General features: G+C 38.1%; 10 protein-coding genes across 17 annotated transcripts; all 10 read right to left on the bottom strand.

Moving 5' to 3' along the window:
• Positions 1–34,036: 34,036 nt before the first annotated feature.
• LOC306850882 (homeobox protein Hox-B1) lies at positions 34,037–35,733 on the bottom strand (the record flags this gene model as incomplete). Its single annotated transcript, XM_079386826.1, has 2 exons — positions 34,037–34,353; positions 35,103–35,733. 2 exons carry the CDS (start codon positions 35,731–35,733, stop codon positions 34,037–34,039), a joined length of 948 nt encoding a protein of 315 aa, XP_079242952.1.
• Positions 35,734–46,877: 11,144 nt separating this feature from the next.
• LOC306853373 (homeobox protein Hox-B2a-like) lies at positions 46,878–51,025 on the bottom strand. The gene is made up of 2 exons (XM_079390727.1): positions 48,951–51,025; positions 46,878–48,128 (listed from the first exon to the last, which is right to left on the bottom strand). The coding sequence occupies exons 1-2, from the start codon at positions 49,444–49,446 to the stop codon at positions 47,383–47,385; spliced, it is 1,242 nt and encodes a 413-aa protein (XP_079246853.1). The 5' UTR covers positions 49,447–51,025; the 3' UTR covers positions 46,878–47,382.
• Positions 51,026–51,476: 451 nt separating this feature from the next.
• LOC306853348 (homeobox protein Hox-B3a) lies at positions 51,477–103,279 on the bottom strand. Of its 7 annotated transcripts, none has more exons than XM_079390661.1 (5): positions 103,037–103,279; positions 75,381–75,584; positions 61,445–61,511; positions 54,927–55,524; positions 51,477–54,119 (listed from the first exon to the last, which is right to left on the bottom strand). In XM_079390661.1, exons 4-5 carry the CDS (start codon positions 55,414–55,416, stop codon positions 53,359–53,361), a joined length of 1,251 nt encoding a protein of 416 aa, XP_079246787.1. In that variant the 5' UTR covers positions 55,417–55,524; positions 61,445–61,511; positions 75,381–75,584; positions 103,037–103,279; the 3' UTR covers positions 51,477–53,358. The 7 variants fall into 7 exon arrangements, with proteins under 7 accessions (XP_079246787.1, XP_079246784.1, XP_079246785.1 ...); XM_079390658.1 differs by lacking the exon at positions 103,037–103,279 and adding an exon at positions 90,288–90,464; XM_079390659.1 differs by lacking the exon at positions 103,037–103,279 and adding an exon at positions 83,691–84,234.
• LOC306849725 (homeobox protein Hox-B4a) lies at positions 77,129–80,362 on the bottom strand. Its single transcript, XM_079384986.1, has 2 exons — positions 79,775–80,362; positions 77,129–78,748 (listed from the first exon to the last, which is right to left on the bottom strand). Exons 1-2 carry the CDS (start codon positions 80,196–80,198, stop codon positions 78,432–78,434), a joined length of 741 nt encoding a protein of 246 aa, XP_079241112.1. The 5' UTR covers positions 80,199–80,362; the 3' UTR covers positions 77,129–78,431.
• On the bottom strand, positions 91,167–93,589 carry LOC306850390 (homeobox protein Hox-B5a). The gene is made up of 2 exons (XM_079386006.1): positions 92,913–93,589; positions 91,167–92,288 (listed from the first exon to the last, which is right to left on the bottom strand). Exons 1-2 carry the CDS (start codon positions 93,490–93,492, stop codon positions 92,041–92,043), a joined length of 828 nt encoding a protein of 275 aa, XP_079242132.1. The 5' UTR covers positions 93,493–93,589; the 3' UTR covers positions 91,167–92,040.
• On the bottom strand, positions 95,713–97,799 carry LOC306848535 (homeobox protein Hox-B6a-like). Its single transcript, XM_079383144.1, has 2 exons — positions 97,327–97,799; positions 95,713–96,294 (listed from the first exon to the last, which is right to left on the bottom strand). Exons 1-2 carry the CDS (start codon positions 97,754–97,756, stop codon positions 96,038–96,040), a joined length of 687 nt encoding a protein of 228 aa, XP_079239270.1. The 5' UTR covers positions 97,757–97,799; the 3' UTR covers positions 95,713–96,037.
• Positions 103,280–105,363: 2,084 nt separating the features above from the next.
• hoxb7a (homeobox B7a) lies at positions 105,364–109,381 on the bottom strand. Its single transcript, XM_079391091.1, has 2 exons — positions 108,883–109,381; positions 105,364–106,101 (listed from the first exon to the last, which is right to left on the bottom strand). Exons 1-2 carry the CDS (start codon positions 109,298–109,300, stop codon positions 105,842–105,844), a joined length of 678 nt encoding a protein of 225 aa, XP_079247217.1. The 5' UTR covers positions 109,301–109,381; the 3' UTR covers positions 105,364–105,841.
• A 1,171-nt stretch (positions 109,382–110,552) lies between these two features.
• On the bottom strand, positions 110,553–113,301 carry LOC306845810 (homeobox protein Hox-B8a). Of its 2 annotated transcripts, none has more exons than XM_079378789.1 (2): positions 112,470–113,301; positions 110,553–111,689 (listed from the first exon to the last, which is right to left on the bottom strand). In XM_079378789.1, the coding sequence occupies exons 1-2, from the start codon at positions 112,891–112,893 to the stop codon at positions 111,376–111,378; spliced, it is 738 nt and encodes a 245-aa protein (XP_079234915.1). In that variant the 5' UTR covers positions 112,894–113,301; the 3' UTR covers positions 110,553–111,375. The 2 variants fall into 2 exon arrangements, with proteins under 2 accessions (XP_079234915.1, XP_079234914.1); XM_079378788.1 differs by having other exon boundaries at positions 110,728–111,692; positions 112,470–113,258.
• A 7,202-nt stretch (positions 113,302–120,503) lies between these two features.
• Positions 120,504–123,703, bottom strand: LOC306847207 (homeobox protein Hox-B9a; the record flags this gene model as incomplete). The annotated part of the gene is made up of 2 exons (XM_079381030.1): positions 120,504–120,739; positions 123,190–123,703. 2 exons carry the CDS (start codon positions 123,701–123,703, stop codon positions 120,504–120,506), a joined length of 750 nt encoding a protein of 249 aa, XP_079237156.1.
• Positions 123,704–129,538: 5,835 nt separating this feature from the next.
• On the bottom strand, positions 129,539–131,429 carry LOC306849887 (homeobox protein Hox-B10a-like; the record flags this gene model as incomplete). Its single annotated transcript, XM_079385263.1, has 2 exons — positions 129,539–129,810; positions 130,910–131,429. The coding sequence occupies 2 exons, from the start codon at positions 131,427–131,429 to the stop codon at positions 129,539–129,541; spliced, it is 792 nt and encodes a 263-aa protein (XP_079241389.1).
• Between the last annotated feature and the right edge of the window lie 12,750 nt (positions 131,430–144,179).

Raw genomic sequence — 144,179 nt, 5'->3', positions numbered from 1 at the left:
TTGTGGTGCAATCCGGAGGAAAAGTTTATCCACAGAGATCCCTGCACGCCTCTGACCTCCACACTTTCCTCTGTTCTCAGTTATTCAGTAGTAGGCCTAAATGTGTGCCCTGAAACAAAACATTCCTCATCAATATGGCATGTAGAGGATAAAATAAAGCTGCTCTGAACTGGGGCCAACCTGTAAAAGATTAAATCAGCAGGTAAATAAACACAGCACACAGAAAAGAAGTTGGTCTGGTTTTGTTTTTTGGTTGAATGACTATCATTAATGTGCCATTTACTTCCAGCCTTTGTCACCTGTTCTATTATTCTATACATTTAAATACATAAATAAATAAAAGTTGTATCATTATAACCTTAATGCCATAAACTAAAGAGCTGTGTGAATTTCTTTAAGATTAATAAAAAGGTTCTCACCTTCATGTCTTTTCAGAACTTTTTGAAAAACATGAGGGTGAGAAAATGTATCTTAATTTTTTTTAAGTGTGTAGTAGTAGTAGCATGCTCAACAGATACACTTTCTATGAGTGTGTGTGTGTGGTGTCTGTTTAGACTTTCTAATGGCAATGGCCTGGTTGAGCTACAACACCAGACACTAGGAACACAGTCGTAATGTAATCAAGCACACGCCTCTGGCTATATCAGGAGCACCAAACCTGGAGTTTATGAGCAGGAGATGAGAGATACCTGTTAACCCTCACACTACACACTCATGTCTTTTGCACACGAATGATCATGCTTACGAAATGATGTTCGGTAATATACAGTATGCATATAAAAACACCTACGTTTATGACGTCCAGCACATTCCACCTTTATTCAAAAATAAAGCAGCTCGTTGTATGTTTCCATCCATATTTTGAATTTACATTAAGCAAAACAAAAATTGGAGTCTTACCAAGAAATGTTGCTTACAGGGAAATTGGCATGAAATGGAAGTTATAGCCACTGGGGAAACTACTGTGGCTTTTTTATTAAATGCAATAAATTATATGCGGTTTAGAGCGCACAGACAAACTGCTCTGAACATCATGTTTGTTAGCATTTGAGGAAGATGCATTTATGCCTGTGAGCGACAGCGTGTCAGGAAGTTCAGGGACGTGATAGTAGCTAATCTGAGTGAATTAGGCAGTCACATGACTTCCTAGGCAAGGTCACATGGTGTTGTTTGCATCCTAGTCCATATGCATGACTTCCCAAAAGAAAATATGTATCTGTCTCAGAGAAGCTTATCTATTTATTTATTTGCATCTTGATGCTTCCATACAGATTTTTTTTTTTAGCAATACTATAAAATTCACCCAGCTAATGTAAACCACCTATTCATTTAATAACCATGTCACATCACAGTTTTTTCCCCCCTTCAATTTTTCAAACACTAAAATGTGACCTTCAGCATTTTCCATTTCTTAGTTATTCCATTCCATTTCCTTTGAAGCAACTACTTCCATCTCTCTCTCTCTCTCTCTCTATCATTTGTTCTCTCATTCCCTCAGACACACAGTTTGTGGTTGATTTGTTTCTTAGGTAATACTCAGCTGACACTCAGCACAAAGAAAGATAAGACTCTAACACTCTAACCTGATTCTAATTTGACAGGTGATGACTGACAACAGAGAGCGACAGAGAAAAGAGGTTAGAAAAGTGTCTGGAAAGCGCTTTGGGCGTGGAGTCTCCTTTTTTCCCTCCCTTTCCAACTGCAAATATTCACACGCTTAGGAACGATTTCCCAGTAGCTAATGCCCTCTCTGCTTTGCCTCAGGGTGACGTCTGCTAAATGAGATTTCTCTCATCGCTTGCTTCGTTATTGTGAATGGAGGGAGCAGATGGAACGGAGAGGATGAGGAAAAGGATTTTTTTTAGATGGTCACGTGACCGTTGCAGTCAGAGTCAAGGCTAAGGCGGGATCGAGAGGCAGCCATTTTGAGAGACAGCCGAGTTTAGCCTAAACCTGAGAATCCTAGTTTTCACAATACAAAACTTATTCAAATTGCTCGCCTAGATTATTTATAGATGAAATAGGTTGGTTTGGACCAGTATTGTGTGTGTTTTTGTGTAAGTGTGTAGATATAATGTTGCACGTCAGCCATTTTAAGGTCCCCTGATTCAATTCTCACGCTGCCACGAGTCACATAAATCTCATAAGTAAACAACTCTCAACTTCCACTCATCTGCAAACCTCAATATCACAGATCTCCTTCAACCCAGAGCTTGAATTGCTTTACTTATGATAGCAACTGCTTAAACAAGGATTAGATCTCTTATTTATACCTCTATGCAGTTTGTGTGTCAATAAGACAATCGCAACTTGTGAATAAAATTTGGTAATCTGGCGTGAGTTTGAGATAAGGATGTGAGTCTAGAGATATCTGTGTTGACTTAGCGTATATACACAAGCACACACACACACGCAAACAGAAAAATGGTGGTAGCGATAACCACACGTCTGTGAGAGGAAACTCAGATTTTAGGAACTTTTGAAAGTCTGCTCGGTGTAATTAATATTGTACAGTCCATATGACCCGATTAAGACGACGAACTTTAAACAAACTCTGAAAATGTTCAGGTCACCCTCCTCCAGTTTTTTGAGTAACAGAAAGCCAAAATATTTCACCATGAGCAGCGGCCTCATTTAGCACACACCTGTACGCCGGACAGGTGTGGTGGCATTTCAGCAGATTCGTAAACTGCTAGTCGACAGCTATACCTATTGTTAGAACGGGGTGATCCGACACCATGACCTTCTCTTCCATTATTAATTGACCTACTTCACAACAGATCCAGGACCTGTTTGCAGCCGCCTTATTAACCCAACAACTCAAATCTGCCTTTTCTTGCGTTTCAGTTCTCTGCTGTACTTTTCGTCTGCTCTGATAAAAGGTGGTGGCCATGGCAACCGTTTGGGTGGCCCCTGCGGGGCCAAGTCAAAGGTGACGCTGATAACCTTTTAACCCATTCTGCCATCGCCAAGAGTTCGGCTTTGCACCTTGGAGGCGGGAGCCTCAGAGCTGTCAGAATAGCAAAGAGACAGAGTCTGTGTGTGTGTGTGTGTGTGTGTGTGTGTGTGTGTAAGAGAGGGCAAGTGTGAGACAGAATGAATGCGTGTCTATGTGAGAGAGACGGTGTGTTTATGTGTGTGTGCGAGCAGAAGAGAGAGCATACGTGTGTATGTGAGTGTGAGAGAGAAGAGAAAGAGAGAAAGATACAGGGTGAGATATGATATCTATGTGACGAGGGGGCAAGAGAGTCAGTGGTGAGATAACAGAACCACACTTCAACCATTTGCTTCTTTAGAGGCCACCGTGATAAGATATGAGAGGGAATGACGCCTTGAAGCCATTAACACACAAAATACTTATTTTCATTCATATATACTGCATGTGTATATATACTTCATATATGTGTTCATATATACTGTATGTGTGTGTGTATAAACTGTATGTGTGTGTGTGTATATATAAATGTATGTGTGTGTGTGTGCGTGTGTGTGTGTGTGTGTGTGTGTATATATATATATATATATATATATATATACTGTATGTGTATATATAAATGAATTATTTACAAGTTACCTAATGTCGTGGCCTAATGGTTAGAGAGTCGGACTCGAAATCCAAAGGTTGTGGGTTCGAGTCTCGGGCCGGCAGGGATTGTAGGTGGGGGGAGTGAATGTCCAGCGCTCTCTCCACCGAACCCCCAACTATTCCCCGGGCACCGCAGCATAAATGGCTGCCCACTGCTCTGGGTGTGTGGTCACGGTGTGTGTGTGTTCACTGCTGTGTGTGTGCACGTTGGATGGGTTAAACGCAGAGCACAAATTCCGAGTATGAGTCACCATAGTTGGCTGTATGTCACTTCACTTCATATAATAATATCCATGTTTAAGGTATTGCACAAAAATAGTTTTGCCTGCAGTTCATCTCTATTAAACACAGAATCTGTAGAATCTGTTTTGAACTAGGAGAGAAATCATGGTAGTCCAGCCCCTGCACCGCTGTAAAGTGGCTTATCCACTCTCTCTAGGGCTCTCATAGCAGTGAATCACAGAGATTTCTTCAGCAGGCTTTTGTCATTCATCTCAGTGTCACTAGGGGGCGAGCTGCGCTGCCTCAGATTTCTGCTCAATTCACTGCCCATAAGCACACAACTCAGAGCGCATTAGAGATTTAAAGGGGACTGAGCAATAATTCAGCCAACACTCATCCTCTCAAACATGTCATTGCTGAGAACTTTGAAATACTTTTCTTCCTTCGTGAAATGGACAGCCCTGAGCGCTACTGAGTTCAATCCCTAACACATTCAGTGACTTCTAATACAAATTATATGCAGTGTATCTCATAGCAGTCATAATTGATTATATTCAAGTTCTTGTGTTTCCACACGCACTCGATTTCTCTATTAACAGAAAAATAAAATCCAAGAGATGTGTTTCTGTGTAAGTTGAGTGAAAGGTGGTCTCTGCCTAGTCTGCATATTGCACACAGAAACATGGCCAGCACTGGCTGATGTTGTCAGCTCAAATCTGATTGGCTGGCATTGTGTAGTCTCACGTTGCCAGACATAAACGGCAATAGATCTGGTTCATATTGCAGCTTCTTCTGGCCAAGAACCACTTAGACAGGATTTGAATAGACACTACCAAAATTTGCTTTTGAATAGACTCTACCAAAGAGTACAGATGTTGTTGTTTCTGCTTAATGGCCCAACATATACGATAAAGCAACACAGTCAATTCTACATTGCTTTAGAGTATTGGTCTGAAACTCAATTCCTGGAGGGCCAAAGCTCTGCACAGTTTAGCTCCTACCCTAATCAAACACACCTGATCCAGCTAATCAAGGTCTTCAGGATCTCTAGAAACTTCCAAGCAGGTGTGATTTGGAGCTGGCTGGAGCGAAACTATTATGGATTATCTTTCCATAAATTTAAACATAATAAATGTAAGAAATTTACTAATTTTGTGTGGCCACGTCTGTCAAGCTCTTAAAATGATACATAAAAGTAATCTATGCAATTTGTTTGCCACACAGTTCCTTTTGAAACCAAAACTATAATCATAGAGACAGAATGAAATGTATGTCCTTATTCACTGATAATCTTTCCTTCCTCCAAAACTTTGAAGTCTTATTTGTGACCCTGGAGCACAAAACCAGTCTTGAGTCGCTGGGGTATATTTGTAGCAATAGTCAAAAATACATTGTATGGGTCAAAATTATCCATTTTTATTTTATGCCAAAAATCATTAGGACATTAAGTAAAGATCATATTCCATGAAGATATTTTGTAAATTTCTTACAGTAAATATATAAAAACTTCATTTTTGATTAGTAATATGCATTGCTAAGAACTTCATTTGGACAACTTTAAAGGTGATTTTCTCAATATTTAGATTTTTTTGCACCCTCAGATTCCAGATTTTCAAATAGTTGTATCTCAGCCAAATATTGTCCTATCCTGACAAATGGAAAGCTTATTTATTCAGCTTTCAGATGATGTATAAATCTCAATTTCCAAAAATTGACACTTAAGACTGGTTTTGTTGTCCAGGGTCACATTTGTGTCTGGGTTTAGATTCAAAATTGTAGCCAGATTTACTTGGTGCACCAAATGCAGCGAGTTCGAACAAAACAGAAGATTTAAAATTTCAAATATTTTATTTTATTTCATTTTATTTTGTGTTATTTATTTATATATATATATATATATGTATGTATCTATGTATCCATGTATTTATTTATGTTTGTGATCTCAAACTTCTGTAATCCACAAGCTATTTGAAATCCATCTCTTAAAATGTCTATTTAGACTGAAAAATCATGAGAAATCTAAACAGAAGATGTCTTGAGGCAGCACTGGGATTTCAGGTCATAAAACCATTCCTCAGCTCAAATCATGCAGCAAACCATCTCCGTCTCTCCGGAGACTTCGATTAGACGCATGCTAAACCTAAGTACAAGGACCTAGCCTAGTGTTAAATTCATTCCTGCACAGTGAGGCAGTTAGCTGTGACATGCTCTCTCCGTCCAGTGGCTGGGCCATTAAAACAGCGGACCCGTGGTGTCTGCTGGGAGAATGGAATAGAGATCACACGTAATGGCCTGCTCAGACGTGATGCCTCCCTCATTAGAATTCCCCCTTCGTAGACCCTCTCTTTCTCCTCGCTCTCTGTCTTTTTTTCGCCACAATCTTAAAAGAAAATTAAGACTTAAGTGGTTGCCTGTCAATTAACGCTCCCTGTGCGACAGAGCGGCAAGAATTCGATTGCCAGGAGACGCGAGCCATTACAGCCGAGACGCTCTCCTCTCTTCTCTCTCCTTCTCTTTTTCTTTTGTCTTCCCTGTGTCTCTCCCTGGCCTTGTTTCCATCCGTCTTTACCTCCACTGAGCGCTCGGTCTCTCATTACACTCTGCTCACTTTCATCCTGTATGTTCTTTCCCTCAAATATCTGTCAGGCTTTGCCCACTCTCTCGCTTTCTCTCTGTCGTTTTCTTTTTGTGTGTAGCTTTATCCGCCTGCATTTCTGTTAAGTGATAAGAGGTATTCATGAATTAATTCCTGACTGAAATTACTATGTAAATGCAGTACTGTATGATACAGTAAATTAAAAAGACCTTGGTCACTGGTATAATGGGTGGGGTGTAATGAAGTACAGCGATGATTGTTCCTAGATCTGCTGCCATCTGAAGCTCGGAGACTGACAGCGGCATTTAGTAATCTGCCTGGACACCACAGCACCTGTCATAGTGGTCTCTTTCTCTTTCTCTCTCTCACCCTTTTTGGTCTCAGTTGAACGGTCGCCTGCTGTAACAGAATGAGGGACATGAGCTCAGTAACAGAATGGAGAGAGAGAAACCAAGATGGCTGAACTGGCTAAACATTAAGCTTGAGTCCTAATAAATGTTAATTCAAAAGGATCAGAAAATGGACAAAAAGGAATGATAGACAGAAGGATAGATGGATGGAATGATCCATGGATGCTAGATGGATAGACAGAAGTAAAGACTGATATAAGGATACATAAGAGATAAACAGATGGACAGATATAAAGATGGATGAATTGATAAACAGAATGATAGAAGGTTAAATAGATGGATAGATGGTTGTTAGATGGGTATATGGGTGGACAGATAGATGGATGGTTGGATAGACAATAGATGGATAGAAGGATAGATGGACGGAATGATACATGGGTGCTAGAAGGATAGACAGACATAAAGACTGATATAAGGATATAAAGAATAACAGATAAATGAGACATATATAGTTGGATGAATGTATAAACTGAATGATAGAAGGATAGATAAAAAAGAAGTATAGATAAATAGGTAAATGGTCGTTAGATGGGTATACAGGTGGAGAGATAAACGGATGGAGAGATAAATGGATGGATGGATAGACAATAATGGACTCATAGATTGATGAATGAGACAGGTAGATGTATGAATGAATTGAAAGACAGATGGATAAACTGAATAATAGAAGGGTAGAGAGGCAGATAAATGGATGTTAGATGTATATACAGAGAGATGGACTGAAGGACAGATAGACAGATAGACAGACAGGCGATAGAGATAGATAGATAGATAGATAGATAGATAGATAGATAGATAGATAGATAGATAGATAGATAGATAGATAGATAGATAGATAGATAGATAGATAGATAGATAGATAGATAGATAGATAGATAGATAGATAGATAGATAGATAGAGGATATTGAAAAGAAGGGAAGACAAAATAAAATATTTTAGAAACAAATCCCTCCTCACATCAAAGGTTCCCATGGCAACGGATGCAGCAGGTCTTGACCTGGACATCCTTTCAGTTGTATGTGTGTGTGCGTGTGTGCGTGCATGTTAGTGTGTGTGAGACAGAGAGCGGAGAGTGGCATGTGAGAGAACACAGGGCAGATCCGGGAAGGTATGAGGATCTCTTATATCAGATTGCAGGCCGTGCAGCTGCTTGTGAACATGATATTTGCTCACAATCCTTCCTGAGTAGGATCTTCTCCATTAAACGACTGCCATTCACCAGAGCCAGCTCACATGCTCTCAGTCAATAGGTCCTTTTTGCATTGATTCAGCTGTGAATTGATTGGCTTGGTGGCGAGTCAGAGCCACCTCTGCAAAGACGGATGACTCATGTGAATCTGAATCACAAGCCTTAATTGACTCTTCCAATCCACACTCGAATCAATACAGAACAAAACAGGGCTTAGCACCCCAAATCTCTTACTAATCAGGTTAGATTCAGGATTTTTATTCTACACAAGCCCCAGGTTGGCTTGTAAATCTGGCGTTCCATCGGAGTGTGTGATCATGGTGTGTTTTTCTGTGGTCCCTGCAGCATTAGACACAGCTAACAAAGCATTGACTCCATGGATGGATGGTTGAGCTATTGAGTCCCATATGAAACAAATGGACCTTCATTCTGGTGTTTAGTGAACAGGTGTTCAATGGGCTGAACACTTGGGCCATGTGTCTCCAATGCATCCCTTACATATGGCCGCTGGTCTGCAGAGAGACTCTGATGGAAAATTGGATGCGAAGAGCTGAAATCAATTTGTCAACTTAGACTTGCTGCTGGAAAGATTTTTTCAGGCTTACCTGCACACCTAACTTTTAATTGGGAAAAATTCCCAGTAGGATACGCTGCTCCTCCCTAGTGTGCTCTGAAAGATGTGTGCTAATGAGATGAACCCGTATGACTTGGTACTGAATGCAAGGTTTTGCAAAATTCGGAGAAATTGGCTCTTTTTTTCCAGTCTGTCGCCTGCCTGCCTGTCTGTCTGTCTGTCTATCTATCTATCTATCTATCTATCTATCTATCTATCTATCTATCTATCTATCTATCTATCTATCTATCTATCTATCTATCTATCTATCTATCTATCTATCTATCTATCTATCTATCTATCTATCTATCTATCTATCTATCTATTCGTCAGTCTAAATTAGATTCGGAATGGTTTGTGATCCTGACTGATATAATCTTGTGTCTGATTATGCTTTAAGCAGTTAACTTTGGATCACCTGCCTGCTTACAGAAAACCTATGTTGAAATTCTCATGTGAAACATTTCCATGACACGTGCACCAATTCATTTTCAGGCAGTCTAATTAGTTCTTTAATTCCAGTTTGACAATTAATTGCATTTCTTTTCCAATGCAACGTTAAGAACATCAGTGTCATTTAGAGTTCATTGGCATTTGATGTAGCATTTACAGCGCTAAATTCGACAGGTATGGACGTGATTTTCAAAACATGATTACATAAACAGTTATGCTGGCCATTGCAGTGGGAGTGTTTGCTGTAATTGGGTGCCATTCTGAGGTTCCTCTCAACATTGATCCAGCCCCAAAACAATCACCCAGCGGCCATCGCACAATTAGCATGCAAATTAAGGGCTATTCGTTGCCACGTCGACACCAATCGGCTCTCATTTTCCGAGGCGTCACTCCACTGAACCGACTGTGCAAGCTACAGAGAGAGAGAGCGTGAGGGAGCAATCATCCATACCACTCGTAAAGCATGTGTCTGTTCAATGACAAGTGAAAATTTTACTCCAATCAAATCTGCTCTCCTTCCCCCACAACGCTTTGATCCACTGTCTGCTGTCTTTGTTGTTTTTAGATAGATAGATAGATAGATAGATAGATAGATAGATAGATAGATAGATAGATAGATAGATAGATAGATAGATAGATAGATAGATAGATAGATAGATAGATAGATAGATAGATAGATAGATAGATAGATTTCCAAAGTTTACATTGACCAACGTAAATGTATTTTGTAAATATTAACAAATTTTGTTTTTGACGGCTGTTTTGACTTTCCAAAAAAGTTGGGACAGAGGCAATGTAAAAGTGACAAGGTTATAGAATATCCACGTTAAACTGTTTTGAAACAGTTCACAGTAAACAGGTGAATTGGTAATAGGTCAAGGTATCATGTTTGGGTATAAAAGGAACATCTCAGTCTGCAAGCAAAGCTGGATCATGACTCATCACTTTGTGCCAAATTTCACGAGAGAAGTGTCAAACAAATCAAAAATCACATTTCGCAATGCAAAATTGCAAAGAATTTACGTTTTTCACCAAGTACAATACATAATATTGTGAAAAGATTCAGGAAATCCAGAGAAATCTCAATCTGTGTAGGGCAAGGCAGGAAACCTCAGTTGAATGTGCTTGACCTTTGAGCCCTCAGATGGCATTGCATAAGAAACCATCATGCTGCAGTGTTAAATATAACCACATGGGCTCAGGAGTACTTGAGAAAACCACTGTCTGCTGCTGCATCCAGAAATGCAACTTGAATCTCTGTTACTCTGAGAGAAAGCTATACATCAGTTCTATGCAGCGATGCTGCCGGGTTCTCTGGGCCAGAGCTCATCTCAGATAGTCAAAAAGAAAGTGAAAATGTGTACTGTAGTCAGATGAGTCAACATTTCAACTTGTTTCCGGGAAAAACTGATTTCGAGTTCTCAGTCCCAAAGACCAAAGGGACCATCCAGACTTTCATTAAGGACAGATGCAAAAGCAAATGTCTGTCATTGTATGGGGGTGCAGCAGAGCAAATGTCATGGGTGACTGAAATATGTGCGAATGTATTATTGACATGAAGGCCTATACTGGGATTGTGTATGTATATATATATATATATATATATATATATATATATATATATATATATATATATATATATATATGTATGTGTGTGTGTGTGTGTGTGTGTGTGTGTGTGTTTATAGTTACAAAATACATTTATGTTGGTCAGTGAAAACTTTGGCAATCTTTTCTTTGTACTGTTGTCAATTAAATAGAAGTTAAAAAGAATAAACAAATCACAGATTCTTGATTTTATTGCATCTTACAAAATGTCCCAACTTCTCTGGAATTGGGGTTGTAATATGGATGGATGGATGGATGGATGGATAGTGCATATACATTTATTTATACATGTCTCGAACCATACATATGAACATTTACTTTTTAAATATATTAAAATCTCTCTCTCTCTCTCTCTGTACATATATTGCATACCCCAACTACACTGTTTTCACTGCTGCTGATCTTTTAAGACAATTAAATATGTTCAGATTTTCTTTGACAAAGAACTATCCTGGACTCATTCTGATGCAGCAGTAAAAGGCCTGTGAGGACAGTCTGTGTGCATGCTCTCCTGAGCATCAAACTCTCGTTTAAGCCTTTCTGCTGTGATTTTTCCAGCCTTGTTCTCTCTCTCCTGAGCATCACAGGCCAGCGTGGCTCCTCCAATTGGTCTCTGCGGAGCCCTGTCACTAGATAAGGTCCGCCTCCTCTCCGCTGTCAGGGCAACGGTTGCCGGCACGGTTCCTGTTGGCAGGGCGAGCAGGCGAGTGAGAACGACAAAGACTGTCACCAGCGAAAATGAACTGTCACCTCACATTAAACTGTATTTATCTGTATCTGAACGTGTTTAATGTTAACTGTATGCACCAAGGGTCTGAGAGTAATGCAATTTCGATTCTCTGTATGTATGTACTGTACATGTGGAAGAATTGACAATAAAGCTGACTTGAACATTTTCAGCACTGCACAGACGCTGTATTGCAGACCTGAACCCTCATGACCCGGCTCTGATTGAGTTCCGCTGTCTCTTCTCTCTCCCTGCCGCGCTCTCTCTCTCTCTCTATTTTTGTCTCTCTTATATTCACAACCTCTCTTTCTGGGAAATTTCTCTAAACTGAGGTGTCTTATGACGGTAAAACACTCTAGGTCAATTTAGCCTGGAATATGAAGAGCAGATTTGTGTTTGGCAGAGGTGATGTGTGTGGGAGTGTGTGAATATTCACGAACCTGTTCAGTGCTCACAACTTATTGCATTGCATAAATCACAATGGACAAATCAATGTGGCCGTTTATGCACGCAGTTCCACTAAATCTCCTCTGCGTCATTTAATAAGACCGATCACTTATGCATGCTCGTTTCTATCAAAGCGTTGTTTATTTCTCTGTTCTGTGTTGTGGAGCCAGGAGCCAGGGAACCAAGCATGTCCGCCGTTCCGTCCCAGTGCTGCTCTCTGTGAAGGCCAGCGAGTCAGTTATTCAGCTTCAGGGAAATGAATGTCAATGCCTCTATGACCCATAACACAGAACTGTGTTTGTTATCATAGTGCTGGGCCGTTAGCATGCTAGCTGTAGCTTAGCTGTGATTTATCACCTCCAGTCAGTATATTAAAGCTCAGAGCAGCCGACTCGCAGCTTCGAATCAATTTGCATGTCTTTTTGTGCCGAGGATCCTGGTTAAAAACAGCACTTTTGTCAGGGGTAGGCAGAGAAAAGCCTATAATTGCTAACCTATAGTGTCAAAAGCTACTAAACACAAAGAACATGACCACAAAACACTTGTCATTTGGCTATTATCCAGTGCGCTCTTGTTACCTCCTCACCCTGAGCAAGATTACAGGACTGATGAATGCTGGCTGATGAATATGTTTTGTTGATTCTTCTGTAAGTGGTTTTGCTTGGCAAAGAGCAGAGACAGTTAATGTGGTGTGCACACCTTTGACTGCATAAATAACACTGCTACTTGCTCATTTCTGTTTGAGGGGGCACATTATTAAAGTTTAAAAACACATTGGTAATTGGCCGCTTCAGTACATAGATTATGTGCCTAACATTTATTCCAAGTCAAGCACTGAACTGAACCGTGGTATTTTAAATATTTTTATTTGGTCAATAAATGTGGGCAAATTCATTTTTAAGGAATCTTCAAAGATTCAAAAATGAATCTCAAGAGTTTTCAGTCTTTTTGATGCCAAGGTCCTCCAAATGTGATGTCCGTGTATACTGTGTGAGCAAAAATTCTAATTATAAAGGGCAAGGTATTTATTTATTTATTTATTTATTTGCAAAAATGAAATAGTCATCTTTCATATTGTTTACAGATACAAATATTATATATTTCTTTCTTTTTTAAGTATTGTTTACAAATGATAAAAATATTATCTGGAAAACATTTACTTTCTATTAAGAAATATTTTTATATTCTATATTTTTAGAGAATATTAATGAATACTAATGTTTTGTGTGTTTATGTAATATTTACTGTAAATTAATAATAAATTAATGTTTACAATTTATTAAAATATTATCTGGAAAAAATTGACATTGTTACAAATAATTTGTAATCCACTATTTTGTGGAGGGCAAAAAAGGGGGTAATAATCAACAGACTGAATATGGAGCTGCGTTGAGATCCCCATTTCAGTGTAGGGCCCTGAAAATTAAAATAAAATAAAAAAAAGTCTAAAAAAATCATATTGAGATATCTTTAATGTTACTTCGGAAAAATAATATTTATGGCACTCAGATATAATCAATGCAGTTGTTTTGACAGAGGAAACAAGATACATTTCAACATTATTTGTTCTTTTCTTAAGACATTCATCTTTAAAAGAAAAGAAGTATCATCTTTATGCAAAGTACCCCACATTTGGTTTTTGACCACTGAAAATTTGTAGAATTTAACTATTTACTCCTGGAGCCACATTGAAATTGCAATATCTCTAGGACAGAATAATATAGGGCCCTAAAAATGAAGATGCCAAAATGTTGAGACCCAATATCTAAAAGGGTATTACGATATCTTTAATACTTGAGTTAGGGGCATGCAAACTTTGGTGTAAAAAACTTGAAAAGTGCATTTTCCCCATTTTTGAATGCTCACCACTGGCACATAATGCAACAAAGATAACTAAAGTCAACAGATTTTACTAAAAGATCTGCCAATCTCTGTGTAAAAATAAAATTATTCTGCCATCTTTCCAAAGTCATTTTTATCCCCCTGTAATTTGTTTCTGAATCTCAGGTGACTTTTCTTTGCCCCTCCCCCTCTACAAAATAGTGGATTATTCAGTAAATATACATCCATGACATTTAATATTTTGGCTTTCTTCTTCATTTAGGTATTTTTTCACTAGAAAAAAAGTATTAACAAAATTAAAAGTTCCCTTATGATACACAAATGATTTATTTGTATAGCGATTTGCACACTAAATATTGCTTCAAAGCAGCTTTAACTTTGACAGCCCTAAAAATACATTTTGTCAAATTTCCTGCAGACCCCATAGGACGCTCGTGAAGTCCCTTTTGGGTCTCTGGATCCCAGTTTGAAATCCCGGGTCTAGCTTAGCAAAGCATTAGTGAACTTTCAGATAAGGGTTGTGAGTTTTACTCATGTTGGGCATCTGTTCAGAAGTGCCTTTGGTGTATCGCTGTATCCTGTTTAACACAATTGCTCCACATTTATATTTTCTTATTGTTGATCTTTTAGCATTTTTAGTGGTCCCTTGGGGAGCTGCAGATGGTGAAAATTATCTTTGGCTTTCTACAACTTTACTGCTAGAGCCAAATGATGAGCATGTTAAATGCAAGAAGAGCTGTTATGCATAACTGTGTTCTTTTCCTGATATACTTAATGGCCACTTCCCCTTGTTCCCTTACTTTGGTATTGATAGTGATAAATGAGCATGTGAATTGCGCCAGTCTACTTTCAGAATGTAAGCACAACGCGACCCCGAGGAACCATATTTGGAGTTTTTATCACCCTCTGAAGATCTCATTATAATACATGTTAAATGAGTGAGCGTGTTAGACCCAGGCCGCAAAAATTCACACACTGTCTACTCCATGAGTGCCATTAAGACGCAGTGGTTTAATACTGAATGCAAAGGGTCTAAAGGTCCAGCTGCATGTCCTAACAGAGAAGAATCCGTGGCCTGAGAGTAGGGAGTTTGATATGGGACACCCGGCATGTTCTTCCTCCTCTCAGGGCCTCCACACATTCCTCTGGAGCAGAGGGACGTGGTTTAAAGTGTGAGTGTTGTGTCTTAACATATTAACATTGTGGTGTAGTCCTAATAAACGAGGGCCTCCGGATCAGGCCTCTCTATGTAAATGTAGGTTTTACTGCTCTAGATTCCTCCTGTGAGACGCTTCCACAGCGCTACCGTGTTCCTGCTCTTCGAGCGTCAGGGTCTCAGAGGAACAATCACCTCCACACAGCACAACCTTGTAAAAAGTGAAACGTTCACAGGCTAAGAAAACTCAGTCTCACGCCCATCAAAACCCTTGTAAACCCGTCAGCTGCTGACTTCGAAGAGCAAACTCCTGAAAGGAGACCACAAACGAGATTTATCCTCTTTCTCGGTTGATCTTCCTTCCACAACGAGAGCAGGCATTATAAAATGTACAGGGATAAATACGACACACACAGGAGTAACCAAAAACCCAGCGCGCTGTGGAAGAGGGCTCGTAAAATAAGGATTTGTGAGGCGGTTTTGAAATCAACGCCGCGTTTAATCTTCCTGGCTCATCTGGCTTCTGCTCAATAAAACATTGCCATTGTCTCTCTTTCACATACAGTAGCATTCGGCTTGAATTAATGGGTCTGTAAATTGAGTCATTTCCCCAATGCTTTCTATTGCCAGGATTCAGTGTTGGGAAGCTATTTTGAATCTGTGGCTTGCCAGATTCAGTAGATAAACTATAATAAAGCAGTTTTTTAAGGTGGTAGCTATAGCTACACAAAATGGGAAGATAGATATTTTATTAAATATAAATATTTTTAGAAAACTATTAAATTTTTTATTAGATCTCATTAGAAGTTACAGTGTCTATTAAATGTATTTAATTTTTTAAAATAATGTTTTAATATTTTTTTATAATTAACACTATATTTTAAAGTATTGTTTTGGAATGTCTATAAATAAGTGTATAAATTGAATTGGAAATGTTTCTCTTATGCAAAGTTTACATATTTATAAATACTAATATTGTGGAAGTTGTAGGTGTTTTCTAATGTTGGGAAAAACTGAAACTTACTACAAATATTTGAATATTTACAGATTTCCTTTTTTTTTTTTTTTACACGGTGACAATATAAAAGACTATTTATTTTAGGAATAAACAAGTTGTCTTTACGACACCACACAAATGTGTTTTTATACATGAAAATCTAGTTGCTTTTATACATGTACACTACAGTACACAGGGGAAGAAAGAAACAGAAATTTTACAGATAAATATTTCCGTTAACCCTAAAACACAACACAATGAAGTGCAAAATTCTAAATACAGGTAAAACCCTTGTAAAAGAATAAATACAGAAAAAAAGCTAAGGGTCTTTTCATGTATACATTGTCTTATGATACTATAAATAGTAAGTCAGCTAGTAAACAAATAAATTAAATTAAATCAATACAAATTAATGCAAAAAAAAAAGAAAAATAACTTAAATCAGCAGCAGAGAAAATGGGATAAATGGAAATCTATAATCTAATTGCATATGTACACTGCTGTAATGATCCTGCTTTTTTACTGCCTTACAAGTAGTGACTTCATAAAAACACTGTGTAACACAGCCCCTTGGCCTGAGATCATAAATACTATGCTATTACAGCCAGTTTCTCAGTCAGTGAGCAAGCTCAGACTTGTCTGTACCTCCTGCCGGCTGCCTCTTAAAATAATCTCCTCGCTTTACGATTATAGCCCTCTCCACTCAAAACAGACATGAATCACTCCAGCACTCTATTCAATGCTTGAATCAAGAGGGATTTCCTAACAATATTTGGATCATTCGAGATCACAGTACATGATCTGACATTTATATCCCCAATGAAGTATGACCGAGGCCCATAAGGCTTCTCAGAGGAAGAGTGCAGGTCTGAAATAAACTCTCTGAATTGAATATAAATTAGATTCATATATTACGAAAGCTGAAAACAGGTCTGGGGTCCTCATGAATAAAAGTTTTAGTGCGCATTTCAGTTGTAGCTTACTTTGAGTGACCGTATGTCTGTCTTTTGTTATTTATTGCCTCAGTGACACTCTGAATCTGGCTTCAGCAATCACCAAAATGCATGGCAAGAATGTTAGTCGGTTAGTTCAAGAATAGGATTGGTGTGTTGACAGCTTGATGGAAGGGTTTCAGTTCATTAGATGGTATAGGCTAGTATTAAAGACTAAGTCATAGGATGAACATGTCAGCTTACACATGGTAGAGAATTTATTTATTTATTTATGTATTTATTTAATGAATTGCACATTAAAATTTTTTTTATTTCTTTTAGAACACATTGTGTTCAGCCTGTGATTTTTATTTATTTATTTTCTTATATTTTGTTTGGGTTTTGTATTGCCAGGCAACAAGTTTAAAATCTGTTTAATCTCTGCTAATGTACTGTGTTGTGACGTAATTGCGTTGACAGCAGCTGTTGCTATTCAGCATTCTTTCTTTTGTTCGTAACACCTGCAGAATCAGACAAAATAAATATATATTTTTTCAATCATCTACTTCTCTAAGTGGAGTCTTAGCTTTACAGTTGAGCCTTTACTGCATTTGTTTGTTTGTTTGACTCACTTCAGTGCATTTTTTGTATAATAGAGAAACATTGCTTGTATGCAGATCAGGAATAATCCAAATGCCATTTTAACAGTCATTTAATGTCATAGGACTAAAAATCTTACACTGATAAATTTAATGTGGAAGCTGTTTAACATCTAAAGCTGTTGTGCAAACTTTTAGTCTGGGTGTTTTGGTTTCTTATAAGTTCTGAATAGTGACTTTAAAGTTTTCATAACACTATTAAAAATATATATATATACACATATATACACTGCCGTTCAAAAAACTTTTTTTCTTTCATTTTTTACTTTTATTCAACAAGGATGTGATAAATTGATAAAAAGTCATAGTAAAGATATTGTTAGAAAAGTTATTTTTATATATACAGTATACATAATGTTTGATGGAATCAGTGGTTTGAGAAAATGTTTTGAAACCAGTATCAGGTGCATTAGCAATATGTGTGAATAGATATAGATCATCGTTGAGATTGTGTAAATGAAGATTTGTTGCCACTACGACAGTGAATGTTTTTTAATGCTTTTAAAATGATTGTTTTTATATGAGATACTGATCAAAAGTGAGCAATAGGTGCCACTCAGATTTAATATCAGGTTTCCTAAGAAGCAGCAAATCTTGAGGGTTTGTAGTATTGGTGTGGCATATGCTGATGAATCACCTAGGAATGCACTCTGGTGGAATGAGGCATGCCGCCAAACTCTCTCCACAGGCAAGAAAAGAGCTAACGTTCAGCACCGATGAAATGTCCTGTGATTGGGTATCAGTTAATGAGTTATGGAAGGCGCTCGGGAAACCACAGAATGTGTGGGCTCTTTAACCGAGATGTGGGCATTCGCTGTGTTCTTGTCAAACATCTCCATTTTTCATAGACCAAATGTTAATTTGTGTGCTTTTACACACTCACAGTGTAGAGGAATATTCTTGCTCAAGCTCAGTTGACAGCACTTGTGGCATAATGCTGATATTATAATATTTTGACCTGTCCCTCCATTAGGATTACAGTGAGATGCATGCAATGAAAGTGAATAAGGTCAGTCTGTAGATGTTAAAATATTCACGTTTTCAGTAGTATAGCCAAAAAATGTAAGTAATATGCATGTTAACATGATTGTGGTGTGAAGAAAATCACTTAAACTTTTCTGTGTAAAAAAAAAAAAATCTAATTTTACAACTTTGTTGCCATTACAAAGTAACACTTAAAACTAAAACAACCATAAAACGGAAGAGAACGTTACAGCTCAAATAATACAAACGTTTTAATAGAAAAAGTGTTTTTACACTTTATTTTAAGGTGTCCTTGTTGCAGGATACATTGAAGTACTAAGTAATATTAATTAACTACATGTACTTACTATAAGGTGATTAGGGTTTGGTTTAGGGTTACTTGCATGTAATTATGCATAATTTATTGTTATTATAATAGCAAGTACATGCAACATGTAAGGATACCTTAAAATAAATAAAATTATAAGCTTCGCATTTCTGCTTTTAAATTCTGAAAATTATCACTTACAACCTTTTTTTTTTTAAACAAGGGGTGAGTTAAAATTAGTTTTTTCTGGTAATAAAATAAAGCAATTGCTCTTAATTGAGCTCAACTTGAACCAGAAATAGTCGTTTCCAGAATATTCCATAACTTAATTTCTTGGTCATTGAGACAACGCATATGAGATTCTCATTGGTAAAAGAGCCCACCTGGACCTGATGTGGCTCACCAGTACCTCTGGAGGGAATGAGTGAAGCAAGGGTAGGGTGGAAGAAAGCGAGGGAGGAAAATAAAATGAGAGGCAGAGTGGAAACGGCAGCCAGGAGCACGTGCCAAAAAACCCTGGAGACAGAACTCCGTCGCCAGATGTTACGTCGTTTGGCCTTATGTCGCCCTGCAAAGAGAACCGAGCTGACGAACCATTTTTCACTGTCACGCTGTGAACAACGAACGAGAGCGCACAGGGAAATTAAGACACTCCACAATGCTTCCACACAGCAGATAGAAAACCGGGGGGGTCACGAGTCTGTACCTGCGACAGCGACATCTACAGATCTTGGAAGAGGAAGGAAGAGACACCACCTGGTCGCTGACAGCTCTGTCAGATCGCATCAGGACTCCCACTGCGGGGCCGCGAGGTTTCCGGTCCAACACGTGGTCTCACCGGCGACAGCGAGGGATGGGATGGAAGGATCTGCCAGCCAAGAGAAGTGTGACCTGCCTGTTTAACCGTTGTGCTGAGAGAGCAGAACCCTGTTGCAGGCTGTAGCTATTTTTTAACACCTTTCTGGGAGAAACATTTACTGTAAGCAGTAAGAAAGTGTTCTTGAGACGCTCTGCATCACATGCACCTCTGTTTTCTTTTCTGTCTCCATGATAATCATCATGGAATGCAAAAGCAACACAATGTGAATGATGAATGCATAATTAACCAGCGGTAGATTAGAGGTCTTTACAATGATATTTGCTTATCTTAGTTTTCAATTATAAATGTTTTGAGTGTGTTTATATGCACAATTTAATGTTATGTACCTTAAACATTGTTCTTTTATTGAGTAATCAACCAAATCTAAACGGAAACATAGCATGGTATTGTGAAATTTATTTCTAAGTGAAAGAGACTTTCTTACCTTATCTATCGTTCTCTCTCTCTTTCTTTCTTTCTCTAAGTTGTTCGCTTGTGTCTGAAGGATACTTGAAAATGCAAAGAAAAAATGTTTATTCAGAAAGTTTTGAAATTCTCTAATATATTAAAACGTGTTATAAAATTGAAAAACATATATGAACATTTTCATAAAGAATAAATACACGCAAGAGTGGTGGTGGATGAGGAGACCCCCACTACCAATGTAAAGCGCTTTATAAATGTAATGAATTATTACTTTCTCAGTAAATTAAATGGCTTTTTTATATGATCTTATTTTAAGATTTTATAGGATAGGATTGTTGACAGAATGTGTTTTGAGGCTAAAAACTGAGAAAAACCTGATCAGTTCAAATGTCATGCTTTTTTGTGGTGTTGCATGGTTGTCAAGAATTTGTGACTGACACTGAGAGGTCTAAATGTAATAACAGCAGACTTTTATTTAGCTCAGTGCAATAATCTCACGTTACTTTACCTTTGAACTATAAATGTTACAGCTCTCAAACTAGAACACCTCAAGACCCCTGGACAGTGAGCACATTATTTTTGGATCAGCATATGTTGTTGTGATTCTCCACAGCCCCAAAATATTTGTGCAACTGCTTTTGTTTCCTCTTCAGGATGCGAGGAACCTATTTAGAAGAATTTGCTTCTGCATTTTAAAACTTGAAACTTATAACTAGGGCAAAGTCATATGGATCTTCTTCACTTGCAGGACAAAGAACTGGTTTCAATAGGATTTTATGAGAATTTGCCCTTGAGTTTTTATGAAAAGCATCAATATAAGGTTATGAATGCACTGATGTCACTGATAATATAACTTAAATCTGAAATAATTTTATCTGTTTAAAATTGGCATACTGTTTGCAGTATTATTAGAGCTGTGTCTTAAAGAGAGAGTTTACCCAAAAATGAAAATTGTGTTTTTGCCTTTTTGGTCCCCATTGACTTTCTGTATAAAACTAACACATTTCTTCAGAATATCATCTTTTGTGTTCAACAGAATAAAGTCTATAGGGTTTAAAATGACATGACAAGGGCAAAAATGTTCATTTTTGGTTGAACTAGGCCTTTAAGTCTAAAAAGCTTTAATTCATTATCTCTATCCCTGACACAGACAGAAAAAGCTTCCCATTCCCTGCCCAACACAAGCATATCACCTACATTTATTCATGATATACTCTTATCTGCACACCTGCAGGCTTCCAGTGAACAAGTCACAACACACCAATCCTACATCATATCCTTTAACACACCCAGGTGCACACTTCATACAGTACAGTCCCTCAAATTCACGCACAAGGAGCATATTGTACCGAATCGTAATTTCCACACATGCACCATCCGCACTCACTCTATCCCGAACAGTCCCAATCCAGCTGTGTGGTATTCATGGCCCCAGTGAAGGGAGGGGGATCTCCATTGCCAACCTGTCCCATCAATAACTCACAGCTGACAGGGAGGATGGGGCCTGAGAGGGGAACAGAGGGCAGTCCCTCTGGCCTGGGGCTTGTCCACCATGGAAAAACACACTCACAAAGGCCCGAGACCTGTCCTAGTCTCCCCCACCCCAATTGCACCCCCTGGACACAACCTGTCCCGTACAGAAGTATAGCGCCCAAAACCCCCATCCGAAAGAGACCGCATCCTATTCTCCCATTAGCTCAATCAGTCTTCTCCAAATCCGGCCGCCGCTTCGTTGTTTTGTGCCTCCTTTAGATGTGCAATCTGTCAGGGAGGAAGCAACAAAGACTGTGGATGTTCCCCAAAATGTTGAGTTACACATGCTGTGCGCTCCAAATTTAAGAGGCTTACATCTTCAGTGCCACTTCAAGTTGTTGATAACTGAATGAAATGTGATTTTTATAGTTTTATAGTTGAGATGGTGCTTGAGTATAAATTTGCATTACATTTATGCATTTAGCAGACGCATTTGTCCAAAGTGACTTGCAAAAGAAATTCGTCAAAGAGCCAACAATATTTGTATTGCACAATGCCTGGTTTCTTAGACAACTAGGTTGGGAAGCAAACTAGGGAAGAGAAGAAACGTGAGCGTGTGTGCATTTAATATTTTAAGTACTTGCAGAAACTTTTTGATACTCTCAGCAATTCGGGTAGAGGTTGGTAACTCATTCCACCAGAGATGAACAGAGACGGTGAAAGTTTTGGAAAGTGACTTTTAGCCTTGTTTTGTAGGAACAAGGCGTTGCTCATTTAGAGACCTGAGCTAGCAGGAGTGAGCGTACATTCGTAGTAGTGAATTGAGGTATGGAGGTACTGATAGGGGCGTGATGAAGGATGTTTAAAAGAAGAGTTTCTCATTTTTTGTCTCTCGTCATTACTTGATATATTCTTTCACGAAAGGTCTTTTCCTAAAATGCATGATTCATTTTGTACGGCAAATTGCAAAACAAAAATGTAATTGCTGTTGACGAGTTAGAAAGGTCTCTTTTGCATAATGAATCAACTCTTTTGTTGTAGCAAGAGCCTCTCCTTCCATCCCTCTCTCTTTTCCTGTCAGCTTTTCTCTCTCTCACTCGCTTTTTTTGAATATCTGACTCTGATTCCAGCTGGAGATGAGTGTTAGACCGCTTCACCTCCTGTTGGCAGACAGGCCAGTCTCTCACCCAGCAACATCTGGAAACCAGCCACTGCACAGACACTTACACTCACACACATAAATTCACATACAATCAAGAGTATCCGTGTCTGACGCCATGTCCGTACATATATAAATTACATTTATGAGGGACCCTTTAATCAAAGTCTTCTGTGGCAAGTGTGGTTAGTTTGTTGGAGTATAACATGCTGTAATTAGTCCATCTGTCTTCGGCTGGGAACGCAGCCTAAATGCTTCACTCGGACAAGGGCAAACCCAGGTGCTGCCCACTTGTATGGAAGTGTGTGTGTAATTGTGCATGTGTGGATACATATGCTGATTTATTTGTTTATTTGTCTTTGAATGTGCTAGCGAAGTGGTGGGTGTTTACACGAGCGTGTTTGATTTTCATGTTTTTGATCGGCCCGCTGGACAAATTATTTGGCTCACAGATCATTTTGATTAACCCAGCGGTTGTTGCACAGGCCTTGGCCTCCTCGAGGCTGATGAAACTCTCTCTCTTTAAAACCAGCAGCCAGTCATTATCAGTAGCTTTATATTTCTATAGGACACAGAACAAAACATCTGTCTACTATACAGTACTGTACTCACTATTCATCTCTTAAAAGATATTTTCTTACAAAAGTGAGAAGTTTTTAGGTTGTGCCAGGTATAACTGCAACCAACTCCAACTGTTAATAATCCAGCTGTCAGGCTAAAGCATGATTTACGTGGTGTTTCATTCATAGTGACATAAGTCATGTCTTGGTCAGTCATTTTTAGTAAATCTTGATTGGGTAGTAAATGGTTAACTGTTTACTTTACAGTATTTGCTTTGTATGCATATTATTACTGGATCACAATATTAATTAGCTCAAAATAGTCTATTAGGAAGGTAAAGCATCATATGATGACAATTTGATATTTGGTTGTTCAAAACATTGGTGACACTTTATAATGAATTTGCAATTAGCTCCACTTAATGCATTAGACATCATGAACTAACAGGATTTTATTTTTATTTATTTAAAAAATAAAATCAGTTGTTAATTTGTTTGTCCACAATGCATTAATATTAATATATACATTCTAAAGTGTGTGATTTATACTTAAAATACAAATAATTAAAATGTTATAAATTAAGATTATAGGCCTAGATTAATAAATACTTTATTGTTCATTGTTGTTCACTAATGTATTAATTGATAACACTTTAAGCCTTACTAAAGCCTTACTAAATATTTCAGCAATTAAATAATAATTATAAAATTACAAAAATTGTGAAGTTACTATTTACTGTACTTTATTTTCAAATAGTTTTAGTGTGTGATGTATCAAACGATACAGTAAATTAGATTAAAATGAGAATCGTTCATATCCTAATTAACCAAATATGCTTTCTCCAAATATGAATTTATTTAATTAAAATGATTTTTATGTTATGGTTCAGCTGTAACCAATTGTCTGAGCATTGCAGTTAATGTAAATGTGATTACAATATTAATGATGTAATATCTTGTGTTGTAAGTTTTTACATTAATCAAGACATTTCTCAAAATATTTTTTGTATTCTCCAGAAATGCACATAGATTTGGAATTAAATAAAGTTGTGTACATGATGACAATTTTCATTTTGATGTGAACTTTCCCTTTAAATATGGCAGTAACATGCTAAAGCTGGATTATTTATTAAGATGATAATTTGCTATGAAATGTCAGAATCATAATATAGTGCATAGTTGTGATTTTAAAGAAAATATATGAATGTGTGTGTGTGGGCTTTGAGCCAGTGTAGTCTGCGGCTGCCGTGTTCTCTCCTGTTGATTAATTGTGCCATGTGTGTCCCCAAGGCAGAGCTGCACCATGGGGCTCACCTGAGTGAACTGTGTGGGCTGGACACTGCTGAGGCAGGGGATGGTGAAGGCCTCAGGATGGAGCTCTGTGTCAGGGTTCATTAGGGGAGCTGGTAGAGAGCCAAAAAGAAGAAAAGAAATGGAGCCACAGTTTTCAGAAAAGGGCCATACCACAATATGGTTTAGTAGTTTTGCATAGCCAGATTTCTGACTAAGCCGTGAAGATTATTCTGGCCAAGAACCACTCACTTAGACAGGAGACTCTCAAACTGACATGTCTGACCACAATTGTTGTTTTTATGCACTGTCTGATGGCAGTAAAACTTGTAATGTTAAATTATATTATCCCCTATTATATATTATATTGTGTTATATTATTGTATTTCCAGTTCATACCTATATATATTAACATTAAAAATAATGAAATATAAATAAACAGTGAAGAATATTCATTATTGTTCTTCATTGTTAATTACACACTGCATCCATGTCAGTCTATGGTCAGGTGATAACAAAGAAAAGAAAAAGAAAACAGAAATTGCATATAGTACCTCACATATTTGATTTCAAAATGTCATGGCAAACTTAGCAAATCCAGTAATTCGTTTTTCTTCAAAGGTGCTTATTTTATCGAACCAATACCTTCTAAAGATGACTTGGTTTCCATAAGGACTGATTAAAAAACCTGTGTGCCCTTAGAAAGTTGCGTAAAGCCAGCCAATCAGATTAGAGCTTGGAATTGAACAGACACTGGGTGCTTCCTCTGGCTGATGCTGAGTCTGAAGTGTTAGTATCTTGCTTATAGGAAATTAGATGATATTTGATGCATTTAATGCATGTTTGCCAGACTTTTTTTAATCATTTGCCCTCTGAAATGTTTCTGACATGGCGATTGTGTATTCGTCTAGCCATGACTGTTATAATGGCTGCACATTATAGCTAGATAATGTCAGTGCAGCGAGGAAGGGAAGGGGTATGGGTGTGTGTGGGGCGTGGGGGGGGGGGGGGGGGGGGGTTCAGTCAGAGGTTAGCTGTCACTGAGATCCAGGCAGTGTGCTGTGGGAGACAAAAGTAAATCTGAGCTCTTAACTGGAACCTCCCTCAGACCATATGAGCCGATCCCAGAGTGACATTAACCTGGTTTCACTCTGCTGCAGTGAACCCCAGACACAGCAGGCCCACTGCCAAGAACATCACAGCATGTGAAATCTAAGGCGGCACATGCATATGTACAAATGGAGACTGTTTTAAGGCATGTAGAAAATATTACAATTTTTAATCCATCTTTCTTGCCTTTTCTTCTACTTCTTTTCCTCCTGTAAATTTTTAATGCCCTGATTTTCCCTAACTAAATTGGATTTCACTTGATTAGCTCATGAAGAGAAAGAATGAGTGTGGGTAACCCCTCCCTTTCCTGTCATCCAGACAAGAGCCTTTCTGGAAACCTGCAGTTCCACACACTTCCTGTAGGATAATACAGGCACACTTTTGAAGAAGATGACTAGGAAAGAGAAGAGAGAGAAAGAAGTCTAATGAACAGCATAGATTTTTGTTTGGACTGCTCAGTCCAATCCAATATTTAGAGCTTATTTATTTATTTTTTAATAAATGTTGAATTTTCAAAACATTTAGCTGTAATTTCACAGGATATTTTCAGGATGTTTTTAATTGATCTTAACCTTCCCAGTACACTTAATAAATGTATATTACCTGCTTTTCATTATGTTTTAATTATGCAAAAGTAAAAATTCCAAATGATGTTTTCATTCATTTTAAAATGTCCTGCTAATATTTAATCCTTTGATCTTAGCAGTAGATAGATAGATAGATCGATAGTGTACACACACACATATATACACACACACACACACAGTATAAAACAGTATAACCAAGTATAATAAATTGTAGTTGCAATTTTATCTCAGATGGTAGCCTCAATACTTTACTGTTCATTCAAAGTATCTGAGTATTAGCAATTTCTCAATATAAAGCAAGATAAATTATGAGGGAGAGAAACCAATAAATGTATACAAATGGCCCATGAAGAAAAGGGAAGAAAGGAGAAAAGTTGTATCAAATGAAATTGAAGTAATTGCTTTGTATGCCATTGGATTCGTAAGGGAGAGAGATTGAAGGAACACAAACATCACATTAAATAAGAGAAGCTACAGCTGTTATCTGGATTAAGTCTTTCACACTTGCAGGACCTCTTTGGGAACTCTCACCTTGAGTCATACACACATATATAACAACTTTTGTCATTAGTGTAACACATATTGGCCTGTTTCAGATGGGGGTAGGAATGAAAAGGATGGGGGGAGGAGAAATACACTTCTGACCTTTGGTGTCACATGGAGTGTCTTTTTGAGCTGACAGTGAGGTGCCAATGTAACCTTGAGTCTCTGATTACTTCTCAACAGCAAGCTGGTTTTGGATTGGTTGTGCTAAAAAGATGGCCCCTTCGGATAGTTGTGAGTTCAGCCTCTCCAGCACTAGCCCTACTCAGTTCAGCACAAGACACAATGACGTGTGTGTGTGGTTGAAGGTCAAAGGCTGTTGGTGTGCCCTTGCTATGAACTGTTGTGATGGATGGGTAATGAAGTCTACACAATTTTGAGGAGAGCACATGAGCATACATGTGGACCGAAGACAGTTTTTGTTTGAGATTGGGTTTCCATCCTGTCTTCAGGTCATCGCTATCTCATATACAAAAATACACTCCTACATACTGAATGTCAGAGCGTCTGAAAATAAGAAGCGCCCTCTCTCTCTCACACACACAATCTTTGGTCATCAGTCTCTGATTTGGTTTAAATATTCCACTTGTCCGCCCTGTCCACACCATCCCATCCGGATCTCTGGATATACACACACCTGTACAGACACACACAAAAATAATCTGCAGTCTCCACCGCCTCTTGATCCCCCGCTCTGGTCTCTGAAAGCTCTGAAGAGTCGCACATGTCTCAAATGAAAGGAAGGCCTCACTGGGTCTATAGGTCTATAATAGGTTTGACTGGATGAATAACTCTGAATGTCACGTTGTTTTTTACTGGCACAGGCTCTCTTTTAGAAATGTATTTCTGGTTTGTTATATGAGACTAAGCATTTGTCCATCTTCACACTGTATTTGAATAGTCATCAGTTCCTGACTCATTCAGCGCTTGGTTACCAATTCAAACACGCAAGGGCACATGTACGCCTGATCTCAGGTTGTAGTCTGGCTGTAAAAGACAAGTTTGCATTGATGATACTTGGTGGCAGAGGGAACAAATGACTAAGAGAAATGTGTTTGTTATTTTTGGAGAAGAGAATCATATGATAAATAAGAGAGTAGAAAGATGAGGGGTCATTATAAACACATGTCAGTCAGTCTAAAGTTTGATATGTGCATCATAACTGGTACTGTTTCCCCAAATGCATTAATATTGTACTATAAAGTTACAAATTGCTTGTAAGAAATAACTTCTCACAGCTGTCAGCTGTCAATTACTAGCAATACTAAAGAAAAAAAAGCATGGGTCATATGTCTTTACATATATGTATTCTTGACATGTAATACCTAATGAAAAAATATACTGCTTGATTATATATGCATTCAGGTTGAAGTCAGTATACAACTTAACCTCAAAGCCACAAGTCTTGTACAGATTTGTTTCTATACAGAGAGAGAGAGTGTGTGTGTGTGTGTGTGTGTGTGTGTGTGTGTGTGTGTGTGTGTGTGTGTGTGTGTGTGTGTGTGTGTGTGTGTGCACCTGGTATTTATCACGTCCTGGGGACCAAATGTCCCCACAAGGATAGTAATACCAGTAAATCTTAATCTTGTGGGGACATTTTTTGGTCCCCATGAGGAAACAAGCTTATAAATCATACAGCATAAAGTTTTTTGAAAATCTAAAAATGCAGCATGTTTCCTGTGAGGGCTAAGTTTAGGTGTAGGGTTGGTGTAGGGCAATAGCACATACAGATTGTACAGTATAAAAACCATTACGCCTATGGGATGTCCCCATAAAACATGGAAACCCAACGTGTGTGTGTGTGTGTGTGTGTGTGTGTGTGTGTGTGTGTGTGTGTGTGTGTGTGTGTGTGTGTGTGAAAGAGAGAAGGATGCTCTCAGTTTCTAATCTCCATTTGAAATATAAATACCTTGTGACAACATGTTGTGTTTGTATGAGGTAAACAGAGCTATTGTGCAGATCTCATTCAACACTTTGCGTGTGTAAAAGAGACGGGATGTGGGGTTACTCTTTTAATCTAACTAAAATCGGATACCAGTGACAGAATAGAAAAATGGGGCAGAACCAACAGGCAAAATAACATCGTAAATGACTCGCATTCCTTAAACGGCCTCAGATAGGTTTATTAACACACATCTGGAGCTTTAGGTGTTAGGCGATTAAATTACATCCCGAATGAACTAAACATGCATAAATCTGTTTTTAAGATAATTTATTGTCTGTTTGCGCGCACTTGACACTGGAATCCAAACAAAGACTTAGTTAGATCACAACAGCATTATATATTATATTAATTTACAATGTTTCACGTAATATTAACGTGTTTAAAACGGTTGTATTTGATAAAACATGCACTTTTATGAACTCACTGTCTCTATGAGAGTTGGTAAATGCGTTGTGTAACCTGTGATATCGTAGAAGATTCCCTCTGCTTCTGTTTGGTGGCCTGCTGGCCTTTTCTCTGGCCTTCCTCAAGCGTGAGACAGGAATTTTTCTTTTAGATAACCTTTTGCTCTGAATTCAGCCAAGAATGTGAGAATAAACAGAATAGATATTCTCCCTTCTATTCTCACCAGTTTTGAAATGGACAGAACTCATTATCTTGAATGTTATTAAATATCTATTTTTATATGTATATATATATATTTTTTTTTTTTTTTCGTTTAATTTATTCGTTTTATTAAAAACCTGATTTGACATGTATAGCCTGTTGTTGTTGTTGTTATTATTGTCTAAAAATGAGCAGGTGATGTTTTAACATTTTGTTTAAATGCAAGGAAATTGACGAATTCGTAAAATATGTTCCTTATGTATTAATAATTATACATGACTGATAATTGTCCTATTAATGCGTTTGTGAATCCAGAAATGCAAAACTTGCGCAATTTTCGTCAGATTGCAATAGTTCTTTTCTCGTTTGAGGACGTTCTCCTTTGCGTCTGGTCAGCGCAGGGTCATGGTAAGTTCATCGGCGTTTTTTAACACATTCAGTTGCATGAACCCTGAAGGCCTGCTGAGTGGGTTGCGCTCCTTTCCACTTTTGATGGATTGTGAAGAAAAGCGTTTTTTTCTTTTTTTTTTCTTAAGGTTGGTCTTACACCATTTTTAACTACAGGGCAAACGGTCATGAAACTTAGTGCAGAGTTCATTGACGGGATATAATATCTTTACGCAGCCATATTCTAAACGTCAATAGCCATTATTACATCCAATATCAACCACGTTATTAATAAAATAATAATAATAAGTTAAGCATAGCTTTTTGTTGTTATTGTTAATAATTATAATAATATTATTTAGTTGTTAAAAATATTAATTAGATTTTTATTTGGAAATATTGGGTATTATTAAATTCAAAACTTTAACATATGAGCTTTTTCAAGGAGTTAATTAAATAAACGTTTTCCCCAGCTATTTAGAAGAGAGATGTAAATACATCACGAATAAAAATGCAGTTTAATTGCAACTGAAAGTAAAACGGCTGGGAATGTGAAAGTTAGTGGCATTAACAAGTTGCAGCTAAAGAAGAAGCCCAATTAAAAAAAAAAACAAAAAAAAAAATCAATAATGCAAATTGAAAAGAAAAAATTGCACGGGTTCCTTCATCATTTTTTAATGTGAGAGATACAGCGCACATGACCTCACATGTCAGGTCGAAATAGAAAATTGGTCAGTAACTGTAATTCATCTTCAGTTTACTCCAAAGATGTTTTAACTGAAAAATCCTGACATTTCAAGAGTTTGAATTGGGTCTGTCTTGATAATGTATTGCTTTTTCGATATTTGACCTGTCATATTAAACACGTTTGCTCAATGTAATAATTTTATAACCATGATTATATGTTAATGTCAGTCATTTAAATGTTAAACGTTAGTGTTTTTTAAGCCATTAAGATTCTCAATTTGAAAATGTTTTAATTATTGTAGATCTTAATATTAATGTTGTTTTCTGTAGCCTAATTCCAGAACAATATCCAATGGTTATTACTTGTTTATAAATAAATAAATTAATTAATTAATTAATCAATTAATCTGAGTAAATCTATCTATCTATCTATCTATCTATCTATCTATCTATCTATCTATCTATCTATCTATCTATCTATCTATCTATCTATCTATCTATCTATCTATCTGTGCGTTTACAGTATGGTGGAAAGTTGATGGAATCAAAGGTCCTGACAGAGGAGAGTGGAAGATACGGGTGAACTGCTAAAAAATTCAAGAGAGTCTAAGTGAAGCCCCAGAACGGTGCTCGCGGCGCAAGCTGAAGGGAGAGTCCTGTGCGTGACCCTGGCGAGATGGAAGCCCGTCCGCAGCTCCTGACAGGCTGACCTGCCTATTTCAAGTATTAATTTGGCCTGAACTCTGTGTGAACCGAAGCCAGGGGAGAAGCAGTCAGGGGATGTTTGAGGCAGGACCCAGGGCAAACCTGTCCGCCTGAGCAAATATTGGGGTAGTCCGTCAGAGGGTCGTGGATGAAATGGAACTGTCAAACCCGCGTAAACTTTGGGGAAGAGGTGAGGCCACAAGAGAGTGAACGGGGGGGGGGGGGGGAGTTAGGCAAACTCGTTTCCTCAAATGTTCGAAAAACGAACCCCCCCAAACCTTTGCGACCCCCCTCCAATAGTTCTCTTCACCACTTGTCAGCACCCTCCAGCTCAGAGTTCATTCCCCCAGTTCTTTCACCGGAGTTTGCCCTCTCTCGCTCACCTGCTTTGCTCCGCATGTGTTTTTGAGGTGGCACAAAAGAAAACTGAGAGTTCCTAAAATCGTATGTCAAATCTGAACGAGTCTGTCAATAGAGCACAGATAGAAAGCAGATGTGTGCGCGCATGTACTTATGTGGGATGCTCCTTTCTCAGTGAGATTTTCAGGGTGACCTTTTAATATTGAGCGTCGACTTGAAATTACACTCAGAAGGGAGAACCCCATATGTCCACTCTTCGTGACAAACCTAAACATATACTGTAATGTAAAATGTTTGCAAATACATAGAGGCCCATGCAAATTCAATATATATTAAATATGCCTTTTAATTTGAAGGATAACAAATTAAATGATAAACGAATCACATTCGTAATTGTTACTTTAATTTTTCAATTTTTCAATTTTTTTTAATTAATTTTTTTTCTTGCTATGGGACATTTAAGAAAAGTCAGCGACTCGTCCAATTTTTTTGGCAAAGAGTTCAGGTAAAGTTAACGGTGACCTCCATGTAAACCCCCTACTGTAAGCATTACTTTACGTTTCAATGCAGACCACGGATGTTGACCGCGGGGGTAGCGGTTGGATCAAAGGCCTGATCAGGGGGGTACAGGACAAACGCCCCGAACAGCGTGACTGAAATCTGCAGCAGCAGATGGTCGAGAGAGAGTCATAGAACAATTGCTGCATCGTCTTATTTCCAGTATATGTTGGTATTTGATTAGATTATTTGTGCATATATTTTGAAATAATTTGTAATAAGTGTATAAACCCTTTTTTCTTTTTTTGTGGAAATGTTTCTAAATAGTACATTATTAGGGATATTATGAATCCTATAGTATAGTCAAACTGAAATCATAAAGCATATATTCAGTCATAATTAAATATGTTGAATGTTTTTGAACATTTCTTTAACGTTGATGCAGAAACTTAGATTTTGCCTTCGCTTAAGGGAACTGCTTGTTACATTATGTGTTGTTTTTCTTGCCACAAAAACACTGGCCTGGTGAGAGATATGCGTTTCAGTTACAGAACCACCCAGGGAGCTGGTGTGCCTGAATGCCACTGCAACCCAGCACTGTTTTCCTCTGAAGTGGACCTAATGCTAACACTGCAGTCCAAACATGTCTGTCATGGCACAATTTTAATTCTAATGATTTTTAGAAGTGTCTTTAATGACTTAATATATCTTTGTCAATTACAATAATATTTTAGCAACCGTCAGAATTTGAGAGCTAATGAACTATAGATATTTTTTTCACATTTAAGAATGCTTTATTTGTAGTTGAGCACTCGAGAATGATAATTCAAGGCATGCTGCGGACTATTCTAAAGATTTATGGTTTTGAAAGTGTTTAATGTGTTTAGCGAGTAAATAAGAATCCCATTCATAACAACACTCAATAACTCAAATGCACCGCCCACAATTCTGTTCCGTTTCTTGAAAGCTTGTCTTTCTTTTAATTTGCTCAGGCTCAGTGCTATTTGTGCCACCCCTAAACCACTCAGTGAGAGAGTCTGTTTGGATGTTTAGATATCCCAGAAGCACACCGAGGTAAAAAGGTCATCTTTAACCACCCTGATTGCTCAACAACATTCCGTTCCGTTCTCCGAGCATCCTATGACACTATTGACTGGTCGCTTTCTCACCCTCCAAGTGAAGAGAAGAGCTATTAAACCTTTGTCATAATTTATTCCATATTAACTTTCTTTTCCATTATTCTTTTTTTTTCCCCTATATTACGTACACAAGCATACACATGTAAACTGGTTGCAGAGACTGGTTCAGTAAAATATTGTTTTTATTTGAGGTAGATAAAGAATTGACAGAAGCATTTGATTGAGACATTTAGATTACGGAATCATACAGACAGTAGCTAATAAAACTCAGCTCGTCTGCGTTTAAAAACTAGGCTAAAAGATCAAATTTATTAACTGTTTTAATTAAAAAAGTACATTTTAAACATCCTGCATTGACTTTTTTCTACAAATGGAATAGAACTTTCCCAAGATTCGAATTTAATCGCTGTAAATTGACAAATGGAATGGAATATCACAGTGCACACCGAGAAGGAATCGTTCACATATTCCAACATAATTGTGCTGGTGCTCAGTAAAGGCCTACCCTGTAAACGCATAGTGCAAGGAGTCCGAAAACCCCTATAGCTACAATCATCAAAACTCAAATATATGAAATGTGTACATTTTCATAAACGCAACAAAAAAGACAAATACATATTTTGACAACACAATAAGCTCCCTGTAAAGTTAGGTTCGTTTAGAGACTTGTAAACATTGTGAAAGTGCATTATATTTATCATAATAGAAATACCCTGTATAACACACACAAACGTTTCCAAAAAGTATTAAAAATTTTGCTCGAGGAGACGGTGTAACTAAGTTCATTGTTGTGCTAAAAGTCTCTCTGTTCTTCTCTTTTTCGCCTGACGTTCGGTTTCCTAAAACGAATTGTCCATCATAAAAAAGACAGGAAGGACTCATCCTTCGGGCACATTGTGGAATGCCTCAATTAATCAACTTTACGATATATTTCGAATCTGTTGTTCAATGCACCCGAAGTCATTGTCCTCGGTTAGGAATCGGGACTTGGAGAAGCTCCTGGAGATGTTGAAGTTGAGTGATCAGAGTGATCCTCGAGGTCTTTAGACAAGGTGGACGAAACAGGCGCGAGTCCCTCCTTCTCTCGCTTCTTCTGTTTCATTCGGCGGTTCTGAAACCATATCTTCACCTGTGTCTCGTTCAGCTCGAGCGTGGCAGCAATTTCGACTCGCCGCGCTCTCGTGAGATACTTGCTGAAGTGAAACTCTTTCTCGAGCTCCGTGAGTTGTTTCGTTGTGAAATTCGTCCGGATTGTGTTTTGTGGTCCCAGTCCGTAATCGGCCACTTTAGCTGGGAGGGAAAAAATTTAAGAATTGTTAAACGGCTGTTTGACAAACAATTAAACACAAAAATAAAATGCCATAGTCATAATTCTGGCTTGTTTTATAAAAACACCAACAACAATCAAGTGTCAACAATGCGATACTCTTATTAGATGTGACTGTTTAAATTGCAGTATCAGGCAAAAATAAATAAATAAATCAACAAGTTATAGGGTATTGCAAACTTTTGTTAACCTACTATAATTCCCCTGTTTGTATGTTATCAATTTTGAAAGGGTTATATGGAGTAGATGCAATTCAATACTCCCTAAAGATGGCTTTATGACCACTCAATTTGTAGAGTATGTCAAAATGGTGGCCCCCGTGCGTAAAAGTTGGTGCACTAAATCGTAGTGAGGCAAATACTGCTGGGACAGGAGACGAAAGCTTAAGAACACAATGGAGGCCAACAAAAACGAATGTTGCGCGGACAGATCCTGGGACAAGCTGAGGATAACAGTGCTGGTGTATTTCCAAGGGCGAACGAAAGCATGTCTGTTCGATGCATTAGAGCAGAGAGAGACGGGTTGAAACTGAAGTGAACGGGACTTTTTTTTTTTTTTTTTTTTACTTTTCCTAGGTAAAACGTTTCTAATTTCAGTATAGTCTAATGTTATATTTTGGTGATCTGCAATCTTATTTGCTTTAAGGCATAATTGCTCTTGTTTTGAGTGTGTTGCACATAGGCATTTTCGTCACAGAGGCAATTCTATCCACCTGTTTTAGGAGGGTTCCTTTTGACTTTCATCCAATCGAATGTCTTCCCAGGTGGCGACTGATCCGTGTCCCTTTCCCTCCCTTGGGAGGCCGATAAATCGGCGTAGGTGCCTTGTGAGTTGCTTCGCTGGTGATCCTGGCCTTCGCATCCATGATGCTGGTAAGGCGCGGCTGGAACGGCTCCCTGCGCCCCGCAGTACGCACCGGCCATGGAGCCATAGTGAGGACCGACGTTTGAGTTTGAAAACCCCGATGAGTGATAATACATCCCATCCTGTTCAGGGTTAATGAAATACTGGTGTTGAGCGTAGTCCGGATTGGCGCAGGCCTGGGTCCCATAACTCGTAGTCCCCGTGCCACTATAGGAAAGGCCAATGCCGCTCTGATGAGTTTGGTGCTGGTGATGCGCGTAGACGCCGCTCTGGTGCTGATGTTGTGCTGCTGCTGGCTGATTGCTCCCCCCTACGTAAAGTCGTCCATCAGCGTTATAGCTGTCACTTGCGTGTCCGGCATGGAAGGGGCCCGAGAACGCCTGATCCAAGTGGGGATATCCAGCCTTGGGCGAGTAGGCGTTCGTCCCACGGTTACAAATTGTGTACTCCAAAAAAGAGTTCATTCTGGAATTGTCCATGCGCAGTTAATGGCGGAGGGTCAACCTGAGAGATCGGGAGAGCCTCCTGTCCTGCAAGCTCGCAACAGTATGTCATGCGGAAGGGGGGAAATGCTTACCTCTGGAGTATTTGCTCGTGCTTCCCTATAACACATCTTTACCTCAGCTGCTGGTCACGTGAGACGTCTCGGCGCCAATGGTGAGGGGACCTCCAGAAGTTTGTCAGCGCACGGCGACCATCCATCACGCGCTTGACATTTGCATGACAAAGCCACTTCAATCAAACTAGCCCATCAATCTGATAACAGCTAGAATATGTCAAACCCTGCGTGAAAGGCTCTCCGAATGAGAGAAAGAGAAATAAAGAAAGAACGTTTCAGACTTTTGCACTGAGATTTTGTTCTTCATCTCTTCTCATCTCCTACCAGCCGCATTTAGTTTCTAGTTTAAATCGCGTGTATAATGCCTTATCTTCGTATACTGTAATGAGCTGAGGTAGGCCTAGGTGATTGTCCTCTTTAATAAGAGTAATGTTCAGTGTTGCCTATAAGACTAGCCCAACGCAGGGTTCATTATGTGTGTTTAGGAAGGAAATCTCTTTAACACTCGAATTGGAAGTGACGCCACGGTTCACAGATCGGTCCGGGTTGGCTTTGGACCCGTCTAATTGAATCACTGAACTGATCTGTTACCAAAACTAAATTAGGTCGACAGCGAGCCTTCTGTTGAGTCCAAACGAGCAGGAAAGGAACGCCAACGAGTTCCTTTTTCTCTTACAGCCTTTGGAAACGTGTTGCTGCATTGCCGCCTGGAATTGTTCTCTTTTTTCCATATAGCTTTTTTTCTATTGAATCCAGCTGCAGATCAAAGTGAGAAAGATAGCCTTTACAGTTTGTAACTTTCGTTTTAAAACAGTAGGTTATAAAGCACGCGTTCTAAACATAACTTCCAAAACTTTAGGATTGTAAGTCAAACTAATGAGTTCGTCTGCGCCATGGATTGCTTGACAGGCGTTGGTGGACAGCAGGAGAAGAGAGAAGCTAATAATTAATTAAGATGACAATGCTGAGCAAGTCTTCCTCTTCATATAAAGCCCACGCTCAATATAGGGTGGCTGAAAAAGTTCAAATATATTTGCTCATTAGTACATGGTGGTACAAGAAAGAGTAACAATATAACGCCCACAGTGATTTGTTATCTGTCGTTTCACGTGCCAAGTGATTGTCTAGTTGCGCAGCCAGATTCAGAACTACTTTGAGCAGTTTTCTTAGTACTGTTGTAGCTATCTCCAACACTCAAGAGTCCTTGAGGCTTTTGGTCTTCTGGTTGCTTTAAACGAATCCATCAGTTGATTGGTTGCAGTTTTTTTTATACATGGTGTGTATACGTTTTATCTTTTTAAATAAATTCGAACAGTTCATGTTTCGAGTTAAATCATTAATGTCATGTAAGATTCAACGACTCTTGATGTGTGGAAGAAACTAAGAATTTGCCAACCCTACAATTTTCTGATGCGCAGATTTTGAGAGGAGAATTATAACGTAAAAAGTTAATTTTCTTTCAGAGCATGCAAGATAAAATGTTTATAAAAGAGACTCCAGTTATAGCTGGAAAAAAGAAAACAGGAGAACAGAACAAAAGAACAATTTAAAACAACTGATATAATAACAATAATAAGAACAATGGTTTTTATTATCAATATAATCGATATGGGAATAAATAAATTGGCATTATTTAATTGCCGTGTTAGTAATTCATTGTTACATCTCAACTATTAGCTATCAACTATTATTTGCATAAACTTAAGCGTTCTTCCGACGGAAAAAAGGCATTGCGCGCCCTTGCGGCTCGCTGTATTTCTGCGCAAGTAAGTAATCGTCACAGCTATAAACAGATTTGAGAAAAAATTACTTTTAATGATTTTAAATGTGAAATGATTCTTGCTGTTTCACATCATTGTTGTTATTATTACATTAATATATTGTAGATAGTCACGAGGCTTTTTTTTTTTTTTTACTGGCATTGTTCCCAATATCTCGAAATGCAAGAAACTATTCAAGACTGGATACTAAAACTTTTTACGAAAAAACAAAACAAAGCTAATATTATGGACAACTTTGAATAAAAAAAATAATTTTAGAGTTATTTTCGAGCTGTAGCATAGCCGTGGCCTAGGCTTTATAGGTCAATGGCGGCATTGCGTGCCACGTGCTTAATGTTACTGAGCACTCCAAGTTGTGAAATTACTCCTACACTTTAACCAGTGAAATTTAAGCACAAGTATGTTATGATACTACATTATTTAACAGTTATGAGTGATGTATGGGATCATTGCTGTGAATGGTGAATGGTGAATTTTATTGCTTAAGGATATATAAAACCTTAAAACTGAAATAATTTTTATTATTCAGTTTGTATACTTTGGCAGTTCCTTTGCTGTTTTGCTAGGCAAAATGTAAAATGCAGATGAGAGTAATGGGGCTCCCATCATAACTACCATTGATTTTTTTGCATGTCCAAGTCATTAACTTGCATAATGAATGGACCTTGAAGCCATTCAAATGTAGTTTTTTTTCTTTATTCCATACCACATGCTCAACATTGAGAGTTGAACTAATCTGCACGTTAACCTTAACATTACAACTGAAATCTTGTTATTATTAATTTCCTTTTACATTTTGTCAACCCAAGCCTTTTAAAATTCTCAGTTCTGAAACATGGCTCATGTCCTTCACCCAACACCCTTCCACTTTGTCGTCACTTGAGGAGCTGATGTGAGGTAAGAGTATTGACACACACTGGCTTTGCAGAATAATTTATGCAGGTAGGCGGAGATTAGGGTATTTCCATTGTACATGTAAAGTGGGATATTAAGAAAATCACTACACAAATAAATGATTTTCCTCCTGCATCCATCCTTTGTGGGGTGACACCTACCCATAGTCAGTCATGTCCTTATTTTCATATGCTGCACAGAGGTTAAATGAGCCATCTGCTTAAATTATCCAGGTCATTGTATAATAAACAAACTTAGGACATGTAGATTGTCTGAATTTAACTTCCAAAGTGATCTAATTTATCTTAATCCACTGATGCAAACAACCAAAATGGTGATGGAACAGAAGAAACAATGACATTTGTTTGGATTTTGCCGTTTTACTCAACTTGAGCACTCAAAAGAGATTGCTAAATCTATCTATCTATCTATCTATCTATCTATCTATCTATCTATCTATCTATCTATCTATCTATCTATCTATCTATCTATCTATCTATCTATCGTTCTATCGTTCTATCGTTCTATCGTTCTATCTGTCTGTCTGTCTGTCTATCTATCTATCTATCTATCTATCTATCTATCTATCTATCTATCTATCTATCGATCTATCGATCTATCGTTCTATCGTTCTATCTATCTATCTATCTATCTATCTATCTATCTATCTATCTATCTGTCTATCTATCTATCTATCTATCTATCTATCTATCTATCTATCTATCTATCTATCTATCTATCTATCTATCTATCGTTCTATCTATCGTTCTATTGTTCTATCATTCTGTATTGTTTTGTCTATCTGTACATCTCTCGAGCTGTCTTGTCTGAATCTCTTTTCTTTTTAGAAATTCAGTTTAAATATGTGTGCACACTTAATTTGCCAATGCAAACATATTACCATAGCATTCAATAAATCAAATATTTAGCATATGCAGGCACAATTAATCATCTTAATGTCCTCTTAGACAGACTATGCAAAAGATCTGCTGACATGATTCAGATACTGTACTTCACAGGCGTATCTAAAAAGAAAAATGAGAGTTTGCGTGAAATCAGGCGATTATTCTTTGTCAAACCGAGACAACATGGGGCCATGCGAGGTCTGAAGGTTGATGTTGTTTAGACTGTCACACTCTCATGTGGAAAGGGTTGATCTCATTCAGATTAGTATCATATGAATGCTTCAGCCAAATCATAACACGTTTATTCTCTGAAATCACATTTTTGTCATACTTTCCACCAGCTATCTATCTATCTATCTATCTATCTATCTATCTATCTATCTATCTATCTATCTATCTATCTATCTATCTATCTATCTATCTATCTATCTATCTATCTATCTATCTATCTATCTATCTATCTATCTATCGTTCTATCTATCTATCTATCTATCTATCTATCTATCTATCTATCTATCGTTCTATCGTTCTATTGTTCTATCGTTCTATCATTCTATCTGTCGTTCTATCATTCTATCTATCATTCTCTCGTTCTATCTACCTCAAAATATTGCTCCATACATCTCAAGCCTCTCAGAACTTTTCACCACCTTAAGATAAATCCAGAAACTTGTCTAAAATGTTACATTCTATTGTAAACATTACCACAGAAAATGTTCCTAATTATGATTTTTGTCTTGTTTTCTAATAAAATATATATAAAAAAAGAAATTAATTTTATACACTTGTTTTTATCTTGTTTATAGTTTCATGAATCATCCTCTGAAAAGGATTAATGTCTTATGCAGTGTTGCTTCTCAAGCAACTAAAATGATCTTGTCTTCAGAAATTTTAACTGGAACACAAGTCAAAAACAGCAATTATAACGTCATTTTTGTGGTGCCGTATCCACATTATTTGTCTATTTTTATTTATGTATTTCACAACACATGCGCTCTCCATGCGCCTATGTAAAATTAACCTCTCGCTGTCAAATCTGTCAAAGGGCACTCTCTCTTTGTCAACTATATGCAAATTGGATGTAAACTTTCTGGGCAGGTGTTGTCATTCCAGGTGGTTGAGTAGCAAAGTGGAGGTTGCCCATGTGTGACTAAATCTTAAGTACTTTTGCTAGATATGTACACACACATTTTCATAAAGTCACTGGTTTAATGTTTCATGCCATTTCATGGGGTCACAGACATTTGGAGTAGCATTTTACATGCATTATTACTTTAAAGACCTATCAGTATGAGGATTTAGTTTTTTACATCGAACTTAAAAAAATATATATTTCTGAGAAGATAAAAAAAACATTTACATTTTTTATTTTGCAAAATTCCATTTTTAGGCCCTTCTACATTTCATACAGCCAACATTATGGTACAAAAATGTATGGTAGTCTTTTTAGCATGCTCATCATTAATGACGAGGTGTAATGTGCACTGTCCTAAAAAGCTGCATTTAATATTTTGTTTTACATGCATTGTGTTCGCTTGAAATTTTGCATCACAGGCCTGGTTTCTTGACAGCTGAAGTATAAGGGTCAAGTATGTATGTATGCACCATGCTGGGTCAACTGATTTAGTAGTTCACAGTGTCTAAAGCTTGACTGTTTAAGCTATTTATAAGTCACACATTAGGTAACTTATGCCTCTTCATCACACATAGTCACCACTGATCCTGCTATAAGATGAATTGGTATGTGTGGAGTCCATTTATGGTTTACAGCTTACATGTCAACCATACTAGTAGGTTCGATTGTGAGTGTATTTGGCGTGCACACACATACACAAACAATTTGCGAGATTGTAAATATGCACAATGTATGGCTTCATGGAGTGGCCTGAGGGTAATGCTGCTTGCACAGCAGATGAATTGATGAATTGAATTTTATATTAAAAATTATTATCTTATCTCTCATTCTGCATGATTGATATATGCTTATCATTGCATCTATACAGATTACAAACCATCGTATTTGTATAATGTCAATAAAATGCCCTAAAGTCAATAATTTACTTTGTGTGATTGGGATATTTGCAGTGGCTCATTGAGGCGAAACAAATTGTGAATTTTACATGTCATAAGCAGCTATGATAAGTGAGTATACTGGACTCACTGTGGGCTAAAGCACTCTGCTTCTATTCCAAGCTTTCAGGAGGTCACATGACATTCTATATGTTGTTCATTACCTCTTTACCGTATTGGTTGGCTGTCTGCGTAGAAAGCCATGGAATATGATAGGCACTCTCTGAGTGGATATTCCATCTCCCACTTTTTAGACGAGACTGAAAATTGCATTAATGCACTTTTCGATCCCATAGAAAAACCAAAGAAAGATGAAGCTCAATTTTAAAAAAAAGTCTTTGCAGAAATTTACTATACATGTAGCTTACCAGGTCAGCATGTTTTTGACCAAAACATATTGTAAAAATGGTAATATTATAAAGTATTGTTATCATTTAAAGTAACTGTTTTCTATTTGATTATATTTTCAGAATATTTTTGATGCAAAGCTGAATTTCCAGCATCATTACTCCAGTCTTCAGTGTCACATGATCTTTCAGAAATCATTCTATAGCATGATGAGTTGATGCTTAAGAAAGATTTCTTATTATTAGCAATATTGAAAACAGTTAAGTTGCTTTTATATTTTTGTGGAAACCATGACATTATTAACATTATTATTATTATTTAAAATAAATTAAGTCTTTAATTCAGCAAACATGCATTCAGTTAATCAAAAGTGACAGTATGAAATGCTGTTCCTGAATTATTCCCATTATTCTATTAATATTAGCTCAAAAAACTGCATTATATACTTATATATGTATGTGTGTGTGTGTGTGTGTGTGTGTGTGTGTTTGACAGCACATATATATATATATATATATATATATATATATATATATATATATATATATATATATATATATTAATGTACATACGTACATACATATGCAGATTTTATGAGCTAATATTTAATAGAATATTATTATTAATAATAATTTCATAATCATTTGTCATACTTCAGGGCCATTTTAATTTTATTGTAAACTTGTTTTAACAATGGTGACCAGCTGCAGGACCACACTTCCCTTGCATGCAGTTTAACCGAAAACCGAAAAATGTTAAAAAATAAATAAATCAATTACAATTAGCAATTAGCTATTGTAAATCAGTGCAAGGACTGATAGCATGTAGTACACACCTGCTTTGGCCTGTGAGCTGCCTTCAATGGAATGTCACTGGATACGTTACGTTTTGGGGTGACTTGAAGCTGTCATCTTGTCTACTATAGCAGCAGAACAGAGCATGATTGCTCCAAGGTATTGTCGGCACATTCTCTTGTTGGCAGGGTTAAGGGTAAAAATGTGTTGCTGTTAGATACTGTACAAGTGTTAGTGAATGCCCCCTCACCCTCTGAGAAGATATGGACAGCTGTGAAGGGTCTGCTTCAAGCACACAAAAGCTCATATACTTTCGCCTGTTTCTGATTCTTCTGTTAAAGGAGGAGATCAGCATGCCATAAACTCCAGCAACATCACATCATGCTGCTCTCCAAATGTTTTTGTAATTTTTACACACAAGGACTTTATTCCTTCTCCATATTTTTTTATAAATTCCAAGAAAACCTTTATTCTAATTAATCTTATTAAGAGATCTGGTCATTAAAAATTCAGGTGCGCTAATATCAATGACTTGAATCAACAGACAAAAGTCACAGAAAAACTAAGTAAAACCTTGCAAGCATATCAGCATAAAAGCAGGTTTTTTGTTGTTGTTAAAGTTGGTGCAGAAAGACATGTAAGGTCTTGAGCCAATATACAGGGCGTCCCATTCTTTGTGCATCACCAGCTGTCGCTGTCTTTTGAAAACATTTCGAAACGTATACCATGCTTTCAGTGAGCTTTCTTGGCATACTGCTAATGTTAACATGCTGAAGGATTACTTTATTTTCATTGTTTAAACATTGAAAAGGTATGAATACTGCAAGAGATGTCTATTACAGGCTATTTAGCTCGGCCTGATGTTTTTTTTTAAATCTTTGTTGCTGCCAATCTTGTGAGAAAACTATTTACAAGGTAGTGATTTTGTATGAATTATTACAATTTGATTTGTATGAAATTACAATTTTTAGATAGAGTACACGTGACAATCCACCTCTAACTCTACCCGTAAGCGTCTGTGGCAAAGTGTAAGCAGATCGTACCAAAATATATCAATATCAATGAAATGTATATGAATTATCCACCCAAACATAAATTAGTTGCACGTTACAAATTGCCATGAGAGTGTATTGGTTTTATCAGCCGTTTCACTTAAAGGGATAGTTCACCCAACAATGAATGTTCTGTGATCATCAAAGTTGTTCCAAACCTGTATGAGTTTCACAAAAGAAGATATTTTGAAGAATTGTGTGTAACCAAACAGTTGTTGGTCCCCATTGACTGCCAGTTTTTGGATTACAATAGATATGACTGTATTGGCTGACTTGCTATTTGGCTATCACTTTATTCATTTGTCATTGACAGCTTCTGTCTCTTTTAGAGAGCTGCAGAAATGAGCAGACATGGCTAATAATTAGGTTTGTGTGTACAAGCCATGAAAGCTTTGTTTTCAGTATTTATAATTTGTACAGTTCCCTTTTACTATTTGCCAGTATATAAGAGGTATAATAGAGAGACCAAAACTTTATAATACTTCTTTATTATGTCCTAATCAAACATAATATAATGATGGTCAGATAGTCATATGGATTTGAAATGCCCATATATGGAACATATCAAGTTTCTTTTTGTATCTATTTCAGTGTACATAAACCAATCTATTATACATTACAGAATGGCTTAATGTTTGAAAAATTGAGACTTTATATGAAACTGATGTCTTGTTTTTCAGTAAAATGAGCTAAGGCTGCATGCCGAACAAGTTCTACAAATTGAACTACTCAAGCTATGAAATGTCACATGAGATGCTTTCGGTTGGCATTGTAATCACACAGATTTTGTTTGTTTTCAGAGCACAAAGAGGCGCATCTTAGTGTTGTTATTGCATCAATATCTCTGAGGTTCTTTTTAAATTGGCAGTTACCGTTTTGAGCCACATTCATGCTAATGCTTCATTTGATAAGCATATGACCAGTAGCTGTGTAGTCACAGGCTTTTATGAACAAAGAGGCTTTGCTAAACAAATGAATACAAGAGTTACTACAAAGGGAGCTGTTTACAGAGCTCATAATCCAATACGATGTGTTTACATTGCTAACCGTAAAGTCTTATAAGGCCATTCTAAAATAAGCTAAGATAATGTTTTGCTGTTACCATTGTTATTGTTGTTGTTCAATGACAAAGTACTTTGGTTTCCTAATCACTTCAGTGATTAAACCGAGCCTTCATGGTGGTTTGACTGAAATAGGGCAGGAGATATTTCCACTTTAATCTTGCACTGCTTCAGACACAGCATTACCCAGGATGCACCACTGTAAACATTGGCCCATTTTCTCATGTGAGAAAATCCCCATGCCGCCACACCTCTCCTTATTTTAGATTTCACTGTCCCGAAGTACTGTGCTCTGCGAAATATATAAACAGAAAGAGCTGTGGTGATAAATACGAGCTGGCAGGCCACCAAGCAAAGCATATCACGACCTCAAATGATCAGGCTAATGGGGAAAAAATCACGACTAGAGTTTTTAAACAATATTTACCAAACTTGTGTGGCCTTTGGGCAGGGAAGAAGTTGTTTATCTTGTTTGAAGATATGTTGATATGTAAAGTCTCACCTGTCTCAGGTGAATTAAACAGAAATAGGGCAGATGTCAATAGAGAGTGACCGTATATGCTGGCATCAGGAAATCCCAAACCAGCACCTAAACAATAAATAACTGAATACTGGAATTCGAACTTGATGACTTGAAATGGACTGAAATTTAGAGAAAAGTCACTCTCCTTTTTACTCTTCAGCACAAGAGACATCTATCGTTTTATTTATCCGTATGTCACACTTCTACTCTTGACACAACAGCAAACTTAAGCTTTTGCTTGAGATTGGATATTATTCAGTTGTCCTTATTTCTGATGAATGCAGGTGAGTGTATTAATACAGTGTGTCGCTCTTGTACTCATACAGCGTTAAACTCTAATTGCCATATAGTGCTACTGTGACCAGATCCACCTTTCCAGTAATATGAGAAGAGCACCTGTTCAACGCACACAGTTGTCATTTACTGGTATTGCTCATGTAAACCAAGCAAAAAAGACCTATTCAGATATTTAAATTGCATTGAAATATTGTTTTGCTTGCTGCTTCAAATTCATAACAGAGATATAACAGAAGTTGGGTGAGGGAAACATTGTGTACATTCTATCTGGGTCAAAGACAAATAGGAATAATAACACAGGCAAAGATATTTATCAAGGGCTTTTTGTGCTGTATGGAGTGTTTTACGGTTTTAATCTTTCAGTCTGGTAATAATTTAAAGCAGGGATGTCAATAATAATAATAATAATTAGTGTTGTTATTATTAACTACCCTGTTATTGTAAAATGATCTCCATAAGGGCTCAGATTCAGCTGTTAAATAAGGTGTCTAATATTTGATATTTAAAAATAATGAAATTTTAACTGATACAGTTCTGGCCTATGTTTGTCTAAATTGATGTTTTCAACTGACAAGGAGCCAGCTCGGAGCATCCCGCTCGCAGCTGCAGCCTGAACTATCCATAATGGCTGCTGCTTTATTGTTCATATCCTTCATTGTGTTTCGAGCGCCATTTTGCATCAGGACGAGTGCAGCCATGGGAGCCCACAGCCCAGTCCACCGCTTGACCCTCCTGCAGATTATCCCCCGAGCTTTTTTTTTTTGGCTAGTTTAAACATCCATCCAAAATAAATATTATCAGTGCTGCTGCCTTTTACGTCTCACGTTATCAACCACAGTCGATTTTGTAAAAAATAGCAGCCTATACTGTTTTACATTTTTATTTCAAGTTCATGATAATCACTGTCTGTGCTGCATTGTTTAAAAAGATTCGTCGATTTATTGCTTGTGTTTTAAAAATGTAATGCCTTATTATTTTCTCTCTTTTTTTTTTGAGCTTATGCAGTTCCTATATCTTTATCGTACGGATAGGCTACTAATAACATAGAATGTCTCTCATCACAATATAATGATAGTAACATAATAATAATAATAACATTAGTATTATAAGATTTTTTTTTTTTTTTTTGCATACGCTTAATAACGTTCTTCAACCATTAATTCAACCTGCGGACTGAACTGTGTAGTTTCCTCACAATACATCAATACCAAGGAAAAAAGAACAAATTCTTCAAATTAATGTCTTGATTTACATTCAAATATTAAACATTTTTAATGAAAGAGTTCATTAAAGAATCAATCACATCATATTTTTTTTATTATTTTGTTTTTTATTATTTCAACTATGAAAATAACGTACAATAAATAAATTTGAAATTTACTATTAAAGAATCTCAATAAATAAACTAGTTCTAAAATTATTCAATAGGGACAACGCCCGCCTTGGGAGAATTCCTAAAAGCAGTTCAGCTACCCTTATGTCAGACACAATTCCTGAGATTCCAATGATTGAGTTTCACTGAAAAAGTCCGCAACCGTTCATCTGTTAGTCGACATAAACTAAAATCCGAGAATCAAAAGGCAATAAAATACCTGAAACTTCGACAGGGGCCATCCCGATGTGTATTCAAAAAGATTACATCATCTTATTTTCAAAATAATGGACAATTTATTTCCTTTTAGGCATTGTTTCACGCCTTTTTTGTTTAAAAAAACTGTTTAGGTAGATGTCTCTTTTCACTTTTTAATGTCTTATTATAGGAATGTTGCGGTCGAGAAGCATTCATGATACTGCAATTAGATGGAGTTCGATTGTTCTTGTATGCGTTGTGATCTCATAATAGTTCAGAACTGTAAATGCTGCAAATCTATAGTACAAAGGGTGCTCGTAAACAAGTCAAAATCTTCCTCGGAGAAGTCAACTGGACTGTCCAGTGAGCTCTGCAAACTCGGCGATAAAGCGTCCGAAATCTGTAGGCAGGAGTCCGTCGAAAAGAAATTTAAATCGGGTAGAGAGGTGGCATCCAGCGGCTCTGTGAACGAGTGCTCCGGGCCAGCTGCTCGGCCCTCAGCCATTGTACTGGGGTTATCTGCAGTAGGCGTTGGATACGAGGGGGAGTGAACCGCTGTGTCAGGAACAGATGCAGGCTCCGACTGGTTCGCCTGGCCCTCTTCAGGCGTGGGCTGGCTTTTGTCCGCACTGTTCGTGTAGGAGGCAGCTGTCGGGCAAGTCTCACTCTCGGAGGCTGCTGCAGAGCCGGAGCCAGAACCAGAACCAGATACTTCCAACGATTGGCTCGAATACGGTGAAGCAGCGTCGGTTCCCTCCAGGAGCTCGAAACCGCTGGGCTCGCCTTCTTGCCCGTCCCGGTGGTGCGTAGTTTGTCTTTTGTGCTTCATGCGTCGATTTTGAAACCACACTTTGACTTGGCGCTCGGTTAGATCCAAAAGTGCTGCTATTTCAACGCGCCGGGGCCGACAGAGGTATTTGTTAAAGTGAAACTCCTTCTCCAATTCAAGTAGCTGCGTGTTGGTGTATGCGGTCCTCAGCCTCCGTGAACCGCTGCCATTATCCAGTCCACCTTGAGCCTCTGCAAGAATCAAAACAGAAATAAGTCCCATACAAAAGGCGAAGTCATCGAACTTCATGTGAGAAATTGTCCAGATGACAATAAAATCCCCGTGCAGAACAGCCCTGTGGTTTGGGCTTGTCATGTAGCAATGACTGCAATGGTTAGGCATGTCTTGTGGTAATAGACCAGCGTGGTGTACAAGCGTTATTTCAGCAAGCCCCATATTTTGTTGCTTTCCACAGCTTTCACAATATATACTGTTATCCAAAATGTCTCCCCAAGCCATGAAACATGGTTATGAATAAATATCGAGTCTCAGCTGACATCAATTGCGATTAAATCGTTATTATAGATCAAGATCTACTATCTGCAGGATGGCAACGTAATCTTTCAGAATGTGCACAGATTTGTATATGTGCCAAGAAATGGGGGAGGGGATGCCTTTTTATCTTTTAAAGACATTACTGGGACGGGGTTTTAAATATATATATATATAGCCTATGTTTACACAGCAATCATGCATGCTTAATGATGCATCAAATGTAGACATCAGATGAAGTTATAAAATTATTCGTAAATACATAGAGCTCGAATGCTAGCCCATCCAAAGCAGGTTATGCCGTACATCACATACAAACAGGACAAAGAACATTTTTTTTTAATTGCGTAAAAAATCCAAGCATGTAAAATCACACTGTAATAATTATGTTTAGGCTATAATAACAGGCAATTAAATTATTTAGAGTTTCAGCTACATTGACATCTATTCGAGTCACGAATCATTCAGAGGAAAATGTCCAAAATGCAGAACAAACGCGTTCACTGCTTTGATAAACGTACCTGTCGGGGACTCCAGTCCCGCGGTTGTGTAGCCGGAGGATGCCTGAGAAGGGGAGGCTGCTGCTGCTGCAGCAGTGGCTCCGGGCTTGGGGCACTTCTTCGAGGATTTTTTCTCTTTCATCCATGGGAACTCGTGGGCCAGGGGCGCGCCACCCGACAGCGGGACCGGGCCTTGCTGGTGGTGCGTCGGCGGTGCTGTTTGTGTCCGGAGCTGGAGGCCATTGGAGGCAGTTCGCTTTTGGCTCCTCGGTCGCGCCTGGTTGCCTGTGCAGGGACTCAGACTAGGGATGGTGTGCTCGAAAGGAGGTGGAATTGCTGTCGAGTCCTTGATTGATGAAGTTTGAAATGACTCCAGGACAGCGGGGAAAGACGTCAGGCACTCTGCAAGGGAAGGCTGGCTGTTGATGAACCCAATCTCCCTCTCAAATTCAAAATTCATCGCTTCGCCTGGGCAAAAAGGGCGTCCAGCGACACCAACATACGCAAAAAATAACATCCAAAAGGCTAGGATTTATTTTGCGTCCCTGCTATGACGGCATTTGCGGGCTTTAATAATTGTGTATATTGGTGATATTACTAGCGTATGGGGACCAGGGTCTACTAAACTGAAGACTATGGGCGAAATTGCAGCCAATTCCTGGTCACATGACTCATCTCAGCCAATCGAAATTCGGGGCCTGGTGGCAAAAGAAAGCAATATTTGTCTGAATTGATAAAAATACAGCAGGATATTATAATTCAGTGCTTATTGTAACACGGACGAAATAATAATAATAAAAAAGGCTCTCGGCTGCCATATGTTCGGACAGTCCTGTTTTGTCGTGAGAGGTAAAGTGCAGGCCTTTTATGTTAGACAATAACAATCCAAATGCAGGACTACCGGTGATGTAATTCACAGGCCTTGCCTGATAAGTACATCCACAATATGGCTTCTTGCGTATTTACAATCAAGAGTCATTAATCTTAAAATTTTTGACAAGAGTAACAGACAAGAGATGTAGTTAGGTGTAGAAATATTTCTTTTATCAAGCACATAAATAAGGATGTACAAGACTGATGGTGAGAGTGTCCGCCACATTTGCCGAATAGGAGATTCCCAACCATTACGATAAAAATAATTTTAGGGGGTGTTTACCTCTTAGATTTTTTTTTTTTTTAACACAGCCTCTGAAGAATTGCTGAAAACTGGAACCTTAAAGCGCGTAAGTTTGCACTAAATCGAGGTTAGATAATTGTCAAATAATATTTCTGTAAATATTTTGCTCATTTATTAAAAAGAAGGTGCAGATTGCATTTATAATTCCGCACGAAAAGTAGTTGTTTGCGGTGTGTGTGTGTGAAACATTTGTAGACTGTGACAACAACCAAAAGTTCATCGTGAGGTCGCGTTCAGAATGGAAATTGCTTATGTGTTGACTTGAATTTCTATTGCACCTTGGACTAAGAAAGCAATAATATAATGTTAGTTGATGAAAAAATACGCAAAATTGGTTGCATCAAAGTTTAAAACGAATGGGAAAAGGGGGTAGATATTTTTAGAGCAGGAGTAGAGAGGAAGCAAGGGTGATCAATCTTTTCGCCGGCAAAGCGCTTGACAGCAGCCACCCTCAAGAATTCGCCTTTTTCCTCCAAGATCACAACAAAGAAAACCCCCATTATTCCCTCGTAGATTTGTGGATTTTTTGTCGCCACAATTTATATTTTTTTCTGCATTGGATACATTCTATTGGCGCATCGCATCGATAGGATTAGAGATTAAAACTAAACTGTGTTGCAGCCAGCTGTAATCTGAATTTGACTTCACAGTATTTCGGATTTGCTGCCCGTGCTTCGTTTCGTCGTTTTTCTCGTCTAAAAGAACAGTGGAAACAGATAGGCTGTAGCCCTGTGTGGGTGTCTGGGAATTTTAAAGGAAATACAAAGCAAGCTGTAGGCCGTGGGCACTTCGGAAAGGGGTCAATCTAAAAGGCCCTCTTAACTGCGAGGGACTGAGACGCGCTGAAAATCTCTCTTTTTATTTATTGTTTGTGCGTTTTATGTTTCTTTTTCGGACAGCAGTATCATTAAAAAAATATCAAGTGATCCTTTTTTCAACTGGATTTTTTTTTTCTCCCACTGGAAATAATGATAATATTCTGGGACTATTTGCGTTAAATGCTTAAAGGGATTTATATCATCCGAGGACAGCGGTTTTTAATTAATTTCTTAAGATATATCATATGTTGTAATTATCTATCTACCTGTCTATCTAAAATGTATAAAAATGCACGAATATTTGACTGTTTGATACTTTACGTTCGTAGACTATCTTCATGTGACTGTATTTTCTGTGTACTTAGTTAAAATGCAAAAATTTGCTTCTTGTGCCCTTTTTTATTCTGATAATAGCTTTGATGTTTTCATCATATATTTAGACACATAAATATCTGTAACAGTATAAAACGTTTAATCAAACACATGTTGAGAAAATCAGAGATAAACGCAAACCGCTAAACGCCGCGTTGGTGTATATTATTTTTTGTGCATGCCATGGAAATGATTTCATGTTATCATTTATGTGGTAATATTTGCTTATTTTGTATTCACGCGGTTCCGAATATCTTTGTCTAGAGTTGTCTAAAGACATGCTAACATCAAATCTGTTGTTAATAAATGAGCACAGACAGCAACGCAGCCCACCCACCCCTCAATAATCGATGGAGATCCAACAAGCAAAAATATGTTTAGTCATCTATTATCTATACCTTTCTTCTTTAAACTTGAGATTACTTGTAATCATTTGTTCTAATTCCATATCCAGTAAGAGAATGCTCGACGATTTTATTGGACTCCTTTCACGTGACCATTGCAGGCGCGGCCTCCAGGGCTCTTTCACAGGCCTTGAGGAACCCCTACCCCACCCCCTTCAGTCTTTGCCTGTATATTCGTGTGAGTCTGTTTGGTAAACTCATGAACTTCTAGAGTGGAAATGAATAACATAACATTTTATTAAAGAATTGTTCAACAACCAACTCTTAACAAGGAAATAAAAGTAGTTACAAAGGACAAATGAAGTTCTCAAAATGTTTCGCTATATTTCGTCTAAATCTCGACTATGCGGGAACGGGTTGATTCCGTTCTTGCGCCCCCTGTACAAGTCAAGACATTATTTATACAAGGGTAACATAAACCTACATATCTCTAAAATACAAGAACTAAAAATTAATTTGTTACAATGACAAGAACACAGCGTCTTTTTATAACAGGTAGATACTAAAAAAGTACATTTTTATCGATATAAATACATGGGGATAAATAATACAAAAAAGAAAGTATTTAAACTGGCTATAACAAATAAATATATATTTATGAATGTTCACTTGAACACACTTAGCGAAAGACGCTGATTGAAGGTCTTCCGATTCAAAATAAGATTTACTTTTCTTCCTCACCCATTAAATGTAAACTCTAAGTGCAACAATGATGCCCAGACGAGAGCGCATTAGGCGTAAACAAAGACGTCTGCGCCGTAGCTTGGTTTCCCGGACATGCATTTTTGTTCAAATATACCCTGTTTCCACGTTAAGTCAAGATATGAGAAAATGTGGGCCTTTCATATTAGTTTGGACTAATGTAGGCGAACCCAAAGATTGGGAAAGATAAAGAACTGGGGAAGGAGTATGAGGGAGAGGGAGAGGGAGAGGGAGAGAGAGAGAGAGGGAGGGGCAGCGAGTTGAGAACGAGGGAATGAATTTTAATTTACTAGTATTCTCAACTCTTCTTTTTTACCCTGTGTCAAAGCCATAGCAAAATTCTATTCACTTCTCATTAATAGTGATAGGTAGCATAGTGTAAAACGGACTTAAAAGAGATGAATATCTTGATCACCGTGTCTTGATAAAGACAAGGTGCCAGTCTGCTGCTGTTTTGGGAACAATTTAATAAAAAAATCGACTGGTTTTTTTGAGACGTTTAAAAAAAGAGGTATGTGAAATAAGGGTGGTGGACGAAAACAATCCAGTGGTTTTCTTGCACCAGTAAGTTTAAATGTAAGCTATACCGTACCGCCCTCCAAAGTGTGAGGAATGCAGTGATAATGCTGAAGAAGTACACAAACATTTAGGATGATGTAATGAGGTCTTACAGCTAGACAGTCTATTCCTTGGCATAAACTAGCCACTGTTCATGAAATGTGTCATTTTAAAGGGGTATTTAGACCTATGGATACTAAATTCAGGTATGTTCACATATGAATGGAAGGACAACATTGACACAAACCGGTGCTCTAATCATGGCAAGAAACCACTGGATCATCTTTTTCAACCCCATTGCATCGCCCCATGGGTTAGTCTGTTTCATCTTGTCTTCCTTTCATTTTTTTTTCTTTATTTTTCCTGTTTTTTCATTTTTTATTTTTTGTCCAAACCTGCTACAGATGAGTCAACTTGGGTGCTTCTTGGATTCTACCCTGAGAAGGATGGTGCGCAGACAGATCCGTGTATGTCGGATGTGGGTCACACGGTCCATGGTGCTGGTTCGCCGGCATCTGTGTGGCACCGTTGTAGTCCATGCTTGCCGACTGGTGGTGTGGTAGGTGATTGAGGCCATACATAGAAGGCCCAGTGGCAGGCATGGCATCAACATAGCTACCTCCCACATACACGGGGCTACCCTGCATGTTTGGTGTCCCGTAGGTGCTACTGTTACCCTGTAGCCCGTGTGGGTCATAATCCGGGGCAGTGTTTCCATACTTCTGTTGGGGTGGGCAACCTTTCATTGGGTTCTGATAGGCTGTTGACATGGCGTATGCATTTTGATGGGGCTTGTTAAAAGATGGTGGGGAGGGAGCATCATAACTGCCCATTGAGTGCATAGAGTTCATGAAACCAGCTGAGGACTGCATTGGGAGAGGTGGGCTTCCTGTGGGGGACGGCCCTCCTGAGGACGAGCCTATGCCTTTCAACTTTTGATCCTTCTTGTACTTCATCCGCCTGTTCTGGAACCAAATCTTGATCTGCCGCTCACTAAGGTTCAGCAGATTGGCCATCTCCACGCGCCTCGGCCGGCACAGGTATCGGTTGAAGTGAAACTCCTTCTCGAGCTCCACCAGCTGAGCGCTGGTGTAAGCGGTGCGTGCTCTCTTGGAAGCTGCCGAACCCGGAGGGCTTTTCTCACCACCGCTGCTCTCCGCTGGGGTGAGAATGAAATAAAACATAATTACTCCACACGGAAATTGAATGCATCGTTCCCACTAATAAAGCCGGCCATGAAAAACTTATCCCCCTGATATTGGTTGTCAACACTTCATAACTTTGGCATTTATTAAGAGACGCATGCCCTACCATTGACCTTGTGTATGTAAATCACATTACAACTAAAGCCCAGGGCCAGATTCATACTGTGCACTAGGCAACGGTGTGTTTGCTACATGGTTTGTCTTTTGAATGGTTTACAGGGAGGATTAAGACGATGGAAACCTCTACATGCAGATTCAGAGGCTTGTGGGATAAATCTTCTGTTATCTGGACACAATGATTATGTATGACAAGTGATGTGGCATTGCTGCTATCTAAAATCTGAACAATAATCTTTGTGTACTGATATTTTTTTAAATTCTGATGCTTTTATAGTCAGAGGTATTGAGAGTATGTAATCATATAATCATCACAATTCTGATAATTATTTTGGTTGTACATTACATTGAAATAGACTGGCCTGTCCCCTTATTAAACATCCAATCGCTAAAAAATATTGAAAACATTTCAAATAAGCATGGTCTGATTTAGTCCCACTCCTATTGTATCCCATTTCAAGCTAATAATGTTGGCCAACATCTGTCTCGGTCAAGAAGGAGAAGAGAAGAGAAGAGAAGAGAAGAGAAGAGAAGAGAAGAGAAGAGAAGAGAAGAGAAGAGAAGAGAAGAGAAGAGAAGAGAAGAGAAGAGAAGAGAAGAGAAGAGAAGAGAAGAGAAGAGAAGAGGGGGTTTGGCAAACACACCGTTAGCTGAGCTTGCACTAGGGGAGCTGTTTTTTTGCTTGGTGTTCTGACGTGACTCCTTCATCCAAGGAAAGATTTGCTTCGTGAGAGCTGGGTTTGGGGCCAGAGAGGACGACTTGGATGACGATTTGGCCGTGCCCCCACTGCCGGCCCCACCACCACCGCTGCCGCCTGGCTGCTGGGTGGCATTTGAGGCAGCAACGTTTACAGCGTTCTGAGGAGGGGAAACCTGGGGGGGTGGGTGGTGTTCAGGTGGCAGACTGGGCCGCATGCAGCTGCCATTAAGCTCTTTCGTCTTGGCATGCTGAGGCTGTGGGGGTGCGCTGGTGCCAAGCGACTGTAGGGAGCATGCAGACCTTTGGTAGTCACTCTCAAGATGCGCTGAGTTCTGGAAGGCTGGTGCCGGGGCATCATAGCCAAAACCGTTTGCCCCCTGGTACGAGTATCCTCCGAAAAGTGTCGAGTTGTCGTAGTAGGTCGTTTTCTGCATTTCCAAAAATCGAGTTACCGGCTACCAGGGTCCTGACGACCTTCTGGAAGAACATTGGCACTAGATGTCACGTGACGGTCTCTTTCCAATGGCCTCTTGGAAGCTGACCTGAAAGGTTATAAGAGGCACATAATAAGAGGGGCGCGAGGTAAATCCATCTTACTGCACTGAAAGACGCCATGACATGAATAGCATGTTCCCACAAGGCAGCCTGCAGATGCTCTCTCTCTCTCTCTCTTTTTCTCCCCCCTCTCTCACTTTCTCTCTTGTGCACATCATAACAAACCACACATAAGGGATAGAACTGGAGGACTACATTTCATCAAAATTGTTTCATTAAATTTTTGTTTCTACTGCATGTTATTTAAATTGCACTTTTTATTACAGATTTATCATGGTTCTGTCCCTTAAATAAATGTTTTGTGTTTTGTGGTCTTTCTGATAAGTATAAGTAAATAAATAAATAAACTCTCTCCTATTATAAAATTGTTGATGTTAGAAATCACTGGCCAAGATGTGTTATTGGTAGATAATTGCTGAGACTAGGGGTCCATTCTGAGCTTCTGATATTGTGTAAAACATTTCATATATATATTTCATTTTTGCAATTAAAACAGGACTGAATACACACAATAATAGACAGCATGGCATTATTAAAAAAAGAAAAACAAATATGGACAATACAGGCCAGCTCTGCGGACATATGAGAGCTCTTGCTTCCGTCACAAAGGCAATCTTTGGAAAGCTTGCTCCAGTTACATACAGACATATTTGGGCAACATTAAAACCTGACAAACCGGCATTGTGTTTCTTTAACTTTGTTGCTGGCTTTTATGAACGCATAAGGAAAACTTCACCGGAAGCTTCGGTTGGTGTTATTCATAATGGTCACTGGACCGAAATAGACAAATCCAGCCCTTTAAAAAAGCACAAGACCTCGCTGCTTGGTTCTGGGGTTGCTGAGAGGACCGCGAAAACGATCACTCAGACACTTACAGGCACCTGGCATTTATTCTCACTCACTCGCCTGGGTAGTAAATGTTATTAAAAAAGGGGAAGCCAAGAGACTGCGTAAGATCTTTTAGGAGGACTACTGTGGCTTTTGTTTTATCAGATACTTGCAAGTTCACTTCACAGTCGGCAATTCAATTATTTGTTATTATTTTGTGTCCTTCCTCGATAGCTACAAATTGTATGTCTGAGCTGGGAATTTAAAATTAGTTATGTGTATATCACCATAAATTATACATGTATGTACTAAAATGACGGGAAGACTAAATTGGCATTTTAATGCTGTGCTATATTTCGATGGATACATACACATGCATGTCAAATGTAACGAAGGCCTGTTTTACATAAACTCTGTTTAGCGTATTGTGCTTGTTTATTAATTTATTTAATTATTTGCTTTCGTTGCGAAAATCAAATATAAGAAAAGAAAAAAAATATTAATTTGATCAAATAAAGAATAATACTGGTATATAAGTGTATCTATCTATCTATCTATCTATCTATCTATCTATCTATCTATCTATCTATCTATCTATCTATCTAATAATAATAAATAGCAGTAAAGTGTTCCACAAAATAGCAAATGTGGTTTTGAAATATTATCAGAATTAATCATCCTGACATTATATTGTTCTAAAACAGTATGTGTATTTTTTTCTTTTGTTTAAACACAAAAGGAAAAGCGTTTGAAAGCTGAGATAAGATTTTGAACTAACATTATAAGCTTCATGGATCATAAATACATTATTCTAGAAGCTCAACTCGTAAAAAAAAAAAATAATAATAAAAAAAAAATCCTTTATTAACATGAACTGGAATAGTCGATGAATTTCTCTCTCTAAAATATCATTCTTTCTGATTATAAAATGTACTTCCCTCCATTATATATTTCTAATCCTACAAGTAATATTCCATTATTTAGAAATAAAACTGTATATTGAGGAGAGGTTTGTGTTTCTGTTGTATAAAGCATAAATATGAGCTACAGCTTTTGGACATCGTCTCAACACGTCACAAATGTCGGTCATTTATCTTCGAAGAGGACGGCCGGAATCCTAATCATTTACTCTAAGGAATTGTTCAGGGGAGAGAAAGGGGAGAGGAAGGGGGGATATAAAAACAGGCATAATAGATATGAAATCATATCGCAGTTCCATTAAATGGAACACGTAATGTCTTGGCCTTCTTGTTACGGTAACACAATAACCAACTTTTCTGTAGATCCAACCCTAACACAATTACGGAGACGAGAGCGGACGTAGCAGGAGCAGGACCAACCTAAACGTCAACAAAAACAACATAACATTGCTTGGGCGCCTCTTTGCTATTCGAAAATAAGTTACCTGATATTTATGTAAATTTCTAAAGGATAGCTTACATCTAAACCCTAAAAATACAGTAAGTAAATATTTCGATTAGAGACACCCACAGTCTTTGCATTCGGAAAGAATAGGCCTTGAACGTGCAAATTCAATATCAAATGAAAACACACCTTGGTGCCAATCGAAGCATTTGCTGAAATCGTTCAAATAATTTGAATACTTCATACCGACGTTTAACCACCGCATTTTTTTGCTCACTTAAAAACACCAACTCAGTCTTGAAAAAAGAAACGCACGCTTTTCTACCAAAGCCATATATGAAAACAAACATCCGGCAAAAATTATTTCCTTTGTTATGAAATAAAGCCAAAATTAGACTAGATAACGCAATCTGGGATGCATTTATTCAGAGGTAGCGAAAGAAAGCTCCAGCTACAATGGAAGCTTAAAGCATTGTGAACTCTTCTTGAACCGCGTTTGGAGTCATACGGTCATAAATCACTAGGACACACATACCGCCATTCACAAACTGATAGCCTATTTCAGACCAGCTTACCTTAGCCTCTGACGAGAGACGCGCGGGCAGGCATCATATTTTCCACATTCGGCCGCGCTGCAATCAATAAAAAAGCCCAAAGCTCATACCAGTTTCGATATTCCAGCCAGACAGCGCGCGTCAAACGCCGGGTATCTCGAGCACGGCTGCCCCGCGCCAGAGTGCGGGCGCTGCTGGACGATTCCCCTCGGCTCGCGAAAGGGGGAGACGGTCTAGCATGAAAGATCTGAGGTATGCGAGGGGGGCTGCAAATGGACAGGCAGCACTGCTCCTGGCCGCCCTGTCGACTGGTACGCCCTGCTCGCAGATAACAATGGCCTCAGATTTCGCCTTCAATCTCCCCTCGCCTTTTCCTCACGGCGCAAAATTGAACAGCATAATCCGAGGTGGGCTCCCGACTCGCCGTAACATCTCCCCGTCTCATGTCGGGGCCCGGGGTCTGCTGGTATTATTTGCTCGTTTTTGCTAGGTTATTGTATGTAGTCAACACCAGGCCTTTCCAGCTATTGGAAATAACGGAGCAGGCTGGACGCGAGAGGCGCAAGCGTTAATCCCCATAAAACAGCGTCACCAGTGAAAATTTATGCTAATTGCAGGCGCTCGGGACAAGATAAGGGTCTATAACGGAAGCTGAAGAGATTTTTTACCGAGTCTCTTTCACTTGTGTGGTTTAACTATTATGCTCTAGTAACATTGTTTAATAGGCAACTATAGCAGAGAGGACCCATTTCTCTCTCCCTCTCTTACTCTACCGGTGTATATTAAATTACCAGGAAGTACGTTCTCAGCGCGGGCTTGCCTCTAGCTTGAGGCAGAAACAACATTCTATCTGTATTGTTAATATTTCATCACATCCTTGCCAACACACCCAACTAGTATAATAACTTATGCGCAAAATATAAAAACCAATGAAGAGGGGGTTTAAGAACAAGAGAACAGACAACAGGCGGACTTGAGACCTGAGGGAGGGGTGTGAAAACAAATCACCAAAAAGAAAAAAGAAAGATTTTTTTTTTTTAAATATGAAGAAGCTCTGTCGAGTCCTGGTCACACAGGTTCTGCGAGTATCATGGATGTCGCGTGCACGTTACAAAAATAGACAAGAGAGTTTCTTCTGTTTTTACTGTAGGCTACAAAAAGGAGAAAAATATCAACATATCCTTTAAGGGTGGAGGACAGAGTGGAAAACGCGAAAAGGAAACGAGGAAGAAAGCCGGCGCGGGAGCAAAAATGGAAAAAAGAAAAGAAAAAAAAAAAAAACACCACGAAGGTGTTCAAGAGATATAGCTACTTCTCTCTCCTTAAGCCAAACACCACGTCTCCCTCTCTCTCTTACTCTCTCTCTCTCTCTCTCTATTTTTATTATTCAGGACACTACCCCAGTCATTTATGGCTACGTAAGATTTATGACTTCCACCATACACAGGCAGCTGTAAACAGGCAACTTTAAAAAGATGCATTTCTTCTAGGTGCTTGAATAGAGAGCATCACCAACGGTGTGGGAGGAAGGCACAAGGCAAAAATGTAGGTGTCTGCAACTTTTTCCAAACGGCATTGTTCCTTATTTTGCAACCTTTGCTAAAAGGATCCAATGGGGAGCCACTTAAAAGGGCACTAATTAACTAACACGTGGGCTGAGGCAACGAAATGCAGAAAACACAATTTCTACTCTTCCATTTCGCCATCTTTCAGCTGTGATATAAACATTAACAAACTGTTATTTTCAGACAGTGGGTCGAATTGTACAGCTCGGATTATGGCATGCTGGTTTTCATGGACTGGGAATCATAATCATGGGTAATTTTCAAAAAGGACAGCATATTGAGCTGCGCGGTGATGGATGTTACATTTATCGTTCTTTTCCAATGGAATGACAAAAAAAAAAAAAGACAACCGCAGCCTCAGTGCATTATTTCCATGGATGTACATCTCGAGAAACCACAAACAAAACTACACTTCCGGACATTCTATCCTACTTCACGCGGATCCCTGGATACTCATTTTTGAAATTAAAATTAATGAGTTCGATTAAAAGGATTTGAAGTCTAATGTATGTATGTGTTGAAACAGGACATTAAAGAAGTATTTAAAAATATTGTTTTCTACGCAGCTGTATGGAGTACTTTAGTTTGTGCTACGTCATTTATACATTTCCAGAAAATTCTATTTTTTAAGAACAGTGATGAAAAGAAAAAAGGTTTTCGCGTTTTGCATTGTCAATTACAATTAGTACTGCATGAACAATTTAAGGAAATCGTGTTACGTTAATACGACATTGGTCTTTAAATATGGCATTAATGGTTGTTAGTTATTTATTTATTTTCAGATTTTTGTACCCCTGAAATTAATATATAGCATACAACAGCAGAGCAAATAGCTCCAGTAGCCTTTTGGTAAAACAATTAATGAGCTGTTGTTAATGTTGTTGTTTGGATGTTTATTTACATGGCAAAAACATGTTGTGAATGTTATTCTAGCGTGGGACTTACTGTGAGTTGCGAGTCACCGTTTGCTTAGCAATTACTTAAGGTGTCAAACGATTTTTTCAAAGACTCTGCAAATAAATGTTACGCATGAGCAGCCCCAAAAAATGAAAAAAGTACGTAATCACTATCCAAATCACTATACTGCCATATCACTGCAATGCAGATTTCATAGACTTTCTTAGTTAAGCATGAACTGTTTTTTTCTTTCCTAATGGCAACATTCTTTGTATACTCTTCAAAAACAATGTGGATGCAGCACACACGAGATGCGCATTAAAAATACAGCACATAGCAAGAGGCCTGTACATTTTTTATTATTATTTGTTCCCCCAGTATGCAAAGGTATAATTGCCATCAAAATTGGGCTCATTATATGCAATCAAACATGAATTTGTATGGTACTGCATTACATGCTATTGCAGCAAAAAATCTGATGTTGCATTGTATGAAAATGTATTTGAAATTAAAACATTTTAATAAAGCATGCTGATTTTCAAATTTGTTTTATTATTTGAATCAGTAAAAATATAAATTCAGATTTCATAATAATACCAATGTTAAAAAAAATGAAAAAAGAAAATAGTCTCTTCCCCAAACACATAACCAACGGGTATAAATCACTGTCAAACGCAAGAAAAGATTGAATCACTTACCGAGATATTGTCCTTTATCACTTCTAGATTTTATGCAAGGATGCAACTTCTTGATAACGAGAAGGAACTGTAAGTAGAGGAACAGAAAAAGGGAGAGATGCAATCAAAACGGGGTCGCCAAAAATCCAATAGAGAACATCAGACCTCATGTAGAGAAATTGACCTCGAAGACAATTTGATGGTTGGCCACTGTTGACCGACATGTTAACCTTAAATTATGTTCCGGAATACAGAGAGAAATTCGAGGCCAACGAAAATATTTACGCTGTATCCCAAAGTCCCTTACTTCTATTGATTTTCAACATGTATTGAATTAAGTATGATATTTCTAATAATTTAAAACAGAACCTCTGGCCTTCCTAACGGATTTACTGACAGCAGGAAGGATCATTTGAAAATCCAAACTATGCATGCGCTCTTATTCAAACACTGAAAATATATAGAAGAATAAAGGAATAAACACGTGATACTGAAAATTTAGTCAGCGTTTAACAACATAAGCTCTCCTGGTCTGGTGGAAAAGAATGGCCTACTTTTCTGTCCTGCAATATTTAATCATTTATAGTTACATAACATAACATCCCCAGACAATTAAAAAACAGATAATAATAACAATAATAATAATATAGCCTAATGATAGCAATAGTAGATATAATAATAATAATAATAATAAAATAACATTAAACGTTTAAAATACAATCATCATATAAATCATACAAATTACGAAACAGGTTGAAAATGATTAAATATAACATGCAACAACGTTCGGCGACCACTGAGAAAATCATGAAGCGCGAGCCCCACCATTCTGGTATAAAATCCGCCCATAAACTTGATAAACACAGTCCTTAATCCAAACGGGTGCCCTGGAGGACCGAAAATGGATATATACAGTAGGCGATGGCCTGAACAGAAATGGAATGATATGGCCTTGCTGGTCTGCATAGCAGCGCTTATTAAAAGTGGAATAAAAACGTTGGACGGTTTCGTTCGCCGGCTCGTGACAGCTACCCCAAACACATAAATCAAAACGAGGATTCCCCCGACCTCCCCGACTCTGCGGCCTACAGCGCTATAAAGTTATTTATTGCATCCCCGCACTTACGCACGCCGTTGGCTCGATTCCATTCCCAGCACCCGGGCCCGTTTCTACCGCTGTCCGGGTATTTTTGGGTCGATTCGTCCCCGGTAACACGCCAGCGACCCGCAGCCTTGCTGGACTAACCTAAAGTTACCTATAAAGTGAAGGGTGCTCGTGCCCCAGCAAGCAGGAACGCTGCTGCTCTCAGAACAAAGGGAGGAGGCAGCTCCCAGCCAGAAGAGCTGATGAGCCAATTTTTAGCGAGGAAAATGGAAGCGAAAGCAACCAGAGAGAAACGGTTTAGCCGAACCAGAACCAGCTTCTCCTCGATTATACGGAAAGCGTTCCAGTAGTGTATATTTATTGTTCAGGCTATCTAAGGGTCGGAAGGAAACAACAACCGGATTCACGTGCGCTCATTACTGCGGGCTTTGCAACAAAGGGCTCCTGCATCATTTATATAAATGCATATTAAGTGGGTGCACGGGCAGTGGGAGATTGTGTTCGTTTTGTCAGACCGTTTAAATATAGTAAAGCTACTTTTGCAATGCAGAGTTCACACTGTGAACTCGTTTACACTCTTGTCTACTCACTTACAAACCAGTTACATTTTCAACTTTATTATCCCTCTCACCCTCGGAAATTGCATCACCTCTCTGCATGGTCGTAGCCATCTGTAATATAGTTCTTCGTTTCAAAAATATGCATGCAACACGTAAGTACGAACATGGGAGAGAGAAAAAAACGCGAAACTAAAAGAGGCGCGCGGCTTGGCTTTGACAGATTGGCACTGGGTTTGCAGCTTGACCTTTCCTCGGAGGTGCGATAACTCACCAGATTAATGATCAATCAGAGGTACCGTGGAATCCCCTTGTAATGTCTTATATTTATGCATTAATCTCCCGTCCTGTACGTCCACAGGCTCTTGAGAAGCACGTATGGCACCTTCTGGAAGTCAGCGCAAAGCCGACCTCATCCCATGTGTTGTGTAATTTACCAGGCGGCTGTGAACTGGCGAGTTAGTAGTGACTGGGCGATACCTCAAGGGCCCTCTATCCAAATCCAAAATAATGCCCTGAATCCTTCATTCACGTGACACGCATGCGTCAGAACGTGTTTTTAAAATCTCCAGTCTATTAAATCCAAAAAAGAAAACATGCATTTTCATTTAGAATCCGCAATTAGTGACTTCTGCCTCGTTTTTCTCGAGTGCCACCCAGCAAAAAACACTGACATCGCCTCCCCATCACAGAAATGGTGAGCTTTCATCAAGTCCCTTCGTTGGATTCCAGTGCTTTGAAAAGTAATGAGCTCGAACGCTTAGCATACCCAAATGCCGAGAGAGGAGGCTGTTTTAAGCTGGGAGCGGCTAGCTATGTCTTCTTTTCTCTTGCACTCTGGCAGATGACATCCAACTTTCAACACCACAAACTTCAGTGTGAGGCCGCTGGATACGTTAGGCCTTCTGTGGCCAATCTTTGAACGATTAAAGGCGTTTCTGCTCTCTCAGGCTGCCTGAATGGGCAGGGGGCTTGGTTTCTGACACCCACGCATATAGCATCAACTTAAGATTTCTGGTTCGCCTTTCTGACCTATGCGCAATGGTCACAACAAAGAAGTGCACCGGGAAGAACTTTTTCTCATATGCGAATTTATCTTTATTTATTGTTTAGGAGTGGGGTCAGGAGGTTTTCTTTGTGTAAATGTTATGTTTATACTATTTAATGATGTATTGTGTAATTGACCCGGTCTAAAGCTCAACCTTGATTAAGATATCGGCCAAGTGGACTTACTGGTATGGCTAACTAAACGAAACTAAAAACCCGAAGATTATGTATTACTGCGCAACGCCCTGTAGCCCTCCTTGCTCTAACAGTTCTCATTCAGATGGTCTTATATCAAAAGTGAAACTTTCCGCTTTTTGACCACAAAGTTAATTTTTAAGGACCATCTGTGCATTGGGTGGATAATGTTTAACTTTTTTTGAATGAAGACACTGACTGAGGAAGAGACAGGGTCTTTGGGTCAATCAAGGCCCATGCCCCCAGGGTCCCCAAAACTGCCAACTTCACAAATCTGACAAATGAGCAGAGAAAATAAAATTGCACCCTGTTAGAAGAGAAACAGTTGCAGTTGGATCTGATTTTAACTTTAAGAGTAAAAGATAAGTTAAATCAGTCGTTGAATGATCTTTTTGTGGTCACCGTTTAAATACGCACTTAAGTAAAGCTACACAACTCCACACACCATTGCAGCATTGGTGCCCATGAAAATTACAGACTGTTATAATTATGACAGCGATAAACTATTCAGACTGGAATATATATATATAGCTTTATGACCTAGTTGACAGTCGCTCTGTACTTTAAATTGCTCTCTCTAACTGGTCCTCTCTCTGTACTGTCAGTGATTTATGATAAAATCAATTAAATTATATCCACTTAGACTTCTGTGGTTTTATTCAGACCTGTACGCTAGTTCACGGAAACCGCTGGTCACAATTTCTGTTTTGGGCAAACGACCGCCAAGACAACAAAACCAAAAGTATTACTTAGAGAAGAGATTTTTCAAAATGTGTCTAAGCGCGCAGATTGACTCGAGGGCTGTTTTCTGAGCTTGTAGTACCTTTTGGCGCATATGTCTGCATAACACAATGTAGTTTTTACTTGTTTGATGTCAAACATTTGTGTCAGAACCTTTAAATGATTTATAGTCAAAGTTTGTTGACATTTAATTATATTATTTCTTTGTCCCTATAATATAATAGCCATTCTTCCCGTCTTCTTTCATTAAAAAGTACAAATAATATAATAAATTATAGACGGAAGAGTTACCTTTTAAGCGAGATCTTTTTTAAATGATTATTTTTTTGTAGTCTCTTAAATCAATTAATGATAATCACATTAATTAATTTATATATATATTACTTGTATTAAAATTTATGAAAGTCACTACATGGTTTGGCGACAGTAGCCTAAACTATGCACAAGTTATTCGAGGTAAGCTATTTTATTTGATTTGCCTATATATATATATATATATATATATATATATATATATATATATATATTCTTTCCTTAAAAAGTCGACATTTAAACGACCAAGGTGCTGGGAACACAGAGGAGACATTATGTTTCAATATAGCCGTCTACCTTGAGGCCACTTTTGAATTATTAGCCGCTCCTCTGTTACCTTTGACAGTTTGCGCCTACTGTAGGTTTTAGGGACACCAGTCGTTTTACAAGCAGTAAAATTGAAAAATAATAGCAAGACAAAATAGCCATAAGGCCATTTTGGGATACCTGCGGCGCTTTCAATGGAGAGCAAAGCAAAGGTCGAAATTAGAATCTGTTAGTAGAATAAGCAGTCTTCTGTTTAGGTCATAAATCTGTCGTCTTTTTACACTTTCGGGCCTCTGCGCGAATCTCCACACTTTTCCAATCAGTGAGCATTTGAGATATTAGGCTAACTGATGAGGAAACTTATGAGGTATAACGTCGATTTTAAAAAATGTTTTAAAAAATACAGAACTACATGCTAATAAAAGAAAAGCAGTGAGGTATGTGGGGAATGAGCCAACTTGTAGCCCTCATCGGTTACCAATTTGAAGGCAAGTGTCTCCGGTTGTTTGAAAACAAAGAAAAAAGTTTTCGAAGTCGGGCACACCCAGGGATGACTCTAGGTCACACAACGGATAATTAATGACTTGTCGGCAGAAGAGCTCGGGACACAAGGAAGAGTCCAGGCATGCGGCATCATTCGAAGCTTGCAAATCTTACCTGACATCCAGTATTCCTCCCGATCTCTCCACCGAAGATGGGTCTTTGTATTTGGAATATTTACGCAAAACGACGGAACCGATTGACTGCCATGAAAGGATTGTTTTATAGGTGTATATAAATGGTTGCTCGATGCGAGAAGGTAACGTTTTATAGCTTCCTTATCGATTCAAACGTTTGCATAAAACAAAATGAGGCTACTTTGTGGATCAAATCGTTCATAGGCGCGCTGGGAACTGCTAATGCGCGCGCACTTAGACTTAGGCGTCCACAACCCCAGTACTCCGGGAGCTCGTTTTTCCTTCAGCCGAACCCCAGGCTCTGAATCTTGGCGTGGAACTGCTCTGGAGCACCACTCACCAGCAGGCGAAAGATTCCACCTCTAGCCTCAAGCTGTCTGCTCGCCTCTCGCTGCTTGCGCGGAGCAGGGTGGATTGACACGGTGAACTAGTGAACCAGTGGACTGACAGGACACACAGGGTGGAGAAGCCAACGGGGTTCGTTTGTCCAATAGGGGACTGCACGGCTACGGGGCCAACACATGCGCCATATGGTTATTGCAACCTGCAGGCTTCGGCAAGAGCGAACACGGTCAACCTCATTCCGATAATTGTTCCCTTCTCTGTCGACATCCAAAACGTTTCTTGTCTACTTTTTTCATTTTAAGGGAATGATGCCAAATTCCAATAAATAGCAAAAGCGCAATGCTTGCCTTTCTCTTGAGTTTACAAAAATAAGCTCGCGCAGCCTTTCTTGTGGTAACTTAAGTCGGTTTTGGTTTGCTAGCTTTGCCCTAATGCATGTTGCCTGCATTCACCAGCCTTACACTGCAAACCTCCAAGCCACTGCACTTGGCGTTCGTTCTTCGAGGCTTTTGTGTGCTAGGTTGTACACTACCCACGCAGAGATAGCAGAAAACAACAGGCGCGTGCGCTCACACACATCAAGCAGACATAGACGGAAGTTCAATTATAACTATTTAAACGTGTGATGATAGTATCCATGCTATTCTTAGCCACTGCATAAAAAAAGCAGACGCTGGCTCGAACATTTCCGGCTGAATTCTCTTATCGCGCTCCCCCATGCTTCTCAAATGGATGAAAATCCAGCATGTAGCCTCTGGATAGCGTTTCTCTGCTCATTTTTCATGTGCTTTCAATCGCTGCTCTGTGTAGACCGTTATGAATTAGAGAGAGGTTTGATATTGATTTATTTCCAAATGGGTAATTATTCGTGCATTAGGAGACAGGGGAAACACCTGGAAAACTCACCTAAGCTAACATAAAATAAATCGTAGCTACATGCAACTGCTACTGCTGGCCTAATAAAATGACGAATCCAATGAGAGACAAAGGGGCTACAAGATTCCGCGTGGGACCTAAAACATGATTGCATTAAGCCACCATGTTTAGTGATAGATGTTTATTTGCTATGATTTTTTAGTGATAGCGAAAACACAACTATAATTGTTGAGCATCCAACTATGATCGTTTAGTGGTACAAATAGACGACATTTATGTTATGTATGTTTATTTACTGCATATATCTAACATTCCACAGAAAACGGTGTGCGTTATCTAAGTTAGCCATGCCGAAATCTCTTGATTATTATTATTATTATACATTTGAGTTGTCTTGCGTCTGCTCTGTCAAGTGTGGGAATGTTTGCTTTAAATTAGTCAAAATCATACAAGGTTTGAAGATTAAATTGCGAAACGGCAGCCTAGTTTATACATCGCTCCATCTTGTTAGTGTACATTTGGATGCAATAAGAGGACAATATGGCCGACATCCAATCCAAAGCCTAAGGAAACTTGTTAGTGATGAACTATCGGATAAAAAAAAGAAAAAAAGGCCAACAAGCATCTCCAGTCAAATACACAGGCCTATCCATTACATAGAATTATCTAAACGCAAAATAAATTGATGTACAATTATCTGGGTTTGCTTTCTTTATGGGTATTTAAATAGTTCTACCCCACGATTTTAATGCTGATATTAACATAACTCGTAATTTGTACGACTGGCATACTAAGATTTAAAACGTAACAATTATAAATGTGATATTTTAATTATTTAATGAATATAAGGTTTATATTAACTTTTGTGATAAACCTAATTGTATAACTATACATGAACAACTATTTTTTTCTGCATAGATGTAGGGACTCTTAATGTCTATCCAAACTGACTGGCATTTTGAATCATTTATTCAACCTCGGCTGTCACTAAACACGTGAAATCAGATATGAGATCCGCCTGGCGAGTCCCTGCACGAAAAAATGTCCCATCTTTTCGCCCCCTGCGCATCCTCCAAAATGAGCTCGGATATTGTTTTTGACACAGCGCCCGGCAACAAGGAGCGCTGCTGGAATTATACATTTTGAACGTGCTCGCCATGCCGGTGTGCCCATTAATATTAGATAGGAGCCAAGGAGTTATTCTAATTTTGCTACACAAAGGTTTGTATTACCCAGGTGGAGAGGAGGTGAATAAAACAATGGCAATGCTATAAAGCAAAAGGTTGTTGTTTTTATTATTGTTATTATTATTATTATTATTATTATTATTATTCCTGCTGCTCATTTATTGCTGTTAACAGTAACATTAACAGTTATAGTTTTATTTTGACCTTAAAGCCATAGATTACAATAAATGCATGTCTTTGTGTTTGTGTGAATAAAATAATAAATAAAATCGATTAACCTCTTTGTTTGTGGTCGTCTTCTTCAGCGGCGCATGTGCATTACACAATTATTGCCATCTCTACGAAATAACATTAACACGTCATAAACAAGATTTACTACAGGTAAAGTCGCTCACTTGACAAGCCTCCTCCTAGTTCGCAGATAAGGGGGAGAATCCAGTTCAAATAGCATGCCAGCCAATGAGGCAGATTTCTGTGCTATTCTTTCAGTTTTCACAGTATTGAAATCACTTGTAAGAAAAAAAATGGGTTGTAACAATGATAAGGCTATCAAAGCCTTCTGTACTCAAGCAAATCAGAAAAGCCTACTCTTAAATCAGGCAATATTAAGTCTGTCCCACAAACAAACAAAAAAACAAAAAAAGGAATTTGAGGGGAAAAAAAGCTCTTCTTTGTGTCTGAAAGGCTAGTCGGTGACCCTCTTTTAGCCTAAAGGCAATTCAAGCTCTGTCGATGTTCTAGTTAAGAATAAACTAAAGCAGTTGCTACCACTTTCTGCTCAGTAAGTGCTCCAATTAGGTTTTTACACCATGAAGAAAAACAGCTGCAGTCCAGGTATGAGACCCCTGGCTATGAGTTTCCTGGCGGGCGCGGACACTTTTATGAGATTTACAAGGCGACGAGGCGTTCCCGTTTTGCCAAATTTAAACAAATCTTCCCTTAATTGGTAATTGCATATTCAGTAACTCAAGACCTGCAGCTACTTAGCCTTCATATTAGTCGCTGATCCATTGTCGTAAATCGTTCGCTATAATCAACTTGGGGGGCTTAAAGATGAAGGGAGAGGGCAAAAGCGAAGGGTCTTCGTTTTCGAAACAGAAAGTCTGCCGAGCCTAAACGGTAATCCGGGGAATCTCTTCCTCGTCCCCGTATATCGTCGCTCGCCCATCATTTTCAAAGAGAAATGATTTATCGCGCAGACGGCCATAAACAACACAACTCCCTCACAAATACACAATGGCAGCCCCGCTGCCGCTGACACACATATCACTATAAATCAAGCGAAGTAGCTGGCTGAAAAGACGGTACAGAGAGTGAGAGAGAGAGAGAGGGACATGCAAAGGAAAGGAGAAAGATGTGGGACGGTGAAGAAAAGAAGAGTAACACGCTGCTTTTCAAAATATATATATATGATATGAATGGAGCACGGTGTAATGCTATGACATGTCGCATCACTCCTGTTGGCAGCTGAATTCAAACGATGGAATGGGTTTGTGAGACATACATGCATGATGACAAGGGATGGCGAGGATGAGTATTTCTGGACGATATTTACCACAACATCACAAAACAGTAAATAAATGCAAGGAGTCGGGTAAGCCTGGAACGGTGGCGCGCGGCGGTCGAAGTGGCGTTCCCCGTTTCCTCGTATACTCACAAGCTTCACACGGTGAGACGCTCCCCCGTCCAAATTTGTTTTATTGCAGCCTCTGTGAGGGTCTCTGCCTGTGCTTTTTTTCGCTCCGCTATAGGGCTTGTTTTTAAAAGGACAGTTGAATTTCACGTCAGACACTAGGAGACCATGTCTGCGATATTCCTGACGAATACATATCTATTCTGCAACCACTGCATTAATTATTTAATGAATCACGTGACCAGGAGGGGGATGGGGGCACCACGGCTTGCACGCTCGCGGGATTACTATGACCCAACACTCCACAGCTACACTACATGCTGTTCTGTCCTTTTTATTCGTAAAATGAAATTCTTCATTCTTTTCAAGACAAAGGTAAAGAAAAAAGTTTGTTACGGCACGAGTGTAGCTATATGTGGTAAATGGTAACCTATGTGGTATGCATGGATAATTATGAGTTAAATTGCGTGCAAGTTTTCTGTCTTTTATAAGCCTAAGTATTTTTATTACAGACTTTTTTTTTTTATTAAAATTGTGTAACTTATATTAGTTGCGTATTCAGTCATGTTCCTATGAAATAGCCAACATTTGTAATCAGCGTTTCATATTTCATTTAGTTTTTTCTACTTTGTGATAATTTTCAAGCCAAAATATTGTCCTTAATGTTATATTGATGTCTTGTTTGATTTCTTTGTGACACTACTTTGAATATACATTAAATACTGATAAATAAAAAAGAGACTCTCTCTCTCTCTGTGAAGAAATTCTTACGATAACAAGCACTCTGATGAATGGCTGTTGGCATTACAACTGATATCACATACCCAATTTTCATCACTGATTCTTTGCCAGCTTATTTAACACTACAACCACGCGTTTATGACATTTTATCGAAATTAAGTCAGTTTAACGGTTTGAAAATTTCCAATGCAGAGAGCACCTTTGTAACAAGTTGGTAGGTTAGATGTTTGATTTAGCCCAAATTTATCCACATTCAGTTATCAAGTTGTGGTTTTTGTTGTTTTTTGTTTTTTTAATTATTATTAATATTTTCTGGAGTTCTTAGGCTGTGCAAAGACAGGTAGCATGCGACAGATAAAGGGATGAAAATCTCTTTTGGAGACCCTGCCGCGAGCCCTAACCAACAATAGTAGGATGCCCTTCTGCGCAGCACTGAGGAAAAACGGAAACAATAGACCTGGGGCTGAGTCAAAAGAAACGGAGCAGTACAGAGACTTTGAAGGTCAAACAATAGGCTGACTTGCTGTTGTGCTTCGAAGAAGTCTGCACCGTCTTTTCTATAGCTAATTTCAGTCAAAACAGCTCGAAGGAACGAATAAGACGCGCGATTAAAGTGTAGCCAACTTGCAGCAGTTTTTATCAAATGCAATTAGACTATTTGCCAAAGAATGTAAAGGCAATAAAGATAAGCTTCATGTGCAATTGAACCTCTGCAATTTTCTTCGAAATAGTGCAATTCAGTCCATGCATTTTCTCATTTGCAAGATAGCTGTAGCGGTGTAAATACAAACAAACATATAATATATTTGTATTTGAACTATATGTGAATTATATCAATGTTAACATTAAGCACCACTGTCTATCAAGATTAAAACACGTATGTATGTGACTCTGTGTTGACTGCTTTGTAAGAATAAAACTGAATTGTGTGATTCCCAAATGGATAACCATTTCACATGTGCTTTTAAAATATGTGACTTTAAGAATTAATCACGATGCATTTTTTCAGGTTTATTAAAAAAAATATATATATATATATTATAAGGTCTGTATTTCAGTTTTTGTAATTATTAAAAATGAAAAACTGGAAATGCATGCACGCTAGTAATGCTCAGAACAGAAATAAAAAGTACCCAATAATAAAAAATAATTTGAAAGCACAATGCGATTTTTTTTGTTCATGCATGTCTTTAAATTAGTTTAGGACAATGGGAATAGAGTTCAAATCCGTTTTTCAAATAGTGACCAAATCATCTGCAAAGTTATAAACGAAATAGCAAACATCTAGAAACTGAATCTTTAAAATAAACGTCAAAAAATGGGATAGGAATTATATTAAAATTCGAGACCTCTCTATTAATATATTCTGTGTCGCCAGCTTTTTACAATGCAAGTAAAAAAATAATTTTATATTTCTTTAATGGTTGTAATTTACTAAACGTGCATCAACAAGATCAACAGTACTGATAATAAAACATGATAATAATAATAATCATTATTATTATTATTATTAGAAAAGAGAGAGCTCAGATTATAAAGAAAAAATCAGTCAATGAATATCCCAGATTTTACAGGCGCTTAAGTAAACAGAACGTTTGGCTAAAGGCTAGGTTTATACAGAGCAGCAGAGATTGATTTACGGCACTGAGCATACCCTCTTTTATTGGGGACTGTAAATCTGTCAAAAGCGGCAGAACGCGTAGTGCCTTTTTAAAAAATTATATTCCTTGATAGGTAGACTCGCAGGACAGCTGCTTGTTGAGGTATACCTCTGTTTTCCATGTGTCAGGTTCGTTTGTTATAAAACTGCAATCAGGGAAAGGGTTTGGGTTAACCCAAATATTGTTTAAAATGTAGCGTCTTAAATTATTATTATTTATTATTATTATTAATATTGATATTATTAGCAATAACAATTATTTTAATTCAAAATAATAATGTATTAGATATTTTCACATGCTATCAACGAACCTAATCATTATGACTATAATATGTAGGAATAACTGCAGCATGCGCAAACTGTTAGTTGCACATTAAATGAGAAGTCACGTTTTCAGAAGCCAAGAGTAACAAATAAAGCACCTGAATATTCCTCTTTAGTGAGCTCACTCATTACTCTTCTCTATCTCAGGAAATAATGGAATCTGTATCGCAGCAACCATTCAGTTAGTTAAATATTAATATCGAATGAAGAGGAGCCCGGTTGGAGAGATACAGAGAGTTAAAGAAATAAATGCACGCCTAATCTGCATTTTTTCAAAACAAGAGATTAAACATATTTACTAAATAGTTGTAGTAGACCATGTGTAGATAGAGATCGGTAATAGTACAGTAATATTGATGAAATAGTAGATTAGTTATGCAGCAGAAAAGGGAGGGGTTGCGTTTTGCTGGCAATGTTAACAATGGTGATTTGCCTTACTTAATATGTGTCTCTTTAAAACACACACAAACACACACGCACACGCACACACACACACACACAGGCTCTCAGCCCAGGCCCACAATGCTGGCGTGCGCGGGCCATATATCTCTGTGACTATGCGGTGCTGACCTCCGCTCCGTGGCTTTTCACAATAATAATTCAGCAATGCGCGAGGGCTATTTGTTTCGCAATTAGCGGCGTGAACTAAAGCAGGCAGCACACCATCACATCAGCGTTACAAGGCCAAGCGGCGAGCTTTCCAACAAACCTTGAAGGAGGGAGTGAAGACCAGAACAAGGAGAGCAAGAAGGAGGGGGCTTACATGATACAATGCGAGGCGTTGTCACACAAAATAGCCGTCATATTTCTGGAGCGGAAGACCCTCTTGGCCTCCCTCACAGTGTTAGAGCTACTGAAATACATAGAAAGGAAATCGTAAAGTAATCTCGCGGTGTGTATTCTGCAGGTTTTGACACGCATGGTGACTATTCGGGCCTTTCACAAGCTGCTCAAACCAAAAGACGGGAGAGATGTTTAAGGATGGGTCTTTGCAAGGCCACGGCTGCTGTTGTTTTAAGGGCCCCGATAGTTTACTTGACTGTCTGAGGGAAGAGATAGCACGGTGCCCTCGGGTTACAGTGCCCCGGCCGCGCTGTTATGACAAACTCGCCCTAGGGCTTTGTTGACCATGTAGCACGTAGCGCTGTCCTGTCCGCGTCGGGTCAAGGGTTTCAGAAGGGTCAGTCTGAGCCTTCGCAACAGCCCTAATCGGTCAGAAAAACGTGTCCTCCAGTTGAACCCTTTGCTGCCATTCTGCCTGCTTGCTGCAAGAATCGATTTTTTTCTGTCATCCCTCAACTTCCCTCAATATCAGTTTCTATATTTTTTGTCTTTTTTGCCACGCTTCATGCTACACAGGTCCGCGGAGGGAGGCGAAAGCCGTAAACCAGAACCACTGGCCTTTTCTCCAATACGCACAAAAGATTGATTTGCAGGGGTTAAATGGCGGTGAGCCCGTATGAGAGCACTGGTGCTCATCTAAGCACACAACATGCAATTGAAGCAATTTGCTACAAGTCGTTTGTTTTAGGCAAATAGTTGCTCTGGAGACATTCTCTTCGGTGCTTTTCATACCTGTCTGACCAACAGAGCATCGAATAATTTATTCTCGAAACCGGCCACTTTGCACCTGTGTGCCACCCAAGCTCTCTAATGGAATAAAAATGCGTTTTAGGGTGGAGAAGACATACACATGCGCACACAAATAACGTGATATGCAAAATAAATAAAGTGTCATTGACAACAGTCATCAGGGCAGCATGTCAAATTGGCAGCTAGGACACTAGGTGTCTTACATATTGTATGTGTATGTGGCACATTGCAACTCATGCATATTCGCAGTGTTGATATAAGACACACACACATGCGCGTTCACGAGCACACGAAGGGACAAACAGACGCTCGTGTGCTCGCATTTTTTTATAACTTTTTTTTGGGGGGGGGGGGGGGGGGGGGCAAACAGACGCTCGCGTCCTCGCATTTTTTATTTTTTTTTGCACTCCATACTTCAGCACCAACACACACAAATACACAATGTAACAATGCCACAGATGCGCTACTCCAAGACGAAATGGAAAACATGCTACCACTTTAGTTGCCACACACCTAGAAGTTATCACAAACACACGACAACCGGTTCCCAAAAGCTACCCTTACTGTCAAAGCAGCCATAAAACCCATCCGTGGCGCAACACGACAAATGTGTCTCTGCTACCCAACTGCGAGAAGGCCATAAAGCAATAAAACTCAAAACATTAAAAGTGCTGCAAATAAAACAAAAGTACTGTACCTTAAACGCTGCCATCTCTCGTCCTGCGAAGATTCTCACTCGCGCTAACATTTTCAAGAGATTCTTCATGGGACATCCCTCGCCAAAAAAGTTTTCTTGTGGCATGACTTAGTGAATAGAAGATGGTAGAGGAGGGAGGGGGGATGTCTTCAAGTGCCCTTCAAGATTTCACTCCCCTCCTAGCAGAAGGTCCGAGCAGTTGTGCTGCCGAATGACAATAGGAGAGAAGACTTGTTTAAAGAGAAGCGGTGATTAATGATTTTTCTGTATAATTCTCACATTTTTCTTTAGGCTTCTGTCTGCAAATAATGGTGGTGAACTTTTGAGGCCCTCAAACGAAATCTGTTCACTCCTATTCAAATCAGTGTGGCTTTTTTAAAGAAAATAAAATATGTGTGACAACAATAGGATTCCAAGGTCTATACAGATGCCACAAGCAAATGCATCTATTTAAGTTTTCGAGTAGCCTACATTTTGAGAGACACGTGTTAAAAATGCATTTAAATTGCATGTAAGATTTGGGTCTGTTTGGGTCTCAACCATAAAATGGGTTTATGTAGATGTACTGAATATATATATATATATATATATATGTGTGTGTGTGTGTGTGTGTGTGTGTGTCTGTTAAAAACTCTAAAACATGTATGCCACTGCAATCAGTATTAGCCTAGATAATAAAAACAAAATATTCTCAACTATATTATCAAAAAACAAATATGTACACAGCTGTTCATTTAACTGTTTCAACTTTCAACTATGGTCCTCATATGATTTTACTGCCTTACATTTTTTTGCTTTTTAAAGTGTTTGACGTTATGTCCAGACAGCATTTCATAAATAAAAGGGAGAAAACAGACAAATGGCTTTAGCAGGCTGTGTGGCGAAAAGGCCTCTCTGTTATCAACAAGCAAGTAATAGAAAATCTTCTCGGTGCCACGGAATGCAAGAAGACCAATTTAAGGCCATACTTTTGTGTAAAGTTCAACGCCAGCAAACGGAATGTTATTTTCTCCGGCTCTATATTTTCAATACCTGCTCTGAGAAAAGAAAATGAAAATTAATACAAGGGCTGCGCCTTCCAAAAGAAGCCATTTGTCTTCTTGATTATCTATTTGGTTGTCAGGGTTTGAGCTATGGCACCGACCCGCTCCTTTGTAATATAAAAAACACACAGCTTGCGCTGGCAAACAGTCGCGAAACTGTTGTGCAAGAATTACACTCATTAAAGCATTAAAAGCCCACGAGCCGAGAAACTATTTAACTTCTGCTTTTTTTTAACATGGATCCATATTTTTAGGCGCATTCACGGCATGGTTGAGCAGAGGGTTTGTGCACCGTTAAATTAAGGAGAGACGAGACAGAAAGGAAGGGTTTTGTGATTTAGAATAAGATTACAAGGCGTAATGTACCAGGATTACTCGCAATGCAGCGATATAAATCACTAGAGAGATATGCAGTGATCTTCAAGACAGGCGAGTGCTACAAGGCTAACGAAAATGCGCAGTGGCAAGCCAAATTCAATTAAATTGTGTTTTTAGCAAAACAGAGGACGATTGTATCCACCTATACAAGAAACATGTATTTAAAATAAGCATATCTTGCTTTAAAAATCCACAAGAAAACATGACACATGAAGAAAGATCATACTTTTCCGCCATTTATTAAATTTCTAGAGCTATTTACATGTAACAAAGGTAAACAGTGAAAGGTACAAGCAGAAAGAAGACAAATTACAAGCATGTAAGAGGAGAAATTTACAATTCATCAGCGAGAAAACTGATCTTTGGAATGTAAAAATAATATAATAATAATAATAATAATAATAATAAAATAAAATGCATAAAATTGAGAGAGAAAGAAAGAAAGAAAGAAAGAAAGAAAGAAAGAAAGAAAGAAAGAAAGAAAGAAAGAAAGAAAGAAAGAAAGAAAGAAAGAAAGAAAGAAATGTGATGTGCACATGTCTATGTACCATAAAACAAAACGAGGGTGGTAGTGACATAATAAAGAATAAACGAAAATATAGTGTATTTACTCATGCAATATACGCACCTTTCTCTATACACCCTGGCCACATTTAATTTAAATTTCATTTCAACGTACAAATGCTCAGATTAGCTATTGCAGATATTTGCCATTAAATCCAAAGAACTTAAACGTATCACTTCATAAAACTAGACCAAAAATAAAATAAAAAAAATACAATTGAGGTAATTCAAATAGTACTTAGCAGTGCTCTCATTAAAATGCTTTGCGTTGTACCGGTTTTGGTTATGCATATCTAGCCGTCCAGCTTCATTGAACTTTTATATTATATTTAATATGAATAACAACTGATTAGTAATTTGCTGTTCTTAATCTGAAATGCGCTAAACAGGCGAGTGAAACAAGTCCCTGTATTTTTAATGAGCGACAAATGGACCACACGCACAATAAACCCTCAGTCCCATTGGCATTGCATTCAAAATGCAAATAGCAAATGCAAAATAACCTAATTGCTACAAAATACAAAACTTCATATCAGTTGAAAAACACTCGGCTAGTTATTTTTAAGCCAGGGGAATAAAGGGAGTTAGAAAAGGCTTCTTGACAAAACAGAGCGACTCATTTATTAAGCACAACGCTAGACGTCGAGGTAATGGGCAGGCCTACGGTTCATCCTTTGTACCACAGAGTAAACATGACAAATGGGGCCGAGTTTGGCGTGATTAAAGATGAAACACGGATCCATCTTCACCAAATCTGAAAACTATCTGCCGCCTTCTGTGCTTATGGAAGGGGCGAGTGAGCAGGAGAGGCGTGCGTGATAAAAATGGGAACCAGACTGGGAAGGCAGCCCATCTATAGTAGCATTTGAGTTCGAGTCTTCACCCACTTTTAGTGTTAAAAAGATGAACATTTTCTTTGCTCCTTTCCCCCACATCTTCCTCGTATTTTATCCCTGTAATTAGAGTGCAGGGGAGAGTTGGGAGACACAACGCGGGTAAACTCCACGTTCTACACTCCAGAAAATTAGTTTTTATAATTGTACGTGTTTTGTGCAACAGTGGAGGGCTATAGACTTGGCGGAGGTCCGCTTGCACGGTTCTGATTGCTTCCAAGTGTCGGGCCGCTGCTTGAATTAGTGTTGGCAGAGCTGCTGCGTATTTTGGTGTTGGGAAGCTTATGATCCTTCTTCCACTTCATGCGCCGGTTCTGAAACCAAATCTTAATCTGTCGTTCGGATAGGCATAGTGTATGGGCAATCTCCACCCTCCGTCTGCGAGTCAGATAGCGGTTGTAATGGAACTCTTTCTCCAATTCCAAGACTTGCTGCCGCGTGTAGGCTGTGCGTGAGCGCTTGGGTTCACCCCCTGAGTAGTTCGGGTTCACTGTTGGGATACAGAGAGCGACACGTTACAAAAAAGTATAACACAATCACACACAGCCCCACACACACACTCACTCACTCAGTCACGCGTATGTAGATATGTACACTCCAGTTCATGAACAACCAGATGCACAAACACTATAATAATAGCCTATAATGTAATAAATGTATTTAGACATGAAAAAATATATCTGTCTATCTCGTATTTGCAAGTATACAGTGTGACTGTTTAAAGATTCGGTTATGCAAAAATGGCAAACAAAACAAAAAAGTGGCCATTGTCTATTTAAGATAAGCATAGTTGCGGGACAGTGACACTAATTTCCAGACTTTATTGGTCAGTCAGTAATGGCAGCAAAGATAAAACGATAGGGATATTATATGTTTGCATAAGAATTCATAAAAAAACACATATTCAGCAATTCACTATACGAGGGAACAGCATAATCTATAGTTGGCTGTGGGCGACTAATGTTAAGCCGTGATTTTGCAAACACGGAGTTTGCCCCCTTTTCAGCGCACACCATGGCAGCTCTAGAATACAAGCACTAATTATCGTGGAATAATAGTTCATAAAAAAGTCCGACTGTTTGTATTGCCATTAATGTTTTATTATCGTCCTCATAACTATTCATTTTTTAGCTCCCATAATACTTTTTTTTTATTATTATTATTAACCATAGTTAAGTGACAGTGTAAAGTACACATTGATCCGTCCAGTCACTTAAAATCAAATTACTAAAACATAAAACTTAACTTATGGATTACATGAGAACTCATAAACCTCTTCTCGGGAAGAAATTAGAACGAGAAAGTTGCATAGACCCCGAAAGATCTTAAAGAAGGAGTGTAATAAAAATTTATGGAGGGTGTAATTATATTGCCCTGCAAACAGACGATCGTAAATCTCGACCAAGGGCAACTTCATAAGGGGAGCAATAGATTTAACGCCGGACATTAGGCTTTCTAAAGTGGCTGAGCTGTCTGCGCACGGAAACACTAGTAAGAGAAGTTTAGCTGCACTTACCGATGTTTACGTGGACTTTTTTCATCCAGGGGTATACCACGGGATCTTTTCTTGAAATGACCGTTGAAGTGTTTTGGCTAGAGGGAGTCTGACCGCAGGCAGGCGGAGGGCTCGGAGTAACCGAGTCGCAGCGATGGCTTGGTTCAGGGAGAGGGGTCGAGAGTGCGGTTGTGGGTAGAACGTGACCTCGCGGAGAGATGACCGCGGCAGGCTGCCCCGGTCCCTGGCACGATGTGTAGGGTGAGTCGGCGCAGCCCGACCGCTGGTGGTAGATCGGCTCATGCTGGAACGAGGGGTCTTGCCTCTGGGCGCTGTAGTAGTCCGGAGAGTGACTGGGTAGGTAGTCGCTCTGGGAATATTCCTCGCAGGGTGGAAACTTGGGGTCCACATAGTTGGAGTTGATCAAATAGGAACTCATGGCCATTAATTTCTTTGAATTGCACACAAAATATACTAAAATTTATATGTATCCCTTTACTCGTTTTCCTGTTTCGTAGAACCCTCCTACTTTCTGTCAAGTGAACAAAGTTAAGGGTCCATGTGACATCGTCAGCCAATGGCGTGGATCTTCGAGATTCCCGGATAAGGAAATGGGATTAGTCAGTTTAGACCGCGCTCATCAACTCGCATTTTGGAATAGTCCAAAATTCCATACTTTCTCATATGTTGCTATGCGCTTGATTAGATAGTGAGTAAATCAAAACAATAACAAGCTAAAGCAGACACGGCGAAAAGGCATGCTGGATTCTAGCAGCCCCACAGAAAGTCACGCCCCCAGTCCCTCTCAGTTCATCTGCAGATTGAGAACATGACTACACCTCTAAAGAGCTCTTTCAGATTTGGCGAACAGAAATCCTGCTTAATTTTGGCCAGTGTGCATGAAAAGCGGTACCAGGGGAAAGTGATGCAAGAAGCTCGCCTTGGCCAAGCTCTTAAATGCACTCGCTAATAACGGTGAGAGAATAGTCGTGGCTTGAGCAGCGTGTCAGAGATGAATCTGGGCTTGTTTAAGATCGATAGAAAATTCATCAACTAATTCAGGTTACAAAGCCTCCTAAATCACAAAGGAGACCTTCTGCATTTAAACGGAGTCTGCAGTCGTTCCACTCCAAACAGCGCGTTTATCCTGCATGCCAAATCTACACACACTGAATAGTAATATATGTGCTCAATTCACTATTAACACCAGCAGCAAATATCTAGCTGTTTACTGATAATAATGTTTAAAAATCACCGCATTCAGATAATCATTAATCAGTGCAAAACTGTAGCTACAAATTATTATTATTATTATTATTATTGCTAATTTCGAATTCTTTCAGTCTCACAAAATATGACATCATGAGCGCCCTTCAGTTCTAGACCACAATTTACAGAAAAAAAATGTAGTTGTTAAAGGGGGAAAAAATCGTTCTTGCTACATTATTCCACTACCAAACAGTCATTAAAATCAAACCGAGAGTTATTGTGTCATCTTCTTTGCCCGTTGAAGTTGAAATGTAGCCTATACATCAACTACATACTCCCCTAGATACGAATTTGTGACTGTGCGTCTGTTTACACAAATCCGGATCTACAGGGTATATATAGATGACAGGTATCTTCTTGACAGGTATTGAGAGAGCCTGCTCACCTTGACAGTGCCTTCCCAGTGTCAAGTGTTGCACCTGGAACAGTCTGCCTCCAAGGATATCAGCAATCTGTCTCGCCACTTAATGGATCGGTGCTTCCTTGATAAACTTTGCTAATGGTTTGTGGTAAACACTGGAGATTTTCTTGTACATTTCTCCCCAACATAGAAACTAAACACACAACCTCAGAGAGGAAAATTGAATTTTCCTACCCTCGAACTCAAACTCTTTGTCTCTTCAATATATACTGAACGTGCACCTTTGTCGTCTCGGTGTGCTAATTTTGTCAAAACGTTTCAAATCCGAAAGGAAAAAAATAGATTGTCGTTGGAAATGAATAAAACATACAATTACAGGCTAAGATTTATACAACATCTATTCACACCAGACATGAATTTTAAAATAATTAATTAGAATCTAACATACAAAGCGCGCACAGGCCAGCAAGTAAATGCGACCGCGACTGGTCTCAACAAAGGTCAAAGCAAGCTGAAGCAGCACTGGAATAAAACATGTGGGGTTTATGGCAGGTCAGCTCTGTTTGTTGCCAGCAAACACCAGTCAAACGGCGAATAAATAGCGAGGTGAGAGGGTATAAAACAATAAAATATGCACATAGGACAATACCAATAGTTCTCTAGCCCCCTGACACCGAGCAAACATTTTATGACTCCTTAAACAAGCGTTTCTCTCACCAAACACTCATTTCATGAAAAATGTTCTGAAATAAAGAACTTCTAATTCATTCGAAGCAGTTTCTCTTTGTTTTGGGGATGCACCGATATTTCAAGGCTGTTTTTTAGATGTACAGAAAAGGTAAGATTTCCTTATTTAATTCTACGGTAGAAGTAGGAAAATGGGAAAGGGGAAAAAACGAAAACGCATTAATTTTTCGATACTGCAGTTTACTTGCTATTTAAAATGATCGACCGTATCCGATTTATTACAGCAGCAAGCAGTATGTTACGTCAGTAAATCTACACAAAATGAGGGATAAACATACAATTGTTTGTAACTACATATTGCTCCGTATCCCACATATCATACCTAAACGAAAAGAAAATTATACTAGAAACAAGTTACTAATTATCTAGTAAAAAAAAAAAAGTCACTAGATAAACATCGTAAAATTAATATTGTGTCCAACGAAACTGTCGTTGCTTACCAAAATATTTCAAATGAACAAGCATCATTTCACAATACATCGTAATATTCGCATATATATCATATCATTTTCCATCTAGCACTAAAACAATGCCAAACAGTTAACCATTTAAATTAATCAATTTAAATTTATAATTTAGATTTAGATTTTTTTTAAATAATGATTCAGTAAATGTCAAAATATTGCAATGAGATTGGAATTATATTTATATATTATTGTTTGGAAATTTAAATCTGGAGGGTTTCTGGAGAGCCTTTGTTCTTCTGCTGCACAGGCAAAAACGTACTATAAAGTGACTCCAGGGTATACACGAATGAAATGTATGAATACTTGTATCAATATAATATCGAATAGTATCGAAATATTCTCAAACGAAGGAAAATCTTTTTTCATTCACTGTGCAGTTTGAATGTGTATAAAAAATTGTATCATATCAAAGAAATCTTTAGCACCCCTAGCGTTTGGCAGTCAAAGCTCTGGCAATTTTTCAAATGGGCCTCTGCCATTTTCAGTCCTTTTTTCAACGTGCTTGACTCTTTTCTTCTCTCTCAATTCATTTTGATTTCTGCTCGGTAATAATCGTGCCGACCTTCTTGCACTGAAGCACGTTAGCATCCACGTCCGAGTTGAAAACATGAAAACGGCTAACAGTTTAATGTTTAGATGGCTCAGCTATTCATTCACATGTAACCTATACACCTTATTTCAAATTTTATCGATGCAAATGTAACAGCAAAGGAGAAAGTTCAGCCTTGGTGTCCACTCTAACCCTTTCACCCTCTGAAGTCCCCGACCTCTCCTTCACCCCCGTGAGCCATCTCCTTCTAAAAGCCATGGGGACCTCAAGCCATCTGCCTCATTATGGGGTTAATGTGTACACCGACAGGCATTCAAAGCCACGGCTCAGAGACTATAGCCAAGGTAAATATTCACCATATAAAACCCACACACGCAACAGTGCAACTCCGTGGGGCTTGAATTCAAAGTCATAACTCCGTTATGATAGGAGGGGGGGCCCATACTCTCGTCTCAGTGTGCGCGAGCACGTGGTCCGCCCAAGCAAACACCTGCAGAAGAGAGCGCGGCAATATGCAAATGAAGCGCCTTTTTCTTTACTTACTTTTTTTGACTCTGAGCGTTGCATCTCTCATTTTGGTAGTCTCTCGCCCATATCTTCTCTCCTTTGCCGTACGCGGTCTTTGCAAGGGATTGTCGCCGCTCCAAAGCCCTTCTTTTCGTTTCAACCGTTCCTGCGAGTCCCTCCGTCTGAACCCCCCCCTCACTCCTTTCTCCAAAGCCACAGGTTTAGCCCATGACCTCGCCGTGATACCTTTGTGTGCTCAACTCCCTCTCATTTCCGTGGGTCCCCTCGAGCTCCTCTTTAACATCAAGCGACGATAACAGAGAGGCGGACATTAAAACATCCAAGAAAATCTTCAACCGACTCAAGAGCTCAGAAAAAGCAGTAATAGGGAAAAAAAACCACAGAGCCACCAACTTCGACAGCAGGAGTCATCGCGCCGTATTTTTCGTTTTGATATCTTGCTGGCGACAACAAGGGGCTTTCCCCGCACAAAGCAGCCTTCTCTGTCCTAAAACAACTAAAAATAAAATGCATGTTAGCCTCGAGCAGCTGTGAGCTCTACAATACCACTGGGCGATATAAGGCATTTTGTTGTGGACTCTCAAGTTTTCATATTAATCTCGTACTTTGGCAGTCTTTGTTAAACAGCGAGGCGTGTCACGAGTCCCAGTACATTTTAATATTTGTTAGACGCGCTGACCCCCGGTTCACCCCTTCTCTGGGTCTCTCCCACTCTAAAGTTCTATAGTAATGCATGCATAGTTTACTCGCTCATATTGAATTGTGCCCAGGTCATTACTTTGAAGAAAAATGGCTCGAGAAAAGGGGTCATTCAAAAAGGCTTTATAACCCACAAATCAGTTCAACCATAGAGCATTTCTTTATTTCCCTAGTTGCATTCACAACACTAAAGGAGATATTCAGCGTGCATCTAAAAGTCCAAACTATAAAAACGACTGTTTATTACACACACTGCTAAATATTCATTTAGAATAGAGAACTACATCTATGCAATTTACAAGATGTTAAAAGTTCGTTAATTCGTTAACTAAAAATAACCTCATATAAATTATTTTTTTCTGTGTGAAAAATTAAAACACGTTGTGTGTTAATCTGCTCAAAGGGTAACGACAAATGCCTACTTGATAAAATGATCCACATATTTAAAAATAAATTATGTAAGCTAAATCATATATTTGTTTAGAATTATATTTAAATATATTTCTAAAGCGCTAGATGTTGCAAAGCGAAAACTGTTAAGGGGCTATAACAATGAGCTATATATAAGATATATATATATACACACACACACATATATATATATATATATATATATATATATATATATATATATATAATGAGGGTACAACACTGCCCAGCAACGGCACATGCTAGGATGGAATGGAAATTAATTCATTGAACTCTAGCTGAACTCCAAATGGGACGGGTTTTCTAATATAATTATTCACCACTTACGTACGTTGTTTCTGAGAATACCAAGTCGTTCAGCCTCACATCATCCTGACTCACCACCATTAGACCAAATGTTCGTGCCAAAAATTAATATTCATGACCAAATTATCAATTGCCCAGTTTCTCGGCGCTTTTTCAACACTAACATATTCCGAACGAGCCTTTAAAATCTAAATTTAATTTCTCAAATAAAAATGAAAACCAAACTAGTTCTAATCCCAACGTCTCAATCTTTTCGCCTTGTAAAAAGTGAAGATTTATTTAAAATAGCTAGAACTATTGTTAAAGAATATTATTTATTTAGTTTTTGTTTCTTGTTTTTTTTGTTGTTTAAGTTATTCATGACGATTGGTGGAATATTATATGAGATATGATATGATATGATATTATATGATATGATGGCTCTACATTTGAGTTTCCTAAGAAAGGGAAATGTGCTTCTTAAACAAATTTCCTTTGTTTATTCACAACTTGTCTACATTTTAAACATGTAAACAAAATACCGCAGGTGGTCTTCCGTTTCGAACGAGGAGAATGTGATCAACAAACAAAAATGCGGAACACAATAAGCCTTATATCAAAATAAAAGGAATGGCGTCACTGAAATAATTGTATTCCTTTCGATATCAGAAAAAGAAAATATTTTATTTGCCTGGCGTTGAACAGGCTTTCAGCGCATTCATAATCACAAGCTCAGTCACGAACAGTAAGCTTGTTATTACAAAATGTATAGATAGCCAATAAGTTTCTTATTTCTCATGTTCACGTGAATATTATGATAAAGTGCATGCTCGTCAGAATCCCTATATGCAAGCTTTATGGCCTAGTTAAAATTATTATTTTAAACAAGGAAATGTCGATTCACATTTGGACTTAAAATATTAGGAATGTAATAAAGTAGATAGAATAAACAATTAAATAATGCGTTTTTAATAATGTATTTTTTTAACAAAACGTCAAACACAGCAGCACTGTTTTATTTTTGACAGGTAAACATCAAACTGATTTTAATGATTTTTTTCGAGCGTCAGGTTTCTAACGCATACGAATAAATCTAATGATCTGTTATATTTGCCTTTGACTGGACTTATTTGTTTAATAAACAAGCTGGCTTCTTACAAAATACATCAATGCAATTTAATACAATTAAGCTATGAATACGCTACATTTTATAAAAGGGTCGCAGTGCAACATCCGGCCTCTTCGTTGATGCGCAACCTCAAGAATCGATCGTCTTTTTTTCTCCTCAACAGACCCTTTCGCGGGAACGTGCTTTGTTACAAAGTCTGTCTTCTCAGCTCTGCTCTTTCTATCATTTTTCTAATCTTTTCAAAAGAGACAGTCTGAAACCCCTCACCCCCCACTCTTTCTCCTTCTCCCACTTTGCCATTGGCATCCAGCGATTGGTCAAGCGCAGTGAGTCGACAGCCAAAGACCGAGTCACGCACTACGTAAACTTTTGACCCCTGAACTTTTTGACCCCTCCAAATCTCGCGCCACTTCTAACGAGACTACGTTCACCTTCTCTCACTCCTTTGGATTAAGCGTAGACAGAGAGAGAAGGGAGAACGAGCCAATCTTGTGCCTATAGCTTTATGCTTCCTGATTTTGGACAAAAGCATTGAACTAGGCTGCTGAAGGTGCTGACGTTTCTATTGGCAAAATGCTGAAAAGTGTTAGTTAGCACATTTCTGATCAAACTCAAAATCTGTCAGATGGAATTTAGGATCGTATTCTATGTTGATAATTAAAATCGCATATTTCTAAATGTTTCAAAAGCTTTAGTCCTTAGAACAGGGCGACAAGCAGAAACCAGAAGCCTCAGACTTCATGATCTTGGTCTAAAGCGGGCTCTGCTGGCGATGGAGGAGAGTTACATCTGAGAACAATCTAACTCGAGCATAAAGTCAGGAGGAGAAAGTATATGATATGCATTTTATTTATTTGAAAAAAAAATTTATAGGATAACTTACAACTAAGACACGTAAATATACCTATATTTGCTCTAGCTGATCATTTAAATAAAATGGAAAATAAAAATAAAATTTATAGCCTAATTTGATTTATTGGCCATAAATAATTTAATTTAAATTTGACAAAATTACCATCATAACTTCAGTTATGTTTTAAAGTTTAATTCGAATTATTTCCCAATTAAATGCAAATATTGAGATTATAAATAACTATACTAACAATAATAAATTTGTTGTTCGTTATGTAATTTTATGTTTAATTTATCTTAGCCTAATTATGATTTATGCATATGTAAATCATTTGAACAAAATAAATATGTCCACTTTTTAGCCTTAGCCTATAACGAGACGGTTTAAGAATTATTCATGTAGCCTAAATGAATACTTTTTTTTTAATATACATTATTTATAATTAAATTGAAAAGCCTAAATATTTGCAGTATCTAATCAGGGGTTTTGTATGATCAAATTCGGACCATTTTTAATAGGCTACGCCTTAAACGGGTTATATGAATAATCAATCTGTGGCTTAGTGGTTAGCCCGGATATGGCGAGCTGGCGACGCGAGTTCAAATTCTGCTTGTATCGCCATATCCTTAGTCTTTCCTTTTCTCTGAATTTCCTGAAGTGTCAAGAAGGCCAGCAGAACATGAAGAAAACCACACTAAATTGTATGTTTGTTTTGTTGTTGTTGTTTTTTGTCTTGGCTTTAAATTGAAGAATTAGAACTAATGTTTAAAAAAAGAGAGAGAGAAACAATTGTATAAAACTGTATAAAAAATGCTTAATTTTGCTTTATGGACTAGTTGTATTGTTTTGCGCTTGCGCCTTCGCAGCAGTGCCCGTCTGCTGACCCCTGGATGATCCCGTCCCTATGCATTATGGATGAGATATGCTCCCAGATTGCCCCTTATCAATATGCAAAACGCATTAGTCTTAAAATTGCTATTTAAACGTTCGAAATTGCTGCGTCTACATGGTAGAGGCTTCATGGAAATCATAGAAATTGATTTTTAGTACCAGATGCTCAATGGACAGAGAATGCTGGATTGAAATGTCCTGTTAAATAATTTCTCTGAACCTCGTTACATCAATAAAAAGTACAGTAATACCAAATAGTCGTATATGTCTTTGGGCTAACTTTCACAGACCACATTCATAGACTGTAGTCTTTGATCCCCTGAGTTTGTGTCAAAACGTATCACACACACCCTGCAAATATTTCTCTGACGCACAAACACACCTAGAATTAACGCCCAGTCGCCTTAGTGACTCAAAGCACATATAAACACTCAAGGGAAATTGCTATTCCTCATTTTGCATTGTTTTATATTTGCATTGTATGCTATAAGTATGGACTTTATGATTGTGGTTGACCTCGATTGTGGTTGTATGGACGCCTGTCTTTTTAAGTGACTTTCTAGAGGAATGCGCGCTTTTTTTTCTCGGAGGCCAGAGCCCTCCCCGCTCATATCATTAAAAAGGAAGCTGATGAAAAATGAAACGGTAGCCCTCGACTCATGCTCGCGACCACAATTTCGCCTTCCTGTTTACGGCCTGAAACTTCCTAACTCTGTTGCTCGGACATACACACATACTCTCCTTTACTCTCTCTTGTGCGCGCTCTCTCTCCCTCCTTCTCCTTCTCCTTCTTTCTCACACACAGAAATGCCAAATGGAGGGCTATAAAATCTGTAACACTCATTGAAAGTAGGCTGTAAAACACCCTGAAAGCTTAACATTTATTATTTTGGAGGTAATGTTGATGTTAAATGCAGAGGAGCAGCAAAGAACTAAACAAGTATTTGATAAGATAAATAAGCATAGGTGTTTGATTTTCCATTAATTTACAACGTGTTTTCTAATAAAGGTTAAGGTCTGGCAAGCCGGTCCCGAAAATCCATGTCCAACATATTGTGTTACTTATACATAGGCCATAGGCTTTTTTACCGTTTGTAATGAATACGCCATTTAAATACGCAATTTAGATTGTAGTTTAAATAGCTAAATATCACTTGCATTAATATCCACTGAATAATTAAATAGATTATTAAATATTATTAAATTATATCAGGAAACTGTTTAACTGTTTTAAAATTAGTGTTAACTACAGCGTTTTGCATTATTATGCTTTAAGCCTATAGTTACACGCTCTAACTGAAGTGACGGTGGGATTTACAGGACATGACAATTAATAGCAGAAGTAAAGTCTTAGTTTCTCTGTAGCTACACATAAGAAAATAGGTAAAAGAAAAAATATAAAGAGGTCATTCGCGCTACCTTGAGTGTAATATAATGATATGCTCAAACCGTATACTTGAGTTGAACTCGGACTGACCTCAGGCGACAAAAAATGTTCTGAAAGAACAATCAAAAATATTTATTCAGAAAGTATATTTATACTGTAGGAGTTTATATATTATCATAGTTATTTGTCTGTGATAAACATAGTTATATCATAGTCTAACTAAATACTTTACTCCAGTTGCCCATTTAAAAAAGTACAACTATGTGTTCCTTACGCGCTTCCTCTCTTGAAAATACAGGGGCGGGGAAGGAACAAAACTTTGCTTGTAGAACCTTAGGGAGGCATATTGTCATATTGTTGTCTGTGTGTGTGTGTGTGTGTGTGTGTGTGTGTGTGTGTGTATGTGTGTGTGTGTGTGTGCGCGCGTGCGTGAGTGAAAGAGAGAGAGAGATCCAGGGAGATGATTTTCACCTACTTCATAAAAATTATTCGCCATAATGTGCAACTAACAATTATTTAAAAAATGGTCAAGACCTTTCGAGAAAGAAATATCCACACAAAAAAAAAACATTATTTTCACTCACACACAGACACACAGACACACACATAGGATATATATATATGTATATATATATATATATACACACACACCCACGTTTAATATACACGATTAAAATTGACCAAATAAAAAGTTTTTCATTATAGAGAAAGAAGTTTTTAAAAATTGGATAACCATAGTACATATGCTAATTCATGTACTGGTGTACATGAACCCTTGTGATATCGCGTTAGCATATGACACAACTAATATCTAAGGACCTCTTCTTGCACTCACAGAAACAAAATGATTGACACTTCTACTTGAGACATACCCCTCCTTTCCTTCCCACATTTTCCTAGATCAAATCACCGGCCATTGCAGCCTTAAATTGAACTTACTTTGACTCTGCACGGTCCACTATCCATATTTCCGCCTCCAAGTGAGTAGAACCGGAGAGACATTGCACCGACCAGACACTGGCACTGTAGTGGCCTACTGGTACGCTCTTCCTCTCACAACTGACCCTTTAGAATCCCCTCGAAGCAGTTAAACCGTCACTTGCATTCTAGAATGTGAAATATATAGTACATTGTCAACTCCCCAAAACCATAAAACTAACTTTATGGACCCCACGTGACTTTTGAGAGCCAGTAAGGGGTATCTGTCTGTGGCCTGGGCGATTTTTACGATCTAACTTCAAGATAAAACGCTCATCCGTTTGACATGTAAATGTCATAGCTACTTTTTGTATAGTTTGGGCAAAGGAAAAGCAAAATTACAAAAGGCAAGTGGCCGATGGTACACTGCGGGGACCTCCACTCGGCTCTCAAAACTTAGAGGTAGAGAAGAGTTTGGCACGCATGGTAAGTTTAAAGGTTCAGTGATTGTTTACTAGGATTCAAAAATACAGTGGTATACATAGAGCGTTTGTAAATTATATAAACATCTGGAAAATGTGTGTTGTTTAGAATTAGCGGGACTATAGAAAGGTCTTAACTTGTATACGCGCCAGGTTTTGGTGAATATTTCTCCTAATGTCTGTTTTCGCTTAATAGTAAGGGCATTTTAGCTTTTTGCTATTAGTGTCCAAGTTGAGTGTGAACTGTCAGTATACAGATCTGCACTGTGGCGTAGCAAAACGTTTCTCTGTAATTTAAAGGACCGTGCAGTATTTTGATTTTGAGAGAATATTATGAGTTTGTAATCGATAACTGTCAACCATTGACAAGAATTGGTCTCGATTGTGTGTAAATTGAAGAACTGTCAAGAAAAGTATTAGATTTGAATATGAGCAACTTTATTTTTTACTCCAAGTTAAACTACAAACAAATACAAAAAGCTTTTTTGGCAAAATGCTAACAGGCAGTTCGACATGACATTGCTTGTTTTTTTTTTTGTTTTTTTTATTCGTTTTCCACACGTTTGCCGTTCATTCTGCCTACTACAAATAGCCAACTTATCACAATAAAAATGTTCAATATGTACATCCTTTTTGGAACATAAACATGATCCAGTAATATACAATTACATATTTGGAATACAACTATACACACGTATGAACGGGTACAAGAATCTAGGGAGGACTATTTACACATTTCCTTTTTTTTCTCGAAAATAATAGAAGAGTTTGAACACATAACAAATTGAATGTGATTATTTAGACAATGATTAAACAGAGGCTTCTGCTAAATTTACTGCAGTCACCACTAAACTAGAGCTTCACTTCATACAAGGGCAGATGCGTTTCTAAGCTGTAAACTCAAAAGGTATACACGTGTATAGGTAAATAAGTTATAACATTTAAGAGCTCACATGCTAACTCTCAAGAAAGCATTAACATAGCACTTGACACATAAACAATATTCATAACAAGAACATCAGGCGGTATATTGACAGCTTCTTTCCCCTTCTGTTTTATTTACTTGCCAAAATTATAGTCACCATAGTATTAAAAGAACGACATATGAACACTAATTTTCGTTTCATTATAGCAGTACCACAGTAGAATTTTAAAATGCCTAAAACATCCATAACATGCCGAAAGGTGCCGCGATGTACAGTACTCTGTAAGTAATGTTTTGAGACCTATTTTTCATCTCGTTTTCCTCGTGATTTTCTTTTGCACACCACGTAGTAGGACTTGGGATAGAACTATGGCTGGAAAGCGCTACCTGCGGTAGCCAGACTCATGCTCTTCAGTTTATTGTCCTTTTTCCATTTCATCCGCCGGTTTTGGAACCATATCTTAATTTGACGCTCTGAGAGGCACAGAGCATGGGCTATCTCTATCCTCCTCCTTCGGGTGAGGTATCTATTGAAATGGAACTCTTTTTCCAGCTCTAGCGTCTGATAGCGGGTATATGCAGTTCGGGCCCTTTTGCCGTCTGGTCCAGTCATATCTGAATAATGTGGACAAAACGCAAAGGGGAATAAAGATTAGCGAGAATTGACCTGCACATCATTTCAACAACAGTTTCCAACAACTTTCTTTGCTATAGATACACATGAGTGACACGATTTACAACTGCATGCGTACAGGGAAATCACCAAATGGTACACTGCACAGCGCCTCACTGTAGCCTCATGGAGTTTGTTTTTGTTTCGTTTTACTTCTTAAAACCTCAATATTTTGTACATATAATACAGCACCAAACATTCGAAATTATTATTATATGCATTCAGTTTTTTTCCGCCGCTTGTTTATCCATCCATCCCACTATTCTCGCCTTTTATCCCGTGTTCTTTCTCTCTGTTTTATTACTGGTTCTTCAACACTGAACTAATCACATTCCCACACACATAAAGCTGAACTTTTCACAGAAACAGCAACTTGTAAACCCTCCTGCCCTCTCTTCCACCCCGCTCCCATTCTCTCTTCTACAGTTTGTGAGGTTCCACACTTGATAGATTTATGGCACTTTCACAGAAATCTAAAATAAAGGCTGTTACTGACGCAATACGAGAACTGAACACAATACGCATTCGCTAGCAAACAAAGAGACGTAAACATAATACGTGTGTACCATGGCTAATATGTAGTTTCCTCATCCAGGGGAATATTTGGGGAGCTTGGCCATCGGACGTCGCCGAGGTAGTGGAGGTTGCCGTGGTCTCTTGCTTCTGTTGTGTCCGGGGCGCAGAGTTGTTCGCTCTGTGCGACGCCTCCTCGGTCTCAGAAGAAGCGCTGGCCTCGTCGATTTCTGTGAAATGTGTGTTGTTGGTTAGATTATTACCCGCAGTGATGTTGCTTTGGTCGGAAGGGGGCGAAGAGCCTTTGGGTCCAAGGCTTTCGCTGTTGGAACAAGGCAGCGGCTCCGGAGAAGCGAGCGAGCAGCTTGACGGCTGCTGGAATCGCGTCTCCGGGGCTGGAGACTGGAAGACCCGGGAGTTGTCCCCAACCGCCCCAAAGTGGCCAGTGCTGGTTGAACGATTGACGCTTAGGTCCATTCCATTGTAGTTGTAGCCGTAAGAGCCTGAATGCATGGTGCCGGAGTCCCTGTACGAGGCGTTCATAGCGCTGCTGCTAGTTCCATAATTTAGTAACTGATAGTCAGGGCCATTTGGGTAGCGCCCTGAGAACGAGTTTACAAAGTAAGAGCTCATTTAGGTTGTTTTAGAGGGCTTGATTTGTAGATCTTGGTCGTTATAACGCTGTGCTTCACGATTTATGATGTATTAATGAATTATAGCAATGCACTGTACTTCGTTTTTGCTATGTATGCGGCCAAATATGGGGGTGGGGGTGCGTTTGAGAATCACGTGCTTTTGTTGACCAGTCGTAAATTCTCACTGATGACTTCAAGAGGTAATTCATGCTCTATGGTTACAAATGATGACGAGACTGGGAGTCGTTAGACTCGAGTCAACGTGTTCCTCCCTTTGCAGGGATTTGCTGCATGTAAGGGGACAGCGTCACCTACTGGGAAATAAATTTATTGCACGCTGGAAAGATATTTTTCAGAGCCTAACGCTAGTTATATCTCTTTTAAATGGGAATAAAACTGATCTTCTTTGTAGTTTGTTTGTGATATTAATAACGTTTACTGTATTTATTGACCCTTAACGCATACAGGCATTGCCCAGAAATTATAGGCTAATGTTGATATGCAGATATCAATATACAGTTAACTGTCAAATCATTCCGGATAAAACACACACACACACACATACACACACAAAGAAATAAAACAATTACATTTTAACATGTTAAGAATATATTATGATACAGTTCTTCAAATTATAACGGTTGTAATATTGTGAAACCCCACCGCTACTTTAGTAACCTAATTTAAAATTGTACCTTATGTCAAGTTAGAATAATTATAATAAAAAATTAAGCACTGGTGATAAAATTGACTGCATGAAATATATATACTATATTAATTCCAGTTTAAAGAGGGGAAATTCTAACAAATTATATTTCGCTAATTTCCAATATATTCATTCGTTAGTCTTGCCGCAGATGTGTTTTTTCAAACTCAAGAAGCAATGTGACTTTTTACTAGAAGCGTTCCAAAGATGAACTCCTCACACAGAAAATTCTATGGAATGAATATAAGGAATGCGAGATAGTGATTTATGTTCCAAGATGATATATGGTTTGTTGACAAAACGCCAATTGCTGGTTCATGTATGTGCATGATGTAAATCTGTACTGAACTTCCATTCACTTTTGATTAGGTTAAAGACGGTAAAGCACCGCTGTAATAGTTCAGATCAACATTTACATTGGCATTTTAGCAATATTTTTGATGCTCGGAAAAGTTGAACGTATTTACAATATTCTAGGCTGCGAAGAAGCATGAAGTCCATCGCTCTGTGAATACACATTCATGCACAGATGAGATGAGATCTCTGCTTTTCAAATATAAATATAATTTGATGTAACGTTGCATGCCTGTAGAAAGCTTATGCATTATTACTTAAATTTTTTTCTATTATGTAAATGATGTCTGATATTGGGGTTAAATTTTTTAAAGAGGCAATTAGGAACCTCCACCTGAAGAATTTGGTTTATTGTCGCTTAGCCCTCCAGGCTGTATAGTCTCTCAGGGTGAGTGACCAGTACCGACAGGTCAGCTTTCTCTTTTGGTTATCTATTAAAACCTGCTGAACCTTCTCACCTCTCACTTTGTAGGAAGTATTTTGGAACCAAGTAGGCAACGTTTGGCCTCTTAGTAGTACAAAAAGCGAAACCAAATCTCTAACTCAAACTTATTTGGGGCTTTGTACCTGTCTAATGAAATCAGGAAAACACGTGACCAGTATTTGTACTAAAATATCATATTCACACTAATAAATGTATCATATATGTACATGTTATCCCGCAGGTACTGAAATTTCATACTAGTTACGCAGAAGAGTGCATGGTTATCGCGTTTCCTTACAGGCTAAAGATGCGGTAAAGGCTGTATTTCTCATTACATCACCTATGGGTCAACCGTGAATTTGTTTAAACTAGTTTTCTTGACAAGAATAAAAAATAATACAGGGAAAGCGTACAGGTGTTGTACCGCAAAAAAAAAATGATTCGTCATTTCATATGATCGGCCGTCATCATATAGGAACAGCATGTATGACAAAAGGAAATATTTGTTTGATTTATTGAATAGCAAACAAAAAAGTAAAATAGCCTACGTGCTATACCTATATATATATATATATATATATAGCCTATATATGTATATATATATATATATATATACACTGATGTGTAGTATGTTTTTCTAAAATCTCTAACTGCTTTTCACCCAGTCTCACTAAATTAGTTCATATAGTGTCTAAACGTTTACCTTACAAAAATGAAAGATAGAAAAACGTTTTCCGTACAATGGGAATTTATTTTAATTTTTACACAGCTTAAATATAAACACGAATATGACACAAATTTCAAATAGCTTCGTTCAACATGGACATTTCAGTTATAAGAGCAAACCTAAAGTCAGAGTAAGAGCGCACAAAACCACATGTTTTAAACGTCATGTACAAAAAAGGAAAAGAAATCACAAAAGAAATTACAATTATGAGTTAACAGGAATGCTACAGTTGCTAACATGATGGAAAGTCTTCATTTGTGTTATTACAGAGTGGTGTCTGGTGCCCTCTATGCAATAGTTTTCTTTTGGGGGGGATTTTATCGTTTAAAATTTCATTCTGTCCTCTTCTCCTCCTCCTCTTCGCCACTGGTTTGTGAACAGTTGATCAATTTGTTCTCTTTTTTCCATTTCATTCGCCGGTTTTGGAACCAAATCTTTATCTGACGTTCTGTCAGGCACAGTGCGTGCGCAATCTCGATGCGGCGTCTTCGGGTCAGATACCTGTTAAAGTGGAACTCTTTCTCCAATTCTAACGTCTGGTAGCGAGTGTACGTCTGACGACCCCTTCGGCCAGCGTTACCGAAAGTCCCTGTCCATGAGATAAAAGAGAAAAGTCAAACATTAACACCGAGAGCATGTTTATTACAATGATAAATGCGTCCGGAGAAAACAACTCGAGGGGTGACATAATGACAAGAAACACTCAAGGCAGTGTGAAATTTATGCACCTACAATACAGTCCACAATATCACACATTTATGCTATTTTGTATTTGTACCATATTTAAACATGTTTATTATGTTATTTTGTCCTCATTTAAACCCATGTGCAGACATATTGAGAGGTCAAAACCAGTTTTATTGCGATGAGGGGAAAAATACAGAGGAAATGTGATTCTCCTTATTTTCGTTACAGATATAAACAAAAGATACCGGTCTATTTATATGCTTCATATCAAACTTTATATCTGAACATAGACGCAGTGCGTCCAGTAATAGTTTGAGCACTTGTCAAAGTTGTGTTTGTGACTGAAACGTGTACGTGTGCAAAGATGTCCATACTGCTGTTTTTTTTTATAAATACATGAAACTACTGTTAATGGACAGAACTAGTAATGGGCAGCGACTAAAATCAAGTTATGGAATTGCACTTTAGAGTTTCTCTCTGTTTCAAGAACTATTGCATAGTCTAATCATAGGCTATATTTCCTGCTTTTTATATTGCCGTGCAAATGCCATTGTTCGTATCCCAAGAAGGACCAAACAGTAACAGATGTGTCAAAACAACAATGCTCATTTTGCAATAAGACATACGGCAATGCAACAGCTCTTCTGTTTATAATTAGACAAGCTTCTCCAGTTATTTAAATTATATGAGCCTTGCGGTGAACATATTTCTAAATGTCCTCCCTCAAAAGCAAGTACAGTACATATGAGAGATTTCACAGAACTTTACAGGAGTGGCTTTGCTTTCAATATGACACTATGGTGGAGACGAGCGTATTTGCACTGTATGGGCTTCCGGCATTGTACAGTGAAGATGTAAGTCGTATAGCACGCTCTAGCTCCGTCTTTATTAGCGATGAGAAAAATGAAGGGTGAAAAAGACAACATGAACTCACCGTTACACGAGTTCATCCGTTGCATCCAAGGATAAACCGGCGCTGACGGCTTCTGTTCGTCGGCCTCAGGGTAAATGCTTTTCCCCGTCGACCCCGTGCAGTCTTGCTTGCGATGATCCTGACTGAGAACGAAGGAGTGTTCCTCTATGCTGGCGAGGGCGCAGGCAGCGTTCTTTTCCCTGTAGAAGCTTGCTGTCGCATAATCGCAGGGACCTGCGGCGGTTGCCCTGCCGTAGGCACCGTTCGCTTGCTGGTAAAAGGAGGATGGGTACGCCTTCTCTTGGACACTGGAACCTCCATAAGCAGCACCGGGATAGTGTCGTAAAGGGTCTGTGTATCCGGAGGAATATAACGGTATCTGTCCCAAGAACGACTCCTGTCCTCCGGGCAGAGTCACTGGGAAAGTTGAGTTTACAAAATAGGAACTCATTGGGAGGGTACGGCTCTTTTGCTTGGTTTATGATTTGTTGTGTTTTATAGTCCAAGTGGTTTAGCTATTAGTAGTTTATCGGAGATTGGGTTTTAGTTGGGGGGGTGGGGGGGGTGTTCTGGGTGGCTATGTGCCAGTGCGGGACAGAGGGAAACCGTACCATCTGACCAACCACTGACCAATAGCGAGCGGACGTGCCTGCAAAATAGCACCCTTGAGGGGGGCTGTGATTGCACGCGCCGGGGGACCCCGGAGCAGAGAGCTAGATTTTTTTTTTAATCCCTTCTCCCTTTCCGTACCTTCCAATGAGATTGCACAATAGGAATCACATAGGAATTTTAAAACGCTAAATTGAATACATCGACACTTTTTGCCCCCACATACAGTCGTCTTTGGTCCTATCATACCATTGGAGAATAGAGTGTCAACATACAAGCCCTAGAGTAGCAGATTTTCCAAACACACATTATTCCGTACAACATTTGATCATATTTCATTCTTCCTTGTTTATATTTCAGATAGGTAATTTACTAGGCCTTATCGCACAAGTAGGTCACAATAGATAAAATGACATATTGATGATCGCTTTTTTCATCACTGTAATTTCATAGTGATTTATAAATGGTAAACGACGTGTTAAAGAAAACCAAAGCCTATATATAAACAGTGCAAAGTAAATGAGCCTGAGCAAAACTATTCAACAAAGTCCAATAGGTAACAGATATGTTTGTGTATATACAAACCCGTTTTTTTTATATTTAGTGATAGTCTAAATTATTAGGCTAAATATTTATTTTGACACATAATGACAGTACAAATATGTACTATATGTGTGAACATTTGAGTGTGTGTGTGTGTGTGTGTATATATATATATATATATATAGAGAGAGAGAGAGAGAGAGAGAGAGAGAGAGAGAGTGTGTGTGTGTGTGTGTGTGTGTGTGTGTGTGTGTGTGTGTATGTGTGTGTGTGTGTGTGGAAATCTATAAAAAGGGTTTTGTTAAATTTATTTTTTATGAGTATGAAACAGACTTGGACTTTTTTTGACAGCATTTTCCACAAGATGCTTCCTCCTTTGTTTAAATGAATGGTTTGAGAATGCCAGCAAATAATTCAACAGTGTTTTAGCTCTTGTGTTTGGTGTTGCGCTGCACTGGTCGAGCGTGTGTGTTTTTCATTAACCAAAAGTACAGTTATGGTGGCCGGGTATCCTGTCGCTATACGACCAATAAACCATTTGCGGCACAACAAGTGGATATTTTTAAAGGTGGCGCACGGGGGGTTGCGTGCATTTACTTTCATTTCGGTTTCCTTTGACTAGGATGCTGCGTTTCCTTTCGCATTGCATAGTTTTCTGCTAACGGAAAGCATCTATTGTGTTTCCATTTGTATAAGTGAGCAAGGGGGAGAAGGTCCCGGTCAACGTTTGTTAATTATTAATGAGCAATAACTACCATTACACGTTCTATAAATTCTTAACCAAGATATCTTATTTTGTGAAAGCACAGTATTTAAACGTACCCCAAAATACAAGCGTGATACGTCTTTCTCCAAAAAGCTCATGTTTTATTATTAACTTAATTATTCTTTCTCTGTCTTTACAGGTATTTTCTTCCTCGTCGAAGAACCACAGAATCCAGCGAGACTATTGGATTGCAATGGACTAATAGATAGTCAACTTTTCTGAATACAAGCGCAAAACACTTATTTGGTGATGAGTAAAAGTGAACAATTTCACACCCACTTTGGATACGTATTTTGATATTAAGTTTTTTTGTCAATTCTATAACGTTCTGTAAATTTCCCCGAGTGTGGAGCATATGTGAGTACGTCAAATGTGCATTAATGAACATTATTAATAGCTACACGTGTGTCTAACTTTTCTAGACTGTTTATATAATGCATATGAAAAACATTTATCGAGGGTTTTTATTTTCATTGACTTATTTTTTTGAGTAGTGAATAAAAAAATGAATTTAAAACTGTAAAAAGCAGTTTTATATTAATAAAATTTATAAAGAGCTCACGAGTTCACTGTTTTGAATGCTGGTGTCAGACATTTGTTATGAATACTAATTCTTGAAACTAAACAGTTAAAATGTCATGTCGGCTTTACACCAAATGCCGTGTCTCTTTCGAGCATTTTAACATAAATTAAGATTCATTTAGGCTTCCTTTAAATTTACGGTAAGACTGTGGTTGCACCTTTTATATCATATATGCTGCCTTTACACGCTTTAATTTCATCTGAGTGTATACATTATTTTGCGCTTCATATTTATGGGACGTTAATTATGCTCACGGTTTCACTGTTTATCTTCTCCCCTAAATTGCGGAACGTCAGTGAGTAATATATTTTATTTATATCTGCTGTTTGTACATTTTAGGATAGGCTACTGTATACAGAAATCTGGTGAATCAAGTTTCATTTACAAATGCGCATGCATTTTACTGTCAAAAAATCAGGGGAGGGGGATCCGCAAACTCTTGTCTTAAAGTGTACCCCAACCTTAAATTATGAAAGCTCTTTTCCCACGCGCTAAAGTAAGAGTAAAATGCAATAAGTACAAGACATTAAGACCTGCAAGCGCGTCTAAATGATAAAATCCGAGAACTGCATGTTAGACAAAATACAAAATAAATGGAGGTGTCCATGACTTTATAAATTAGGAAATCATTGTTTTTATGTATTTCTATATCCATATCATATTTCACTAATATCCTGAACCCAATGGATAAAAGCCTTATTGATTTTCAGAAGCTCTGTCAGCCACTCATAACAAAAGGTTTCTGAGTATATGGAGGGTTATAAAGACTACGGCTCTCTGTTTTCAACAAAAATATTGATGATTATATTTGTTAGGTCGATCAAAGAATACAACTTTTTAATTTCACTTTAAGCTACTTTGAAAAGGTCGTTCATATTTATGTCAACAATTATTTAAAATCCGCCCTGCAATTATCCATGTTTTGAAATAGCATAAATCATTGAAGTCATAAATGCGGGAGCTTTGCAAATAAAAGGAGAGCGCCTGTACTTTTTACATTATGGAAACGTGTGTCTTGCGGCTGGAATTGCTTACAAATTATAGTACTTAAGGTGCAAAACGGCAGAGCCGTCAAATATACACCAAAACCAAGAGACAAACCATATCACACACTCGCTCTTTACGACATTAAACAGGAGTCGTACAATCTCCAAGCAGTCCCTCCTCCCTCTCACTTTTCCCTCTCTCTCTCTCTCTCTCTCTCTCTCTCTCTCTCTCTCTCTCTCTTTCTCTCACTTTCCGGTTACTATGCCCACTACCAGTCCAAATAAACACTTATTGCTTGGAGTATTCCTTAAGAGAGAACGCCAAAGAAATAAAAAGGTCAGCACGACTTTAAAAACTGGCGAAGGATGTAGGTTTTGGCTAGGGTGCACACAGGTCGGTTCGCACCCAGGCCTCGACGCATTTATTCCCTTTACAGTGAAATAACCTAGTAGTCAAATCCTGACATTCTGGATGCATTACAAGAAGCAAGAAAGCAGAGTGGAAGGAATATAAGCCCTTCAGGCCTCAGGTTTGTGTGTGTGTGTGTGTGTGTGTGCCACAAATCTTCCCCAAACGCAGACACTTCAAAGAGCAGCAAGAACAGCTAGGAGAATTTACAGCCCCTACATTCTTTTACGTTTCACTGCCACCGGGCCGAGAACCCCTCCCTGTCTTTCCTGTTATCTGCGGCTGCAACGTGTGTGCTTTACTGCATACAACATTTAAGAGGTTTTATTAATATTTAAAAGCTAAAGCACACATCTGTTGGTGAGTGGTGAATGCTGGTGTGACTTGATAAAAGAGGAAGAAAAGATACTGCGCGCACACAGTCGCACAGACACTCACACAGCAATAAAACGTGCTTTAGAAGAACACTAAAACACATTCTCACACTGCCATAAAACGTCACGTGCTGGCGTGTGCGCGCGCACACACACACACAATACAGAAAACAAATGCGCACTGTTATAAATCCTCTCTCTCTCACACACATACACACACACATCCAGTGCAATAAACACAACCTCTACTCCAAGTAGTCTGTGTTGGCGAAATGCAAGAATGAACACTAGATGGCGCCAGATAGCGGGAAAATGGCTCATGTGCTTTGGATTTGTGTCAGCATGTCTCAACAACAAGAAGCTGACCAGATTCATGCACCTAGGAAGATGAAATTAGAAAATACCGACCAGGTTAATGCACATATAAGTTTCTGATATAAACAAAATACTGGATATTTAATTACTCACAGTCTATTGGATATATATTATTATAAGACTGCCAGTATCGTGTAAGATACAGAGATGATATAGTTCTCAAACATGTGATATATTCCAAACATTTTATTAATTGCATACAAGTTACCTAAAAAAATCCGTGAGGCATAAGATAGATAGACAGACAGACAGACATTACTCATTTCCCACAATATCTTTGCTCCATACAGTACACCACATTGTTTAGGAACGTTACAAATTTGCTGGATGGCATGGAATAGAGAACCGAGAGAGAAAATAGACTATGCTAAGCAGAGCCGCGAGGAATCATTACCTTCCTCTCACAGCAGCCGGTAGAATAACCTGGAAGATTTGTTCATCTGATCTGGAAGTGAAAGACGTCTATGCAGAACACACAAGGAGACCTTTGGGTATTTGGGGTATTTTGAACATAACCCTAACGATTCAAGTGAGGCCTTCAAGTATCATGATATTTTTTTGTTATTTAATTTCTTTTTAGTTTATTTGTTTTTGTTTTTTGTTTTTTATTAGTTTGTGATTTAGGGCGGTAAGCATTACATTTTATCGCATGTCTATAACTTTATAATATCTCGAGCATTTCACTGACTAATTGACCCAGGGATATAAGGCTAAAATCCGATTGGCAAGACAGCAGCTTCTTCAAACCTCGCCCTCTCGCCGCAGCCATGTCTGCGCTCCATATCATAAATACAGTAATGCAGTGGAAAAATCCGAAATCAGCACATCTGAATCTAAATGCACACCATGCATTAGGTCTGAACACCCCAACGCTGACCAGAAGAAAAGGCAAGGAAATGCACCAAAACGTTTATGTCTGCTCCACCCAAGATAGAAATTAATAATTGGATTTAGATAAGGTGTTTACTAATAAGTCGCGCGTGTACAGCTTAGAAGTAGAGTACGTCCATCCAGTGCGCATGATTAGGCTTGGTCGAGCTCTTACCTCAGAGAAACGATGCGGTTGCGAGACAATGACAGACTTACCTTTGTTGATAATTCGTCACCCAGCACCAGGATAGAGAGGCGCAAACCTCTCGCCGTAGCTCGCGCTCGGTAAGTCCTGTTGCTCTTCTTGGTCCCGCCATTAGAGCGAAGCAGCGAAAATGACAGCGGCACCATAGCTTCCATCCGTTTCACCCGCTTTAGGCAACGGGAGTCAGACCCCCGTATGAAAAATTAGATGAGACCCTACTGCGTGTCCAGATCTCAATAAGACTCCATCGCAGTGGTTATCCCAATCACAGGCGGCCACATTAGCATAGCAGAGCTGAGAGGAGGCTGTTCTCTCCCTGTTCATTCTGAGAACATCAGCCTGAACAATGCTCTCCGACTATGTGCATTTTCAGTCTTGGACAAAATATACTATAAAAATAGAGCAAGAACCTTTAAGGAGCACAGTGAAGCTACATTAAGTGCTGCGGCCAAAAGAATGCTGCAATATAACCACTTGGGAAATCATAAAAAGTTCATGTTCACGGTTACTCGTCCACATGACCATCCTCGGCCAATCCCAGGACCCAGGCACTCATAAAGTTCTATCACAAAGTTGTAAATTTTCATAAAACAACAAGGAATTTATTGCATTTCTTCATGACTGTTTTAACAGCAGTAGCTCTGCCGTCGCCATCTTTTCCCCTATACAATAGCAAGGAAAATCTCGTATTTTCGTACTTGTTTCCACGCACTGATATACTAACTAAAAAGCGTATTAGACAAACGGGTAAGATAAAAGGCTGGAGCATGTGATATTTGAGTTTTTGAAGCCGAAATATAACATCAGTGCGGTTTGATTTTTTTCTTTCATAATTTAAGGCAATTTAGCACTAACGAGCCTTAATATAAAGTTAAGCCATCCAGAACAATGTCACTAATCCAGAGAGATCAGAGATACTACAGTGATGGTTTACAGTGCTATAAACTAGTTAGTGACTAAGTCAGTTTTTTGTTGTTGTTGTTTTAGATATAACGTCCTCCTCAAGAGACCATGTTTGCTATTTATTTTTAAAAAGCTCGAGATGAGGATCAGCTACGTTAAAAGCTGATCCACAATACTGCAATAAGAACAAAACAAAAGAATCAGCCAATAAAAAATTATTAAAATTAATATTTTTGATATTGATTAATATTGGAAAAGTAAAACAATCTCGATTCAAACAGAAAGGCATATAAGTGAAAATTTTGTTATAGTTCAAATAAAAAAAACAACGAAAGATGTAGGACAGTTCACGCGAGAAATACACTGCACTAAATGCACAAAAAATTCGCAATGCGACAAAATGCACATTTTTAAAAAGCACAATAAAGCGAATAGCATTGATGACTTTGGAGATTTGCTTTAAACAAAATAAACACATTAAATAAAAATACGGGTCACTTATAATATTACACTTTTATCTAAATCGGAAACGTTATTGTCACCAAAAGCTTAACTGCTGCTGCAAGATCTGAAACGAGAAAAGACCGACCGTTTTCCCATTCTGCAGATTTTTTTGTCCCTTTTATGGCGTTTCCGGCTTTTTTATTGATGCACTAAACACATTAGTTTACAACCCCATAATATAAACGCCTTCTTTTGGTCTCACACGATACAGAACCTGTCACTTCTCTAAAAGCACTCGGCTTGACCTAAGAGAGAAAAAACTAAGTCACAATAAACGAAAGCTGTTGTATTAATGCTGAGAATAAACGACAATATCACTATAATATTACAGAATACAACTAACACTGCTCTGGTGCTTTGTACTTTGTGAAATCATTTCAATTCCACTGATCACTACTAAATTTACCAAATTAAAAAACTGTACATTTTTAGTTAATTTATAGATATTTAAAAATGTCAACTGTTTATTATTATTATTATTGATATTTGAATTGTATTTTTTTGTCCACAACACAACAATTGTAATTCCCAAATAATATAAAAGTATTAATTTACGCTTTTTTCAGTATATTACTAACATTTTAGTAATATACCCATGTAACTGTTAATTTAAAAAATAAATATACCTGATAGTGAATAGAAATTAACTAATATAGATAATATAACCGTATCCAGGCGAGGTTGCATCCGTTTGTATTACTTTTCTATTTATTATTATTATTATTACTACTACTAATGTTGTTGTTGTTGTTGAATAAAACACTAAGCAGATCCGGATTTTCGAGTGGCTTGGGGCAACATTTTAAAAAAGCTCGTGCTATTATCAGTGGTCTTTTCTCAACAATATTGTGATCTTAATCGAAACGAAGCGAAAAGCAATCAAAGAACACAGAAAAGAAAATTCCCCGAGAGGCAAAAAATCAAACATCTTGTGGTCAGCTGTACAGTTCCTTTATTTTAACACTTGCGCAAAATATAACAGGGAAAAATGCTTAAGCAGACAGAAATTTACACATGGACATATCAAAATATGAAATTATTTAAAATAGCTTGCTCCCTTCTGTGTTTGAGCCCACAGTGACTAGGCCGAACGTAACAGATCACAAATATGTGAGTCACAAATAAATGAAATATTTGATCCAGTATTATTAACATTAATAGTAATCATATATGTATAATTTAGGCTACATAGGAGTATTAAACGTATACAACTATATTAAAATGCGTTTTAACATTACTTGTATTACTAACACATTAACACCTCTAACACAAGTTATATAGGTAGACGACAGTGACATTTTACCTACAATATTGTAAGTAGCATGTCTTTTTTTCCAACTCAGTGTATCCCTAAATAAAGCAGGCTGAATCGATAATATAGTCTATTTTTATATTTTCCACTAGCCTGGCTACTCATCATCTTCCTCTTCCTCGTCACCCCGGATTTGGTCAGCAGCAGGAGAGCAGTGGCCCGTTGATTTGTTCTCTTTCTTCCATTTCATCCTTCTATTTTGAAACCAGATTTTTATCTGGCGTTCGGTCAGGCACAGGGAGTGCGCAATCTCAATACGCCGCCGTCGAGAAAGGTACCGGTTGAAGTGAAACTCTTTCTCCAACTCTAATGTTTGAAATCGGGAATATGTCTGACGGCCTCTTTTCCGGTCCGCACCTGTGGAAATGCAAAAGGAGGATCAGAAAGCAACAAATATGAATATATGTATACCAACAACATTAGCAAAGAATAATATGAAGTGTATAATAATAATAGATAATAAAAATAATAATAAAAAAAGTTCAGCCAGTGTGAATCCGCATTGGTGTGAATGAAAACGAAAAACGTATAATTCAATTCAAAATCATTCAAATATGATATATACTTTGCACTTCAATGAGTGAATGATTCGATTTATTTTAGTATTTTCAGCAATATTGTACACTGGGGGAAAAGAGTCATCAAAACTCATGCTGCATGCTGTAGGTGTGTTATTGTCGTACCATAAACAAAGCGGCCAGTGATTATACAAACACATTTTCACAAATTGAGATTTGTGACTATAAATATTTAGAAGCGACTTTTTAGCTTTTTGCAAAGTGCCTAGGCGAAAAACCATCAAATAACAAGCAGTTATTAAATTCTGAAACTTTAAAAGAGCGGCCATCAAACAAAAATATACTTTTTTGTATTTTTATTGCTTACATTTAGGTCAAAATCTATAGTACAAATAAAGTAACACACACACATGTAATTTAAGCATGCGTTTGACCACTATTTAAAGTATTAAGTTTTAACTCTATAGTAAGGTTAAGACACCAACAGTAGCTAATCAAAGATAAAATGTATGTTAAATATAAAAATGGACTGCAATTCAAAAGCAAAATGAAAGTACACAAATACTCCTTCTGAAAGAAAATTCACTGGTTTGCACACTCCTGTGACTCTAATAGAGCCCTGGCGTTCAGACTTCCTTCTAAACATGACCAAAGTCAACAACATGATCTAGTTCCCTTACACATAAGCGCTGAAGTGTTCGTCTATCCATCTGGATAAAGAAGCCATCTACGTAAAGAATCCGTCGTTTAGATGCACGTTTAAAGAGAAGAAATCTATCTAGACTTTCACAACCTTGCCCATGCACGGTCAGTGACTTTCTGCTGTCCCTGCGTTTCCGTTTCCAGCAGACTGTGGACAAATGGGGACTGCTTTGAGTCCGTGTGCTTTTTGAACTTTTTTATTGCACTCTTCAGTTGTTTGTATCTTACTTCCGTCTTGTCGGCAACACCGTGTCACTTCTTGTTGATACTAGTCTAGCACAAACTGTGCAAATGCATAAAGAATTTGAGTGAAAAGCAGAAGCGATGAAAGGAATCGAGAGAAAGAAATACAAGTTTTGTACTGAAATCCACCAAAAAATGATACAGCTGTTTCGTTCTTTAAGAGGTATAAATTAAGTGGATAAATGATGTGTCCTCGCAGAACGAATGCTTTTACACGAGTTAAAACAAGGAAGAGCTTTGTACTCGGTCACTGTGCAGGGTCTCTGACGTACACAGGCTCCTGAATGATAGACATGGAAATAGAATTTCATCTGGTCAGTGTGTGAATGTCTGTCTGTGAATAGTGAAAGAGAAATAAAGCGAGGGACAGAGACCATCTATGTGAAATATCAAAGCACGAAAAGGCAGCTGGACCTATAGTCATAAAGACACAAAACCCAGTGGTACAAGGTACAAGGCCCAGCATATTTTGCACCAGTTTTGGCGTATCATAAGACCAAATATGTGGCCTTTACAGCAGACATGGCAGGACATCAGTGACTAATCTGATCTTTCTTAAAACAATAAAATAATTAAATAAATGAATAAAATGCTTACATTTGAAAGAAGCTTAGTCGTGTTTGCAAACGAAATTCGGTCGATTGGCTGCGGATATTATAAAAATTAAAATGATTTAAAATGTCGTATCTCTCTGTACAACGACAGTAAGATAGGCTAACTATGACCCATGCATTATTTTTAAATGGCATTGGCTTTTCACACAAAACTACGACGCAGAACGAAAATGTATACAAAGCCGCGCAAGGACTATCTGCCAGTAAATGTCAACAACTTTGCTAATGAGGTATCTGTTTCAAAACTATTTACGTTGTTGTATTTTTACACTGGGAGCTAACAAGAGAAGAAGCGCCCCAGGTTGACAGTTGACTGATAGGAACGTCGGAGCTCGTGGGGAGTGTCTTGAGAGGCCGCAGAAAATCATTAAAAGAGAACTTGTCGACCTCTTTTTCAAATACGTCAGCCGGGACGTGTGGTGGCTGTGTGAGAAAAGTGCTGTTCCTATACGAAAAGTTGACGATTTGTTAAAAAACACTGTTGAGAGAATAATTATTCGCGGAACTGGCTCGTATGTCTTGAGTCTTATGTTTTGTGAGATTTCCAACACATGCGTGCATGCACGCACGCAGACACATACATGTACAGCATATACATAAAACACACGTCCACGCACAGACACTGTTAAATTTCTGACAGTAATTTAAAACAAAGGTCCACGCAGCTCTAACATACCCTAGAAATACAAGGCCCCGCCCTCTATATCGAAAACATGAGATTTTTTAACACCAATGATTGCCAACATCCTAAATTAAAGATGGATTCATGAGTACACGCAGCAATATGCAATCACGACACACAATCTCAGCAGAAACTTGAGTATTTGCTAAAGCTACATAATTCATCCAAAGCTCTCATATGCCGCCCCCTCCCTTTTCCACAAACACGAACTACTACGTACTAGGGTGTCTTGAATTATGGCGACTAATTAGTCATAATAAAGATCGGAGGAAAAGAACACTTTTTGAAATGATTCGTTCGCTCCCTTAACCTACCTCCCTCCCCCTCAGACATACAGACGCACACCCCTGTCCTTAATAAACATTCAGTTTTCACAGACCTGTGCTCCTCATCCACGGATAGATTCGGAGGTTGTTTTCGTTGTTTTGATGGTAGCCCCTCTGCTCCTCTTTACCACTGCTTTGCGCTTTACAGAGATCGCCAGCGCTCACCATGGGTAGACTCGGATGGTCAAACAGAGAGCTGTGCATGTTCAACGAAACAGCTCCCAGCTCATACGCAGTGGGGTACATGCCTTGAGTCTGGCTGGAAAGGCTAGCACCGTTAGTGTACATGCTCGACAGAGAGACAGAAGATGTAGAGGAGACCGGTGCACCGGTGGAAGCCGAGCCGTAGCCGCCGGCCGAGCTGCAAGAAAAGGCGCAAGAAGTTTGCTCGGGAAACACGCCTGTAGAAAAGGCTGAACTCGCCACTTGGTATTTGGAAAACAACGCGTTCGCATAATACAATGAACTCATAATTTGAGAAGTGATTTATATGCCAAGAAGTTTTAGTGTCGGTTTTACGAGGTCCAATGATATATTACAGAATTACAGTCTAGATTTACACCAAAAATCACCCCTTTTTCCTCTGGGGCCACGTGATGGACAGCACGTGATGAAATATCCTCCAATGGCTGTGCGTCTTCCCAGACCCCCGTCTAATGTGGAGAAGGGCTTCGCAGCTGACCATCCACATAAATTTGTTAAATTATTCACTTACAGCCAACCAACCCAAGCCAACGGTACCTACAGTCAACACAAACGCACGGGAGAACACACAAATCGATAGGCTATTGAGAAGGTTTCTGTAATCACCTACATCCGTGCCAAGCATTAAATAATTGTGGGTTGTACAAACTTACAAATGATTTCAAGTTGTCCAGATTTAGGAACGTGCTTCAGGTTTGGGAGGCCACCACACAAATAACAAGAAACCTATTTATTTCTGTATTGATTTTCAACACTATTTCTTCTTGTCACCGCTCCTGCGCATACCCCAATCTCATCACTGCATTTTTGCAATGTCTGTACAGTGTGCCGTGTCAAGAGCATGATGACTCGGGCCCTTACTAGTTTCTGCTTCAAAGCATCCCTATAGCTCGAACAGTCACCACCAACTAGCCATTTCCATAGTGACGGATTGGCTCAGTGCACCCCAAACAGTTTCCCTGTACATAGCAAACATGTTCGCGCGAGAGCTCTGAATCTTGTCGTAGAACTTACTCTCTCTGAATGTTTGAGAAGCCCCCATACGCTTTCGACAGTAATTCACCTGACACTATGTGCTCCCATAACTCAAATACCCACATTTAACAAACACCAGCAAGATTAAATTTCGTTTTAAGAGATTTTTGATGTAGAATCACGATAATACATAGTCTGTTTCTGTTTAGTGGGGTATTATATTGTGTTGTGTTACAGAGTTGGTCTGACAAAGTAGTTATGAGGGTTTTCAGTTGTGGTTTCACATGCCGTCTCTCTTGTACTTCATGTATCTAACTATAAATCAAACTTCAGACCACACTACATGACTTTTCTGTGAGATTTACAAATTTGCAAACATTAATTTTATTGTACTATTCCATGTTTGCGCTTATATGAATTATTTGAAATGAAGGCCTATGTTTTAACATAAACAACATCTCGTCTGGTAACCTAAAAGTTTTGGATTTGAAGCGGACCTTGGAACCGCACATTAACAAGAAATGATGTCGAGGATGCATGGTGTCAGGGATTGTCGCTTGTAAACTTTATTGTGTCCTCTTTCTGCCGGATTCCTCCAGTTTTAGACACTAGAATACAGTCAAGAATGACAACAAAACATATAGTCATCTACTTCAGTAAAGGTGAACGACAACAACAGGATTAGTAAACATGGGTCACATGACATGATTTTCAAAATTATTTTTATTATGTTTATTCATTTTTATAATCCAGCATGCTTACCCCATGAAAGGAAGACAACAAAAATACCATCGATTTAAGAAGAACCAAAGACGTGTAAAAAGAGATTCTACGGCATAAATAGGCAGTTTCATGTTGTTGGAAGTCATTAATTTCTACTTCATCATCATAACATATAAGTGAGAACAGTTAAAAGTGCACAATTTAACTTAAAAACTATACAGCTGCCAAGGTAATTGTTAATGACGATATCCTAACAATAGAAACTTAAGTTTCACAATAATTATTTCACAAAGAAAGGAGACTAGCTTTAACACTATCTTACTCTCTGAACAACAGTTAAAAAGTAGAAATGCCTCTTGTCCCTCGTCTTCCTGAAGTTCTGTGGTCACCACATTTAGTGTATAGTCATTCGTCTAGTCCCAGTCGTTTTTTTTTTTTTTTGTTCCTTCCTCGTGTGGAAGATGTAACCACTCGACTTGATTAAAATGTCTCTGTGAGACAAACCTCCCATGCAAACACCGTTATTCTCTTCCTCATTGTCCTGTTTTATTTTCCCTATTTATTCTTCGCCGTTTTGATTGACTGACACACGTACACACACAAACACACACTCTCTCTCTCACACACACACACACGCATCCGCTTTACATTTGTTTTGCCTTGTCGCAGTCTTCGTCGGCTGGCTGTGTCCCGGATGCCTGCTCTTTCTCCCGTTTCTCTTGTTCGATCTGCTCTTGTTCAGACTTGCTGCTTGGAAACTTGTCCTTGTTGTTTTCTTTTTTCCACTTCATGCGACGGTTTTGAAACCAGATTTTGACTTGTCGTTCTGTCAGTCCCAAAGCGTGTGATACCTCAATCCGTCGCTTGCGTGTTAGGTAGGGATTGAAGAGAAACTCTTTCTCGAGTTCCAGCGTCTGATAGCGGCTGTAGGTCTGGCGGCCTCGCCTCCGTCCGGCAGCTACTGGCAATAAAGAAGTTTTCAGATGTTAGACAGAGCTTACAATACGCGCCAAATCGAATTTTACAATCAAGTTCGAACGTATTCTTAAACCAACATTCTACAAAGACAACTTCCACGCGAAAAGAACATCTACAGTACATAATCGCGATACATTATTAGTTTATGGGAAGGCTTTTAGTGTACCATGGAGACTCCCCACAGCCTAACACAGTAATTAACGTAAAAGCTCCACCATTACAAATATAAGTAGGCCTACCACAACACTAATACACGGTATGAGCAACACTAACCCCGCAGTAGCGTCGTCAAAAAGCAATCTATACTCTTTCACATGTTCAAAGGATTAGGCACAGCCATAAATGACATAATCATTGTGAAACGACCACTGTGTAGTGAAATAAACTCAGGTCTCACTGTAAGTCGTTAAAGGCTGCAGTAAAACTTTGACCTGGGTGGGAAGTGAGAGATCAGCTGTGGGGCAAAGTCTCACACATGGGAACAGCAAGAGAAGGGGCTTTTCTCTCGCCCTCTTCTTCCACTCTCCCACCCTCCTGTCTTTCTATGGCAGGGTCATTAAACTGTAAAGTGATTCACAAGTTTTGAACACCATAAAACAATAAAAACGGCTATTGTCCCCCCTCCTCTCGTGCACACAGGAAATGCAATTCTAAACCTATTTTGCACTGAGATTTTTTCGTGTGGCTAACCCAGGTTTATGTCACTTCCACGAACACACACAAAGCGAGTTGGGCGGCTTTCCTGTCTACTGAGACTCACCTTGAGGTCGCATCCACGGGAACAGCTGTGTGGGCGACGGACTCTGCTCTGTGTTGTCCGTTTCGTCGCCGATGCCCCCCGTAGCGAGCTTGCAGTCGCTATACTGAACCAAGTCGGCGTCTTGAGCACTGAAAAGCGTTTGCCTCTGGAGAGCATCATAACCGTAGAAGTTACCAGGCTCGCCGTGACAAGTTACTGCGCAGGGACTCTGCTGGTAAGGAGCTGCAGAGAGCGTGGATGCGCCGTGGTGGTAAAACTCCTGAATCTGAGGGGCATGCTGGAAAGTGGCCCCGGTGCCAGGACCGTACACAACGGTGGGTCTCGTCCCTAGGTCCTGAGCAAATCCGCACTCGTAATAGTTTGGCCGCAGACTGTCTCCACTTTTGTATTTAGTGAAGAGAGAGTTGACGAAATATGAGCTCATCTTTTGATGTTGTTGTTGGTGCTGATTTTGTTCAAGAGTTTGCGTTTGAATGTCTTTATATCAGCGCAGCAGCTTCAGAGAGTTGTCAGTTTCACAGTTACTGAGGAAACAAATAATGCAGCAGCCAAGCCTTGATTTCCAAAAACTGAACGGTTTGCGTTTGTATACCTTTGTTAAAACAACTTAGCTAAAGCTTCCAAAGGCATGTTCCCACTGTAGAGTTCCAGCATCACAATTCCGGTGAAGGGTGCCAGTTCCCAACCAGTTTTTCTATGATTTACTCGGCTGCAAATGAGAAGTTTCATATTTTGCTGTGTGTTTTCACGATCATTTGCACCTTCTATCGGATCCTCGTTCCATTGGCTTCTCGCATCCCTACACGGACACCGCTCTGCGCGATTCTGATATGAAGGGAGTGAGAGAATGAAAAAGAGAGAAAAAGAGAAAGCGAGGGAGAGAGAGCTGAGAGGGAGAGAGCGCGAGGGAGCAGGAGAGGGAAGGGGGGCCAAGGGAGAGAGAGAGGAGGGGAGAATATGCACATTAATATGTTCAAGCGGGTAAGTTAATGAGAAATCTGCCGCTTTGCATCAGATCAAGTGCATAGCCTCTGTCCCTCCCCCCACTCAACTTCTCCCCTCCAAACCCGTTTGAAAGATTGATTTTTTTTGCATGTTCATCACAGACAACCTAAAGTGATGCATATTTAGCCGTTAATTTCCAAATCTCTAACGAGGTCGAGTCTCCTTTTTTAAATGTCAGGGTCTAGCCGGCCAATTTTAAAAGGTACACGATTTAATTGGCATTAGTTTAAATACATCCTATAAACCTTATATGAACGCTTAAACTTACAAAATCATCCTCTGCAGCGACAAAGGCGCGCGCATCGAAAATAAGCGAGGTGGTCATATTTAATATTCTGATAATTGTATTTATATAAATATATTTACAGATATATGAGGATGTTGTAATGGACCTGCACATCAGGTGAAATGGCAAATGTGGTTGTAAATGGTTTAACAAACTATAAAATGCAATAAACGCCCCTACAGTTTGTTGTTGACGTAGAGCATCAAAAAGCTGTTAGGTTTTTATGAGGTTCTACGGCCGGTGCTGTAAATGCTTCACTCCTGATTTTATCCATGCAGAAATAGTAAGTCCTTTAATTGTCATTTTCGTTTTGTTTTCCATACAGTCTGTCATTATGTTTAGTATGAGTAAATCTGATTAACGTTACCTAGAAAATCCGAGGGGTGAAAAGTACCGTGCATGGAATTTTCTAATGGTAAAAAAGCAAAAATCGGTAAATAAATTAATTAAAATGAATGAGTAAACAAACAATATATTTTACGCGCTTGTAGCCGTTTAAAATGTTTCTGGATTCGTTTTGATTTGGGAGAAAATATTGAATTTTAATTACAAAATGATTATACAACTATAGCTATAACTTTTTTATATTTTCAAAAAAAATAAGATTTTGTTATTTGTTATGTGCAACAACCAATATTTGCATTTGTCATTTGTAAGCATACACTGAATAAAAATGCTCACCTATAACACAAAAAAGTTCTCTATTTTTTAAATCTACATATGCTGTTGGTGCTTGTCATTTCACAGCTTCATTTGCGTCTGTAATAAATTACTGCTGTGTCTCTCCCAAAATCATCACCTCAATGTGACAAATCCTTTTGAAACTTTATGTTGACTAGCTATATGAATAGTCATACGGAATATTTACATTTCAACACGTGAGTTATGTTCAATGTTAATGTTTCTGCATTACGGGTTAGTCTTCACACACATCTTGTTCTACATAAACGTTTATCTCTGAACAAGGACAAGGAGTTCACCAAGCGTGAATCCCTCCGTTTGACCAGTAAAGCTTATTATTCGGCTTTAGTCAAACTTAGAATTTCCTAGGTTCTAAATTCTGATGTAAAAGTAAAAATATAATGCATAAGCATGATAGACATTCTATTGTAAATATTTTCTGTAATTTTCCATTTATAGATATGTCGGCATATAGTGAGTCTAATAATGAAATTAATGGTGTCAGAGAACGTATTATATGTTTTTGTTTGTTTGTGGGTTTCTTTTTTGTGTACAATTTCTAGATTCACTGCAATAGCGGTAGTCAAGTGATGTGTGTTTTTTTGCTGTCAATAAAATATTTGCTAACCCAAGTTTTGTGTGGTGACTTTATATCTTATGCTACTTAATCATATAATCGTCCTATTAGCATTTAAAACAATCACTGATTCATCACATCTCAAAATGTTTGGGTCTCATATAAGATGGAGCAGATAATAAAGTACACTTATTCAATTTATTTTAAATATGCTCTAATAGGTTCTAATAAGCCGAGCTGAAAACTTTTAATAATCTATTTTATTAAGGTTAAATGTTAAAACTGAATTAGCATCAAACATGTATTATTGATTATGATATCCTAAGTTTCTGTATCCTAATAAAAAGGGTAAAAAAGGTAAAAAGGGTCTACTTGTTTCTCAGGATCTTTATCACTTATATTGAAGAATCATCTGAAGTTAAAGTTCTTCGTATCTTTCCAAAGCTCCGCTGTAACAGAGGGAAATTGTGTGAACCTTACTTTAGTCAAGTGTAATACCGCACATGTCTGCAAATATTTGGCCTCAGTGTTTCCGGTTTGGGGGTGCAGGGTGGCCAGCCAGTCACTTTTTGATGGAACAACATTGCCATCAAGCGGCAATTGTGTGTTACTCCATGAGCAAATGCAGCTGAGACGGAAGTTCAAAAGCTAATGGTTCTATAAACAATGGACATAAAAACAGAATGAGCGAATTAACAGCTCAGTAAGTGCAAATTCAATGATGTTAAGTACTTATTTTTATTCTCTATAACAAGAAATCCGTTTAAAACCGACCCTTGTTGGATCTAGTTTTGTGTGTTTTTATCATAGGCCTATCTAGAAAAGTAATTTACATAGGGTTGGAACCCTAACACTAATGTTAAACCATAAAAAAACAACGAAAGAAAGTTTTACTTCTGTCTTACTAGTATTTTGTTAATATTATAACTGTATTAAGCTTAAAATTTAGAATAAGGCTCGACAGAATTCCGTCAGTGATATGCTATTTTTATTTGGGTTACACTCTTTTTATTTTAATGCACAACTACTACTATTGCCGCTATTAATAGTACCATCACCAAACCTACTGCTGCTGGTACTAGGCTACTACTAACAACAACAACAGGCTAATAATAATAGACTTGTATTATATTTAATTACTTGCACACTGTTTTAAATAAAAAAGAATCAGTCCACGAAATAACATTTCCATGCATAAATACTTACTTCTTTTACATTTGGGCTATACGTTTTGTATACTATTGTATCACCAGCATCACTAAACTGCTAGTAGTAATCATCATCACCATTATCATGTTACCTTTCCTTTTGGTAGTTGTCGATATTGACAGTCTTTAATCTTCTGACCACAGAGTTCAATTATAGAGATTATTGTTTTGAAAGAAATAAAAATATTTCGATTATTATTTATTTGAAAGCTTTATGACATTATTATTCACATAATTGGTAATGCTGGTTATATTACACCAATCCACACACCACGACATAACCATAAATCTTAACAAATTTTTCTATTCATATACAATAAAGCTGATTTAATAAACTGAATGTTAAACTAAAATAAAAATTAAAAAAACTATAATGAACATACTTGGGGTTACATTTTAAGCAATCTATAGTTGGCGAGATTTAATGTAATGCGTGGTTTTGTTTTTGAGAGACTGAAATATTTCTCTTTATCAAACCGCCTTTGCATCACCAAGACGCAATCGGATGTGTACCCACAAAATGGCGAAGTCAAACCCGATCCCAAAGGTTGTAAACAAATTAACGTTGGTCATCCCAGACGTCTCGCCAGAAATCCTTTTTGTGGCAGTTTATGGCCCGCTATAAGGGCCGTAGTGCGTTCGGAAATGGAACAAAGGGTGGGCGTCGATTGAATTGGGCTCAGGGCTCTCATGTGGAAGTCCAGATCTCACCCATCTCGACCCCCTACTCTGTAAGGAATCTGGACGGCTAAAGAACAAACGCTGTACACAATAAACGACAAATGCGAGAAAGGGGAAGAAAAAAACAGGCTCCCCCAACGGAGACACAGTGTTTACGCAAATTATTTTGCCTTACAGTTATTAGAATCCTGAAACGTTTTTCACATTTTCTTCCATTTTTTTCTCGCATAGTGTTTGCTTTACAGCCATTTAGTTCTTAACCTTCAGAAATTTATACCCTATAAAGTTTTATTACAGTCATATTATTTTATTGCGGCACACCACATTGAATTTCTTTCTCTTTTTTATGACAGTCGACTTCCCATTTCCTTCGAACATCGAGCGTACATCCTTTCTGCAGTTTGTTTCCTTTCAAAACACCAAAATAAAGGGCGTTAATTGTGTGGCAGGACTCAGAATATCTTCTCAGCCCTAGAATCACCAGGACAGACTTATGCTGAATTAATATGTGACGAAGGCTGAATTCGTGCACACATCTGTGAGCCAGGACAACTGGCAATGTCTTCAAAAATATTTAATTGTTACAATCTGTTGAATGCAGATCTTTTTTTAAGCTGTCTCCTTTCCTCTTCTAATTTGCAATTGCATCAATTTCATAATTGTTAGGATTTGGCCGTCTAAATTTCTAGCCAAATCATTGTATTTTTAGTACCTCTATTCTATTTTTTTATCCTATAGAACTACATATGACCATATATGCCATCGCATTTGACACTACACGTTTTTTTTCTGCTAACAGTGGGCCTCTGGTCTTACATTATTGAGTGTCTAGAATTTCAGAGTCTGAAACATTTAGACCTACCTTATCCCTTTTAGATTGCATAATTTATCATGCATCGCCTCTGCAGGCAAAATATCCTTCTTGACTCTTGATACATAACTTGCATCTGGAGGATGCGGTATAGCCAAATATAACACCACAAATATCATAGGGGAATCACATAATAGGTTAAGAAGAGAGCCAAAGCAAAGATGAGTCATGGTTATTCTCAGTAATTCTTCTTTCCACATATGAGCTGCACGTTTCTTCATTCCGATTCAAGATGAATGCTCGAGCGCACGATAGCATATTTACAACATATGACTCTCATTATAAAGTGCAGTAAACATTAAAGTGGAGTACTACAGCATGTCCTTCGCTACATCACAAAAAGAATGAGAAACTTTGGGCTGGTTTACAATGAATAACATAAAGGACAATTATTGGCAAGCACACCAAATAAGGTAAAGAGTTGACGTGCTATAATAATAATAACAACAACAACGATAATGATAAAAAGCAGATAAGACTTCAATTTGACAAAAATGTATGTCAGTGTGTCGAGCTGGTATCGATAACACATACACAAAGATACACGTCATGCACAGCCACGCATATTTATTTTAATTACATGATGAACGTTTAAATTTCGAGAGAGTTTCTGTTGCACTGATACATCAGACTGTGCACTCCTTAAGAAGAAAAAAATATTACATTTTAGATTATATTGTATTTGGGTATCTTTTACCAACCTGCATATTATCTCTGTCCATAGGAATGACAAAACGTGTGTGGTCTATGTGTAAACTTTTAATGAGTCCAGCATCAACAGTGCAATAGCACAGATTAACAACACAAAAGGAGACAGAACAGTCGTGTACAAAAACAATTTAGATCTAACGTTACCGGGTAAGTCTGGTGATGTAATGTACAGAAATGTACAGAAGCCATTAAACAAGCGTGTTAGAAACTAGCACAAAAAGTGTGTGTGTGTGTGTGTGTGTGTGTGTGTGTTTGTGCATGTTTATGTGGTTTATGAGGACACAAATTTGTATAATAACATGGGTATGACAGAGGTATTACAATATGAAGGTGGTTTATGAGGACACAATTCAAAAGGCTTAAAAAACATACTAAATGGTGTTTTTTTTTGAAAATCTAAAAATGCACAAAGTCTCCTGTGAGGGCTAAGTTTAGGTGTAGGGTTGGTGTAGGGCAATAGCACACACAGTTTGTTCAGTATAAAAACCATTACGCCTATGGAGAGTCCCCATAAACCACAAAAACCAACATGTGTGTGTGTGTGTGTGTGTGTGTGTGTGTGTCTTCTTGAATGGACGTGCGTTAAAGAAAGTGGGAAACTGTTGTATTTAACAATTTAAGGAGTAAAATTGACATTTGAAGACAGCCGTGCTCAATTTCTGTTAAGTCAAATCACTAAAACATAAAACAAATCTCTATTCCAACAAAGCCATACGAGCAAATACAGAAATAAACATCAATGGACAACGGACATGATTCTGGACATATATACATGGAACGTGTAAACAAAATAGGAAAAATAAAAGGTTACGTGTATCAGCTCATTCAAGTATGAATTTTTTTTACAACATATAAAACATTCCTTTTAAAAGAAAAAAAACTATTAACGTATTTACAATAAATTAAAACAACAATCCTTAGACCGTACATAAAACAGCTTCGAATTAATACTAGCATTTTCAATAACACGTACATAAGAAAACTACACAATACGAGGCATGCGCAAATTTATGTAAACAACTGCGACCGAATCTGTATTAAAGGCTGTTATACATTAAAGCACGAATTAATTCTATGGTTACTGACACGCTACAAAAACATACACTCGGAACCTGCACTCTAATTTTCAAAAGGATTATTTTGGGATATTTGAACGTGCAAAAAAAAAAAAAAAAAAGAAAGAAATAAGTAGGCAAAACAACTCATTTCATTCGTGTTTAATTACTTCAGTTTGATTCTTGATTTTGACCCCAAATGATACAAACACTATTTCAACGAAACTATGGTGGAAGCTATATTATTATTACTATTATTAATACATTCGAATTAACCAAGTGTGCGTCTACCACACATCTCTGCGCACAAGTAAATGTCAAAAGGAGCTAATTTATAATATCGTAAACTTCAAAAGGTTAGCATCGCACACTTCAATAACCGCTTCACAAATGGTATAGACATTACGAACTAAAGGCTGTTTTATTCCGCTCTTATAATAGTAATAATAATAATTTTGTTAAAGAGAGCTCACGTCTTCAGCAAACACGTGAACATGCTTTACAGAAAAGCAAAACTTCCCTTGTATAGCTATTGAATGAGGCTTGTGTTTTGTTAAATACATTTTATATCAGCACACGTATATGACAAAAGGAATGATGAAAAATGCAGAATTATAGAGAACAACTTTATAAAAAGCACAATATTTCAGCTGTTCTTGGCCTGTTCATTATCACCTGTTTATTTCCTGATGAAGTGTTTCTTTCGCACAAGTCATAAAATGCAATAAAAGAAGGGAGAGATGGCACGACGTTTTCCCCCTCATCTGCATCATCTCACCTCTTCCTTATACCCTATATGCTTAACACTGTCCAGTCATGCGGAAAATGGTGTGTGTGTGTGTGTGTGTGTGCGAGAGAGAGTGCGTGTGTGCGTTTCCTTTTTGATGCAGTAAAACCTTGTTGCATCAGCTTCCAGATTTAAAAGACTCTTTGTAAAAGTCTGGCACCAGTCTGAGTTATTATTCTTTGGGCTGGTCCTTATTCATTTTCTTCATTTTCATCCGTCTGTTTTGGAACCATATTTTTACTTGTCGCTCTGTCAAGTTCAGCAGGCGAGCTACCTCGTGTCTCCGGTCTCGGGTGAGGTACATATTGAACAGAAATTCCTTCTCTAGCTCCAAGGTCTGATATTTCGTGTATGGACATCGCTTCTTCCGGGATGATCGAGCGTGTAACCAGTTTGCAGATGGGTCGTCTGCGAATGACAGTCAAAAACAAGAAGAGCGGATCATAATATTAGATCAGATTCCAATATGAAACAGGAAACACATTTCACAATGCACTCAAAGTTACAGCCTTCAGGAAGACTGAATATTATTAAAATAAAGTGCTTTAGGGCGCCATCACTTACTAATGCATGAAAACCAACACCACGATTGATTAAAATAAAAGAAAGGAACGCAAAGCAATTTCATCCTATTAACTTGATAAGCAAAAATAAAAAATAATGTTTCTAGCTTAAACTGTAAAACCACCAGTAGGCAACAACTTTGTACAAGAGGCCATCTAAGTTCACCTGTGATAATCCATGCCATTCATCTCCCTGCAACGGAGAATGTGAAAGCAATGAAGGGGAAAAAATAAGAAAAGGACTGAGGGGAAAGAAAGGATTCATTTTGAACTCTACAGGGATTTTAACCATACTGGAATGCACTGTAAAACGTGGTCACATGTGACATGAGATTATCTCCTTTTTAGGGAGAAATGTGGGATGAATTGCGGAGGAAGAGCATCTCTAATGAGGCGTCTTCTCCCTCAGTGGTTTGGTCGGGAATGCAGATGGGAAGCAGAAAAAATTCCGTTGTGCTGACTTTTGTTATCATGCACATGGAAAAACTGAATGTTACAGCGACTCGAGATTCACTGTGATGACGAAATTGATGTCACCTGTGCACGTCTTCCGTTGCCTACCTGTGTGGGTTCAGTGACGTCAAGGGAAAATTTCTACCATGCTGGTGCTTCATACTCTCTTAAAGTGCATAGGCTACTAGTCGAATGAAAAACATTCAACGTTTGGCTCATAACTCACTTTTCAGGGGTATGCTAGCATCTTAGAAAAAGCCACGTATTTGTAGATTTGTATTTGTTTCCCATCCTATGCGTGGAAACTCAACGCTTTTTTTGCCTCAAGACATACACATCAGCTTTCCACGATATCCCAAATCTTATGACGCAATTGTATTTTCATAATGATGGAATGAGATACACGCATCTAAAATGATTGATGCGCGTGTCATGCAGCTATAGAGGCCTCGCGGATACGTCTGTATAACTTGCAACTTGCGAGACAGGACCGAGACGTGATCCCTAACAATGAAACACTAAGAGGGTCATGCTATATGAGGAGGAAAGTGACTTGCGTTTCCAGTAATAAAAATGAATAAAAATCCACAAATTAGCTATACAAAATTTAGAATTTAATTTATTGCATGTAGGCAATTTGATCAAAACGTTTTCAAAGACAATGCACCTCTGACTTTAGGATTGCATTTGCCCATGTTTGGATTGAATCGTATTTTACTGTGGGATATATATATATATATATAATGTTTTTTTTTTTTTTTTTTACGCAACATATCCCACAGAGCTCACGTACGATTAATGGGGATGTTGGCTCCTCTGATAACTTAATAGACTTGAAAGCTATAACTTTTTCCTTCTCATGGGCAGCCATGAGCACAAAGCGGGACGTGTAACTCCCAACATCATTGCCTTTGCCTACAGTTTATTCTGGAATGCCGCCCGGGGTAGCGCATTGGGGATTTCTATTGCGCACAATTCCATTAGTTCACAGTGCTGCAGCCTATTTCACGGATTAAAATCAATGGCCTTTTCAAATTCATTGCGACAAAATCGAAAACGATTGTTGAACAAATCCCTAAGAATTAAGATGCATTTCTGAACTTGTTGGAATACTTTGGCATTAATAATTTTATATGGTTAAGAGGTGGATTTATTATATGGATAATTCTCTGCACCGGTTCAAACCCACTCTTGAGGGAGCTCAAGAACAGGCAAACAGGTCAGGGAAAAACATACAATCCCCCCAGCAGCCAGATTTACCACTAAAAACACATTTATGCAGTACTACATTTATTTTGTGGTACTCAGACTACACCTTGACCTCAGGGATGATATACAGTCAATAATATTTACACATAAATAGAATTAGATAAAATAAATAAATTCAAGTTTCAGATGAAACGCGAATAAACCTCCGACCAACAGACGCTTTGGAGAGTCATTGCACACAAAAAAGCTGTTTACGGCCGACCCAAAACTGGCAAATAAGGAACTCTAACAGAGACAGGAAGAGAAGGAATATAATAAAAGTAACTCAAGAATCAAATAAACGCAAACAATATGATAGGAAAATTAAAGCTTGATTTATAAGTGTGTGAAACCTCTACGTGACTCCAACCGAGCAAAGCAAAACAATGCTCAGCGATGCTATATAGGCTATGTATAGCATGGTTAAATATCTGGGTAAAAATATAGATTCGATTAAAAAAAACCGACATGCTAGCGAAGACGTGAGAATGCTATGATCATACTTGACTGCGTGAGGTGTCTGTTGCTTTGTTCTGGTTTTATGACAGCATAAAACGCTTTACAGAGTGTTCACTTCCTAGGTTTATAACTTACTTTGATCCGGTCCCTCTTTGTCCTCGCTGGCTTCGCATATGTCCTTATTGTCTTCAAACCCAGCGCTGTGACTAGAATTCATCTCTCTTGCTGTAGAGGACTCCAAGATATACTCATGCTGCCCAACTAGTTTAGGTGGTTCCCCGAGATGTCCCAGGAGCGGCTCCATCTTGACCTGTCCTTGCCCAGGCAGAGGCTCTGCTCTCGGAGCACAGTCGAGCCATGTGCGGAGGTATCGAGTATCCGTTGAAGGCACTGGCTGCGTCGGTATGTATGGATGGTAGACCGCGGGTAAGCCATTGGACGCGTGGGAACTGAATGGACTCCATGACGAACTGAACACTGGAGGCTTGGGCTGGAAGCTACAAGAGGGGAACTCGGGATGCTCGCCGGGTCCCGGTTGTCTAGCGCTGGAGTACTGTACATTGGAGAAGCGGGACGCGTTCGGATCTTCTCCCTCATGACTTATGATAGAATCGACATAGTAGTTGCTTAGAGTTCCAGAAATGGACATTCTCGGACATTATATAACGTACTGTTCATTAAAGGGAAAACATGTACAATAGAAATGTGCTTTACTCCCCTCTTTACGGTACTCCTCTCTACTCGCTCGCCAACGAAGTAGAGCCGGGCTGCTGTGGTGTGCGCTCCGAGCGAAGTGATTGGTCAGACTTTTTTCGCGAGCCTGATAAAGCGTCAATGGGGTGTAAATCAATCCGCCAAGAGGCTGTACGGAGCTCTCCTCCTCTTGCGCTCTCTATATTTCCCATCTAAATAAATTGTCTTGTTTATGCAATATGCAAAATGGGAGCGTGTCCATATATCTCCTCATATCTACAAGCAGTCGGGAAAATGTCAACTTAAATTATGAAACGACTTGACATTATATATATAAAAAAAATGCATATGCAGAGCAATGGCCCACAATAATAAGTGAGAGAACATTTTTGTCTATGAATTGATGTGGCATTATATCGTGATCTACAGCATACGTGCTGAATGGGAGCTTGATTATATTTGCTTGATAAAATGTATGACAATAACTAGGCCTCTTTAATATAGGCAATTTACCGAGATATTTAACAGGACTTTGAAAGATACCACAAAAACCAAATTAAGGCGGTGAGATCTGCTTATAAAGTTTACTCAACCGATTTTTTCACTACAATATTTTATCCCCCAAGTGTTTAAACTTCTAAACCTCCGAGGAGGCAAACCTCTTCCTTCTTGGAGTACCAGGAGTACGTTGAGATAATGAACAGCTTTATTGGGAAATTAACAGTCATTTTTTGTTAACGAGGGTATTAAACACCACCGTGCGACAATCCCCTTGTATTTATGGAAGAAACTACTTGAACTTTTTTGGTCGTTTAATACTATAATAAAATACTACATCAGGCAGCTTTGATTTTTATAGGCCTGATATACTGCCTGTGGCGAGGACCGTGAACGACTCCGCTGCAGTTTTCCATCCAGACGCTCATTTCACACACACAAATAAACAGGATTTTCTTTTCTTTTTTATTTTATCACTTTATTCAGATACACACCAGTCCATTCTACTCTCTCTGCAACATTTTGCAACAGAAATTCTGAATTACGCTTGCAAAAAGGCAGATGCATCAGGGAGATTTCACTGTCTGTGGTGAATATCTTGGACCATCAATGCAATGTAATACAATATAACAGTGATTTCAGCACTTGCTGTGTGTCTTGGCCGCACCCAATAAATAGTTGCCCCTAAAATACAAGAATGAATAGAGCATATGATGCTGTTGTGCCTCAGCAAAATGACAAAAGCAATTTGTTTCTAAATTTACAAAGTCATTACATATACTAGAGCTCACTGAAAAAGACATTAAAGCAACTATTACCATCTTATTTCATGAGTTTAGATAGCCCATACTTAGCTTTGTGCTAGGTTTATAACAACACCCGTAACCACGGGTAAACAGGGCATGTTGCATAATAAGATACATTTGTGCAGTAAGTTGGGCAATAGAATCTCTAAAACCACTAAAATGTTAATTTCATCAGGAAAAGGCTATGCACTTAAATCACAACCTAGCCGTTTTAAAAGGCATTTAACAACACCCTGTGTTAAAAAAAAAAATAATCAACTCGTCACCGGTGCAATAATTCACATTATGTAATTAAGAATCCATGCTTTCTGTTGGAATTACTAAAGAGAAGGAAAAAAAATAATCGAAAGCTACACATTAACCCTATATTGTAATTTGGATCGTATTACGTAAAATGAATAAGAGCATACCGTGGAACATGCCACATACCATCAAGCTAGTTATATATATATTCTAAATAAAAAATAAAAAAACAGGAATTCTGGTGATCATACAAGTTTCAAGTATTTATTTGAGTGAAATTCGTGTTTAGAGAAGTACTGTTTGCCGTATGTGACCACAGACAATACAGTTTTATTTAACACATTTCTGTTTATAAAGAAACAACACCTCTTTTGAACAAAGAAATTTCATTCAAATAAATGTTAAGCATCGAGATGCATCTTAGCACACGTATTTGCAAATAAACATCTGTTAACAAGAATAACGTAATTTCTAGGACATTTCTGAGTGTTTGGTTCCTTTGGCTGTTAAGCATGACTGTGCATCTTCCTTGTCCACATTCTGGATATATTTGATATTTTAGCATGAAGTTTCTTCAAGTAAGCCTAATCGAGGCATCAGCAACAAAGTGATTAATGTATCCTTTTCAAGGCAAAGTTTAAAATGTCTTAATTTCAACACCGTTTTATAACTATTTGTAAGTAGCCTACACATCTCTTATTTTATTCAGTGTAGAAGAGTCACTGGAAGGTCAAACTGCACGTTTCACCTTCAATATTGAGAGTTTCTTGTATGGAGCGGGCTATGAATTTACATGTTGGAAGAATTCGTAAACTAACTTTATTCTTAAGGATAAAACTTAAACTAGCCTAGGATTTGACCATATTTTTTGCTGGTATCTATCTACAGATGACTTCAGCAATGATAGCATATTGACCAATATTGTTGCACAGTGTATAATTCAAATCATCTACAAATGCAATTTTACAAAGTTTTCTGCATCAAAAGGAAGTTTTTTCTACTGCCCTAATGAGTTTGTTCTAGCTATCACAGTTAATCAGCTTTTTATATGATAAACCCTATATGACAAAATAAAATCTGTTGTGGATTTGTCACTAATTGTGGATTTCTAAACACAACAGCTAAAACGACAGAATGAGCTATGTTCTAAACTTATTATTATTATAAACCTATTGCCAATTTTTAAATATTTCATTGTTGAGGCTAACATATGCAAACCGTTTATTAGGTCAATTTATTACCGTTTTAGTAAAATTATTCTTCCATGTGTATTTAAAATGTAAATTATTTTTTTTTTTTAGATCTTTAACGATCTGTTGAAAACAACACTGGCAGGGTAGTCACACACAAAACTTCACAAAAAAACTTTGTGGAAATTCACAAATTAAACCAGAGAGACAGCAGTTGCTCAGCTGACTACATTAGGAATACACACAATAGTAAATATATAACCAACTTTCTATTCGGATGAGATTAAAAGAAATGCGTTTTTTCAGTGTTTATATAATATATATACATATATATTATTTTTTTCTTTTTTAAAAATGTTAAATATGTATGAGTGTGTATAATACAGAATGAAAATGTGTTTATTCTACTCTACCTGCAAAACTTTACAGGTGATCACAATTGATCAAAATTCCTTGCATATTTATAGAAAAGTTGAATATATAATTGAGTCATTGTGATGGAATTTTTTGGAAACTTATTTGTGATTTAAAATCGTGCAGGACTTGCATCTGCCAACTCACCGGCGCGAAGTAAAACACAGGCCATTCTGAAACTGGAGGGGAAAGCTATATCGAAGACACGCAGTGTTGTGGAAGAACACATTTACAAACTAGTGCTTGTAGCCAAGTTTTCATCATTTTAAAAAATGAATGTTGTATATGTCAGCTACTGAGTGTGTAAGTAATATGTAAAAGAAAGAAACAACACGATGTAATAGCTACAATATTAACATAAGCATGATCCGTAAGGATTATTAAATCAGTATTTACAATGAAGTCGATACTATATCTTCATTCCACGTTGAACGGACAATGGTGTATTTCACTGGAGCAATTCAGGCAGTTTCAGGTTCCTGTGAAATTAAACGTCCAGCCCAACAACTTGAAACTACCTAAATCACAGACCAGCTTGGTCTTCTCCGTGTTCAAAGGCAAGAGCTGAAAGGCTGCCAGCAGTCTAGCGTCCAAAAGTACTGAACCAGATGAGCACTCATATTTCAGTGCTATGCCCTTTAACAGAGCACTGCTTTACTGAGGAACCGTATTAGAGGGCACTAGAGCTAAAATCTCAAGAAATCAACTGGAACATTTCTGACCCACTGCGGGGAAAGGAGATAGCGAGAATTGTTTAAAGACATTGCTTGAAATAAAGTAATTTAAGTTCACAAGCATATCCGGTTCTCTCCAGACTGTCGGCAATAAAAGGGTCTATTGCCCCCTGTTATAAAAAGAGGCCCCTGCTTGGCCAATGACGTTGGAGATTGTCCCATCTCAACATGGCGGTTCACCAAAGCAAAGACTCGCTTAGACAAAAGAGGAGGAACTGTAACAATCAAGTAACATCAGCATATGTTCAGAATTATTTCTTACAAAGTAAACAACTGATAGGCCTACATTTCATCTTCACTTAAATGAAACCTACAAAAATATAGCACATCTCATAACACAATACAAATTTAATTATAAAAATCCTTCACAATGCAAAGTAACATACAAACGTTTCATACATCCATAACGTTCACATGCTTTAGCATTATATCCGGTTTATTCTTCTTAGTGCACATACTTAAGATAGGCTACTCAAGAAAGCGATTACAATATTTTTCAGCCATTCAAATACAGGTTCACATTAACTTCACATTAACTTCTAAAATTCAAATATAGCTCCATTTGAATTTACAAGAAATTAATTCCAAAATAATTTGCATTTTTGATGCATTTACGTTGTTTTATAACATATAGCTCTGGTTAGAAATTATGTGGGCTAGCCTAATAAAATTATTTAAAAAAAATAGCAACAATATATTTCCTTTCTTTTGGACTCAGTGTTAAGACAACGACTCCACACATTCTATTAATCAAATGGAATTTCAAAAGGTTTTTGTTCAAATTAAATTCAAATGTCTTTTTCTAATAAAATGTATTCTACACGCAAAATCAAGTAGCCAAAATCTGTTTATACATCTATAAAAAAAAGTTTACAATCAACTCAAAACTGCAATTAAAGTTTTGGAATTGTTACATTTGCCTTCTCCTTTAATTGTAAGACTAAAGAAAGTTTCATGCCAGGTTCTTCGACTCTCCTGTCACGAATTGAATTGTGTGAAACAAAAATAAAAAAAGAAGTAGGCCTAATTTAAAATGTAAAGCTTGTAGGCTATTACAAATTCAAATTTGACCATTATAGGTCTACTTATTTTTCAAAACGCCTTGTCACAATACTAAATTAGTACACTGCAGATGAGGTCATTTTCAAAGTGACCACCGTACTTTCTACTAAATAAACGTTTTATGCTCACGAAGTGCAATCTTTTATTTAAAAATGCACTTTTTCAAAACAGAAACTTTTAAAAATCACATTTTAAGTTATACATTCAACCATGCTTCAGCAGAAGAAAAAAAGCTGTGCCTTTCACTCCAGCTTATATAAATACAAGACAAGAAACAACATTTAAAGCAAAACAACAGTACCTGTGCTTGATGTAACTTCTCCTCTGATAATGGATTCCTTTTAGGATTTTTTTTTTTTTTACTCGGGAGTGTCCGCACATAGTTACCTATCATATAAATAGCCTACTATGCCCCAAAATACAACCGCTGTAACACTCATAACCTGTAAAAAAAATATATATCATCCTCATATAGGCTAATGGGAAAGCATTGTTCAAATATCGAAAATGACAAAATATTAAGTCACTGAAAAGTTGACCAGAACAATAAACACTGTCCATGGGCCTTGTGTGAATATGACAAGCTTACATCGAAAAGCCAAAAACGTCTCTTCTCATTTCGTTACACTTTTCTGTTCATCTTCATGCGAGGTAGGCCTATTACATTTATCTCTCTTATATTCGCCTTATAGAACACATACTGTGAAACACCGTAAGATTTGACTGATCGTTTCCTCCCGTTAATCCATCAGAAGCAGCAGTTGCATCAATCCACTTGCACCGGATGATAGCTGCAATGATTTGTGCGCTGAGTTCGGTATTTTTAACCGTCTTACATAGCAAACTAGACAGTGACACTTGTGCCAGGGTCCCTTGTCTGGTGCTCTCGAGTCATTTTTTTCAGTTTCATCCTGCGATTTTGAAACCAGATCTTAACCTGGCGGTCGGTGAGATTTATGCTCCGGCTAACCTCCAGGCGGCGCTCGCGAGTCAGGTACATGTTGAATAGGAATTCTTTTTCCAGCTCTAAGATTTGGTGTTTGCTGTAAGGACATCGCTTCTTCCTCCCTGCTTTCGCCCACAGCCAGCCATTTGCAGCGTTTTCTAAAGTCACGTCTTCAGATAAAAAGAGAAAGAGAGACAAGGCTATTATTCAGTCGCCCTTCACAGTGAGCAAATAGCCTCTGAGCTTGGCGCTCGCGGCCATTACCTGGCTGTGTCCGACATTTTATGACAGGAAATAATGTCAGCACAGCATACGCACTGTGTCTGTGTTGGTCGGCGAGAGGGGGAGAAAGGAGGAAAAAAAACAAATGAGGAGAAAGGGAGAGAACCATGCATGATATGAATTGCATTCACATTTTGTACTTCATTCAAATAAATTAAACCAATTATATTTTGCGAATAACTGGTTCATGTACGAAGCCAAGAAAAGAAAAAGAAAAAGAACAAGGAATAGAGTAAGGAAAAATATTGACTCTCACATTCCAGAGGCTGAAAAGGCATGTACTTGTCATCTTTAAAGTTTTCTAATTTAATCTAATTTCACTCGTACTTTTTTTTTTGTGATAGGTTTAGTATAATTTAAAAATAGCCTACTGCACATTTCAGGCTAAACAAATAAAATACATATAAGTGAATATTCAAGATATAGACTATTTAGGGAAAATGGCAAACCAATTACACACACACACCTTTTAGAAATTTTAGGCTCCTGCCACGTTTATTCGAGTCTTAAAACGCGTGTATTGGACTAAAAAAAATACTAGGATAATAAAAAATATATTTACATGCAGGGCTGTTCTGAATCTGCTAACGTTGGTTTGTCTTCGCATTATAGGCCTAGTAGCTATAGCCTACACACACTTCTCAGTAATTATACCAAACCGCCAGTTCTGAATCCGTTTTGAATCAGTTTCTTCGTTTCACATCAATAAAAAGTGTCCTAAAGCAATGCCACACCTGGCCCACACTAAGGTTTCCAGTTGACAATGGATCCTTCCGCTGTTTTGATGTTCTGATAAACGACGTGCAATTTAGTCTGTCTGGGGTAATTCGGTGCAATAAATTCATTTTCAAGCCCTGGTTCTCTTTGTGTCTCAGTGGCTACACCCTTCAATTGCTTTCGGAAAGGGAAAAATAAAATCTTGTCTTGGTAGGTTATTTGATGGGCTTGCTTTACCCACTGCTGTCTCTTTTAACCTTGTTTACCCACCTTGCGCTCCCTTTCTGTGAGTTTTATCGCTCCCGGTAAAGTCTGTCTGGAGATTATTTGGCTCTGTGTCGTCTCTACTTCTTTGACTGATGCTCAGTGAGGTGATGATGCTCCCGTTGGTTCTGCTTTCACTCCACTGGCTTGGGTATTTAGTGTCAGTTTCTGAACAGGAAGGCGCGGAGAAAGACAGACTGTGCAACTGTTGGGAGTCTGAGTGGGAAGAGTGCGACGGACTCTCTGGATCTGTGTCGGTATTGAGAGATAAGAGTTTGTGTCCGGAGTAAAAAGACGGTTCTGGACGATGGTTTTCAGTGCCGTTCAGAGAGCCCATATCTGTCATGTATCTGCTGAAGGCGGAGATGTCGAGAGGCTGTCTGGCTTGCCCTGTTGGGTCCAGAGAAAAATAGAAGGGGTCCTCCCTGATGGGGCACGCGCTAACATGAGAAACCTGGACAGGACTCAAGTGCGCTCCATCCCAGTTCACGGCTCCATGGAGAAACTGGTGACGCGGCAGAGCCATATTACTCAGCCGGGGAATTTCTGAATCTGTTTTACTGTCTGGAGCACGATCGAATACGCTGGGGTGGTCCCGCTATTTTGGACTTGGCTGTCCAGGTTAGGACGCGAGCCTCCGTACGCCCCGCGCAAAGGATCCTTTATATCTGGGCTATCGAAAGATTTCCCTTCAGACAGTGTGATCACCGTAGAGAATTTGTCGGAGAATGACATTGCTGGAGCATATTTTGGGCCAAGGCAACAGTATCCTTTCTATTGGCTTTTCAAGCAGTATGGCGCATGTACGTTTCCTTCTGCTCCGAGCTCAATAGAGACTGGGGTTCACGGGCAAGCTCCTCCCCTTGCAGAGCTGCTTAATTCAAGTGCTTCATCAAGCTTCCATCCCAAATCATTGTGATTTCACCTTTTTTAACAATACTATACCAGATTATAGGGAAATGTCTGAATAAAAGACCACGAGGACAAAATTATTAATATTATTGAATATTTGAAGGTTTAAAAAATGATAAATATAAATTATAGTCAAGGTGAACTGAATAAGTTTAGCACCGTGTTTGCAATTGTCAACATACTGTTTCAAAATACTGAACTGCGCACTGGGCTTTGCGTGATGCATTTGATATTATTAATAAATATTTAACAAAAATATTGACTAATTAAATTTGCTGTAAAAAGTAAAAAATGACGAATAGATATCAAATAACACCGATAAGTGTCTAATGTAAGCAGCACGAATACTTAAACTGACGCAGTGTTATTATTCGCAGTAGGCTATACAAATTAATTTATAAACTGCCGCTATCTTATAATAATAATAATAATATAGGCCTATAGGTATTATTTTTATAATAGATGCTGTCAATAATGAATTAATTTAGTTTATTACATAACTGCAGCTACAGGATGCGTTTTAACTGTGTTTTATTATTATCAATGTTATGTTATTATTGTATATTTGTATACTCATGACAAAGTAATAGGCCTATATATTTTATATATAAGAGGAACAAAACGGATTCTTTGCGAAAGTAAAATAGCAACCTTTTTTGGGTAAAAATAGTTATATCAAATATATATATATATATATCAATAAAACAAGATAGGAGTGAGAGCGCAAAATATTTTAACAGAGACGCAAACACTCTGTAAATATAGATCTTCAACTAAATGTTTTAGAGTGATGGGTTTGGCCTAACAATCAGTAGATTATGTAGATAAATTATGTTACTTTAATTTTTAAATTATGTTACTTTAATTCACACATATATATATATGACGAGATGTGAATTCAAATATTAAAAGATGTCAAAAGACTTTCTTAACCCATTTTAGGCGGTAAAAATAAAATATTGTTGATACACGACAAACAATTATTTTGACCCATCGTGAATATTAAAATTAACATCAAGCCACAAATCCACAAATGTTTTTTTTTTTTTAACTTTACATAAGTCGAAGCCTGCACCATTGCGAATGTATCGGCCTGGACTACTCACGTTGCGTATTTAATAGCAGATTTTATCAATACAGGCACGTGAACCTAAGGGCCAAACCACGTGCTTCCTCAACTGCAGGACTGGATTTTTGTGACCCAATTAGTTATTTGCGTATTAAATAATCCACTAGATATTAGACGACGTTTCGGGTTGGGTGAAACTCTTATTTTCTGATTGAAGTGCGCGCTCAGCTTTTAAAATATAAAAAATAAAAAACATAATATTCTCTGAAGCAAACATACTAGGTGTAAATGAGGTCTTTTTAACTTACATAGGCCTACTACAATATTCTGCCATCTTCATTTCCAAAGATTGTAAAGCAATGTTTTATTTTGTAATTGTTCCAGTGAAAAAAAATATAAGAAAAAATAAGTTTATAAGAAATCTGTTTTTTTTTTTAAGTTTAAAATCGATGATAAATATCATACAATAAACACTTGTCTCTAATGTCTAACACTGACATAGGCAGAAGAGTATGCTCACAATCGTAATCACTTGATAACCTGGATAAACCATATGGTGATAAATAAACTTACAAATCAGTGCGTGTATAAATGAAATTTAAATGTAATATACACTTACATTGTTCTCCAGCCGATCCTCTTTCACAATTGGTATAAAAACAGGAAAAATTGAATAAGTTTTCATAAATCCAAATAGCCTCGGCGCGAAGAGGCCTTTGGCCTTCGACGTCCCATGAATGATTGCTTGCGGTAAAGATTTGACGTTGACATCACCTGTCTCGAACAATTGTTTACTTTTTGTCTGGCGTTCTGCACTAAAACTATTTAACATTTTCTTACTGACATGCCTAACGCATTTTAAGAACATCCCAGATACCGTGTGCCTTTCTTCCTCGATTCCTTTTCTCTTACAAATAGCCAGAAAGAAAGGGAACCCTGATCGAATTTTCCAATATTCTACACATTCCAGTTTTATAATCACAAACAGAATCGCTGGCCCCTTCCAAATGGTGAGAGGATGTTCGGTCAAACTCGTATAACTGTAGCCATGACAACCAAGCCACTCCATTTGCTGTAAAGTTTTACTGCCAAGCCGTCTCTAAGCAGCATGTGTCTGGTGTGGAGAGGAGAGGGGAGTGAGCTAATTCTGTTTTTCCTCTTAAAGTTCAAGATTGTGGTTGAATAATTAACAGCTTCTTTCCGTAGGCTGGTCTAGTCTGCAGAAATTGTGTATCAAGAATTGAAAAGATCAACAGTACTATACAAAATCATTTTATTTTATATTAAGATTTTAGTTGTTTTTTTTCCCAACAAATGCACATGCTGTGTGTGCCGAGTAGTCTAGAGGTCCAGATGTTGAACTTCTAAGGCATGCATCAGTTTTTTTGTGGCATTGTTGTCTTTTTATATAACCTGCACCTTAATGCATATTAGTGCATTAAATGCAAACAAGATTAATGGTTTGGCAGATAAAACCGGAAAAAAATAGATTTAGTTTGAAAAACTTATAAATATTGATTTGATTGCATCATCTGTAAGTAGCTTTGGATAAATGCGTCTGTTGTGAATAAATAACCACATCTCATTAAAGTGCGTATAATAGTAGGCTACGCCAAATAAAAACAAAATCTCGGCGTCTATATGATACGCTAGATTAGGGTTGTGAGGTAGATTTAAGTACGCGAAAATTGCTTATCATATGCACGTCATCAAAGTTCGTATCATACGCACGCGAAAACTGCGTATTATGCACGCCAAAGTCCATTTTGGCGTATCAATACCACGAGTATTTGTTTTTATTTGGCGTACTATTTATTCGCATTTTCATGAGACCGGGCCCATAAATGACTGGTTCCGTCAGTCATTACTTATAAGACAAACGGTTGAGTCTTAAAAACGTGCGCCACAGAGGAATTGGCTATGCGAGGAAGGATCTGTTAATGTGAATCACAAAACGCATAATTTCAGTAACATCTGTGCAGAAAACGCGCACCATTAATGCTTTGCATGTAATTCTCAAAAGATGCGTCTGATTCTCAAAAGCTGGCGGTGAGACAAACCTACAACTGTGCAAGGATCCATGCCAGTTCTGCAAGCAATTACAAGTTCAAATGCATTAAGTTACATATCTGATCAGAGCAGCATGTTTTCAGCGATGGACGTCAGATGTACGTCCTGTTGTCTTCAGAGGAGTATTTAAAACCTATTTTTGTAAAATAACTGAGCTTCAGGAGAGGATTGCCTGTAACAATGGGTAAACTATAATAAAATGTCTGGGGGATTTTAAAAACATTTTTGCATTTTGGAATTAGTGCAAAATGCTCATATGTTCACATTAACATTATGCAACTTATTGCAAAAAAAAAAAGAGCGAGAGAGAGTGTGTTGTTGTTAACTGTATTGATTATATTGATATTGAAGTGGACTAATTTTTAAAACTAAGCAATGAAACAAATGCAATAGTGAATAGTGTAATACAATTATAATGTTACCCAAGAGATGTCTGTGAATTTCAAATGTGTAATTCATGCGCTGCAGAATAAGGCGTTCCCTAAATGTGTTTCTCATACATCATACCCTTTTTATCTGCGAATCTTTTTGACCTTTGGAGTCTGGAAGAACAGTTACCTTGCACTATTGGTTTACGATACCTTGCATTTCATTTCATCCTACGATTGTATGCACCTCCAGAGCGTACTTGTGTTTGTTTCTTTTGCCAGTAGGAGGCAGCGTAATCACAAAGAATTTTTTTATGAATGAAATGTGCATAAACAATACAACAGAAAGAAACAACGTTAAAGGTGGAGATTGTGTGCCATGGTGCATTATGCGTTCAAATAAACGAGAAACCCAGTCATAAATATCAAACATTATGAGTAGCCTAATCAATAACCAAACACAAATTAAAACCAGACTAATGTGTAAACTATATTACGTGAACATGACGCTAAACTAAAACGACTAGAATTTGCAAATAAAGTCAATCTGAATGCCTGGAGACAGTAAACACACCTTGTTCTGTTTCTTTCTATATTTTAGGTATACTACTGCGTAGAATAAAACAATAACATATTCATACCACTCTGAGTTGCTGACAAACTACTGAATGGTGCTAAATAAGTTGTGGGAAACCAGCATAAAGCCAGACAATACCCTCTATTTACACAAGTGGAAAAAATGCACTGAGAGCCTCCCTCTCTGCTGGATAGGAACATTTATGATTTAGGATGCTGCAGACCATATCCATATGCCGAAGAGAAACTAAACTCTGCTCCATATTAGCGCCACCTGTGACCAGTGCAGACATACCCTAGACACCATCACTCATGTGTTACGCTCTTGACCAGATACTGTAGCTGCTCTTTTTAACTCATTTAAATGTTATTTTTTTAGACTGTATCAAAGATGTGTTTTTATAGTGTACCATCCGGTTTAATTTGACTTACACTGTCTGCCTATGATGTCAGTAAGTTTTGCAATTATCACGACTTTGTGCTGCACCAAAATTTAAATGTAAGGGACTGGTTGTGGATGAGCAGATTAAATATCAAATCGTCCAGTAAACTAAAAAACAATGTGCCAATAAAATGTTTACCCTATGCAAATGTTTTTGCAGTTATTTGAAGAATTATTACGCTAAGGTAATTATTAGGCACGGTACTGACATTATATGTTCAGTGTTTTTTTCTTCTAGAAATAAAGCCATACATGTTTCGAAAAATAAATAGGCTATATCAGACACTGACACATGCAGCAGTTTACAACAACCACTGGTGTGGAAACATTCAAAAATGCTTGTTTTATATCAACTATCTTATTTGAAAAACTGCGATATGTCTGCTTGAAGCTTTTAAAAAGACAAAAAAAATTTAACTAAATTACCACCTTGATAATAAATGACAACCCGAAAAATTAGTGATGTCGTTACATATAATAACCACATGGTGGAGCCATTGCACTAAAGTCTAGTTCACTGAAGAACACTGAAACAAAGACAGTTTGGACAGAATGATCAGTGTATGACATCCCAGTATCGCGAGAGCCATAAAAGAGCAGACGGATCCTATGCTTTCCTAACTCTCGCGGCACTTTGTTGTCATACACTGATCATTCTGCGCAGCGCCGCTTCAAATCCAACACATCTAGTTAAAACAGGAGAAAGCAGTATTTCCTGTCAGCATGTTTCTCAGAATGCATTATGTTACTTTTACTTTACTACACACGGAACCTCACTGAACTTTTGCTGACACGTGAACTCATTTAATAGAATTCGATGTTATTAATGGCCTGAATCTCATATGTGTGTGTTTTAATGAATTAACAGAAGGATCGATGATCCAAAAAAAAAAAGAGGAGGGAAAAGTTGTGCGAAATAAACTCTTCAGGCAACTGGCTTCATCACTAATTGATCATGTAAACGAAGTTAAAATTATTTTAAAAATGCATTTTAATAAAGCTTCGAATTGAATATTTCATTTATATGCGAACAGACAATCTCCATCAATGGACATGGGTGAATTTTTTATTGTTGTGTATTTCAGTGACGCTTTACAGCCGCCAATAGACAATTAAGTCAAAGAACACACGCCCAATGTCCTGGATGACTATCAGAGCGAGAACAATCCAATAAAGAGGCTTCCCGTAAACCCCGCAGTGGGTGTCGTCATCGAGAGACTGAGCGCCTTTTCCAGAATCGTAAAATTCCAAGTCGTGCTCAAATCAGAGGCTCCACAATGAAATCCGGTGTGACCTTGCTGGACGGTGAAGGGCAAACCTCCAAGAATTCACCACTCCACTCCTTTAGTAGTGCGTCTCTCCCTCCCTGTCTCACTCTCTGTTCTCAGAGAAACAACGTACAGTGTTAGACAAAAGTTACTTTCAAGAATTAAATGAAGTGAAACATTGAACACTGAAACATTCCACAACACAAAGAAAAGCAGAGTGTTCATTAAATCGGAACGGGACAACCTCAGTAACACTCTGTCGCCGGTAGATGTCAGCAATGTTCATGCAAACTCATCAACAATGAACATTCCTCATTTTTACTACTCCGCAATTATAATGAGTAACGCAGACTGTTAACTGACATCATACGTTATTATGTACGACTTTCCCCGGACCCAACACTTATAGACTTATATATATATATATAAGTAGCTATATATACAACGTGTTACAAAGTAGAAATTAAAATTCTGTCATTTACTCACCATCATGTCGTTCCAAGCCTATATTCTGCAGAATGCAAAACAAAATATTTATAAAAATAAAAATAAAAACACTGGGGTCCAAAAAGCATTGGTATTGAGACCCAGTTATTTTCATTATATGGAGAAAAACACAGATATTTTTCCAAATATCTTTTTGTGAGTGTGTTTCAAGAGAGAATGCATATAGAGCTGGAGCAAAGAAAAGGTAAGTAGCCTAAATTATGATTACATTTTTAATTTGGAGGTATCCCTTTAAGAGGTTTGTTATGGGAGCTGCCAGGTCCAAGGGAACTGAACTTATGCCAAACTTTGCACATATTCCGAGACACACAGTTTGCAATCATTGTTTCTTGTTATAAAAAAAAAAAAGGCTTCATATCTTGAAGAACAAAATTAAATTGTTGTTCTTTTTATTATGTAACATTTTGAACTGGCAGGTTTATCAGACACAATATTATTAAAATAAAGTAAAATGGTATTATTGTTAAAAATAATAAATTGTTAAAAATAAAATATTGTTATTATGTCGCCATGTGGAGCATGGATTAAATCTCACTGAATCCAAACGCAGACAAGAGTTCGTGCATGAGAAAACTATATCCCATGTGTTATTCCTTTTAAAGCAGTAACATAAAAATGAAAAATCTGAAACATATTCAGGTTTTTCCATTTTTATATTTACTCTCACTAGTTGTGATTTTATTTATAAGCTGATCCAAAAAAAACTTCCAACAAATGACCGATCAATAAGAAACAATATGAAACTAAAACAAATGTGTGAAGATGTCAGTACTGGCTATGACAAGAAGTTGAAAATATTGCAAAAAATGCAGTAACATAAAAACTGCACGTCCTCCTGTCAAGGTGATTAAAGTTATTTTAAAAGTAGAAGTTTAATATTTATGAATTTAAAAAATGACGGATTTAGAATGAAATTGTTTCATAAATATTGATGTTCACTTTTTAGATGTTTAGATTTATACATGTTTAGATTTATAAATTAATGAAAACGGCTCAAAATAAACGCATGGTTTCATTTCATCCTGAAGCATAAATACACACAGTACACACAGGTCACGTGTTTATCCTAAAACGCACTGGCACTGAAATGCATGGTAAAAATGGGACCGAGGATAGCATCCTTGGAGTGCCAACGGGCTTATGCAGCTGCCCATTACAAATCCCCGCGCAACCATCCAGATGTTCTAAAGTTTGAACTTCGAGCTAAGATATAGAGATATCTGTCTAGAATTAAGTGATACATTTATTGGACCTGAAGTCAGCAAGTCTCGCAAAATTGACAAAATTCACAACAGCTTCGCACTTAATACAACAACTTAAAAAATGCGTTTTAAATCGCACACAAATGAACCAAAGCGTCTATGGATATTTCGGGTGTATCATATCCCTAAAACAATTGGGCGCAACGATATAAGGCTCGACATAAAAGTGTAAATGATTTCAGTGTCACAGAAAATAATGGAATAAATTAGAGCTCACAGTATCAGAGAACTCTGTTTCTTCCAAAACTCCGATTTATAAGGTCAGCATAATTGTAGTGCCCTGTAAAATTTCACACATGAGTTGCATGTTGCATGCCAATACATTTGGTTATTTTACTGCCATACAGTTATGTTAATGTCTGTTTAGGCGGGTTGGCATTTCTCTCCACCAAGAAAAGAACTATGACCCAGCTCATCCTGTGTTCAGTGATTGTAATCACTCATTTAAATCACTTTCTGTCAAAGCCTTAAAATGAAAAACGATCCTGAACAATTGTTTTGGCAATTTCATTCACTTAAGATACCTCTATATTTTGTGACTGTGACTATACAGTTAAAGAAAAAAAGTGTGGTTTATTATTACACAGTTTGTTTTGGAGCTAAATCAATAATTGTTTCCGACATTGAGACAAGGGCATTGCCAGGATCATGCTTCTCACGCAAAAATCTCTTGATCAAATAACATGTCCATCTTTTCTCCTGGTATAGCAGAGCCATGCCCAGAATTCTCTAGATAAGTAAAAACTAAAATGCATTTTTTATTTAAAATATGACATTTGATTTTATTTAAACGAGAGAGCATTTACCTATCGGAATTTTAATGCTTTCAGCTTAATTGGCATAAGTCATATCCAGCTATACTGATAATGAATGAATGGAAAAGGCTCGTAAATGGCTCTGTTGTTGACATCACTTCAAGACTGAGAAAATTAAGTCACCTATTAGATGAAAATGTTGGCAACACTAAAGAGTGCTCAATATAGCGACAACAAATGCAACAGATTTCTCTTGGTTTTGCCAGATGGATCACTTTTGCCTCTTAATCTTTTAGATGCATTGCATTAAAAATTCCAAAGGTTTGTTTTGCTATTTTAACTAAGCTTTCCACGGCATGACGAAAAAGGTTTGCTGATGGTGAGGTAGGCTGTTTGAATTTGCTCGGGCAGTAGTTATTCAACTTGATGCACATGTACCCAAGTAGGTATGTTAACACTGGTTTCGTCCTAGACATTTGAGAAGATGGTGTAGGCCTACCACTATAGCTGACTGATCACGACACAATCATTCAACCCGAGCAAATAACGACCTGAATCTACCGAATTACAAATAAAATTATAAATTCTAAAGTAACAGTTCGAATTACAAAAAAATCGGAAATATAAACGTTACTAATGTTAAAAATAGCAAAATAGTCTTGCTTACAGAAATCTGTGAACGCTAACTGTACATTTCACTGTAAACTTTTATAATATATGTAATCAAACGTTAATAATTAAAAAAAAAATCTTTTAGGTATTTTGTACTTATTTGTACGACACAAACATGTTAATTTAACATCAAATACGTAAATAAAATTCATAAAGCTTATCCTCACTTAAATGGAAATCCAACTTGAGTGCATTCAGATGTAATAATATTACCTCAGCGCAATACTTTGTGTCAATTATATTAAAAGAGTGATTTTTTCAGCTTGAACATAAATATATAGTGAATTGCTACATATCACTATATCTAAATTTCCATTCTTATTTCAGTTCAATTTTCATTCGATAAAAAAATCGCTTGATATTCCTATCTTCCTTTTACTATTTTCTATTTTTAACTGTTCCAGACATGATAGAAACTGTAAACCATTTTCCTACTTCTCTCGTATTAAAACATTAACACTATAGGAATGTGGTTGAGTAGGAAGTCAAATACATGTACCACGGAAGAATAAAAGTGAGAATCTATTCTGACATGAAACTTGAAAAGATATAGCCTATCATCATAACCATCCATACACTGAAAAATATGGTAACCTAAAAAATGTGCTTCATATGGTAACATCTTAAATTATTTGATTTTTTTAAATAATACAAAAAATAGCTATATTTAGCGTTACTGAATCAACGTAAATACATTAGGTCACATCAGCAAAACTAAATTTAAGGGTATAAGATCAGGTGGGAATAGCTCTTTAGCGCAGCAATTGCAGGTTACCATTTTTACAGTGGATTGGACTGCTATTCCTACAAAGGAAGTATTAAAACAACCCATTCAAATCTGTTATGTTCAGTTATAGTGGAAATATCAATTTCATAAAAGCTTCGAATGGGAATTACGGGAAAACTAGAACAGAGCAAAGATAGGAGTTTCCTTTCAATATTTACGACCACTCTGAACGCCAGATTGTTAGGAAAACCTGCCAATAAGATGCATTAATTAAGTAATTGAGAGAGGCATTGAACTTGACCTTTAAAGCAAAGATGCGAGCCAGCTTTGGCTAAGTGCTGATCAACTGTACCATGACAACACTGCCTATATATCAATCATCACACAGAAATGTCATCTATGAGCGTGAACATTTCTCCGTCGTTGGGGGCCTTTCGTGTGAAGTCCCCTTTTTCCGGAGGCCTCGCGTTACTCTACAGGTCTATTGACAACCTCTGGCCAGACAAGGTCCAGACTACTTATTGTTTACAAGATGTTTCAAGTTCAACTGTGAAGTCCGCCGCTTAACAAAAGCCTGTCCGAAATGCAGACGTGGGGGAAGAGTTGTTTTAGGGCTAGAGGCAACAGACAAAACGGGGGAGGGGATCTGGACATGAACTTGAGGGAGATGAGTCTGACATTCCTCACTCAAATAGCTGGCCTGGCAGCAACTGCAAAATCTTATCGCTGTGTTGTTGCATTTTATTATTATTAATTTAAACACAAGTGCGTATGCGTATGCATGGAATATAAGGCATACTGCATCCTCATTCAGACAAAAACGAAACAACTTCAATAATCAATTGCTCATTTTACGTTTTATTTTCACTTACACAGTGTCCTGTACATATTTTTTATTGCAGTGGCTACTTCGTAGGCATGTCTCCAGTTGTTTGGTTTCTTCATCGGCCTCACAGAAAACAAACCCCGTCTTACTCAGAACGACAACAAAGAAAGAATTTTTGTTCTCAACAAACGTGGCAGTTTTATTGTTAGTCCTGAAATTGGGAAAGTTCTGCGCTTTTGTGCGTTTTCTAAAGAGAAAATGGAGTCGCCATTAAATCACAATGTAAACTTAAAAGCAGACGCACCATTTGTTTGAAAGCTTTTGTCAAGTTCAATGTTAACTAGAAGTGGAAGGAAGGACTTGGACATTTTATGACCCCCTTGGCTGTCTAAGGAAGGTAGGAGTTAAATGTACTGATTCATGTGAAAAAAATAATTTTAGAACTCTTATAACGTTTTACTATCTTTGGCTAAAACTATTAGAAAATATATGAAAATATGTTAATGAAGAATGAAGAAAATATCGTGAAATAAATAAAGCCCTGCTGACGTCCGACAGAAGTGACAATGTTTTATTGAATCAGAACTTCTAAAATTGTTAAGCTTTTGTGCGCTTTTATGCTATGTATGCTCCGATTACAAATCAAAATTTAACCAAAGATAGACACAAAATAACACCAGGAGCCACGGCCTACTGTGCATAGTTTGAGAGAAGCTAAGAAGGTTATTCATACCAAATCACATCACCTGGAATCTATGCTAAAGCTTAATGTTTAAAATCTATTTGCAGAATGCAGACTACTGAGCATATACTCGTGTTTGACCAGATATACAAATTGAGCAATTCAGTTTTACGCCGTGGCCACGAGAACTAACCACCGCACAAGGTTGCCATCCATTTTTTTTTTCAGAAAATACCATTTAAATACCATTTCAATTCGTTGTAACTTAAATTGATGCAAGTAGAATATAAAACCTTTCTCTGCTGACCCGTTACAGCTGCAGATGTAGACTGGATAAAGAAATAAGGAATAACACAACTTGAAAGTGGACTGGAGCTTGCCGAGGGTGACAACGCGAAGCCGCTGAGTAACGACGGACCTTTTACACGCTTACTAATCTAGACCGACATTAAGTGCAGGTAGCAAAGGCAATAGACTGCGGCTCTGTTCACTGTCTGACAATTAAACTGCTCGGACTTGGGCAGAAACGTAAATTAGGCCTGCTGGAGACTATAAAGGAGATCATCGTACATAAATCTAGGAATGGTGAGGAAAGAAGTAACTTTACATTTCTGAGCTCAATAGTTATTATAAAGCGGTATATAAGGAGGCACCCAGAGTATAATTTTAGTGTACACTAATGCATCCAGGCTCATTATAAAATCACTATCGTTTCATTTGGCGTGTAGTGAAATACAATTGCGTTCAAACGTGAAGAGCCCCAGCAAACTGTGGAAGGTGATGATGGTATTCTTGAATATTCATAGTTTCGGGAAAGACAAAAGCTATTTCTTATCTTTAAGCATGTGACTTTCAAGGTCAAGGTTAAGGGCTGATTTAGTAGGCTGCATCTTCTGTAGTCGAGCGCCCCCTCCTTTTCTGCCAACATCAAAACACCGCCGCTGCTACTCTAACCGTGAGGAGGAAATCCCATATCGTTAAGTTTAAAACCCAGTGTGCATCCTTTATGAATGCATACGAAACCTTTAAGGATACATACAGCGACTGGAAACTATTTCTTATAAAATATCATAATAAATATTTTAAATGTTAACAAAAATTGTAAGGCGCTTTGAGTTATTTGCTCAAACGCCGCACATT

This window comes from Barbus barbus (genome assembly GCF_936440315.1).
Source record: "Barbus barbus genome assembly, chromosome: 3".
Lineage (NCBI taxonomy): Eukaryota > Metazoa > Chordata > Actinopteri > Cypriniformes > Cyprinidae > Barbus > Barbus barbus.
Note: the sequence above shows the minus strand (reverse complement) of the source record. Positions and strands in the feature narration are given on the sequence as shown.

What these genes read in the sequence shown, in the direction of transcription:
- LOC306853373 (XM_079390727.1), bottom strand. Translation starts at nt 49,446, where the DNA reads ATGTTATTTTTTGCGTATGTTGGTGTCGCTGGACGCCCTTTTTGCCCA. An exon ending in GGGACTGGAGTCCCCGACAG is followed by an intron (nt 48,129 to 48,950) that starts GTACGTTTATCA and finishes TGATTCTTGCAG; the next exon opens with AGGCTCAAGGTGGACTGGAT.
- LOC306853348 (XM_079390661.1), bottom strand. Translation starts at nt 55,416, where the DNA reads ATGCAGAAAACGACCTACTACGACAACTCGACACTTTTCGGAGGATAC. An exon ending in TAGTGCAAGCTCAGCTAACG is followed by an intron (nt 54,120 to 54,926) that starts GTGTGTTTGCCA and finishes TTCTCACCCCAG; the next exon opens with CGGAGAGCAGCGGTGGTGAG.
- LOC306849725 (XM_079384986.1), bottom strand. Translation starts at nt 80,198, where the DNA reads ATGGCCATGAGTTCCTATTTGATCAACTCCAACTATGTGGACCCCAAG. An exon ending in AAAAGTCCACGTAAACATCG is followed by an intron (nt 78,749 to 79,774) that starts GTAAGTGCAGCT and finishes GTATCCCAACAG; the next exon opens with TGAACCCGAACTACTCAGGG.
- LOC306850390 (XM_079386006.1), bottom strand. Translation starts at nt 93,492, where the DNA reads ATGAGCTCTTACTTTGTAAACTCGTTCTCAGGGCGCTACCCAAATGGC. An exon ending in GAAACTACATATTAGCCATG is followed by an intron (nt 92,289 to 92,912) that starts GTACACACGTAT and finishes CACATTATTCAG; the next exon opens with ATATGACTGGACCAGACGGC.
- LOC306848535 (XM_079383144.1), bottom strand. Translation starts at nt 97,756, where the DNA reads ATGAGTTCCTATTTTGTAAACTCAACTTTCCCAGTGACTCTGCCCGGA. An exon ending in ACGGATGAACTCGTGTAACG is followed by an intron (nt 96,295 to 97,326) that starts GTGAGTTCATGT and finishes TCTCATGGACAG; the next exon opens with GGACTTTCGGTAACGCTGGC.
- hoxb7a (XM_079391091.1), bottom strand. Translation starts at nt 109,300, where the DNA reads ATGAGTTCATTGTATTATGCGAACGCGTTGTTTTCCAAATACCAAGTG. An exon ending in TCCGTGGATGAGGAGCACAG is followed by an intron (nt 106,102 to 108,882) that starts GTCTGTGAAAAC and finishes GCATTTCCACAG; the next exon opens with GTGCGGACCGGAAAAGAGGC.
- LOC306845810 (XM_079378788.1), bottom strand. Translation starts at nt 112,893, where the DNA reads ATGAGCTCATATTTCGTCAACTCTCTCTTCACTAAATACAAAAGTGGA. An exon ending in CCCGTGGATGCGACCTCAAG is followed by an intron (nt 111,693 to 112,469) that starts GTGAGTCTCAGT and finishes CTTTATTGCCAG; the next exon opens with TAGCTGCCGGACGGAGGCGA.